Genomic DNA, 144179 nt, shown 5'->3' with positions numbered 1-144179 from the left:
CGAGTTATGGAGTAATCATATAGATAGTACCTCACGATGTAGCCCGTTAGAGGTATAGTCTAGGGTGAATTTGAACACCTATGTAATAGTTTCAAGAAATAATATAAAAACTTTGTTTTGTTATCTGATGTGTTAAGTTGTTGTATGGTTTTCTTGTATGGTGACTTGGAAAAACTGCGGGACAATACTTGGGACGAGTATGAGTAGGTGTGAATGGTAGTAGAGGCCTATACTACCGGAAGCACAGGACTCACACTTGGATCAGAGAAAGTCACAAGGTTACCAAGAAGCCAGTAATTGATTTCGTTTTATTCAAGTATGTCGTTACCATTGTTTCGGTAAAGACTAAGAAGATTGTTGTTATCCTGACCCTAATGGTCGTATCACATTGAGTCCGACTACGATGAGTAGGTTACGTGGTTCAGAGAACCATGTTTGATATAGCGTCCGACTTAAACCAAACGATTAAAATCAAAGCGATCAATAGAAGTATCGCGCTTGTTGGTAGCTAGAAATGCTACATGTTAAAGTATGATTATATCACATTAGAACATGAAGGAAGGCTTAGTCTGTTTTAGAATTTAAGAGACCTGAGTCTAAACGTGCATCACATGATGATAGGTCATAATTTGGAGTCTAATCTGAGGTAGAGAGCAGGTGCACGATCAAGTACTGCTTACAGTCAATAAGTCTAAGAGATAGACTTGAAGGAATAAAGAAGTTATAATTATTACCTAGGATGAAGAGATGACGTATGGAGTCATTATATGATCCTTGTTTCGTTGATGATTCCGGGACGTAATCATCTTAAGGGGGAGATAATTGTAACGCCCGTAGATCCGGCCTAGTCAATTTAGAGGCAATAGGGGTCGAAAATGACTTTTCGACAAAAGGTTATTTAGAATAAATAATCTTAACCAAGTTGTAGAATATTTCACAAGGTTTCCTTACATATAAAGAACGCCGAAATCCGAGTTATAACGAAGAAGTTATGGTCCGCCGAAGTTTTACGGCAAAACCGGCACGGCACCGGAAGACGTAAATAGTGAATTTACGATATAAGACTTTTTAGCCTTATCAATCTAAACAAAAGTCGTAGAATATGTTAAACTAAGAACATAGATAAAAAGAACGCCCAAATCTGACTTCGTATGAGGAAGTTATGATTTTTCTAAGATTCGGCTTAGCAGTGCACGACCCGAAACTCGAATTTTAGTTCGAGCAGTTTTTGGCTTACGCAACCTAAATGAAAGTTGAAGATCTCATTAATAGGAACTCAACGGTAAAAATACAGATGAAAACGGAGTCCGTATGAAGGAGTTATGAATTCTTCGCGGTCATTTAACAGTCTAAATGCCTCCTACTGTTAAATTTGAGATCGGTCAAGAATTAGCCAACGAAGTCTAAATGAAAGTTGTAGATCTTGATTTTACCTACGCGTGGATATAAAGAATGTCGAAAACGGAGCTCGTATGCGAAAGTTATGATTTTTCTAAGTTAGAAGGCTGATACGCGATACGGGGGTGACGTGGCACCACCAGAATTGGACACGTGGCACCACCAGAAGGCCACCACATGCACCAACTCGATGATTCATGACTCAGACTCGGTGATTCCATCAGGTTTTTCCACTATAAATAGAGGTGCCGAGTTCCATTCAGTCTCACACCTTCCAAACCTTCTTTCTCTCTCTAAATTCTCTCTCTAAGCCTCCCTAACCCCCCAAAGCCTAGGGTAACTCCCTAGCACGAGGTGGAAGCCCCAGAGCGCCTGAGGGCTCTGAGAAAAGAGCCTTTCGGCTCGGGAATGTTGTTCCAGCGAAGCCCAATTTTCGAGAAAAAACCCGCTGTAAGTGAGCTGTACCTATCCTATCTTTAGTTTAGCTTATGTTTTAATATAGGAATGTTATTAGGTCCTTAAAATAATTATTTGGGCTATTATTATGAGTTATATTGAGTGTTATTAACGCTTATATAATAATAATAATAGTCAGATAATTAATTTGTCATAGTTATCATTAGACTAAACCCTAGTGGTATCGATACTAGGTTTTATCGAAGGAATATCATTTTGAGGGTATCGAAGCGCTGTCTGAGTGCTGAGTTACCACCTAATCAGGTGAGTGCATAGTCCCTTTCATCTTACACATAGATATGAAGTATTTTAATATAAATTACGTGCTACGTGTGCGTATTGTTTGAATATTTGCTGTCTATGCTGAGTGAATCATTTTATACATGTTTTAAATGATTTAAATTATATATGTATTTTATATCTACGAAAATGTTGGGGTCAAACATGGGTAGATATAATAGATGAAATATGAGTTGGATGATGAGTTGAGAGGTGATATAGACTATAAGGTGTGGGTGAGAGGTGTACGATGTGAGAAGCCTTTTTCCCAAACGATGTCCCCGTCATTCAGCAGAGTAGGGATGACAACCACGGACTATCCTAGATAGTCCAGTGGAACACTAGCAGGCTCGCAACCTGTAGGTGTTGTGAACGATCTGTTCACCCGGTGTACTCTAAACCTTGGTGATCATCCAGACTTGATACCTAGACCCTGGCGATCATGCAGACTTGGTGCCATAACCTTGGCGACTATGCGAACATAGTGCCTATTGCATAAATTCTGGCGACTATGCAGACTTAGTGCCTAAACCCCGGTGACGATGGACTTCGTGTCGATTCCTTAGGATGATCCTTAGGAATGTATGAACGAGGAATAGGGGAGTCTTAGGGTAGATCCTTAAGAATAAATCAGATAATGGGGATGGGTAATTGGGTTGATTGTTTGATTGTTTGAAAATAATAATTATATTATTGTGGGTTGAAAACCCTATGTACTCACCAGGTTTCCCAACCTGACCCGCTCAGTTTATTTATATCACAGGTGTTGATACGAAGTCACTTTACACTGAGAGTTTTAAAGAGATGTAGATCACTAGTGTAAATAAATGTAAGTTCTGTTTATGCTTATGTTTCTGTATTAACGATGACATCCCAAACATTTTGAAATGAATAAAATACGTTTCTCCGAAAATGTTTTAATAACGTATTTATCATGTTTTTCTGGGAACAAATTCTGCAACATTTTTATTTAAAGAACTCTGATTTTTAAAAAGCATAAACAAATTCGGTCTTTTCTGGCTGTGAAAATGGGGATGTCACAATTTATCAGACCGAGTAGCTCGCCACGGGGAGTATCGATCCTTTTTGTCAAGAAAAAGGATGGTTGACACCGGATGTGCATCGACTATCGAGAATTAAACAAGCTGACGGTCAAGAACCGATATCCACTACCGAGGATCGACGATTTATTCAATCAGTTGTAGGGGGAGTCTTGGTTTTCCAAGTTTGATTTGAGATCTGGGTATCATAAGATGAGAGTTTGCGAGGAGGATATCCAGAAGACGGCCTTTAGGACTCGTTATGGGCATTACGAGTTTGTGGTGATGCCTTTCGGGCTCACCAATGCACCGAAAACGTTCATGAATGTCAAAAACCAGGTGTGCTGGCCCATGTTGGACAGGTCGGTGATCGTGTTCATCGATGACATTTTGGTGTACTCGTGGTCCATGGAGCAACATGAGGAGCATCTTCGGGAGATTATAAGGGTATTGAACACGGAGAGGCTTTATGCCAAATTTTCTAAGTGCGATTTTTGGTTGCAAGAGGTCCAGTTCTTATGACACCTCATTAACCAAAATGGGATTTTGGTCGACTCGGCCAAGATTGAGGTAGTTATGCGATGGGAGGTGTCGAGGTCCCCATCCGAGATCAGGAGTTTGCTTGGCCTGGCAGGCTACTACTAGAGATTTATCAGGGATTTCTCCAAGATTTCCCTTCCTCTTACCAGACTGACCAGTAAGGGTGTTACTTTTGCTTGGGGGCCTGAGCACGAGGCATCATTTGAGACTCTTCGCCAGAGACTGTGCGAAGCTCTAATGTTAGCCCTTCCTGAGAGAATGGAAGACTTTGTAGTTTTTGTGATGCATCGATATCAGGAATGGGTGTCGTGTTGATGCAGAGGGGGCACGTGATAGCATATGCATTGAGGCAGTTGAAGCCTCACGAGAGGAGGTATCCCTCCCATAATTTGGAGTTGGGTCGGTGGTGTTCTCCCTCAAGATTTGGCGCCACTATCTTTATGGTGTCCAGTGTACCATATATATGGACCATAAGATCTTAAAGTACCTTATGGATCAGCCCAATCTGAATATGAGACAGAGGAGGAGGTTAGATGTGGTGAAAGACTACGACTGTGAGATCTTGTATCACCCTGGCAAGGCTAATATAGTAGTCAATGCCCTGAGTCGTAGAGCAGTTAGTGCTCTGATCCGAGATGTACGCATGAGGATGAAGGTGGTGACTCCAGTCTTAGATTGTGACAACCCGAAGTTCATACCATCGCTGAAACCCGTTTCCGTTTATAAATTCGTCTTTTTTTCAAATCATTTTCGTTTACATTTTTTAAAAAACATTAAGTCATTTATTCTGAGACTTCTATTATGACTTAATTAGTATCCAAAACCATTAGAAACTCAAGAAAACATCCCAATATGATAATTTGATAAATTTTAGAATTTGTCCCGCCGAGTTACGACAACTTAATCGGGTGCGACCAAAAGCCCCGTTTAATGTCAGTATCGGGTAGAATTCCACCGTGTCCCAAACCCACACCATATATAAAGTGGTTTAAGCTTCATTTGAAGCCTTTTCACACTCTCTCTAACCTCTCTCCTCAACCTCAAGATTTAGGTCCAAAATCATCAAATTTAAGCTCCAAATCACTAAGGTAACTACCCTAACTCCTAGTATAGCATCTTAGACCTTCAAATTCGTGGTCAAACTATGGAATAGGACCATATTCATGAGTTTACGACCCTAGAATAGTCCTAGGCCGTGAACTCACATAAAATGGGTTTTGGAGCCCAAAAACCCTTCCAAGCCATATTAGGAGCTTAGATATGACTTAGGGGCTTTCCAAAATGGACTCAAAACACCTTGAACTTAACTTTTGGAGAGTAAACATGAGTTTACTGCCCAAGAACATGCTTGGTCTGTAAACTTCAAATATCATGAGGAGTAAACTCATGTTTAAGTGGTAAATTGCCATTTAAGCACACCAATAGCCTTGGAATAAAGTCTAGAAGCAACCACAAACGAGCTAGAGGCCTTAAACTTAATGAAAACCCCTCCCTTAGGAGTTGACAGCCATAAACTCCCCAAGGATGGGTTCCTGGGCCGTAAACTCCTATAACATAGTCAAATGATGGCTAAAATTCAATCCAAGGCTTGTAAAATGAGTTTAAATCACATGTGATTGTCCTAACACCACCAAAACACATAAGGAATGGGTATGGGGGAGTTTATGGCCATAAACACGTAGTTTACTGTCGTGAAATCCATTAAATGGTTCACAAGTGAGTTAAACCCATTCCTATGCCCTAGATTTGATCCTAGCTAATTTTCCCATGTCATATAAGGCCATTTAGCACCATAAATCCCTTATCTATGAGTTCACGGCCGTGAACTCATGTGGAGTTGGTGTTAGGTTTGAAAAATCCATAAGGAGTTTACTCTCGAAGAGTAAACACATTATCCAATCCATATACACCCGTAGATGTCACCCGGGTCACTCCAAACACTTGATTTGAAGTGTTTCCGCATCTTGGAGTGTATAATCATATCTAATTAGTGATATCAAGTCTAATTAGGTACATTTGTATATCATTTCACATTAAATAGGAACCTCACGTGTTATCAAGCCCATAATCGGCACTTAGCATCCAATCCGACACGCTTCTCGACCGGTGAGTTCATACCCCTACCCTTTTTCAAATGTTTTTCAAATGTTTTCAGGGGGGGAATACACGCAAAAGTACAAGGGAATCTTGTACTCAAACTTATTATTTTCAAGTCAAATGTTTATATTTTGTATGTTTTTGATATCGAAAACTGTGTTAACCAAATAGTTCGAATTACAGAGTTAGGTGTTAAACTAATCGTAGATTTCTCGATAAAGTGTTACAAACTATATTATAATTCATAATCTATGAATAATTCATACTAATCATCAAATAGAACTAATACAAATATGAATACGAATGCGAATACGAAAGCGAATACGAATATGAATACGAATAGGATTAGGAATAAGACTAGGAATACGAATACGAATGCGAATACGAATACGAATACGAATACGAATAGGATTAGGAATAGGAATAGGACTAGGAATACAAATACGAATGCGAATATGAATACGAATATGAATGTGAATACGAATACGAATACGAATACGAATACAAATAGGATTAGGAATAAGACTAGGAATACGAATACGAATGCGAATACGAATGCGAATACGAATACGAATGTAAATACGAATACGAATATGAATAGGATTAGGAATACGAATACGAATGCGAATACGAATATGAATACAAATAGGATTAGGAATAGGACTAGGAATATGAATACGAATACGAATGCGAATACAAATGCGAATACCAATACGGATACAAATAGGATTATGAATAGGACTAGGAATACGAATACGAATGCGAATATGAATGCGAATACGAATACAAATATGAAAAGGATTAGGAATAGGACTAGGAATACGAATACGAATGCGAATACGAATATGAATACGAATATGATTAGGAATAGGACTAGGAATACAAATATGAATGCGAATACGAAGACGAATAATAATATAAATATGAATACGAATAAAATACGAATATGAATATGATTAAGAATAGGAATACGAATACGAAGGCACGCATCTAGGTACATTCAAGTGTAACACAATTAGGATATCATAATACCTTGCCAATATGCCAAGTATGATAGATATTCAAACATTACATTGGGATTCAATAACTAAACTTACTTTTAAGAAAGTATAGGATTTTCCTTTGATAACAATTGTACATAAACAGAGTCATGTAATAAAACAGTTAATCAGACTTTACATATAAGAAAATATGGGATTTTGTTGCATAACAAAGGTTTCGAAAAAACCAAAGGGAACTTGTACCTTTAAAAAAAAACATCTTATGAACTCACCAGCTTTATGCTGATTTTCAAACTGCTTGTATTCTCATGTCCATATTAGAGAGGTACTCGCGAATCTTTTGGAGAAGATAGAGCGTACAGAAGACTCGTCTCCACTTTTATTCATATATACATATGTATAACACTTGTAACACGTTACTTTTGAACATATGTAAATTCTAATATGTAATGTAATGGTTGTTTACTTTACTTACTATGTGCATTGGATTTGATACTCAACATGGAGTCCACTCCGGAACGTTTCTGCCTTCGGTTTCGGGGTGTGACAAATTGGTATCAAAGCCTGGTTTATAGTGAACTAAGTATACCAGACCTTACATGGTATAAGACTATAAACACTAAGGGGACTAAGTGCTCTGAACTAAAAGTATACCTCAAAATATAAGTATTTTCAAAAGTATACAAGTATATCTAACCGTTGAAATCCATAACTACAAGTAGAACAAAACATAAGTAAATGGGTGTTGTACGCTGCGGTTAAACATGGGCAGTTATGTAGTCGTGTCTAGGATCAATATAGTCTGGCCAACTATATTCATTTAAGACACGACCAACATGTGCTTGGGAGTGACTGTGGTGTGCGGCATGCCTAAAACTTACCCAATACCCAAACAATGAGCCGTCGTTGCAGCGAGACAAGAAATACTATGGGAGTATTTCTCGAGCCAAATCCGTTATAAAAATCCTCAGCCCAGTGTTGCTCCTCAATCATTCCTTTAGCGATAATTTATCTGTTTTGATAACTCTTTCCTGCTTTATTGCTTAATAGAATTCTATAGATGTCATAATGAGATATCCCTTGCATCATATCTCTTGATTCAATTCGGAGGACTTATCACCCTCTCTTTCCTGATCTTAATAGATCAAGATGCATCCAAGAAAGAGACCCAACTCAAAGACCAACAACCCTCCACCAACACCTTCTCCTCAAATCGATCTGGTAACACTTTAGGCAGCCATTACTGCCGCAGTGACAGCTGCCATGTCACAAATGAACCCTGGTAGTTCAGGAGGTGGTCCCCAGCCCCAAAACCTAGAGGATAGCCAGAGACAATGAAAAGAGGGTTCTTATAAATATTTCATGAGTGCGAAACCTACGTTCTTCGATGGTACAGGAGGTTTCATTGCTCTAACTAGGTGGTTTGAGAAAATCGAATCTATCTTCGAGATCTGTGCTTGTTCAGAATCCGACAAGGTGAAATTCGCCGCGTGCACTCTCACCGATAAAGCTCTGACTTGGTGGAACAGCCGAGTTAAATCCCTAACTCTACTTTTAGCCAATGCTATGGGTTGGGAAGTTATGAAGGAACTTCTGCGCGCGGAGTATTGCCCTCGAGGTGAAATTCAGAAGCTGGAGCATGAACTCTGGAACCTGAAGATGAATGATTTTGATATCGCCACTTACACTTCAAGGTTTGACGACTTGGCGCTTCTTTGTCCAGGGATGGTTACCTCGGAAAGTAAGAAGATTGAGAGGTTTATCTGGGGGTTGACCCAGCCAACCAAAGGGATCGTTTTGGCTGCGAAGCTGGATACATACGACAGTGCCAAATGCCTAACACAAATCCTGATCAACCATAGTGAGAACTTAGAGGGAGCAGCCACCACTTCTGAGTCGACAGAGAGAAGTGGTGAGAAGAGAAAATTTTGGGAGCCAGGGGATAAGAGTCAACCTTCACAGGAGTTCTCAAAGAAACAACAGATGGTGGTAGTCCACGCTGCCACTACATCTGCTGTTGTATCTGTCATCGGTTCCTCAGCCCAAGCACGTATCACTGGATATGCCGGTATTTGTTGGATTAATGTCTAAGTCCATAACTATAATTGGTAAGACTTGACCCGACCCGGCATGGTCCATTTGGGTTGCATGGCATCATGCACTTGGATAGACTATAATGAGAGAAATAAAGACACTTATGGTTATTAATATATTATAAGTTCTAGTATATTAATAATAAAAATAATAAGATTATTTAATTAGTATTGATCAAGAATTAATCTAGGATTAATTAAGTGATCAAAAGAAGACTAACTAAATATATGGGTTGATTGTACAAATCATCCATACTTATATAGTGGGCTAATGCTCAATGGATTATCTAGTTGGGCCAAAACCCATATGATGCTCCATGGATGCTCCATGGTGTATTTGAACCCATGGATCCAAGGAAATGGAAAGTCATGACAATTAGGGTTTGCCCTAATTGTAACACTATATAAAGATATTATTCTTGACAAAATCGGCCACTAGTGAGAGTAAGAAAGGGCTAGCCGATTTTTCTTGAAGTGTAGAATTCTCTCAAGTTATTCCAAGTGTATTTGGTGTTGTGTGAACCATTTTAGGTGTCACACTTGGGGCACTAGGCACTCAAGCTTCATGAAGACAAGCAGTAACAAAAGGTATGTTATTCTAACTTGTGTTATTCAAAGTTTAGTATGCTAGAATAGAACAATACCTTGGAATGTTGATATTTGCATGTATAATAGAGAAAACATAGATCCAAGGTATTTAGGGTTGCATGTACACTTAGGAGTGTTAGAATGCTCATAACCCAACAGTGGTATCAGAGCCTAGGCTTGTTTTCTTGTTATACTTGCAATAGAAGCTGAAAAATCGAGTTTTGTTGCTGTCTTCCCAGCAGACTCGCCGAGTCCATGAAGGGACTCGACGAGTCCAAGGCAAAAAGCATCCAACTCGCCGAGTTGGTTAGTGCACTCGACGAGTTGGACCCCCAGACAACATAAATTCGATTCTTTTGGCTGGAATTGAACTAGGAACATTACCCTAAGTTGTTTTTGAACTTATAAACTTGTTTTTGATGTGGTAATGTTCATGCTAATCCAATTTCAAAGATAATTGTCAATAGATTCATGTTTTGTATTAGTTTAAAGGTTAGACTAATTACATGTAAAAGTTTGATTTGAATTATCTTGTTCTTATGAGTTGCTTAAATTAATAGAAAAGTTGAATGAAATAGTTGTTTTCAATCCAAATTAATCTAAGAGTTGATTCTAAAATGTGTTTTTGTAACTTGTCGTCAAGTTATATGAAAAGTCACATTTAAGTTTCATAAAACTCATAAAAGTTGGCAAAGGTTACAAAAATGAAGAGTCTAGTTCTAATTAATTGGAGTTATGACTCCATAATTTGTCTTCAAGTTATGGAGGACCAAGAGTCTCTTCATTAAATAAATAAAAAATAATGTAACCTTAATTAATTCCATAAGTTATAAAATAAAGAAAAGTTAATTCTTTTATTAGTTTAAAGTCTTCCATAACTTGTCCTCAAGTTATGGAACTTAAAGAGTTTTTGGATTAAAACTACTTTAAACACATAAGTTATGGAATTAATTAGTTTTGAATAGTTTCAAAACTTGCCCTCAAGTTTTGGAATTTGTAAAGTTTTGTCTTATGAATACTTTAATTCCAAGTTAGCCCTTAGAATTTTAAAAAAAGTTAAAATTCAACTCTTATACTTTATAGTATTATAAGATAATAATATATATATATATATATATATATATATATATATATATATATATATATATGTATAAGAGTAAAGTCGGTCTTACCGCTAGTACGCCTCATTCACGAAGCCGGTCTATATGGTGGGTATAAGGTTGTTGCCTATAAAATGGAAACTTAATGGGTGTCCACTCTCACCCACCGGTTGCTTGACTGGTGGAGGGTCGTTAGCCGAACGGGTTTGACAGGACTATAATTCTCCATTCATTAAAAGTATTAATGATAAATACTAAGTAACTAAACTCTTAATAATTCCCAATCTTAGTTACTTAGGAAAATTTGAATAAGGTGCTAATCCATGAAATTACACTTTACACTTTGTCTAAGTCGTTAGTGGAGCGTGTGTGGTTAACCGGCACACTAACTTGGACTTAACAAGGTAGGTAAAGGGTGACTTAATATTTACCATAGTATCGATGGAGCGTGTGTGGTTAACCGGTACATCGATTCAGGGGTAATTTATTAAGGGTACCAAGTAATTTGCATGGTTACTTCACACCTTGTTTTTTGATCCTCGGCATCCCAGTCACAAAACCTGAAGGGAACACTCGAGATTGAAACATGCCATTGAACAGTTCAATGAATCTCAAAAGATCTAGGAGTTTCAAAACCAATTAAAACATAATAATACATTTCGTTTATCTTGGTGGAAATTGGTGAATCGTCATTCACCTACCTTCAAATATTTTATAGATTGGATTACGGCATACCTCTTCTAAGTTATAAAATAGTTTGTTGGGTCCTAGCCTTAATATTTCATATTGGTTGTCATATTAAGGACTTAAGATCAACTATCTTGAATATCTCCCAAAAGATGTCTGGTTTAGACATTTATGATCTTCCCAAATCTCTTGAAACAAGCTTTCCTAATGAAGATGATGTCCCATGGATATCATACTTCTTTCTCCTCCTCTAATTATTCTCCCTAACCCACAAGTTCTTGAAAAGTTTAAGGTCACTCAAGCCCTATTGGCAAGGCAAAGTCTAGGTGTGATCACATCTTGGAGATGTAGTCACATATTGACAAGCCGGGAGAGTTGGGTGTCAAAGTCTTGAGAAAGTTAGTGGTTCAACTACTTTCTAAGTCATATAGTGAGTTCTTTTGGAACACCTATGAAACAGACTATGACAAGACCCTTAATGATCTTATCTATTTGTTAAGATCAACTTCCTTAAAACTTAATGGACATTGACAATGATGACATTGGATATCTAGTAAAGCATTCTCTTCCCAATGGAAAGGTATCGGCCATAGTCTACTCGGTTGAACAAATGGTAAAGAGAAAAGCTAAGTCTGTGATAGTCCAGTGTACCATTATCAAAGGGTCCATATGTTTATATTGCCAAAGAAAGGGTCATTAGTTGCGAAGCTACCAAACTTACCTAAGGATGTTAAAGTCAATAAGTTTGACTCTACTTCAGGTAAAGTCCACTATCTAACTCTGTTAAGTTTCTATTCTTAGATTCTTGATACATGATGTGACTGGGTCACATAGTGATGTTTTAAGAATAAAAGAAAAGTGAAGAAACTTAAAGAAAGAATATGCTGAATCTAATCGCATAGATGGATTTCTATCGCGTAGTTTGAAAATCGGATTCTTGAGCTACTTCTTAGGAGTTATGAGATGTTGCTTAGGAATAGATAACAACAAGGTTTTCATATGGATTGTAAGGATAAGTTTTTCCGCATAGTTTTAAAATAAAAGGAAATTTTTGATTTTATTTATTTTAAAATATCCTTACAATGGCATTTCAGGAAAAATTGTTGCTTATATGATTCCATTAATAGCAAGAGTGGAAGTATGAAATTGATTCTTTCATTTGTGGTAATGTTTAAATTTACCAAATAAGGAAAGGTTCTCATCACCCAAGTTTCAGTTGGATCGGAACTTGGAATCATGCATGTTGTATAGCATGATGAATGAGAACTTTCAAGTATTGGAAAAATTAAGACTAATTACTTATTCAGATGGATGTGTGAGTAAAGTAAAGGAGTAAGGGATCTAGTACACATTCTTGTACACTAATTAAGTCCACCACAAAAGTTTGATAAGACTATTCATCATATTTTACTAAAGCTCAGTAAATATGATTATACTTACATGCTTAAGTGTAACTCTGAGACATTGGAAAAAGGTTCCAATGTATGACAGAGCGAATAAGAAGAATCAAATTAGGCAGAAGGATAAAAGTTTCTCAAATCTGAAATGATGGGAGAGTACTTTAGTATCAGTTTTGTGATCATCTTAATGATTAAGAAACCATTTCAAAATTAGTTCTCTAAGGAAGTCTTAGTGCATTCTTATGACTAAGAAGAAGGGATCTTGAATTGTTGAAATGGTTAAATCAAGAAGATGAGTCATACTTCGTTCCAATACAAGTCTTAGAGTCATACTCCAAGATTGTAATTTGAGTGACATGTCTTTAAGAAGGTTTAAAACACGTGTCAAATGTAAGAGTAAAAGTTTTCTACTCTTGTACATTTGAAATTGGTAAGATGTGATGTTTTGGATAAAACAAAGACCAACTTAGGCCAATTGTGTGAAGTGTTTGTCTTGGTTAAAATCCATACTATCTCTTGGATGTTTGACAAGGGAGTCTTATAGGTCAAGAGGAAAGTGGGAGTCTTAAAGGTCTTGAATGTCTCAAGAACTAATCAAGAAGAAAACCTGAAGTTCTTCACTAGCACATGAATTAAGGTTTATAGCCTATCGTGTTAACATATGATGTTCCCATTCCAGTTAAAGTTGGCTTTGCATATGTGTTCTTAGAGTTCTCAATTGGTTGTACAACAACTTGGAAGCAATGGCAGGCCCTTGAGATGCCAGGTGGCAAGAAATTAAGATTGAGTTCAGTCCATATGAGTTTGGATTTGTCATTATCCATGTGTTGTGACTATGGTTTTGAGAATTCGCATGGATACGAACACATACACCACTAAATCTAAGTGTCATAAGGTTTCTCTCCAATTCATGAAAATGATGGTGAGGAAACACTTTCACTAAGTAGATTTTAGTTAGCTAGCAATTGTGATATTTTCATTCTCAAAGTCGTTAGTGGAGCATGTGTGGTTTACCGGCACACTAACCTGGACTTGTGAGAAGTGGCAAAAAGGTCTAACCATTATGATTACAGCATCCCTCTTCATAATTGTTTAGACACACAAGTGTGCTATCCAAGGGAAGGTGTATGTTTTTGATAATGTTTTATCAAAACAATCTAGTAATAGAAATCTGAACATTGGTAAGAAAGTCAGCTGATTTCTGAGTACATATCAAAGCCAGTGGGAGCATAAGTGTTATGCTAATAATCATCATGTTAGTGGGAGCATGATAATTATGATAAGTATTGCAAGCTAGCAATGTTAATTATAGAAAACAAAATGTTTCAATTAGGAAAAGTTGTTTTGCTATAATTAAGGGAGAGGAATTATACTTCATCTCAAATCTATAAGCTTAGATCGTGAGGTTTTAATCATTTAGTCAAGGAAATATATATGAATTTCATGTTGGAATGGCTCAACATAAGGAAATTCTGTATATGGGTCCATCATTTGCGTTCTTAAATTCGATTATGATTACGGCATCCCTTTTCATAATCTGAATTATGAGAACTTGGCAAATAGAAATGGAAATGTTATAGCAAAAGACTGGGCTAGTCTTTATGCGAGACATCATGAATCGTGTCCCATATGCTTCAGATATAGGATCGATTACATGTGCTATAGTTATCCGTTCTAAAAGTTTCCAAATGCCTGGGGCATTAAGAAGGGAAAAGGTTTAGAAGTGGATATGACTAAAAGGATTAAACAATTGTCAAGGACAATCTAAGGTTTACCAAAAATTGGTTGCTCAAGGACAATTGGAAGTATAGTGATAATTCTGGAAGGACCATATTGACATAATCTGTAAGGAGGCAACTCTTGTTCAGAAGTGATAATCAAAATGAATCTGGAAATGTTTCAATGTCAGAAATTTTAATCTGTGTAAGATTAAGGAAACTTAATGCAAGAAGGATGTTTCTAAAGAGCTGATCTCCTTTGGAATACTCTGTAATGATTGTTGCCAAGTCTTTGTGAATTTGTGCATAATCTTTAAAAGAGGATCAATGCATATAAGTTCAGAATCTAACAAATTTCAGTAAATGAGATGAATTTGGAATTCTTGCATTTGCAGTAAGGATTTGGGAGTGTGAAAAGAGAATCATTGAAGTTATGTTCAATGGATCTAGTTCACAAAGTAAAGATCATAGACAAACATAGTATGCATACTTGGTGTATGGCATGACTAGTGTTTAGAAAACATAGTATACATGCTTGGAGCATGGGACAACTATTGTTTTAAATTCAAGAATAAAGTTGATAGCTGAAACAGTATACAATGAATAATGTGTAATCATATGGTGATAAATAAAAGGTGATTTATTTATGTTCATAGGTTTTGATACCATATTAGATTCAATTGTTATTGTGTTTCACTTTGCATGTTTTGACTTCCCGAATAAACTAGGTTATTCTTCCGGAATGACAAAGTTATTGAAACCATCCACAGTCTGTCATATGTTGGAAGTAGATATGAATTAAGACTGTCATGGGTTGGCTTGTAGAGGTCTAAGGTGTTGGACAAAGGGCTACAACACTCATGAGTGCTCATAAGTTTTGAGTATTGGATTCAACCCGCGCTCATTGGAATCACTTCATGGATTTTATCACGACTGATCATGAGACGATAATATCTTATATTCTTCAAACCTAGAGATATGAGTTGTTACTATGAGTTGGTTGTACATTGATTGCACGAAACCGCATTTGGTAACTCGGTCCTATAAAACATGCCTTTGTGTATGATTCAACAAGTAGTAGAACAAGCCATATGAGTCGAAGTTTATCCATTCCTTTTACCTTCGGGATAAAAGCGATATCTGTGGGCCCCTCGATGATTTGATGACGACAAAGGGAAGTGCTCGGCCGGGCCAGGACTGATTTGATTTGTTCAATTAGTCAGTCGTCAAAATCAGAAATCGGGAAACAACAAATGGACAGAGAGAATGATTATAATCCATGTCTCAGTCCATATGATATCTAGAATGGAGGAATATATGATCCCTTATCTAATGGACAAGTCATTGACAAAGGTCAGCGTTTATCGACAAGGTCAGAGTTTGACAGAAGCTTTTCAGAGCTACGATTGCCAGTTGGTTCCTAAAGTCATACGCAATAATAGTTTTAGACTTATCCAAGTGGGAGACTGTTGGATTAATGTCTAAGTCCATAACTATAATTGGTAAGACTTGACCCGACCCGGCATGGTCCATTTGGGTTGCATGGCATCATGCACTTGGATAGACTATAATGAGAGAAATAAGACACTTATGGTTATTAATATATTATAAGTTCTAGTATATTAATAATAAAAATAATAAGATTACTTAATTAGTATTGATCAAGAATTAATCTAGGATTAATTAAGTGATCAAAAGAAGACTAATTAAATATATGGGTTGATTGTACAAATCATCCATACTTATATAGTGGGCTAATGCTCCATGGATTATCTAGTTGGGCCAAAACCCATATGATGCTCCATGGATGCTCCATGGTGTATTTGAACCCATGGATCCAAGGAAATGGAAAGTCATGACAATTAGGGTTTGCCCTAATTGTAACACTATATAAAGATATTATTCTTGACAAAATCGGCCACTAGTGAGAGTAAGAAAGGGCTAGCCGATTTTTCATGAAGTGTAGAATTCTCACAAGTTATTCCAAGTGTATTTGGTGTTGTGTGAACCATTTGAGGTGTCACACTTGGGGCACTAGGCACTCATGCTTCATGAAGACAAGCACTAACAAAAGGTATGTTATTCTAACTTGTGTTATTCAAAGTTTAGTATGCTAGAATAGAACAATACATTGGAAAGTTGATATTTTCATGTATAATAGAGAAAACATAGATCCAAGGTATTTAGGGTTGCATGTACACTTAGGAGTGTTAGAATGCTCATAACCCAACAGTATTCTCCCGTGGTGTAACTAGTGCAGTTACCACCACCACATCCCCAGTCCCTGTCGTATGAAATTTTGCAAAACTTGTGGCCAAGAGGGTCACCTTGCGCGAAGTTGCAGAACACTAACAAATCAAGCTTCCGGAGCGGGCATTAGTCAGGCTTGTTATGGTTGTGGTAAAGTCGGGCATTTTAAGGGAAACTACCCCAATGCAGCAACAACTGACAACACTGGAAGAGCCCTAGCTATAGGAAAAGGTGAGGCAACTGCCGATCCCACCGTTTCCACAGGTATAATCCTCTTCGACAACCCTTCTGCTTGCAATCCTTTTCAAATCTAGTCCTGAAAGATAAACTGTTAGCTATTCATTCGAACCTCTTCATAAACATAGTCCTCAATTAGTAACCAAAATGCCCACCATCAAGGTACCCAACAATGAGAAAGAAGGCGTTTACATTATGAAACGCGTATCCCAAGGTACATAGAATTTTTCGAAAATCCTCATTAGGATTGATTCCGTAGCCTACAAACTCCAACTACTCTCAGGACTTAGCAGCATCCATCCGGTATTCCACGTCTCTGTCCTTAACGAGTGTCTACCCGATGAAACCCTAGAAATTCCTTCGATAAGACCGAAATCAACGAAAGTCTATACCCCATGGTAGAACCAATCGAAACCATAGATCGAAAGACCAAACGTACGAAACAAAGTCATATCCCAACAGTGAAGATTCACCGGAAAGCCACACTAGAACTCGAATTTACTTGAGAGCACAAAAATCCAACAAAGTAGAAGTATCCGTATTTCTTTTCGAATCCATACATTGTATCTAGATTTTGAATTTCGGGACGAAATCCCCTTTAATGGTGGGATAATGTTACAGCCTGAAGTTCGTACCATCGCTGAAACCCGTTTCCGACTATAAATTCGTCTTTTTTCAAAGCATTTCCGTTTACATTTTTAAAAAAAAAACATAATTCATTTATTCCGAGACTGCTATTATGACTTAATTAGTATCCAAACCCATTAGAAACTCAAGAAAACATCCCAATATGATAATTTGATAAATTTTAGAATTTGTCCCGCCGGGTTACGACAACTTAATCGGGTGCGACCAAAAGCCCCGTTTAATGTCAGTATCGGGTATAATTCCACCGTGTCCCAAAGCCGAGTCATATATAAAGTGGTTTAAGCTTCATTTGAAGCCTTTTCACTCTCTCTCTAACCTCTCTCCTCAAACTCAAGATTTAGGTCCAAAATCATCAAATTTAAGCTCCAAATCACTAAGGTAACTACCCTAACTCCTAGTATAGCATCTTAGACCTTCAAATTCGTAGTGAAACTATGGAATAGGACCATATTCATGAGTTTACGGTCCTAGAACAGTTCTAGGCTATGAACTCACATAAATGGGTTTTGGAGCCCAAAAACCCTTCCAAACTATATTAGGAGCTTAGATATGACTTAGGGGCTTACCAAAATCGGCTTAGAACACCTTGAACTTAAATTTTGGAGAGTAAACATGAGTTTACTACCCAAGAATATGCTTGGGCTATAAACTCCATATCACGGGGAGTAAACTCATGTTTAAGTATTAAATTGCCATTTAAACACACCAATAGCCTTGCAATAAAGTCTAGAAGCAACCACAAACGAGCTAGAGGCCTTAAACTTAATGAAAACCCCTCCTTTAGGATTTCACGGCCGTAAACCCCCTAAGGATGGGTTCCTGGGCCATAAACTCCTATAACATAGTCAAATGATGCCCAAAATTCCATCCAAGGCTTGTAAAATGAGTTTAAATCACATGTGATTGTCCTAACACCACCAAAACACATAAGGAATGGGTATGGGGGATTTTACGGTCGTAAACACCTAGTTTACTACCATAAACTCCATAAAATGGTTCACAAGTGAGTTAAATCCATTCCTATGCCGTAGATTTGATCCTAGCTAATTTTCCCATGTCATATAAGGCCATTTAGCACCATAAATCCCTCACCCATGAGTTCAAGGCCATGAACTCATGTGGAGTTGGTCTTAAGGCCGAAAACTCCATACAAAGTTTACTCTCGAAGAGTAAACACATTATCCAAGCCATATGCACCCGTAGATGTCACCCGGGTCACTCCAAACACTTGATTTGAAGTGTTTTCGCGTCTTGGAGTGTATAATCATATCTAATTATTGATCTAAAGTCTAATTAGGTACATTTGTATATCATGTCACATTACATAGGAACCTCATGTGTTATCAAACCCAGAACCAACACTTAGCATCCAATCTGACAGCTTCTCGACCGGTGAGTTCATACCCATACCCTTTTTCAAATGTTTTTCAAATGTTTTCAGGGGGGGGGGGGGGGGGGGGAATACAAGCAAAATGTTTATATTCTATATGTTTTTAATATCGAAAACTGTGTTAACCAAATAGTTCGAATTACAGAGTTAGCTTTTAAACTAATCATAGATTTCTCGATAAATTGTTACAAACTATATTATAATTCATAATTTGTGAATAATTCATACTAATCATCAAATAGCACTAATACGAATACGAATACGAATGCAAATACGAATGCGAATACGAATACGAATAGGATTAGGAATAGGACTAGGAATACGAATATGAATGTGAATACGAATACGAATACGAATAGGATTAGGAATAGGACTAGGAATTCAAATACGAATGCGAACATGAATACCAATATGAATGTGAATACGAATACGAATACGAATAGGATTAGGAATAGGACTAGGAATATGAATATGAATGCGAATACGAATGCTAATACGAATGCGAATACGAATAGGATTAGGAATACAAATACGAATGCGAATACGAATACGAATACAAATAGGATTAGGAATAGGACTAGGAATACGAATACGAATGCGAATAAGAATACAAATACAAATAGGATTAGGAATACGAATACGAATACGAATACGAATGCAAATATGAATGCGAATACGAATACGAATACGAATAGGATTAGGAATAGGACTAGGAATACGAATACGAATGCGAATACGGATGCAAATACGAATACGAATACGAATAGGCTTAGGAATAGGACTAGGAATACGAATATGAATGCGAATACGAATGCGAATAGGAATATAAATATGAATACGAGTAAAATACGAATATTAATATGATTAAGAATAGGAATACGAATACGAAGGCACGCATCTGGGTACATTCAAGTGTAACACAATTAGGATATCAGAATACCTAGCCAATATGACAAGTATGATAGATATTCATGTTGGATAAGGTGTCTAAGTACATAACTATTTCTGGTATGTACTTGACCCGACCCAGCATGGTCCATTTGGGTTGCATGGCACCATGCAATTGGATAGACTAAATGAGAGAAATAACACTTGGAGATTATTAATATATTATAATTTCTAATATATTAATAATATTATTTGATTAGTTTGATCAAGAATTAATTTAGAATTAATTAAGTGATCAAAAGATAACTAATTAAATATATGGGTTGATTATGTAAATCATCCATATCTTGTATAGTGGGCTAAGAGGCTCCATGGATTATCAAGTTGGGTTCCACCCATAGGATGCTCCATGGATGCTCCATGGGAGTTACAAACCCATGGGTCATGGAAATGAAGAGTCGTGACACATTAGGGTTTACATGGTGTAACCCTAGATGTGTCAACACTATATAAGGATCTCATTCTCCACCAAAATTGGTAACACTAAGGAAACAAGAGGGCTTGGACGATTTCAAGAAGTGTGTGTTCTCTCATAAGTTTTTCCAAGAGCATTTGGTGTTGTGTGAAGCATTTGAGGCATCACACTTGGGGTGCTAGGCTCATAATGTTTCAAGGAACACAAGCAACAACAAGGTAAGTTATTCTATCTATCATTCAAGTTAAAATTGTTCCCCATGTATGCTAGATAGGAATATAGCCTTGGAATTCAACTTTGCATGATAATTAGACAAACATAGATCCAAGGTTATTAGGGTTGCATGTACACTTAGGAAGTGTTAGAATGCTCAAAACCCATCAGTGGTATCAGAGCCTAGGCTTGTTTGCTTTTTATTTGTGCTTAAAGGTTGAAAAAATTCGAAAATCTTGCTGTCTACGAATGGACTCATCGAGTCTATAGGGGGACTCGTCGAGTTCACGTGTATCTTCAACCAACTCGGCGAGTAAGTTCATGCACTCGGTGAGTAGGGTCGACAGGTTGCAGAATTTTGACTTTAGTTGCTGGAAATGAATTAGAAACATTACCCTAAACTGTTTTGGTATTTGAAAACTTGTTTTAGATGGTGTAATGTCTTTGCTAATTCATTTACAACAACTAGTTATCAAAATTACAAAGTTTTAAGTGTAATTTTGATTTATGAATGTGTTTATATTCATGTTCTTGTTCTTATGATGTTTTAGATGATCATAGGAATTATTTGTAACCTATGTGGTAGATTAATTCTTTATCATAATGTGTTTTAATGGAGTCCATAACTTGTCCTCAAGTTATGGAAAACCAAGCGTCACACTTGAATTAAAACCATTAAAAGAACACAAGAGTTAGAAAATGATGAGTCTTCATTTTATTACTCTATTAAACTCATAAGTTACAACAATTGAAAAGTTTTGAAAGTTACAAAACTTGCCCTCAAGTTTTGGAACAAGTAAAGTTAAGTTAAAACTTTAGTTCCAACCCCTATAATTTTAAAAGTTAAAATTCAACCCTTATACTTATATTATGATGATTTAATAATTATATATATATATATATATATATATATATATATATATATATATATATATATATATATATGTATAAGAACAAAGTCGTCTTACCGCCAGTACGCCTCATTCACGAAGCCGGTCTATAAGGTGGGTATAAGGTTGTTGCCTATAAAATGATGACTTAATGGGTGTCTACTCTCACCCACCGCTTGCTTGACTGGTGGAGGGTCGTTAGCCGAACGGGTAAGACAAGGACTTATAAATTCTCATTCAAAGTATGATGAATATTATAAAGTAACTAAATGTTTTATTAAATTCCCAATCTTAGTTACTTTAGGAAAAATGTGAATAAGGTGCTAACCAATGAAATTACACTTTACACTTTGTCTAAGTTGTTGGTGGAGCGTGTGTGGTTAACCGGCACACTAACTTGGACTTAACAAGGTAGGTAAAGGGTGACTTAAGGTTTATTATAGTATCGGTGGAGCGTGTGTGGTTTACCCGCACATCGATTGAGTGATAAACTTTAAGGGTACCAAGTGATTTGCATGGTTACTTCGCACCTCGTTTTGTGATCCTCGGTATCCCAGTCACAAAACTTGGAGGGCACACTCGAAATTGAAACATGCCTTTGATTACGGCATACCTCTTCTAAGTTATAATATATTGTGATTGGATCCTAGCCTTAATATTACATTTGGGTGTTTTATTAAGGACTCTCCTAATATCTAAACTAATCTTGTCCTCTTCCTTCAGATGTCTTCAAACAATGCTGCTTCTGGCTCGAATCCTAATGGCTCCTTTACTCTTATGAGCTTGTGTGGGAATATCACTTTTGATGGATCCAACTTCAATGAGTGGATCAGAAACATCAGGATGATTACCCGCTACGAGGACAAAGAATATGTCCTCGACAAGGAGCTTAAGGAGATTGATGAGACCACTACAACTCCTCAGGAGATTGCTGACTTTCAGGCACATGAAAGGGATGCTACGAAAGTAGCATGCATCATGATGGCCACAATGACAGCAGAACTCCAAAAGTCCTATGAGGATTTCTACCCTTATGAAATGCACCAAGATTTGATGGAAAGATACCATCAAAGTGCACGACAAGAGAGGTACGAAATCATCTGCTCCATGATAACAACCATGATGAAGGATGGGGATTTCTTCACGAGCCACATGCAGAAAATGCAAAGGTATATGGATCGATTGCTGAAGCATAATGTGAACTTCCCTGAGGAGCTTGCAATAGATATAATTTTACGCTCCTTACCATCGTGCTATGATCAATTCCGCATGACATATCACATGAATAAGGAAGAGGTCACACCCAGCAAACTTCAGGGACTTCTCAAGACCGCAGAATCAGCTCTTAAGGGGAAGTCGGTTGTTAACACTCGTACTCCAAACTCAACTCCGGTTTTGGCAATCGGGAAAAGTCGAGGGAAGAAGAGAAAGAGTTCTTCGAAGGGTACCAAGGTTAGGACCCTTGATGGCTCTTCTTCAAGTGGAACCAAGAAAGGTTTTGTCACTCCTTCTTCTGACCCAAAAGAGGCTGAATGCTTCTATTGCCATGAAAAATCACATTGGAAGCGGAACTACCTAAAATACCAGCAAGATGTGATGGATGGGAAAGTTAAACCCAACCTTGCAGGTATTTACACTATCATTTCTAATAACTCACCCCATTCGAAATCTTGGGTCCTTGATACCGGTTGTGGTATTCACATTTGCTGTGACTTGCAGGGACTAGGAAGAAGTGAGAATGTGGAGCAAGGAAGAATAAACTTAATCATGGGGAATAGGAAAGTTACACCTGTCACCAAGATTGGAGTTTATACTTTATCGCTAAGTAGTGGGTTAAATTTAGATTTGAATAAGTGTTGTTATTCGCCAGAAATGGCAAGAAATATTATTTCCTTTCATGCATTGTACAAACAAGGTTTCACCTTCTCATTTGATAATGAAGTTGGTTCGATTAATGCTTTCTTTAATAATGTTCTTTATTTTAAAGCATTACCTTGTGATGGTGTGTATGAAGCTGTATCTGTTGTAGATAACTCAGGAAATAATGTTTTTTGTATTGATGCTCCTAATAATAATAACTTGGATAAAGAATCATTATGGCATTGTCGTCTTGGACATATAAGCAAGAAACGCATAGGCCAACTCCAAAAGGTGGAGTCTTGGAGTCGTTTGACCTAAAGTCAGGTGATAGTTGCGAATCATGCTTACATGGAAAAAAGACAAAGTCACCCTTCACAGGCTTGTTTGAAAGAGGTGAAGGTTTGTTGGACCTTATACAGACGGATGTGTGTGGACCATTTAAACATGACACAAGGGAGGCTAATCGTTATTATTTGATATTTACTGATGATTACAGTAGATATGGATATGTCTACTTAATCAAGCATAAGTCAGAGACTTTTGAGAAGTTTAAGGAATTTAAACAGGAAGTCGAGAATCAATTGGGCAGGAACATTAAGATGCTTCGATCCGATCGAGGTGGTGAGTATCTTAGTTCAGTGTTCCTCGACTATCTAATGGAATGTGGGATTGTCTCACAATTGACACCTCCCAGGACACCGCAGTTGAATGGTGTGGCTGAGAGGCGTAATCGAACCTTGTTGGACATGACTCGTTCCATGATGAGTCGAGCTTCGCTACCAATCTCATTCTGGGGGTATGCCTTAGAGACTGCCGCCCATATCCTTAACCTAGTCCCTACAAAGAAAGTTGCCAAAACTCCTCACGAGATGTGGACTGGTAAAGTACCTAAACTAGACCACATCAAGGTTTGGAGTTGCAAGGCTTTCGTGAGACGCGAGACTCATGATAAGCTTGAACCTCGAAGCGAGAGGTGTATTTTCATCGGCTACCCACAACAATCCTTTGGTTACCTCTTCTACAAACCTAGTGACAATGTGGTCTTTGTAGCAAGAAGAGGAGTCTTTCGAGAAAGAGAGTTTATAAGCCAAGGAGACAGTGGGAGGCAAATTGATCTTGAAGAAACTCAAGAGTTAAGTGATGAAGGAACTTCAAACTCTAGCCCTCAACTTGAGGAGGAAACTCCTGTTTAGCCAATTGACGGATTTGTACCTCTGAGGCGTTCCACAAGAGTTAGGAGTGCAACTGAGCATTACTATGGATTACATATTACTGTAGAAGGTGAGACACTTATTAGTGATGGGACACTAGTAAGTCAAGATGACCCTAACAGCTACGAGGAAGCCATGGTAGGCCCCGAGTCTGCTAAATGGAAAGAGGCTATGGATAGCGAGATACAATCCATGTATGACAATCAAGTTTGGAACTTGGTTGAGAATGTACTAGGTCGTAAAACTGTAGGGTGCAAATGGGCATTCAAGAAGAAGACCAACATGGATGGTAAAGTACACACTTATAAGGCTAGACTGGTTGCAAAGGGCTTCTCTCAAATTCCTGGAGTGGATTATGATGAGACCTTTTCTCCGGTAGCCAAGATTAAGTCTATTCGGGTTCTGTTAGCTGTAGCCGCATTTCATGACTATGAAATTTGGCAAATGGATGTCAAAACCGCTTTCCTTAATGGAAAGTTGGCTGAAGATGTTTACATGAGTCAGCCAGAGGGTTTTTTCAGCAACGAGTACCCTAATAGAGTGTGTAAGCTTGAGAAATCCATCTATGGATTAAAGCAAGCACCTCGCAGATGGAATCTTTGCTTTGATGAAAAGGTCAAGGAATTTGGCTTTTCTAGGAGTGAAGATGAATCTTGTTTGTATGTCAAGGCTAGTGGGAGTATAGTTAGCTTTTTGGTATTGTATGTGGATGACATACTACTCATAGGAAACGACATTCCAACCCTGCAGGAAGTAAAGTCCTGGCTTGGGAAGTGTTTCGCTATGAAGGACCTTGGTGAAGCTGCCTATATTTTAGGGATAAGGATCTTGAGAGATCGGAGTAAAAGACTAACTAGACTTAGTCAGAGTACCTACTTGGATAAGGTGCTGAAGAGATTCAGCATGCAGGACTCCAAGAAAGGAGAGTTACCCATCCAGAGTAACGCCAAGTTGAGTAAGACACAAAGCCCTAGCACTGAGGTTGAGATAGCAGAAATGAGTCGAGTACCTTATGCTTCGACTGTAGGTTCGATCATGTATGCTATGACGTGTACTCGACCTGATGTAGCCTTTGCCTTGAGTATGGTTAGCAGGTTTCAGGGGAACCCTGGCAAGGCACACTGGACTGCGGTAAAGAATATCTCAAGTACCTACGAAGGACTAAGGACTGGGTGCTTACCCTCGGTGGGAGTGATGACTTGAGAGTTGTAGGGTATAGTGATGCTAGCTTCCAGACTGATAGGGATAATTTCCGCTCTCAGTCAGGCTGGGTCTTTACCCTAAATGGAGGACCAATTTCTTGGAAGAGTTCCAAGAAAGAGACAGTGGCAGATTCCACTTGTGAATCAGAGTATATTGCAGAGAGCGAGGCGGCAAAGGAGGCTATATGGCTAAAGAACTTCATCGGAGACCTTGGAGTTGTACCAGCTATTAAAGAGCCAATGGAAATTTTCTATGATAGTGAAAGCACTATTGCCTTAGCTAAGGAACCAAGGGATCACGGGAGATCCAGACACATCGACTGTAAATACCATTTCATTAGACATCGAATAGAAGAAGGACTCCTCGTGGCAAAGAAGGTATCATCGGACGAGAACCCAGTAGATCCCCTCACGAAGGGACTGACTCGAGTTAAGCATCTCCAACATGCTCGGAGCATAGGGCTGAAGTATGATATTAGATTTAGTAGTTAGATGACCTAGAAATTTGTAAAGTGTAATTGACATTAGATGATAAATAAAACGTGTTTTATTTATGAGTAAAGTGTTGCTATCTCTTGTCAATCGTTTACTATATTTCTTTTGCATGTTTTGACTTCCAGAATAATTTTGTTTGGTATAACATATTATTCAAACCTTCACAGTCGGTCATATGTCGAAAGTAGGTATGAATCAAGACTGTCATGATTGGTTGCAGAGCTCTATGGTGTTAGACAAGGCTACAACAATCATGAGTGCTTATAAATTCTAAGCATTGGACTCAACCCACACTCACTGGAATCACTTAATGGAATTCTATCTCGAGTGATCGTGAGATGGTAATATCATATAAGTCTTCAAACCTAGAGATATGATTTGTTACTTACAAGTTGGTTATGCATTGATTGTACGAAAACACATTGGTAACTCGATGTTATAAATCGTGCTCTTGTGTGTAATTCAATGAGTGGTACAACAAACATATGAGTCGAAGTTTATTTGTTCCTTCTTGGATTAGAAGCTGATATCTAGGCCCCTCGATGATTTTGTTTTGACCCATGTACCGGGCCCGGTCAGAACTAAGTTGATGTGTTCAATTAAGTTCTTTGTCAAACAAATTGGAAATCGGGAAACAAACTGTTGGACAATAAGTAAGACATTGTTCCATGTATTTGTCCGACTGATATCTAGAACAGAGGATTATATGATCACTTATCTTAAATGGCGTACCATCATCTTCTCAGTTCCAAGAAACCTTGAAAAGAGCTACGATTGCCGATCGGTTCCTGAAGTCATACATGCCGTAACAGTTATTAGACTTATCCAAGTGGGAGACTGTTGGATAAGGTGTCTAAGTCCATAACTATTTCTGGTATGTACTTGACCCGACCCGGCATGGTCCATTTGGGTTGCATGGCACCATGCAATTGGATAGACTAAATGAGAGAAATAACACTTAGAGATTATTAATATATTATAAGTTCTAATATATTAATAATATTATTTGATTAGTTTGATCAAAAATTAATTTAGAATTAATTAAGTTATCAAAAGATAACTAATTAAATATATGGGTTGATTATGTAAATCATCCATATCTTGAATAGTGGGCTAAGAGGCTCCATGGATTATCAAGTTGGGTTCCACCCATAGGATGCTCCATGGGAGTTACAAACCCATGGGTCATGGAAATGAAGAGTCATGACACATTATGGTTTACATGGTGTAACCCTAGATGTGTCAACACTATATAAGGATCTCATTCTCCACCAAAATCGGTAACACTAAGGAAACAAGAGGGCTTGGCCGATTTCAAGAAGTGCGTGTTCTCTCATAAGTTTTTCCAAGAGCATTTGGTGTTGTGTGAAGCATTTGAGGCATCACACTTGGGGTGCTAGGCTCATAAGGTTTCAAGGAACACAAGCAAAAACAAGCTAAGTTATTCTATCTATCATTCAAGTTAAAATTGTTCCCCATGTATGCTAGATAGGAATATAGCCTTGGAATTCAACTTTGCATGATAATTAGACAAACATAGATCCAAGGTTATTAGGGTTGCATGTACACTTAGGAAGTGTTAGAATGCTCAAAACCCATCAATTCAAACATTACATTAGGATTCAATAACTAAACTTACATTTAGGAAAATATAGGATTCTCCTGGGATAACAATTGTACATAAAATGATTCGTGTAATAAAACAGTTAATCAAACTTTACATATAGGAAAATATGGGATTTTCTTGGATAAAATTTTTTTCGGAAAAACCAAAGGGAACTTGTACATTTTCAAAAAAAAAGAAAAAAAAAATAAACATCTTATGAACTCACCAGATTTATGAAGATTTTCAAACTGCTTGTATTCTCAGGTCCATATTAGACAGGTACCCGCGAATCTTTTGGAGAAGACGGAGCGTACAGAAGACTCATGTCTACTTTTGTTCATATATACATATGTATAACACTTGTAACACGTTACTTTTGAACATATGTAAATTCTAATATGTAATGTAATGGTTGTTTACTTTGCTTACTATGTGCATTGGATTTGATACTCAACGTGGAGTCCACTATGGAATCTTTCCGCCTACGGTTTTGGGGTGCAACATAGATACCATTCGAGAGGCCCAGGTGGAGGCCATGATAACAGAGAACCGTAAGAGAGAGTGGCTGATTGGACAGGTTTCTATGTTTGAGACTGATGGTCGAGGGCTTATGACTTTCTGTGGGCGGATATCCATGCCATATACAGGTGGAGCTCGATGTACTTTGATGAAGGAGGCCCATCGCTCGAGATTCTAAATCCATCTGCGGGCCACCAAGATGTATTTGGACTTGAAAATGGATTATTGATGGCCATGTACTAAGAGAGATGTGGCTTGGGTAGTCGAGAGGTGCTTGACCTGTCGTTAGGTCAAAGCGGAGCGTTAGCATACTCATGGCAAGTTACAGCCCTTAGAGGTTCCCTAGTGGATGTGGGAGCAGATTTCTATGGATTTTATCACCAAATTACCAAGCATCGTGCGAGGCATTGATGCGATATGGATGATTGTAGACCGGTTGATGAAGAGTGCTCACTTTCTGGCGATTAGTGAGAGCTCTTCTGCTAAGAAATTGGTCCATATCTATGTTCGAGAGGTGGTGGTGTGACACGGGGTGCTAATATCGATTGTGTCAGATCGGGATGTGCGATTTACTTCCAAGTTTTGGAAGAAATTTCATGAGGATTTTGGTACCCGACTGCACTTCAGGATAGCCTATCACCCACAGACAGACGGGCAGAGTGAGCAGACGATTCAGACGCTCGAGGACAAGCTGCGTGCATGTGTTACGGACTTCGGTGGAAGTTGGGACACATATTTTCCCTTGGCTAAGATTTCATAAAACAACAGCCGTCACTCCGGTATTAGTATGCCTCCCTTCGAGCTTTTGTACAGGAAGAGATTCTAAACTCCCATTTGTTGGGGAGAGGTGGGGAAGAGGGTGATGGGGAACACTGAGATAGTGCTCAAGACGACTGAGCAGTTTCAGTAGGTCAGACAGAGGTTAGTGACAACCCAGAGTTGTCAGAAGAGTTATGCAAACCGATGACGATTCGAACTAGAGTTCCAGGTCGGAGATTTTCCCCTCCTGAAGGTATCCCCATCGAAAGGGGTAAACCGATTCTGGAAGCGAGGAAAGTTGGGTCCTAGATATATCGGTCCTTTCAGAGTGATCGCTTGAGTTAGGAAGGTAACTTATCGGTTAGAGTTTCCTGCAGAGTTGAGTTAGATTCATAACACTTTCCACGTATCCCAGTTGAGGAAGTGTGTAGCCGATGAGATGACAATGGTTCCTTTAGAGGGCATTCACATTGATGAGAACCTGTACTACATTAAAAGACTGATAGCGATCCTGGATAGGACAGTGAAGGTTTTGAGGAATAACGAAGTGCCATTGGTTTAGGTTCAGTGGCAGCATCGGAAGGGAACCGAGTGGACTTGGGAGCTGGAGTCCAAGATGCGAGAGTAGTACCCCGATTTGTTTCTGGAGGATGACTTCGAGGGCGATGTATGATTCTAATGGGGGAAAATTATAACATCCCGAGTCCCAGGTATATTATTTAATTAATTTCACTCATTTTGGCAAGGAAACTCGATGAGTTGTGAGCTTCAACTCGCCGAGTAGAGAGTGTAATGGTCGTGGGATTTTAGAGTCTACTCGACGAGTAGGAATTGGGTGAGAAAGCCCCAATTTTCAGGGTTTGTGTCCTATTTAAAGGACCTTAAGCCCTCCTTTTCGCCTCCCTTATCATCCTAACCCTCTGTGAGGAACCCTAATCATGTGTATCCATTTGTGTGCGTGAGAGAGAGAGAAGCTAACTTTGGGTGTTTTAGTGCACATTTGGAAGAAGAGTGAAGAGCATCAAGCCTTGGAACGAGAAGAGGCTTGTGGATCAAGAGTTTCTCTGTGCTAGCTTCAGTTTGGAGGTAAAAATCTACCACCTTGAGAATTTTTTTGAAAGATCTCTTTCTAGGGAGTTTTAGGGATTTTCCTCCTTATCTTGTGGTTCTTGAGTTGTTGGAGCTTGCCATGGAGTTGAGACTCCAGATCTGGACTTTGAGGTCCCATGAGCCCAAAGATCCAAGCTTTATCAAAGTTTTGGGCAAGTTTCTGTTAGAATGTTGTTCTTTCAGGATCGATTGATTCTAAGAAGGAAAACAAATAAGTATGTAAATATAAACACAAATATGGATTGAATATGTTGAATGATTAATGATTCAACACCTCAGAAGAGCTAGATTAAGAACATCGACTACAGAGGTATTTTAGGGTTACAAAACTCAACCGTAATTAAAAAGATGTCTAACAATAATGCATACATGCATGCATATATATAGTCTAACCCTACGAGAGAATCACGGATGGAGAAGCCCAATCTGGATATAATACAAAAATCCCTAAGACACAACACAATAAGCCCCAACAATCTCCCCCTTTGCATCTTTGGGACCGAGACTTCAACTTTGTTAAACAACAAAAGGCTTCTTCACCGTCTTGAATACTCTCGGGATGATAGCTAACAGATTGTACCGAAAGGTAATATACCACCGAAGCATATTAGTAAAATTTTTATTGCCAACCTCCGAGTTCTACTTGCACCGATGTATCAAGTTGATAATGTGCTCCAAGCAGTTAGTAGAAAACAAATGTTTATCTACTAGAGCAAACAAAAACCTGTGAGCTTCACCTTTCGTAAACATCACAGTCAGATGTGTTGAATCAATTTTCCCTATCTTCATTTTGTTCACATCTCCTGGCTTTTCAGTAGTCTTGACAGTCGGCTTGTTGTTCATCACTTTTGCTATCTCCTGATCCATTGTTGCGACTTCATAGATGTAGGAGGCCAACATTCTCTTTAAGTGCTCCAGAATCGACTCATACTCCTTCGAATTAGTGAGCAGAATGTTGTATAGCAATATCCAATCATGAGGAATGAGACTGGGAAGATATGCTAAATATATCATCGAAATAGAATTTGCAGACCCTCATGTAATCTTGAAATGCACGTTCACAAACTTACTAGTGGGAGTCGGTTTCAATACCTTGACCATTGTAATTTTCTGCGCACTCCATGTCAGGTATTGAGGTTGGCCATACTTTAGATAAAAGTCGATAAGCTCTCGGTCAACCTTTGGATTTGGAAAAGGAACCTCAATAGTTGAATCGAAACAATGAAATGTAAATTCTTTACTTGTATTGGCATATCAAACTGTGAGTCCTTTGAAGTATCGCAGTCAAAAGAAGCAATCGATTCTAACAAATAAACACTCGGTGATTCTATTTCTTGACTGATCAGCACCTCTCTAGTCCAGTCAGGAAACAAAGCCTTCTTACACTTCAAGATATCTTCTTCTTATTTGTTACGCCTCTCTATTTCCTCTACCTCCTTTGTTATTTTTAGATTGTCATCTAATTCTTTATCTCTCTTCTTTCGTTTAAGGGCTTCAACAATAGTTTCTTGGACATCACCCTCACTGTCATTGACAATCTGTTTCAGCTTATCTGTTGGACCAGAACCTGAAGCTACATTATCCAGTTCTTTTGTTACAATCACTTTCTGTGGTCCCTCTCCCCCTTGTTTTGGAGTAACGAAAGGCTCTGAAACACCTTTCATTTCATGAAGCATTGCAAGGACAAGTAGCAGTTTGCTAGTAAGATGATTGCGGATGGTGAGAGTTAGAATCGTGTCATGAGCACCAAGGAGATTGGTCAACATGTCCTTGACATCGTTTGCACAGCTTCGGAAGACAGCTCTCTCGATTTTTAATAAGGAAATCTCCTTCTCTACTTGAGCAAGTTGAACTTGTTGAACTGCAATGGTAGAGGCTTGACGAGCTATCTCTTCTTTCAAAGTACTCTCTTTGGCAAATCTACATGCAGTGAGTCCAGCCGAGAGGATACTGAACTTATCAGAGAAGTGTTGTCAGCTTTTGATGGAGGAATGAACATCATCACACTTCGTTTGTTCTTCCTTTAGAGACTGTGAAAGAGATTCAACTGATTCACGAACTTTGGCAGCATTCTTATCAGCATGCCCTTTTAAAGAATCTAAAAATATCTACGTGGTTTGAGGAACGTCAGCAACATCGGCAGAAGCTTTTCGATAAGTAGAAGTTTATTCTTTGATTGCATCAGTTGATTTATCCATAGCCTTTGTATATTGCTCGATGGAAGTCTCCATAAAAGCTTTATGAACCACCCCACCATAAGCATTGTTATCTGCAAGCAACTTATCCAGCTTTTCATGAATGCTCTGTAAATGTTGGCGGTTGACAGGAGCATCATTGTCTTCATCAAATTGAACCCAATATGGACTAAAGTATGTAGATTCATACTTATCATTGTCTCCTCTGAGAGTAGCTCCTGACGCGGTTGAGTGGGTTGGAGAGATAGGTTTAGAGATGATGGGGGGTTCGGTTTCAGTAGGTGCCCCCGTATCAGATACGTTGACCCTTGTTGTTGGTTCAGGAAGTGTAGTGGTGGTGGTTTGAGTAATGATAAGAGATGGTAAGATGGTTGTAGGAATGGAAACAGAAGAAACTGGTGGTGGTAAAGAGGTTTCTTTTTAGGAAGTGGTAACAACCGAAACTGCGACTTTCGGTGTCGGAGATGGAGGTTTCGGTTTCGGTGATGTAGGTGGGGTTGGCTTTGAGGAGGACTTCTTTTCTGGAGGAACTTCATCTTCTTCATCATCTTCAGGATGAGCAGGACTTGAAGGAGTTTGATGTCTTGATCTCTTCGCCATTTTCTTTATTTTCTTTGGCTTTGAGGAGGACTTCTTTTCTGACTTTCGCTTTGTGGATTTAGAGGGCTTAGGTTGTTCCTCCTTAGTTGTCTCCTTCTTTGCTGTCACCCATTTTACTTTGTTGCTTGGCTTTTCAATAGCATCCAAGGCAGCCTTTTGCTCAGGAGAGAGAACTCTCGGCTCCTTGGGTGGAAGTTGTCTATAGTCGGCCATCACCCTCGGCCGTAACATTCCTATACATGGTCTCCAGAATGGAACCATAATGAAGAAACCTTTTTTTGGGTACGAGATGATGATCTTCTTTGTATGAAAAGTTGCAATGGATGCGATGAGAGCATCCTTCATCACCGGATCTTCAAGAGTGTCTATTGCCCGCCTTGTAATGAGAGTCCAAAACCTTCCACAAGAAGTTTCAGACTGACGAGTGGAAGTATTTAGGCTCTGCACAACCCGAGACCATATGATAGACCCATAGTCCAGGTTTATTCCATTATACAGACCATAGAGAATGGTCAGAAATCCTTTACTAGTGCCATCTGATCTAACACTTCGTTCCGACAAGCCTTTGATAAGAAGAGTTAGAAGACCGTTCCACTGAGATGGTAGACATGACTTCTTGACTTTGGCAATGGTGTTCAGCACATCCATGTATCCCATTTCATACAACATACAGAAGATTTGTGTTGTTGTAAGAAAGTCGGGTAAAATAACAGAGGAATCCATAACGAGATGTAGTAGCGAGCAAAACCTCCCTTTTAAAATAGAGCCCTTCTTGGAGTGGATTTGAAAGTATATTCGTTTCATGTTCTTGTCATATGATGAAGAAGAATAGAGTTGAGACAAAAAAGACATCGGAACAACCTCGAATTGGGTTAGGGCAATAACCAGTGGTGAGTACTTCAAGCATTCGACAACTTGGAACATGTAAGAATCATATAGAAACGCATTCAGTTCTATAATCATGTTCTGATTTTGCTTGATGGTAAGAAAGGCTGGTGAAGTAATCTGATCTTGTGCAGAAGAAGAGGTCGCCATTGTTGAACAAGGGAAGAAGATGAACAGTTGAAAGCGCCTTTACAGTGTAGAAATCTTGATGCTGGTAGAAGACAAGTAATCGTGGAAACCCTTTATATACGGTTGCTAGGAGAGAGAAAAATCGTGATGATTGTGACACGATCTCTAAAATGTTGCCTGAAAAAGCGCGATTTGACAGGTTGGGTGTTCCTAGGTATGCGGCAACACGCGTGCATATAGGGACCGTTCAAATTCACGCGCCCAAAAAGATTTCATCAATCAGCATTTGAAATAGAACTCACCATCTGAACCTGATTTGCGCTTGATTTACTAGAAGACAAATAAACTCAAATATACCATTATCAAATTGTGGGAAAATTAAAAATTTTCATGCATTATAGTGACAAAAGATAAAGTAATAAAGCAAATGTGTATGTGATGTGAGTGATGTCTGATTATCCGACAAAAAACAGGGGATTCCGGGTAAGAATCGCTTCCTTCAAAGTCAAGAATGACTTGAAGTGCTTGTGTGGTTTCCCAAGAATACGATCAAGTGTTTGTAAATAAACATTAAAAGGCTTCTTTTCATGACATAGGCTCAAGGTAGCTGATCTTCAACCGAAGATCGACTCTTAAAATAAGACCGAGTGTTGGAAGAAGTACTTGTGAGACCGATGTGGTCTGTTGAACAAGTAGGCAGGTTATATTTTGTGATGACAAAAGAGTGTATAGGAAGAATAGTATTGGTTTTAGATGAATTCATAAAAGACCTCGCAAAGAAAAGAGATTTCAGTAGGTAACAAGTAAGATCTTGAATGTAAAAATTCACCGTCAATTCATTAAGGGTGTTGTATTTTGGGTTTCACTTAACATGTGGTATTCGCATCTAAGATCATAAACACAGATTTTGTGCAACCATAAACCTCAGTGGTAAGAACCGAGAGTCTCAAGGGTTACAATTGTGAACCGAGAATAGATGGAGAATGATTTGAGGATGGTGAAAGAACCGAAAGTACCTTCTGCTATAAAACAGGACAAAGTAGAGAAACTCTTAACTCATGTGAGAAGAGTAAGGTAGCTCTAGACCGAGTAAATAAGAATAGCCTGATTGGGAAGAAACGATATGTATTGATCGAATCATTAAGGCCTTGCTCTAGATCATAGAGGCTTGGGTCAACATCCAACATCATGTTTCTAGGGACCCTTAACTAGTTCATGAAATAAGCATCATACATGTCCCAGCACCAACTTCTGTTATACTTGTACCCTTGTGACTGAATAGAGGCAAGAACAAACAAATATACCACACAAACAAAAACGAAAAATATTTTCGAGAGATTGAATATTCTGAAAAAATAATAAAAACAGAAAAAGAAAATGTTTTTGGATTTTTGAAGTTTTCTAAAAAATAATAAAAACATAAAAAGAAAATATTTTTGGATTTTTTAAAATTTCTGAAAAAGACTAAAAACAGAAAAAGAAAAATATTAATAAGCATAAACCATATTAAAGATGAGAAAAGAAACATACACAGCTTACAACAGAAACCTTATCTCAGTAGAGTGAAGCAAAATAGACCGAGTGGTCGGTTCATTTCGGTTCCCAAAATTTAAGGAGCCGAAATAGACCGAGCGTTCACTCCATTTCGCTTGTCTAATTTTTAGTGGGAGAATTGAGGATTCGTACCGACTCTGCTTCCATCATACCCAAGCCTTGTAAGATTTTGTTAAAGAGTGCTTCAGGTAATGCCTTAGTGAATATGTCGGCCAGTTGATCACTAGATCGAACAAAATGTACTTCTACGTTCTCATCTTCTACATGATCCTTAATGAAGTGATATTTAAGTGCAATATGCTTAGTTTTTGAATGTTGCACTGGATTGTGACAAATCCTTATTGCACTTTCTGAGTCACGATAGAGAGGTATCTTCTTCATACTTAGCCCGTAATCTCTCAGTTAACTTTGAATGTAGATAACTTGAGAAGTGCAAGAGGTTGCAGCAATATACTCAGCTTTGGCTGTGGACAATGACACGCAGGTTTGCTTCTTGGACTGTCCAGTCCACATCCTCCTAGATCAGCATCAGAATAAGATTGAATGAAGAATCCAGTTCTTGCCGGATACCAGAGACCGGGAGATGAGGTTCGCTTTAGGTAACGGAATATGTTCTTCTCAGCTATCATGTGAGGTTCTCTTGGATTAACTTGAAACCTAGCACAATAACACACAGAAAACATAATGTCCGGTCTACTAGCTGTTAAATACATAAGAGACCCAATCATTTGGCGATATTGTGTTATGTCAACAACAGGTTTTTCCAGAGATGGTGTTAATTTAGTGCCAAATGCCATTGGAACCTTCACTTTTAAATCGCCTGTCATACTGAATTTTGTCAGTAAGGTCTTTGTATAAGCCTTCTGGTTGATGAATATACGCTCTGTTCCCTGTCTAATGTGTAAACCAAGAAAAAAATTAATTGGACCCATTGTGCTCATTTCAAATTTACTCTCCATCAACTTTCTGAATTCAGCTGTTAAGCTAGGATTCGTAGAGCCAAAGATGATATCATCAACATAAATTTGAACGATCATTAGATGTTCTCCTTTTTTGTTTCGGAAAAAGGTAGGGTCAATCGAACCTTGCTTAAATTTTGATATTTTTAGAAAACGAGTTAAGGTTTCATACCAGGCTCTTGGTGCTTGCTTTAATCCATAGACTGCTTTATCCAGCACATAGCAATGATTAGGGAATTTCTCGTTCACAAACCCAGGCGGTTGCTCAACATAAATTGTTTCTTCTAATTCTCCATTCAAGAAGGCACATTTGACATCCATTTGGAAGAGTTCGAAGTTTTTATGAGAAACATATGCCAAGAACATTCTTACTAATTCCAAACTAGCTACCGGAGCGAAGGTTTCCTCATAATCTATCCCTTCTTCTTGAAAATATCCTTTCACCACCAATCGAGCTTTGTTGCGAATGATATTCCCCTCTTTATCCAACTTATTTCTGAAGACCTACTTCAAATCGAACCTTGTTGCGTCCTTTGGTGTAGGTATCAACCTCCAAACTCGGTTACGTTCAAACTCATGGAGCTCATCTTGCATTGCTTAGACCCAATCTGAATGATCAAGTGCAACATTTACAGTTTTCGGTTCAATCCTGGAAAAAAACTAATTAAACATACAAAATTCAACTTTAGAGAATACTGCAATTTGTTTTGCTTTCAATTCAGAACAAGTAAGTGTTGGGTTATGAGCATTCTAACACTACTAAGTGTACATGCAACGCTAAATACCTTGGATCTATGTTTTCTCTATTATACATACAAATATGAACATCCAAGGTATTATCCTAATCTAGCATACAAAACTATCAATATAACAAGATAGAATACATACCTCTTTGATGTAGAATGTCTTCATGAAGCTTGAGTGCCTAGTGCCCCAAGCTAGCCCTCTCTAGAATAATACTAGTGCCGATTTTGTCAAGAATAAGATCTTTATATAGTGTTACAATTAGGGTAAACCCTAATTGTCATGACTTTCCATTTCCTTGGATCCATGGGTTCAAATACACCATGGAGCATCCATGGACCATCCTATGGGTTTTAGCCCAACTTGATTATCCATGGAGCATTAGCCCACTATACAAGTATGGATGATTTACACAATCAACCCATATATTTAATTAGTCTTCTTTTGATCACTTAATTAATCCTAGATTAATTCTTGATCAATACTAATTAAATAATCTTATTATTCTTATTATTAATATACTAGAACTTATAATATATTAATAACCATAAGTGTCTTTATTTCTCTATTTATAGTCTATCCAAGTGCATGATGCCATGCAACCTAAATGGACCATGTCGGGTCGGGTCAAGTCTTACCAATTATAGTTATGGACTTAGATATTAATCCAACAGTCTCCCACTTGGATAAGTCTAAAAGTATTATTGTGTATGACTTCAGGAACCAAGTGGCAATCGTAGCTCTCAAAAGCTTCTCTCGAAGTCTGACCTTGTCGATAAACGCTGACCTTTGTCAATGACTTGTCCATTAGATAAGGGATCATATATTCCTCCATTCTAGATATCATATGGACTGAGACATGGATTATAATCATTCTGTCTGTCCATTTGTTGTTTCTCGATTTCCGATTTATGACGACTGACTAATTGAACAAATCAAATTAGTCCTGGCTCGGCCGAGCACTTCCATTTGTCATCATCAAATCATCGAGGGGCCCACAGATATTACTTTTAGCCCGAAGGTAAAAGGAATGGATAAACTTCGACTCATATGGCTTGTTCTACTACTTGTTGAATCATACACAAAGGCACGTTTTATAGCACCGAGTTACCAAATGCGGTTTCGTGCAATCAATGTACAACCAACTCATAGTAACAACTCATATCTCTAGGTTTGAAGATTATAAGATATTATCGTCTCATGATCACTCGTGATAAAATCCATGAAGTGATTCCAATGAGCGTAGGTTGAATCCAATACTCAGAACTTATGAGCACTCATGAGTGTTGTAGCCCTTTGTCCAACACCTTAGACCTCTACAAGCCAACCCATGACAGTCTTAATTCATATCTACTTCCAACATATGACCGACTGTGGATGGTTTGAATAACTTAGTCATTCCAAAAGAATAACCTAGTTTATTCGGGAAGTCAAAACATGCAAAGTGAAACACAAGAATAATTGAATCCAATATGGTATCAAAACCTATGAACATAATAAAACACCTTTTATTTATCACCATATGATTACACATTACTCATTGTATACTGTTCCAGCTATCAATTTTATTCTTGAATTTAAAACAATAGTTGTCCCATGCTCCAAGCATGTACACTATGTTTTTCTAAACACTAGTCATGCCACACACCAAGTATGCATACTATGTTTGTCTATGATCTTTACTTTGTGAACTAGATCAATTGAACATAACTTCAATGATTCTCTTTTCACACTCCCAAATCCTTCTTGCACTAAGTTTCCTTAATCTTACACAGATTGAAAATTTCTAACTTTGAAACCTTTCCAGATTCCATTTTGACTTATCACTTCTGAATAAGAGTTGCCTCCTTACAAATTATGTCAATATGGTCCTTCCAGAATTATCACTATACTTCCAACTGTCCTTGAGCAACCAATCTTTGGTAAACCTTAGATTGTCCTCGACAATTGTTTAATCCTTTTAGTCATATCCAGTTCTAAACCTTTTCCCTTCATAATGCCCCATGCATTTGGAAACTTTTAGAAAGGATGAATATAGCACATGTAATCGATCCTATATCCGAAGCATATGGGACACGATTCATGATGTCTCACATAAAGACTAAACCAGTCTTTTGCTATAACATTTCCATTTCTATTTGCCAAGTTCTTATAATTCAGATTATGAAAAGGGATGCCGTAATCATAATCGAATTTTAGAACGCAAATAATGGACCCATATACAGAATTTCCTTATGTTGAGCCATTCCAACATGAAATTCATATATATCCTTGACTAACTAATTAAAACCTCACGATCTAAGCTTATAGATTTGAGATGAAGTATAATTTCCTCTCCCTTAATTATAGCAAAATAACTTTTTCCCAATTGAAACCTTTTGTTTTCTATAATTAACATTGCTAACTTGCAATACTTATCATAATTATCATGCTCCCACTAACATGATGATTATTAGCATAACACTTATGCTCCCACTAGCTTTGACATATACTCAGAAAGCTCGACTTCTAGAAACCAATACTTTATTGACTTTCTTACCAAAGTTCAGATTTCTGATACTAGATTGTTTTGATAACACTTTATCAAAATCATACACCTTCCCTTAGATAGCACACTTATGTGTCTAAACAATTATGAAGAGGGATGCCGTAATCACAATGGTTAGACCTTTTTTTGCCACTTCTCACAAGTCCAGGTTAGTGTGCTGGTAAACCACACACGCTCCACTAACGACTTTGAGAATGCAAATATCACAATTGCTATCTAGCTAAAATCTACTTAGTGAAAGTGTTTCCTCACCATCATTTTCATGAATCGGAGAGAAACCTTATGACACTTAGATTTGCTGGTGTATGTGTTCTTATCCATGTGAATTGTCAAAACCATAGTCACAAGACAAGGATAATGACAAATCCGAAACCATATGGATTGAACTCAACCTTAATTTCTTGCCACCTAGCAGCTCAAGGGCCTGCCATTGCTTCCAAGTTGTTGTGCAACCACTTGAGAACTCTAAGAACTCATATGCAAAGCCAACTTTAATTGGAATGGGCACAGAATATGTCAACACGAAAGGTTATAAACCTCAAGTCGTGTGCTAGAGAAGAACTTCAGGTTTTATTCTTGATTAGTTCTTGAGACTTTCAAGACCTTTAAGACTCCCACTGTCCTCTTGACCTATAAGACTCCCTTGTCAAACATCCAAGAGACAGTGTGGGTTCTAATCAAGACAAACACTTCACACATTTGGCCTAAGTTGGTCTTTGTTTTATCCAAAACATCACAACTTACCAATTTCAAATGTACAAGAGTAGGAAACTTTTACTCTTCCATTTGACAAGTGTTTTAAACCTTCATTAAGACATGTCACTCAAATAACAATCTTGGAGTATGACTCTAAGACTTGTATTAGAATGAAGTATGACTCATCTTCTTGATTTAACCATTTCAACAATTCAAGATCCCTCTTCTTAGTCATAAGAATGCACTAAGACTTCCTAAGAGAACTAATTTTGATATGGTTTCTTAATCATTGAGATGATCACAAAGCTGATACTAAAGTACTCTCCCATCTTTTCATATTTGAGAAACTTTTATCCTTCTGCCTAATTTGATTCTTCTTATCCGCTCTGCCATGCATTGGAACCTTTTCCAATGTCTCAGAGTTATACTTAAGCTTGTAAGTATAATCATATTTACTGAGCTTCAGTAAACTATGACGAATAGCCTTATATCTTTTGTGGTGGACTTAATCAATGCACATGACTATGTACTGGATCCCTTAGTCCATTACTTGACTCACACATCCATGTGAACAAGTAATTAGTCTTAATTTTTCCAATACCTGAAAGTTCTCATTCATCATGCTATACAACTTGCATGATTCCAAGTCTCGATCCAACTGAGACTTTGAATGATGAGAATCTTTCCTTATTTGATAAATTTAGACATAACCACAAATGAAGGAATCAATTTCATATTTCCACTCTTGCTGTTAATGGAATCATATAAGCAACAATTTTTCCTCAAATGCCATTGAAAGGATATTGTAAAATAAATAAAATCAAAAATTTTCTTTTATTTTAAAAGTATGCGGAAAAACTTATCCTTACAATCCATATGAAAACTTGTTGTTATCTATTCCTAAGCAATACCTCATAACTCCTAAGAAGTAGCTCAAGAATCCGATTTTCAAACTACGCGATAGAAATCCATCTATGTTATCAGATTCAACATATTCTTTCTTTATGTTTCTTCACTTTTCTTTGATTCTGAAACTTCACCATGTGACCCAGTCTCATCATGTATCAAGAATCTCATAATAGAAACTTAACAGAGTTAGATAGTGGACTTTACCTGAAGTACAGTCAAACTTATTGACTTTAACATCCTTAGGTAAACTTGGCAGCTTCGCAACCAATGCCCCTTCCTTTGGCAATATAAACATATGGACCCTTTGATAATGATACACGGGTCTATTACAGACTTAGCATTTTCTCTTTACCATTTGTTCAACCTACTTGACTATGGTCAATCCCTTTTCTTGGGAAGAGAATGTCTTTTCTGTATTTCCAGTGTCACCATTGTCAATGTCCATAAAGTTTCAGGAAATTGATCTTAGCAAATAGATAAGATCATTAAGGGTCTTTTCATAGTCTGTTTCATAGGTGTCCCAAAGGAACTCACTATGTGACTTATTAAGTAGTTGAACCACCAACTTTGTCAAGACTTTGACACCCAACTCTCCCGGCTTGTCAATATGTGACAACATCTCCAAGATGTGACCACACCTAGACCTTCACTTGCCAATGGGGTTCGAGTGACCTTAAATTTTTTTAAGAACTTATGGGTTAGGGAGAATAATTGGAGGAGGTGAATGAAGTATGATTTCCAAGGGACATCATCTTCATTTAGGAAAGCTTGTTTCAAGAGATTTGGGAAGATCATAAATGTCTAAACCAGACATGTTATGGGAGATATTCAAGATAGTTGATTTATAGTCCTTAATATGACACCCAATATGAAATATTAAGGCTAGGACCAAAAAAACTATTTTATAACTTAGAAGAGGTATGCCGTAATCCAAGCTATAAAATATTTGAAGGTAGGTGAATGACGATTCACCAATTTCCACCAAGATAAACGAAATGTATTATTAGGTTTTTAATTGGATTTGAAACTCCTAGATCTTTTGAGATTCATTGAACTGTTCAATGGCGTGTTTCAATCTCGAGTGTGCCCTTCAGGTTTTGTGACTGGGATGCTGAGGGTCACAAAACAAGGTGTGAAGTAACCATGCAAATTACTTGGTACCCTTAGGTGTTTACCCCTTAATCGATGTGCCGGTTAACCACACACGCTCCATCGATACTATGATAAATATTAAGTCACCCTTTACCTACCTTGTTAAGTCCAAGTTAGTGTGCCGGTTAACCACACATGCTCCACTAACAACTTAGACAAAGTGTAAAGTGTAATTTCATGGATTAGCACCTTATTCACATTTTTCATAAGTAACTAAGATTGGGAATTATTAAGAGTTTAGTTACTTAGTATTTATCATTAATACTTTTAATGAAGGGAGAATTATAGTCCTGTCAAACCCGTTCGGCTAACGACCCTCCACCAGTCAAGCAAGTGGTGGGTGAGAGTGGACACCCATTAAGTTGCCATTTTATAGGCAACAACCTTATACCCACCTTATAGACCGGCTTCGTGAATGAGGCGTACTAGCGGTAAGACCGACTTTACTCTTATACATATATATATATATATATATATATATATATATATATATATATATATATATATATATATATATATATATATATATATATATATATATATATATATATATATATATATATAACGGTTTAATTTTAACTCTTAAAATTCTAAGGGCTAACTTGGAATTAAAGTATTCATAAGTGAACACTTTACAAATTCCAAAACTTGAGGACAAGTCTTTTGAAACTATTCAAAGCTAATTAATTCCATAACTTATGTGTTTAAAGTAGTTTTAATACAAAAACTCTTCAAGTTCCATAACTTATGGAAGACTTTAAACTAATAAAAGAATTAACTTTTCTTTATTTTTATAACTTATGGAATTAATTAAGGTTACACTTTTACTCTTTAATGAAGTGACTCTTGAACTTCCATAACTTGAGGACAAGTTATGGAGTAAAAAAAAAATATTCAATGACACAAGACTCTTCATTTTGTAACCATTAGCAACTTTTATGAGTTTTATGAGTCTTTAATGTGACTCTTCATGTAACTTGAGGACAAGTTACACAAACACATTTTATACTCAAATCTTAAATTAAAATGGATTGAAAACAACTATTTCAATGGACTTTTCTATTAATCTAAGCAACTCATAAGAACAAGATAATTCAAATCAAACTTTTTCATGTAATTAGTCTACACCTTAAACTAATACAAAACATGAATCTATTGACAATTATCTTTGAAAATGGATTATCATGAACATTACCACATTAAAAACAAGTTTATAAGTTCAAAAACAACTTAGGGTAATGTTCCTAGTCCATTTCTATCCAAAAACCTCGAAAATATGCTATCTAGGGTCCAACTCATCGAGTGCATGAACCAACTCGGCGAGTTGGATCGAATTGATCACATTTTAGGCATGGACTTGCCGAGTCTCCTGATGGACTCGCCGAGTCTGATGATCAGACAACAACAAATTCGTTTTTTCAGATTCTATTGCAGGTATAACAAGAAAACAAACCTGGCTTTGATACCACTGTTGGGTTATGAGCATTTTAACACTCCTAAGTGTACATGCAACCCTAAATACCTTGGATCTATGTTTTCTCTATTATACATACAAATATGAACATCCAAGTTATTATCCTAATCTAGCATACAAAACTATCAATATAACAAGATAGAATACATACCTCTTTGATGTAGAATGTCTTCATGAAGTTTTAGTGCCTAGTGCCCCAAGTGTGACACCTCAAATGGTTCACACAACACCAAATACACTTGGAATAACTTGAGAGAATTCTACACTTCATGAAATCGGCTAGCCCTCTGTAGAATAATACTAGTGCCGATTTTGTCAAGAATAAGATCTTTATATAGTGTTACAATTAGGGTAAACCCTAATTGTCATGACTTTCCATTTCCTTGGATCCATGGGTTCAAATACACCATGGAGCATCCCTGGACCATCCTATGGGTTTTAGCCCAACTTGATTATCCATGGAGCATTAGCCCACTATACAAGTATGGATGATTTACACAATCAACCCATATATTTAATTAGTCTTCTTTTGATCACTTAATTAATCCTAGATTAATTCTTGATCAATACTAATTAAATAATCTTATTATTCTTATTATTAATATACTAGAACTTATAATATATTAATCACCATAAGTGTCTTTATTTCTCTCATTATAGTCTATCCAAGTGCATGATGCCATGCAACCCAAGTGGACCATGCCGGGTCGGGTCAAGTCTTACCAATTATAGTTATGGACTTAGACATTAATCCAACAGTAAGAACTTTTTCTGAAGTGTCACCAATAATCTGTGCTTTGGGATGGTCTTTGGTCCATTTCACTAATGGAGGATAATTTGGGTCATATGTTGGATCTAATTCAGCATTCACTTCGACTTCAACTTCGGATAGATCACCCTCGCCTTCGTCAGTTGTACTTTCAGTCTCTTTCTCCCCCTCAACTGGCGAAGTGTAGTCTGTGTCTTCACTAAAGGTTGCATTCCTTGTGGGAGTTGGATTTTCCCCCTCGATTGTACTACCGATAGGCGAATTTGGAGCAGAACAATCCTTTTTGTCTGAGCCTTTATAAGATGGAGATGAAATTGAATCCTCCCCCTCGAAAGATGTTTTTGAACTTTCCCCTTGAAATGATGGATTGCTCTTAGTAGTTGGAGGTTCATTTTCCATCTCTTTGGCAACTTCATCGATAATTTTTCTTGAGACTTTCAATTATGTTATCTGAGGCTTTCGCTTCTGAGTTTGCTGCTTTCTCCGGTTCATCAAACAGGCGCATATATTCTTCAAATAAGTTGGCTATTGGAACCGAGACTTGTCCTGATTCTGCAAAAATATCTCCTAAGTCACTTTCACTTCTTTGAACTTTCTTCATGTAACTATCATCGAAGGTGACATAATATGTTTCTTCAATTCATTTTAAGAGTTTATTCAACACTCTGTATGCTTTCGACGTTAGTGAGTAACCCAGAAAAATTCCTTCATTGGCTTTGACATCAAACTTATTTCGGTTCTCTTTGGAATTGAAAATAAAACACCTTGAACCAAATATGTAGAAAAACTTGACATTTGGCTTTCGGTTGTTTAAGATCTCATATGGAGTAATTGAGAATCTCTTGTTTAGCAAAGACCGATTTTGAGTATAGCATGCAGTTGCAACAGCATCAGCCCAAAAATATAATGGAAGTGAAGCAAAACTGAGCATGGTTCTGGCTGCTTCACACAAAGAATGGTTTCGTCTTTTAACAATCCCATTCTATTGTGGTGTATAAGGGGCCGAAAAATTATGAGTTATCCCCTTGTCAACCAGAAAGCTCTCAAAATCATTATTCTTGAATTCTAGACTATTGTCACTTCTGATATTCCTTACCATTTTCCTCAGCTGTACTTCCATTTGCTTGATGAATGTTTTCAGCTTGGGAGTCGTATCTGATTTCTGTTTAAGACAGAAAACCCAGGTGAAGCATGAAAAGTCATCTACAAGTAAAAGAATATACTTACATCCACCAAAGCTTTCAATAGCCTAAGGTCCACATAAATCGATGTGCATGAGTTCAAGAGCTTCAATTATCTTTGTATTGATTCTTGTAGGGTGGCTCTTTCTGCTTTGTTTTCCCATTTCACATGCTGCACATAGATGGTCCTTGTCTAGCTTGAGAAGAGGAAGTCCTCGAACATAATCACTAAGCACCAACTTATTAATGTCTTTGAAGTTCAGGTGCTATAGTCGTCGATGCCACAACCAGCTATCATATGTATTTGCCTTTGATAGCAAACATATTGCTGGTTTTCCTCGTATAGAATTAAGATTTAAAGGGTACATCTCTCCCTTACGTTCATATTTCAACAAAACCTTCTTGGATTATTTCTCAATTATCTCAGAGCCCTCATCGTCAAATGATACTTTTAGAATTGTGCCCACAACTAATGGTGACACACTAATTAGGTTGTGCTGCAAACCTTCTACATAAGCCACTTTTTGTATCGTGAAGTCTCCATTTGTTATCATACCATATCCCTTGATTGTGCCATAGGAGTTATTTCCATATTTCACACTCCCGCCATCTTTAAGGGATCGAAACTCCCTCATCTCTTCCATCCTTTCCGTCATGTGACGCGAGCAACCACTGTCTATATACCATTCTTCATCGAACTACTCGTCACTGATTACCTGCAAATTCAAGCAGATTTAGGAACCCAAAGTCGCTTGGGTCCTTGTGAGTTTTTCACAGAAAAAGGAATTGCAGTAGAAATATCAACCAAGTATGTTCTTTTTACTAAAGTGGTTTGATCTTTTCTTTTAATTGTATATACTTTGATTTTGGTTTTATCTTGTTTAAATTTGAATTTGTTGGTTAGTTTGTTTGATGGAATTTGACACCTAGGATTAGCTGATGATTTCTTATTATGGATCTTAGAATCAAATGTTAGCTTTCCTTTTCCTTTGATGTCTTCCCTAGAATTTGTTTTGCTCTGGGGCTTGGTGCTAGCGAAACTTGACTGAGGACCGAAACTGGGTTTAGAACTAGTCAGGAGACCGAAAGTGGACTTAGGACCAAAACTGGTCTGCGGATTGAAAGTGTACTTTCGGTTTTGAGTGACGTTCAGTCCGAAACATGACTTTCGGTTCTTAGACTTGGAATAGTAAGAACTTGGGTTGAAATTTTCCTTTACATTTTCCTTTCCCTTGTCCGTTGAGATCTTCTTAGGAGGAACATAGTTGGGATTTTGGGAATTCAAGTAACTCTTTCGCTCATTCAGATTCTTTGCATCTCATTGATTTCTTAAGCGTTTCAGTTCAGCTGGTTCCTTATGTGATTGGTGTATTTTGGAGTCGGCCTTTGGCTTCTTTCTTTGAGTTTCAGTTGTTTTGACTCGAACTTTCGGTTCTTCTTTTACTTCCACAGGGATTTCTTTGGTTCCACTTGTGCTTGGTTTGTCAAAACTTGAAGGTTTGTTTATCGGTTCATGCCACGTATCATCCTTCAACTCTCCAAGAAGTCTGCTCAGATAAGCCTACAGTTTCGTCTGCATTATCAATATGAGTAGACCAGAAGAAATCTTCGCACCCTTCTGCATTGTCTTTTTCCACCAAGACTCTTAGTTTTGCTGTTTGTCTAGAAGTGACTCCTTTAGCTGCATATACCTGATTCGACATAGTTTGAACCTTTTGATAAACCATAGCCTTTTCCTTGAGCTTCTTTTCTTTATCCTTTGCTAGATGAGCAAATTCCACTGAATTTTCTGAGATTAGTGGGTTGTCATTCTCAGTTTCGCTCTTCATAAACTCGGAGCAATCAACTACGTCTTCTATAGATATCTCACTCATCTCACTTTCTTCATCAAATTCAGACGTATGTTCTAAGTCTATTTAATTTTCAGAAGCTAGTTTGGCATTGGATTGGTCAAATGAGTGAATAGTGTCCGACTTAAATTTCAACTTATCATTTTCATCTAAAATGTATTTTAACATACATTTGTGTTCCTTTGAATCAATGAAGGTTTCTATTTTATCCAGTTCAATTTTGTATGACATGGATGTCCCTTCTGATGATACTTCTGATTCAAATTCTGCTATGACCTCGTCTTCCTTAAATTCTAGGAATGGCAAAATCATCTTATGAATTTTCTTTCCTATCTCCCAACTTAAATGCAATTGAGCTATATTAGTATATAAACGCTTAGCAATTAAACAAAAAACATTTCTCTATTTTAAAAACTTCAAATTGTCTTTTTGCAAATAAAAACTTTCATCCCTAGCTCTAATTAACTCCGCATCCTTCAGCTCAATCCACATCCTTCTCTCCTCACTCTTTGAAGACACCCTGCTGAGTTGGTCAGTTAGGTTAGAATTATCTAAGTGAGTTTGCATGAGACTAGTGAATTTAAATTTCAATTCACTTAATTATTCTTCATAATTGGTTAATGTAACTTTAAGTGATTCAAGGATGGATTGTACCTTTTTGATCAAACGATCGCTGTCGTTGATTTGCTCACTGACTGGCTTTGCTGCAAAACATTTGTTTTCAGTCAGTTCTAGTTCCTCATCTGCACTTTCGTTTGATGATCCAGTGGTGACCATTAAACACTTCCCAGCCAAACCTACTTCCTTTGCTACATAAGCCTTTCCATGAGTGGGCTTTCTCACCTCTTCATCTTCAGATTCGGTTGACCAAACTTCCACGCCACCGAACTCATCTTCATCGGCATTTTCCTGCACAATTAAAGCATTCATTGTACCTTTTGCACTGTTAGTTGTCTTCTTGTTCTTGATTTCTTCCAGCTTGCGCATGTAGTACGCCTCATCATCTTCACCATCTCTTTTCGTACCCATTTTTCTCAGCATGCAATCCTTGGCAAAGTGGTTCTTGCCATGACAGTAATTTCAGTCGTATCCAGAGTCTCCTGCATGTTTGCTCTCCCTCTTGTCTTCATCCTTTTGAGAAGAGATCTTCACTTCATCCTTCATTTATTCAGAGCTGTAACTTCCCTGCCAGTTTCGGTTCTTGCTGACCGGAAATTTTCTTCTTGCAAACTTCTTTGGACTGGTGACCATCATAACATACTCCTCACTTGTAAGGTCACACTCAGACAAATCCGACTCTTCTTCTTCTTGTACAATACCTTTTGCTTTTGAGACAAGAGCCAACGATCCTACACCAGAATCCACTTTTGCTTCTTTGGTTACAACACTTTCATGGGACTTAAGTATTCCCACAAGTTTCGCTAGCGAGTAAGACTTAAACTGTTCATGCGCTTTTACAGTAGAAACCACAACCATCCATTCTGGTCTGAGTCTGTTCATGAACGTTACTTTCTACTCAATCAACTTCCTCTGTATTCCATGCTTTATCATTTTACATAGGTGATGATTGAACCGATCGAAAGTTTGTATGAGCTTTTCGTCAGGTTTCTGTTCAAACACTCCAAATTCCGAAAGTAGAAAGGTTTGAATGGAGTGTTCTAGATCTTCATCAGTCGAATAAAGCTCCTTCAACCTATCCCATATTTCTTTAGTGATCGTGCATGAACCGACTAACCGAAAAGCTGTCAGATTGCAAGGTGAATCTTATCATTCTCATGGCCTTTACATTACACAACAACTTGTCTTTTTCATCTTGTGGCATCCTCTATTCATTAGCAACCAACTTCTTATATTCCTTTTGTGTCTTGATGGTTGTGTTTGTTCCTGAATGAACAAACGGCCCAAGTGTGATAGCTTCCCAGATGAGATAGTCGTTTTCTTCAGATCCGACCACGTAGTCTTCAAAGTGATGTGCCCATACTTCCTAGTATTGAGTGTAGAGAATGGGTAACCTGGTTTTAGATCCAATGTTGTTTGAGATGTTGATGGGATTTGTTTGCGAATCTTCGTGAGACATGGTGAGCTTTTAGAATCAAAACTATAAACTTGAGATTAGGGTTTTATGTAAAACAAAGTTGCCATCGAAACAAAGAAGACAACTTCTTATTTATACGATAAAAGCGGAAACCCTAAGGAAATTTGAATACAGAAGGAATGTGTATTGATCACACAGTCTCCTGCTCTGATAACAATTGTTAGAACGTAGTTCTTTCAAGATCGATTGATTCTAAGCATGCAAACAAATAAGTACATAAATATAAACATGGATATGGCTTGAATATGTTGAATGGTTAATGCTTCAACACCTCAGAAGAGCTCGATTAAGAACTTTGACTGTCGAGGTGTTTTAGGGTTAAAAAACTCAAGCGTAATTAAAAAGACATCTAAAAATAATGCATACATGCATGCATATATATAGTCTAACCCTACGAGAGAATCACGGATGGACAGTCCCAATCCGGATATATTACAAAAAGCCCTAAGACGCAACATAATAAGCCCCAACAGTTTCCATACATCAAACATTTATGGAGCTTGTTTTGGCATTTTGAGCCCTAGATGCCATGCATGAACGTAAAGCTTGCAGCTTTACGTAATGATTCAACCTTAGAAGGCTAGATCCAGAGTATAAGATCTTATTACTACCTGAAATTGTCTAAATGAGAAAATGGATTAAAGGGACTCGACGAGTTGGTGAGTCGACTCAACGAGTTGGTTAGGGTTTTTCCCGAAGAGTCTGGACACGTTTCTAACTCGGCGAGTTGACGAGGTAACTCGACGAGTTAAGTTGGATTTTCGAAACATTTATGAGGAAACGAGGGAACTCGACAAGTCACATGGATGCACTGGACGATTGGGGTCAACATGGACTGTTGACTCGAGTGTTGACTTCTGTTGACTTTAGGGTTGGTCAAGCTATAGATTATGGAGACTATGGAAGGGTAGAATGGTCTTTTACGCATTCCAAGAGTAAGAGTGAGGGGTTAGCTTAATTTATTTAATGTTGTGGTTATAAGTGTTAATTAGAGATAATTATGGTATGTAGGCGGAGATTAGAATCTTCCAAGGGTAAGAGGCTTACTTACTTACTTACAAGGTGAGTCTTCTCACTATACTAACCTGAATGGAAACATTGTGTGACTGAAGGGTATTGTATGCTTATCTTGAGTTATGTGATATCATGCATTATGTCTTTGTGATTTATGTTGTGTATTATCCCGAGCTTTATTGAGTTAGGACCGGAGGGTCTAACCAAGTTGTGGGACTGGAGGGTCTCCACTGAGACACATTGACCGGAGGGTCATTATCGAGATATAGCTATGAGAGGCTAATCAGATGTGTGTGGTATTTTGGGGAACTCACTAAGCTTTGTGCTTACCGTGTTTTGTGATATGTGTTTCAGGTACTTCTCAAGATCGCGGGAACGTGCCGACTTGATTGTACACACGAGATGGAGTTTATGTTCTAAGGATCCTGGATTTTAGCAAACAATTAATGAATTTTTTTTTTGACAATTGGGGTTTTTGGAATGTGATACTGAATATTATGTGATTTTGAAAATGAAAATTTTGTTTGAAAATTTACGGTGTTACAAGTTGGTATCGGAGCCTTGGTTTAAGGGATCCGGACATACCCTCGGGTATGTCTGGACTTAAACTGAGGGTTTGAGATGATTTTTTTTAAAAAGAAATGATTTTTCTAAAAATGAGTAAGAGTGTTATAGAGAAAACGAGATAGAGTAGTGTGTACAATCAACCAGAGCCCAAACGGTGATTTCCCAAAATACCATCACTTGTTATATTATGAGATACTTATAATATTTTAAAGTTGCATGCTAGGGGATAGGCTAGGTATTTCTGAAATTAGGACTAGAATTTCGTGATTCATGATGCATTAGCCTAGGGTATGCTATTGATTGATCTAATCTGCTAATTACTCTATGTGTGTACTGAGTAGGGAGAAACATAACAATAATATTTAGGGAGAGCTTTGACTAATCTAGGAGAGATACATAGAAGAGCATTGAGGAATATACCGACAGAGTAGTCTGAGATCAGTGAGGGATAGAGTACTGTGAATTAGGATCCTAGGAAGAGGATTTGGGATGACTACGGGTTGGTGCGGAAGGTAGTATTGGGCCCATACTACTGAAGGCACCGGATCCGTGTGTGACCCAAGTAAGAATCCTTAGGATGCTAAAGAGCATGTAGGGTTGGGTAATCGAGTGTGTGTGGTTGAGCTAGTCTTTGATGATTTTCGTGTTATGTTTTAGAGACATTATGTTACTTCTTGCACCAAAAACTGATTTCTCAAAAGTTGAGTCTCATCTAGCTTGGTTTCATGTAAGATCAAATGGTTACAAATAAGTATTTCTATAGAATATCTTTAATATAATGTTTTTCTATCTCAATCTAAGCAAAAGAAAAGGATATCATTAGGTAAAATAGAAGTTTGAACTATGTTTTCATGAGTTTTACTCATCAACATTCTCTCATATTTATTTACTCAATTTTAAAAGGGCATAACGCATTCATTTTTTAATCAGATGCACGATATTCTTTTTCTGAGAACTAGTTCCTTAAGTTAAGTTTCAAACCTAGTTTGTCTTATTGTAAAACATTAAAAGTATGATTTTTAACGATTTTGATAAAACAGTTGCGCAAACAACAGTTTTTCTGTGATCACTAGTTTTGCATTACATGATCAAGGCCCTTAAACCCCACAATAAATCTGGAGAAAATTATTTCAGGAACGTAACACATTTTTCTCAGAAGATCTAAAGCTTCATGAAAAAAAACGTTATAGAAGTTTCTACAAAATTTGTTGAACTTCCAGCTAAATTTGGAACTCATGAATTAGTTAGTGCTACATTTCTAAAATTGTTGGGGTTGAATAACCCCATTTAGCTCTAATGAGATATAAAAACTCTTTGATCGATTAGATCTTTTCAACAGGTAGATAATGAAAGTAAAAAAAATGAAACAATACTCAAGAATGGATTTGAATGAGTCGAATGATTAGAACGTTCAATCCTCAGCAGAGCTCGATAAAGAACTTCCGCTATAGAGGATTCTAGGGTTGCAAAAGAGATCTTCTAAATTACACGTAAAAACCAACGTTCTATCAGTTACCAAAAAGATGCATGCAAGCATCTATTAATACAAAAACCCTAGTAAAACAAGATACGGATGGACAGGCCCATGCCGTATACAAGATGGGCTAGGAAGCGAGCCCAAGACGCAACATCAAGTACCCAAAAATCTCCCCCTTTGTGTCAATTGGGGCGAGACCTCACTCCAGCTTGCTTACCCCTGCGATACTGGCTTTCTTTACAGTCTTGAACAGGCAAGGAATGATAGCAAGAAGTGTTTGTCGGAAGTGAATGTACCGATTGATCATATCGTTGAAGTACTTTTTATCACTTTCCGAGTTCTGTTTGCACCGATTGATGATACCCAGAACATGCTCCAAGCAGGTAGTAGTGTAAAGATGTTTGTCAGCCAAAGAAAATAAGCATTTCTGACCTTCTGCCCTGGTGAACATGACTGAGTTCTGTTTCGGATCAATCTTTCCCATCTTCATTCGGTTTATATCGCTTGCAGAACCGACTGGAGTGATGATGGGCTTCTTCCTGAGAACATTAGCAACCTCTTGATCTAGCTTAGCCACCTCCAAAATATAGCAAACTAACATTCTCTTGAAATGGTCTATGATCGGAGCATATTCTGCTTCATTGACAAGAAGAATGTTGTGCAAGACAATCCAATCATGAGGGTTTAAGTTGGGAAGATCAGCCAGAGAGATGGAATCCTCGGATTTGTCAGATCCCCTCAAGACCTTGAATCGAACATTGACGAAGTTGCCTTCACGAACAGGTTTGAGAACCCGAACGTTGGTTATCTTCTGTGCCCTCCATGTTTGGTACTGAGGTTGAGCGGTCCTCAGATAATAGTCTACAAGTTCCCTATCAACCTTCGGGTGAGGATGGGGAACTTCAGCTATATAAGCGAATGCATGGAAGATAAAGGCTTTTCGGGTCAGGGGCATGTCAAACTGGGAATCGACCGAATTGACACGGTCTAAGGAGATGACCGGTTCTAACCAAAGAGTGCAGGGGGACTCAATGGATTCTTTGATAAGGACTTCGAGAGTCCAAGGAGGAAATAAAGTTTTTCTGCTTTCAAGGAGATCATGAGTCTCCTTTATCTTCCTCTCCTTGGCCTCGGCTTCCCTGACGATGTGAGCGTTTTCATCCAGCTCCTTCTCTCTGGTCTGTTTCCTGACTAAGCTGACAATCGGTTCTTGATCATCACTTTCATCACTGTCGTCAACAATTTGTTTGGCTTTGCTTTGAGCACTCAAACCTGGTACGGGAACAGTTGTTGGTTTGGGTCTTTCGGAGGGACAAGTGATGAAAATAGGAGTGATTGAGCTTTGGAACTTGGAGGGGGTTTCGATTGAGCTGTGTGCTTCATTTCTCCCCCTTGTTTCGGATGGTCCTCCTGCTCAGGAATGCCTTCAATGCGGCTAAGCAGGGCAAGAGCAGGAGCGAGCTTCTCTGCAAGAGTACGCCTTACCGAATAGTTAAGAATCGAATCATGGGCTTCGATAATGTTAGACAAAGCTCCGTAGACATTTGAAACACAACTCCTGACCACAACTTTCTCAGACCGAAGAGAATCGATCTCCTTCTCGGCTTGGGAGAGCTGATGAGTTTCCAGAGTAAGCTCGGAAGATTTTCGAGCAAGCTCGTCCATTGTGGTGGATTCAGCGGCAAGAGTGGCTGGAAAGGAAAGAAGATGATCCACAACCGAAGACTGAAAAGATTGATTGTCTTCTTTGAGTTTCTGGCAAAAGCTAGCAAATTGGTCTTTTTCGGTTTCGAAAGAATGAACCAGCTTCTCCACAACGATGCGAATCTTCTTAGTGTTTGTTTCTGATGCCGCCTGCAAAGACTCCAGCCAGATCTGGGCGTCTTGAAATAGTTTTTCGACTTTTTCGGTTGCAACAGCACTAGCCTTTGTCAATTTATCAAGAGCAGCAGCAACTGAGCTGATGGAGGCTTTGTGTGCTTTGGAGAGAGATTCCACCATTCCTTGAATGGCAGCCTCCGAAAAATGAGATGCTGAGGAAGAGTAAGAAGCCACAAGATTATCAATCTTCTCGTGGAGTTCCATGATGTGCTTTTTAGTAACTGGAGCATCATCATCATCATCACTTTGAAGTTGGTAGGGACTGTAGTAGATGGAATCCAAAATCGTATCCTCCCCTCCCAAAAAGGTTCGGTTTCAGCAGATGGAGTAGAAGATAAGGGTGCGGTGGGTGGTTCGGTAATGGTAGTGGGTTCGGGAACGGAAGTGGGTTCAGGTTGTGAAGTTTGAACCCCCGTATCAGATACGTTGGTTGGAACCTCACTGGTGGTAGTTTTGGTTGCTTTTGTGAAGAGTGGTGGGGGAATGGAAGTTGTTGTGGTTGAAAGAGTAGTAGAGGTAGTTATGGGGGGAATAGAAATAGGGTTAGATATGGAGGGAATGGAAATGGAGGAGGTTATCATGGGAATGGAAGAGGTTATGGTGGGAATGGAAGAGGTGGTTATAGGAGAAGGGGAAGGAAGTTTTGATGAAACAGGTACCTCATGAGCAGCCGAGTGAGGAGGAGTTTCACCTCTAGCCGACTCATCTGAGTCAGAATGGTTATCTTCTGAATCGCTGGATGAAGAAGAGAGAATAAGTTTCCTCTTCGACTGTACTTTCTTCTTCTTCGCTGGGGGGGGGGGGGGAGATCTGTCTTCGAGGATTTTCGCTTCTTAGGAGAAGGACCCTTTGCCCCCTTTGCTGCTTTCTTGATCTTCCCTTTCTCGGGTTTCTTCCCTCTAGCAGCTGGTTTATCTGCATCATTGATGGACTGAACCATTTCCGCAGAAAGTTCCCGTGGACCCGAAGGATGAAAGTCCTTATAGGCCTTCATTATAACGCTCTGCTTTGACACCCCAGCGGACATAGAATCTGGAATGGATCCGATGAAGGAAAACTTGGTCGAATCGGTAACAATGATCTTGGTGGTGTGGAAGAAACTGATGGAGGAGAGAAGGGAACATGCAACTGTTGGAACATGAAGTTTATGCATGGCCCACTTGGTGATTAGCGTCCAAAATCTAGCGTAGGACACCTCAGTGTGGCGAGAGGAGGAGGCTAGGCTCTGAATGAGTTGTTGCTAGAGAACCGAGCCGTAGTCGAGATTGATGCCATGATATAGACCGTAGAGAATGGTCATGAACAACTTGCTAGCCCCATCAGAACCAGAACTGCGCTTAGAGAGCCCTTTAAACAGAATGGTGAAGAAACCATTCCATGGAGGAGGAAGACACGACTTCTTGAACTTAGTGACCGTCGTGAGAATCTCCGTGTAGCCCATGTTGTAGAACATCGAAAATAATTGTCCTACTGTGATGGAATCGGGATTAACCCTATATTCATGGGCTTCAAAACCTAGGATCCAACAGAATCGTTGCTTGGAGATAGAGGTCTTGTGATAAAGAAGGTCAAAGTAGATTTGATCCACTGATCTATCATAATGGGCAGTGGAGAAGGCCTGGGAAAGGCATTCCATGTGCACAATCTCGACCTTGGAAAGGGCGAGCGCCAATGGAGAGTATTTGAGACACTCCACCATGGGATACATATAATTTTCGTAAGCTTTAGGGTTTAAATAGATCACCATACTTTGTTGAGCGCGGATGGGAAGAATGTTAGTGCGGGAAGAGGTTTCCTGAACAGAGGAAGAGTCCGCCATTGTTGAATGTGGAAGATGATGAACAGTAGATTATAAATCGCCTTATATTGCTCGATTGATTTTTGAATCCTGTAAGTATGGAATGAAGCAGATGTGTTCCTTTTATACTGTGGGTAGAGGAAAGAGAAAAGTCATCCCATAAATCTTCTTGATACACGAAACAGTTTCGGATGTGACAGAAACGCGACTGTTGGCACCCCCGATGATTACGCATGAGAGAGAAAAATTGTTCCATTTTGCACGCATGCCCGTCACCTCACTATTGAAGCCGTTACTCTGTCGGCTGAGTCAACATCTTATCTGGTCAATAGCTGTCATCCAAACATAAGATTATAATGGAACCGAAAGAGATTTTTGGAAAATCAAAGATTTTCGTGCATAGAGTGTGGAAGATAAGGAAATAAAGCGAGATATATGTGGGAATTTGTGATGTCAATATAGACACAAAACAGTTGATCCCGGGCACGAATCACTTTCTTCAAGGTCAAGAGAGACCTTAAAGTGTCTGTATGGATTCCCGTTGAATTACGATCAATCACTTTCTAAGAAGTGTTGAAAGGAATCTTTTTATAAGGCTTAAAAGGGTGGCTTTCGCTTCAGTTTAGAATCTCGGACCTTGACATAAGACCGAGACTAAATGAAGTACCTGTGAAACCGATGTGGTATGTTGAACAAGTAGGCTGGATAATGTATATAGTGACTTATTGAAGATGTGTGATGGTGAAATCTCAAAAATAAAAATTAAACTGGATTCTAAGGGAAGAAATGCTGTGGTAAATAACAATTTCATAAGAATCTCACAACAAAAAAAGAGATTTCATGTTTACCGTCAATTCATGTTAGGTATTGAATTTTGGGTTTCACTAAGCACGTAGTGACACGAGGCTTAGATCATAAACACAGAGATTGTGTAACCATAAACCTCAGTGGTTAATTTTGAGAGTCTCAAGGGTTACGATATAAGACCGAAATATGATGGAGAAAAATATTGAGGTGGTGAAGAGAAACTATAGTACCTCTGCTGAAAATAGTGACTAAGCAGTAAACTCTTAACCCATATGAGAAAAGAGTAAGGTAGCTCAGGATTAGAATAAATGGAGCAGCCTTATTGGGAAGACAAGGTTTGTATATACCTAGTCATTAAGGCTTTTATTCAAAATCAGTTGAGGCTTTGGACAACATGCAGCAACATGCTTCTAGGGACGCTTAACTATTAAAAAAAATTTGAGAATGAAACCTGGCCCATCGATATTTAAACAAGAATGAAAGAAGAAAAAAAAATATTTTTGGAGATTTTAAGTTTTTGAAAAGAGAAAAACCAAACAGAATAAAAATTAAAAAAAATGAACCGAACCCGAAATGGACCGAATGCTCGGTTCATTTCGGTTCCTAAAAAAATATTTTTGGATTTTTGGAAAACATCTTTACAAAAGTTTACAACCATAGACAACACCTTTTTGATATTGAGCGAAAATATGTGCAATGGGACCGAACCCAAAATAGACCGAGCGTTCGGTTCATTTCAGTTCCCATGTGAACCGAACCCGAAATAGACCGAGCGTTCAGTTCATTTCGCTTCTAACTTTTAACTTTGAGATGGTGTTTTTGGTACCGATTCTGATTCCATCATTCCTAGACCTTGAAGGATTTTATTGAAACTTGCTTCAGGTAGGGCTTTGGTGAAGATATCGGCCAGTTGATCAGTGGTTCGAACAAAGTGAATTTCGACATTTCCATCCTCCACATGATCCTTAATGAAGTGATACCTCAGTGCTATATGCTTGGTCTTAGAGTGTTGCATTGGGTTATGACAGATCCTAATTGCACTTTCTGAATCGCAATATAGTGAGATCTTTTTCATGTTCAGTCCATAATCTCTGAGCTGGCTTTGGATCCATATGACTTGAGATGTGCAAGAGGCGGCTGCGATGTACTCTGCTTCGGCTGTAGAAAGGGAAACGCAGGTTTGCTTCTTTGACTGCCAGCTGACCAACTTCCCATCAAGGAATTGGCAACCCCCTGTGGTGCTTTTCCTGTTTAAACCACATCCTCCAAGGTCTGCATCAGAGAAGGCTTGAACGAAGAAGCCTGAGTTAGATGGATACCATAGACCGAGAGAGGTAGTTCGCTTCAGATACCTGAGTATATTTTTCACTGCAAGCATATGTGGTTATCGTGGGTTCGCCTAAAACCTAGCACAATAACATACGGAAAACATGATATCAGGTCTGCTAGTAGTAAGATACATTAAGGACCCAATCATCTGGCGGTATAACGTAATGTCAACTGCTGCTTTCTCCTGCGAAGGTGTGAGTTTGGTGCCGAATGCCATTGGAACTTTGACCTTTGAGTCTCCCATCATACCAAATTTGGCAAGAAGAGTTTTGGTGTATGCTTCCTGGTTGATAAAGATGCCTTCGAGTCCCTGTCTAATATTTAAACCAAGGAAAAAATTAATCGGACCCATGGAGCTCATTTCAAATTTAGTCTCCATCAGCTTTCTGAATTCAGCTGTTAAGCTAGGATTCGTTGAGCCAAAGATGATATCATCGACATAAATTTGTACAATCATAAGGTGGTTACCTTCCTTCTTACGAAAGAAGGTTGGGTCAACCGAACCTTGTTTGAATTTGGACATCTTTAAAAACTTAGTTAGCGTTTCATACCAGGCCCTAGGTGCTTGTTTCAGACCGTAAACCGCCTTGTCCAGAATATAGCAGTGATTTGGGAACTTCTCATTGAAAAAACCAGGAGGTTGCTCCACGTAGACTGTTTCTTCGAGTTCTCCATTTAGAAAAGAGCATTTGACGTCCATTTGGTAGACCTCGAAGTTTTTGTGCGTTGCATAGGCAAGAAATATTTGAACAGATTCCAGCCTTGCAACTGGAGCAAAAGTCTCTTCATAATCAATTCCTTCTTCCTGGCAATATCCTTTCACCACTAAACGAGCTTTGTTCCTTATGACGTTACCTTCCTTGTCCATTTTATTCCTAAAGACCCATTTGAGACCAACAACGGAGGCATCTTGAGGAGTTGGAATGAGACGCCAAACTTTATTTCTTTCGAACTCATTAAGTTCGTCTTGCATAGCTTGAACCCAATCAGAGTGATCAAGAGTAGTGTTTACCGTCTTTGGTTCAACCTTTGAGACGAAAGAATTAAACATGCATAACTCAACTTTGGAAAATAAAGAAGTTTGTTTTGCCTTCAGTTGAGATCTGGTCAACACCTTTTCAGAGACATCACCCACAACCTATGAAACAGGATGATCTATAGTCCATTTGACAAGTGGAGGGTAATTTGGATGATAGGAAGGATCCAATTCAGCGTTCACTAATTCATCCAATTCTGATTGACTATCTTCGTCATAAAACGTATTGGCATTCTCCCCCTTGAATGATGAGCTTTCTGGTGCAGTGGGACTTTCGGGTGTAGTGAAGTGTTCGGGTGCTACTGTGCCTTCAGATGTTGTGGAGTGTTCATGAGCTACTGTACCTTCAGGTGTTGTGGAGCGTTCGGGTGCTATAGTACGTTCGGGTGCTACAATACCTTTGGGTGCTGTGGAGCGTTCGGGTGCTACCAGATCAGAGTGCTCCCCCTCAACTGGTGCATTATGCTGAGAAGTTTTATTTGGAACTGATTCTCCGTCACCCAGTCGTTTGGCAGCTTCATCGACGATTTGCTTCAGATGATTGATTTTGTTGTCCACTGCCTTAGCTTAAGAGAGAGTAGCTTTCTCAGGTTCATCGAATAACTCCACAAACTACTCAAACAAATTAGCAATCGAGGCCGTAACATGACTTATCTGAGTGAAAATTTCTCCAATTGCTTTTTCAGTAGCGTTTATCCTTTTGACGAAGCTGTCATCGAAAGTCACATAATATGTCTCTTCAATCTTCCTTGAACGCTTGATTAAGACCCTATATGCTTTTGAAGTCATAGAATATCCCAGAAAAATTCCTTCATCGGCTTTTACATCAAACTTGTTACGATGTTCTTTAGAATTGAAGATAAAGCATCGTGAGCCGAACACGTGAAAGAATTTGACATTTGGTTTTCTGTTGTTGATGATCTCATAAAGGGTGAGAGTGAAACGCTTATTGAGATAGGACTTGTTTTGTGTAAAACAAGCTGCAGAAATAGCATCAGCCCAGAAATATAATGGTAAGGAAGCGAAACTTAACATGGTTCTAGCCGCCTCACACAAAGATCAGTTTCGTCTTTCGACAATTCCATTTTGTTGAGGGGTGTAGGGATCTGAGAAGTTGCGACTGATTCCTTTATCTGCTAGAAATTCTTCAAATTCATTATTTTTGAACTCCAGCCCATTGTCGCTTCTGATGTTCCGTACAACTTTCTTCAGCTGCACTTTAGCTTGCTTGATAAATAGCTTCAGCTTGTGAGTTGACTCAGATTTGTGCTTCAGAAAGAACACCCATGTAAAACGTGAAAAGTCATCGACAATAACAAGAATATACTTGTTGCCGCCTATGCTTTCAATAGAAGATGGACCACACAAGTCAATGTGAATTAACTCAAGTGGTTCAACGACCTTTGTGTTTATGATGGATGGGTGACTTTGACGACTTTGCTTCCCCATTTCACATGCAGCACACAAATGTTCTCGATCAAACTTAAGCAATGGAAGACCCCTAACATGACCTCCTGTGATGAGTTTATTAATATCCTTGAAATTGAGATGAGAGAGCCTTCGGTGCCACAGCCAGCTTTCATCAGAATGTGCTTTGGATAATAGACAAATAGTTGGGTTTCCTTTAATAGGTTTGAGATTGAGAGGAAACATTTCGCCTTTGCGCTCCGATTTGAGAATTACCCTTTTTGTCTTCTTCTCTATGATTTCCGAACCCTCATCATCAAACGAAACTTTAAGACCCGTACCTCCAACAAGCTGAGACACACTGACGACATTATGCTGCAGTCCTTCAACATATGCAACCTTTCTTGTTGTGAAGTGTCCATTTGTTATCATACCATAACCTTTAATCGTGCCAAACGAGTTGTTCCCAAACTTGACATTGCCACCATTTGTGACAACCCGATATTTCGAGACAATGTAATGTAAAACCAATCAAATTTAGGTCAAAATATAACTTTCCTAAAATCTTATTTGGGTTAAATAAAGTAGTAGGAATCGTATCAAGGTTTTCGTACATATAAAGAACCCTAAAATCCGAGTTATAACGAAGAAGTTATGACCAACCGAAGATTCTCGGCAAAACCAGCAACACCGATTAAACGAAAAACGCAAAGTTTCAATACAATAGTTTTTAGCCATAAGTATCTAAATGAAAGTTATAGATAACCTCAAACCGTGAGCATACATAAAAAGAACGTCCAAATCTGACTTCGTATGAGGAAGTTATGATTTTTCCACGATTCGGGTATAACAGTAGACAGCTAAAAACTCGAAATAGAGCTCAAGATACTTTTGACCAGAACAAACTAAATGAGAATCTAAGGTCTCAACATTAGTAGCGCAACGATGAAAAGTCTGACGAAAACGGACATCGGATGAAGAAGTTACGGATTTTTAACGGAATTATCGCGTCCCGGCCCGTTAAAAATAAATAATTAAAAATAAAAATCAGAATTTTCCGATGAAGTCTAAATGATAGTTGTAGATCATGTTTTTAGCTACGCGTCCATATAAAGAACGTCGAAAACGGAGCTCGTACGCGAAAGTTATGGATTTTACAAGTTCGAGGTCCGAAATCCGAGGATGTCAGGCTTGCCACGACGTGGCACAAGCTTGCCGCGACCCGGCAAGTGACTGAGGGCATCCAATCAATGGAAGAGGATAATTTTGACTCCCCACAACGTGGACATCACTTGCCACGACGTGGCACACCCCAAAAACGCGCCTATAACTAGATTTCAAGGGTTCCGTGCTCCATTGCTCAGTTCCTTTCTTTCTCGCGCCGAAACTCTGCGTTTAAGCCCCCGAGACCCTCCCAAAGCCCCGGTTTTTCACCTTCAAGTCCCGAAGGAAGGTTTTGTGTTCCCGAGATTCCCGAGAATCCCGAGAATCCCGAGATTTCCCCGCGTTTTCAACTCTTCCTGTCGAAGTTCTGCTCGATTCTTCTCTCGACTACTTCAAATCGACCACTTCAATCAAGTGAGTTCATACCCCTTAATTAATGTTTTAAACTACTTTTAAATGCTTAATGGGGGGAATACAAGTAGAATCATGCTAGTATTATATCAATCACATGCGATTAATAAGTAGAATTACGCTAGTTATTACATCAATCACATGTGATTAATATACAGGATTCAAAAGATTTGGCTACTCATTAGCCGTTTTACCAAATAGTTTCCTTCAAATGACTTTTTATAAACATTTTATATGTTTTAAACTCCTTTTTTACACTGTACAGCTTACTCCGTACATTACCTATCAAACTTATTTACAACTATGTTTCAATCAAATGTTTCCTTATACTCAAAACAGTTTTTTATCATACTTATGCCTTCAAATTGTTTTATAAATCAACATCAAGTCGATCTTTTCTTAAAATAATATTATTGTTTCAAATGTCTTACAAAATTTATTTATGCTTTTATATTATAAATTGCATGCCTCTATATGTATAGTTATATAAGAAATGTTTAAAAGACTTAGGAAGGCTATCCACCCTATTTCCTTTTCGCGCCTTGAGATGTGGTCTGGTGGGATATTGGGTATTCGTCCGAAAGTCATTTAAATATTAGTTATATATCATGTGTACATATATAGTCATAAAAGGTCTTTCCAGTTCATCCCATGCCCTTAGTTAGTAAGGGTATACATCCATGACCATACGTACCAGTTAGACTGCTAGTAAACTACCATATGTGTAGTTTAGGAAGATACTAGAAACGTTACTAGAACGGGATATCATACAATGAGTCAGTTCATTCATGAGTCAATACTTTCTAGAACATTACATATACAACTATATTAGGACGAGAAAATATACAACTATACTAGGACGAGAACATATACAACTATACTAGGACTAGAAGATATACAACTATACTAGGAAGAGAACATATACAACTATACTAGAACGAGAAACACTACTCTTAAATTAATACATTAATAATTGTGATCCACTATATTGGAGCATTCCTTAAATGTCATGACCCGAGTTGTAGCTAGAATTCTCTTGGAGGGAGAGCGTTGAGTTTGCGTGTAGATCTATACTGGATTGACAATCCTACACCTTGTTGCTAGCTACAGCCGGACCTGCAGGTCTGCGGGTGCCAAACATCATTCCGTTATTACGACATTTCTTTATGTCGTTGTTATTAGTCGATAGTATGGTGCAATTATCACATTATACCTTAATATAAATCCGGTTTAAGATGTTAGTACAGCAGTAGTTCCTATAATACAAAACTACAGTACTACAATGATTTACCCATTACATTTTTAGCGATAACCTCACTTCAACTTTAAATGTACAAACTATGTTTTTGGATGATGATAGTTACACTTGGGAAATTACACACTTTTACATCAAAGGAGCATACAAAACCGTTAAGCCTTGGTAAAAGGCTACTTTAATAGAAAATATAGGTTTTTTCTGAGACATTCAAACTTTTTCAAATTCTTACAATACGTAGACTTACGAATTCTTACATACAAATTAAGACACTAAGTACTTATAATCTCACCAGCTTCATAGCTGATACTCGCTTTCAAAATTACTTGTATCCTCAGGTCATCATAGACAGGTACCGATGCAAAGAGAAAGGAAGATGGAGCTTGTTCAAGACTTATCATTCATTTTGATATAGGCTTTAGTGTTTATCAAAATTTGACAGAATACAATTGTATACTAATTATTTTATTAATGCAATTGATGATGTTGTTGCTTGTTTACTACTTTACATTGTTGTTGATATTGTACATGATGTCCTCCGCCTCAGAACTTTTCCACCGTTATCGGTTTTGGGGTGTGACAGATTGGTATCAGAGCATTGTTTACAGTGAATTAAGTATATCAACCCATAAAAGATATACTAACTATAAATACATAAGGGATTAAAAATACTATGACCAAGAGTTTATACTTTAAATAGTAAAATATTTAAGTAAGTATACGTGCTGCATTCGTACTAAAATCAGTGTCACTAGGTCAGTACAAAAGAATTACGATTGTTGGACAACACAAGTGGCCTTAGAGACATATGGTCAAAACTGGGAAGATATAGCCTGATCACCTATATTATCCGAGGGTTGACTAGCATGTGCCTAAGCTTAAGTGTGTGGTTGCAACAATGCTAAAATCTTACCAACCCTACAACAATGAGAACAATAGAACATTACATTAAATTTTAAATACTATAGGAGTATTTGGTGTTACTATAAGTACTTTATACTTGAGAATTAAAACGGGATCTTCATTTCTAAGTTGATAGTTGCTAAGTGGATACACTAAGGCTATATGTAATTAGGATGTTACAGACTTAGAATCTCTGATAAGTTTGCGTTACCCTTATTCTGTGTGAATTTGGAATTAAGGTCACTTATTCGAAGGTCTATCCTGTTTAGATTACACATAGCTGGTATGCACTTCAGAAATAGCGATGTAACCAATGAAGGTTTTCCAAATAATTATCTAGATAGTTCGTCAAATAATTATCCTCTTACCCTAAATTCTCGCTTAGAAATCATAGCTGGACTCCATCCCCTCAGCAACCAGTATCTTCCGAACGAAGTCATAGCTAGTTGGTTTGAAGAAGAACCAGTGAATGATCATCCTATCCCCCTGGATGATCACCATGATGAAGACTTTTCGTATGATGCTAACTCATAACCAGAAGTTGAGAACCTACCCCGAGCAACTCCCGTTCCAACTCTTAACCCTCGTCCGGCTTTTCATGGCCCGACCCCGAGTGAGTGGAATGCTTGGAAACAGGGAGCCAAGGACAAGATCAGTCTATGCCATTTGATGGCGACCGAAGCTTTTGCAACTTGAATAATGGGGCCTCAGCAGATAGAGTCTTGCCAATCTTGGTCCGCAGACTGTCCTGAAATGAGATTCAAGGCAGGACAACCCTACATCAGATTGCAGAAGTAGTCGCCTATGCTAGAATGCATACCCTCCACACCATTCATCTAGAAGATGCTCACGAGAGATCAGAGAGAAACCATGAAACCCTGCTGCAACCACTGGCTGAATCACGAGCTGAAGTCATAGGGCTCTGAGTACGCCAGATGGTGTACGAAAGACACCTACTTGACATGGAACGTCAATTGGCTGAACTAAGAGTTCACCAGAGTGATGACTGTCGCCAGTAGTAGATGCTTTACTTTATTTCCTTATAAAGAAGAATCGTAATTTTCTGTCTATACATGTTGTGGAATTTTGTAGGAAATTTTCTTGTTCCGTAAGTACTTTAGCTAGGTCTTTAGGCTGTCAGGAACTATCTTCTGCGGATATGATGTAAGACCTTTACAAGGTCATTTTCCAGAATCCTTATATCGTGAATATCAAAGATATTGACAGCCGGCTAACTTCTGTGTCATTCTTCATTCAAGTACTCTTATCATACTTTCATTGGAGTCTATATGAAACGTGCTTTAGTCAAGTCATTGGACTATAGCGATTTATCTCCGGAGTCACTTCCAAGCCTCTTTCCGTGGTTGGATCTTGTTATTCACCAACCCATGATACCTCAGCTCGAACGGCAAACGTCTTACGACCATTCTACGAACATACTCCCATTCCGTACTAGGACTGCATCATAGGGATGTAGGTCAAACGTTCGCGAACATATTTTCATTCTTTACTAAGGACTGCATCATAGGGATGTAGGTCAAACTTTCGAGATCATACTCTTACTCTTTTCAAGAACAATCTAATTACATCAAGGGTCAACCAGAATCGCTCACAAAACCTTTATTCTTTTGTATTAACAAAATCATGTCGTCATCCGGAAACAACCAGCCAAGCAACGAGACCTCTACTTTTCCTGTGGACACCGCTACCTTTCAAATGGCAGTTACAGCTGCCGCAGTGGCTGCCGTAACCGCGGTTCTTGCGCACCGTAGCGCTAACAGCACAGTCAATGCTACTGATAGGAATGAAGTTTCCAATCGTGGTATCCATCCAGGAAGTCACCAAACGGTAACGGCCTCAGGCCCGCAAAGCCAAAAACCAAAGAACAAGAAACGGAAGCGTCAAACTCAGAAAGAACGCGATAAACCCCGAAAACTTTCCATGCAACAACAGCAAGCGGAAACCTCTGCCATCCCAGTACCGAGCAGACCATACAAAGGAACACTCCCGAAGTGCGACCGGTGCAATTACCACCACGAGGGAATCTGCCGAACCTTGCAATGCAAAAATTGCATCAAAAAGGGGCACACCAAACGTTACTGCAAGAGCCTATCAAAACCGATCAACAATTCGCCCAACGCCGATGGGAACCAGACTTGCTATAAATTTGGAGAGTTTGGGCATTATAAGAGAGATTGCCCGAAAAAGGAAAGAACCCGCGTCCCCATAACTCCTACTCGACGTTTCACTTCCACCACCAATGTGGGTGCTGTCCATATATGTTACCAATGCGGTGAAATTGGACACCTCCAGATGGATTGCCCGATAACACAAAACTCTGACGCAGACGGGAAGATTCTCAGGATCACAGCCGCAGGAGAGCCTGCTCCGGAACCACGTTAAATGTAATTTAGGCGTTTCGTTGTAACAGACTTATAAACTATCTAAAACTAGTGCAACTAGAGTCTTACCTTTTGCGAGATCCTGTCTGTATAAGAATTCTCATGCTGCGTATACTTGTCTTTTGTAGTATATCTTATTCGCAGCAATAGTCTTATGGTAAATCTAAAGTGCTGTAACTCTATTCATGGTTGCACGGTTGTGCCTTGTTTGTAAACGTCTTACATTCAAATCCAATGTCTTTAAGTTTCAGTATGATTTTGACATTATCATACGAATTGATTCAGTTTGATCCGCACGAAAACAACTTCATACGTACATCTCTTTCTTCTAGATCACTTTTCCAGCGAAACCGTCACATCAGAACGCCGAATTACTCATTCCAAGAGTACCTATTAGTTATTTTCTTTCCGAAGAAATCCCCGAAGTACCACTCGTGTAGTACGTCAAGTTTAATCCAGGGATTCATGCGGTTGATCTATCACTAAAGAATGTATGTATAAGAGTGATATATAATCAAGGTTCTACAGGTTTAGAATTGCTGATTCCACTTTAAATTCTTTTTCCCCGATGGGATGTGAACTTAAAGAAGAACCAGTTATTCGACTACCTTTTCAACCTTAATTACATATGACTCGTATACACGAAAGGGTGATTGTGAAACTAGGTATGAATTCTAATATGAATTTCAGGACGGAGAACTGCCTAAGTACGAGTAATCACATCGTCATGAGAACAAGCATAGAACCCAGTACGACTCCCATAAAGAGATCACCTTATAGTTTAAACACCCACGAAGATACAAGAACAATTTGGACAACTTAGCGAACTACACATAAATAGATTTAGAAGACTAGGTTTCTCAACCTAGAGAACCTCGGTCATATTCTTCCAGAGATCGACGGATCGCATTGCATGTACCTCGGTTATCGAAGACTCCGTTGAGATTTTTCATTAGAAATCGTTATCTCTGCCGCGCGTAGAAAAAATGGTTGAGCAAACGCAAAGAAAGAAACTACTTCCAGGAATGGATCCGGGATCCGAATATCACCAGTTCGAGTGTTAGGGAAAGATGTCCGGAAGACTATCTCCTGAACTCGATGCGGACACTTCGAGTCCGTAGTGATACCTTTCGGATAGGACCAATACGCCCATAGCTTTTATGAGCTAAACGTGTAGGGTACGTCTTTCTTACCTGGATCAGTTCGTCATTTCTCCATGTAATGACTTACTTATCTACCCTTGTAGTAAGAAGGAGCCCATGGGAAAACATTTCCTTCAGAGGAACTTTTAGCGATGTTCTCAAAGCACGAGTTTTGAAATTGAAGAGTCAAATTTCCAAAGACACACTGTTAGTAATGTGAGAGATTATGAGCACTCTTGCAATTTGTCAAAACCGTTGAGCATTTATCGACACCAGAGACGCCGACAGTTTTTTTTTTTTCGCCAAATTCTAGGTCTTACCGACCTACCGCCTTAGTTCATTCAGAACTCCTCGCAAGCTACAGAAACTCATACGAATTTGACCCAACAAGGGATGGCCTTTGACTGGGAGGTTACGCAAGAAAAGGAACCTTTGAGATTCCAAGTGAGTGACCAAGTTCATTAGGATAACTCACTCTGGGAATGGCTTAATACGCTTCGTAAAGCGTGGAAAGCTAAATCCAAGGTAGACAGGACCTCCGAGATTCTTATCAGAATCGGTCCTGTGCCTCACACAAACTAGACCTACTCCGCGAACTCAGTAACGTACTTTCCACTCTTCGCATCTCGATCATGAAACCATACCTTTCCGTTAGGACTCTTGCAAGTCCACTCGTCGAGATCCTCCCCTTCGTATTAGAACCATAGTGACCCTCGACCGAGAGGTCAAGCAAACGAAGAAACGCCATCGCCAGTTAGTGAAGGTTCGTTGGAATGCCAACCGAGAACCCGTTATCACTTAGGTGCACTAGAACCAATCTATTAGGAAGTTTCCTCCTCACGACTCGATCATTCGTGCATACTTCCTTGCTTAAATTCTAATTTCGGGACGAAATTCCTTTTAACGGGGGGATAATGTGACAACCCGATATTTCGAGACAATGTAATGTAAAACCAATCAAATTTAGGTCAAAATATAACTTTCCTAAAATCTTATTTGGGTTAAATAAAGTAGTAGGAATCGTATCAAGGTTTTCGTACATATAAAGAACCCTAAAATCCGAGTTATAACGAAGAAGTTATGACCAACCGAAGATTCTCGGCAAAACTGGCAACACCGATTAAACGAAAAACGCGAAGTTTCAATACAATAGTTTTTAGCCTTAAGTATCTAAATGAAAGTTATAAATAACCTCAAACCGTGAGCATACATAAAAAGAACGTCCAAATCTGACTTCGTATGAGGAAGTTATGATTTTTCCAAGATTCGGGTATAGCAGTAGACAACTAAAAACTCGAAATAGAGCTCAAGATACTTTTGACCAAAACAAACTAAATGAGAATCTAAGTTCTCAACATTAGTAGCGCAACGATGAAAATTCTGACAAAAACAGACATCGGATGAAGAAGTTATGGATTTTTAACGGAATTATCGCGTCCCGGCCCGTTAATAATAAAAAATTTTAAATAAATTCAGAATTTGCCAATGAAGTCTAAATGAGAGTTGTAGACCATGTTTTTCGCTACGTGTGCATATAAAGAACGTCGAAAACGGAGCTCGTACGTGAAAGTTATGGATTTTACAAGTTCGAGGTCCGAAATCCGAGGCTGTCAGGCTTGCCCCGATGTGGCACAAGCTTGCCGCGACCCGGCAAGTGACTGAGGGCGTCCAATCAGTGGAAGAGGATAAGTTTGACTCCCCATGAGATGTCCATCACTTTCCATGACGTGGCACACCCCAAAAACGCCCCTATAACTAGATTTCAAGGGTTCCGAGCTCCATTGCTCAGTTCCTTTCTTTCTCGCGCCGAAACTCTGCGTTTAAGCCCCCGAGACCCTCCCAAAGCCCCGGTTTTCACCTTCAAGTCCCGAAGGAAGGTTTTGTGTTCCCGAGATTCCCGAGAATCCCGAGATTTTCCCGCGTTTTCAACTCTTCCTGTCGAAGTTCTACTCGATTCTTCTCTCGACTACTTCAAATCGACCACTTCAATCAAGTGAGTTCATACCCCTTAATTAATGTTTTAAACTACTTTTAAATGTTTAATGGGGGGAATACAAGTAGAATCATGCTAGTTTATATCAATCACATGCGATTAATAAGTAGAATTACGCTAGTTATTACATCAATCACATGTGATTAATATACAACATTCAAAAGATTTGGCTACTCATTAGTTGTTTTACCAAACAGTTTCCTTCAAATGACTTTTTATAAACCTTTTATATGTTTTAAACTCCTTTTTTAGATTGTACAGCTTATTCCATACATTACCTTTCAAACTTATTTACAACTGTGTTTCAATCAAATGTTTCCTTATACTCAAAACTGTTTTATCATACTTATGCCTTCAAATTGTTTTATAAATCGACATCAAGTCGATCTTTTCTTAAAATAATATGATTGTTTCAAATGTCTTACAAAATTTATTTATGCTTTTATATTATAAATTGCATGCCTCTATATGTATAGTTATATAAGAAATGTTTAAAAGACTTAGGAAGGCTATCCACCCTATTTCCTTTTCGCGCCTTGAGATGTGGTCTGGTGGGATATTGGGTATTCGTCCGAAAGTCGTTTAAATATTAGTTATATATCATGTGTACATATATAGTCATAAAAGGTCTTTCCAGTTCATCCCATGCCCTTAGTTAGTAAGGGTATACATCCATGACCATACGTACCAGTTAGACTGCTAGTAAACTACCATATGTGTAGTTTAGGAAGATACTAGAAACGTTACTAGAACGCGATATCATACAATGATTCAGTTCATTCATGAGTCAATACTTTCTAGAACATTACATATACAACTATACTAGGACGAGAACATATACAACTATACTAGGACGAGAACATATACAACTATACTAGGACAAGAACATATACAACTATACTAGGAAGAGAACATATACAACTATACTAGAACGAGAAACATTACCCTTACATTAATACGTTATCAATTGTGATCCACTGTATCGGAGCATTCCTTCAATGTCATGACCTGAGTTGTAGCCAGAATTCTCTTGGAGGGAGAGCGTTGAGTGTGCGTATAGATCTATATTGGATTGACAATCCTACACCTTGCTGCTAGCTACAGCCGGACCTGCAGGTCTGCGGGTGCCAAACGTCATTCCGTTATTACGACCGTTCTTTATGTCGTTGTTATCAGTCGATAGTATGGTGCAATTATCACATTATACCTTAATATAAATCCGGTTTAAGGTAGTTAGTACAGCAGTAGTTCCTATAATACAAAACTACAGTACTACAATGATTTACCCATTACATTTTTAGCGATAACCTCACTTAAACTTTAAATGTACAAACTATATTTTTGGATGATGATAGTTACACTTGCGAAATTACACACTTTTACATCAAACGAGCATACAAAACAGTTAAGCCTTGGTAGAAGGCTACTTTAATAGAAAATATAGGTTTTTCTGAGAGATTAAAACTTTTTCAAATTCTTACAATACATAGACTTACAAATTCTTACATACAAATTAAGACACTAAATACTTATGATCTCACCAGCTTCAAAGCTGATACTCGCTTTCAAAATTACTTGTATCCTCAGGTCATCATAGACAGGTACCGATGCAAGGAGAAAGAAAGATGGAGCTTGTTCAAGACATATCTTTCATTTTGATTTAGGCTTTAGTGTTTATTAAAATTTGACAGAATACAATTGTATAATAATTATTTTATTAATGCAATGGATGATGTTGTTGCTTGTTTACTACTTTACATTGTCGTTGATATTATACATGACGTCCTCCGCCCCAGAACGTTTCCGCCGTTCTCGGTTTTGGGGTGTGACAGATTGGTATCAGAGCATTGTTTACAGTGAATTAAGTATATCAACCCACAAAAGATATACTAACTATAAATACATAAGGGATTAAAAATACTATGACCAAGAGTTTATACTTTAAATAGTAAAATATTTAAGTAAGTATACGTGTTGCATTCATACTAAAATCAGTGTCACTAGGACAGTACAAAAGAATTACGATTGTTGGACAACACAAGTGGCCATAGAGACATATGGTCAAAAATGGGAAGATATAGCCTGATCACCTATATTATCCGAGGGTTGACTAGCATGTGCCTAAGCTTAAGTGTGTGGTTGCAACAATGAAAAAATCTTACCAACCCTACCACAATGAGAACAATAGAACATAACATTAAATTTTAAAATACTATAGGAGTATTTGGTGTTACTCTAAGTACTTTATACTTGAGAATTAAAACGGGATCTTCATTTCTAAGTTGATAGTTGCTAAGTGGATACACTAAGGCTATATGTAATTAGGATGTTACAGACTTAGAATCTCTGATAAGTTTGCGTTACCCCTATTCTGTGTGAATTTGGAATTAAGGTCACTTATTCGAAGGTCTATCCTGTTTAGATTACACATAGCTAGTATGCACTTCAGAAATAGCGATGTAACCAATGAAGGTTTTCCAAATAATTATCTAGATAGTTCGTCAAATAATTATCCTCTTACCCTAAATTCTCGCTTAGAAATCATAGCTGGACTCCATCCCCTCAGCAACCAGTATCTTCCGAACGAAGTCATAGCTAGTTGGTTTGAAGAAGAACCAGTGAATGATCATCCTATCCCCCTGGATGATCACCATGATGAAGACTTTTCGTATGATGCTAACTCATAACTAGAAGTTTAGAACCTACCCCGAGCAACTCCCGTTCCAACTCTTAACCCTCGTCCGGCTTTTCATGGCCCGACCCTGAGTGAGTGGAATGCTTGGAAACAGGGAGCCAAGGACAAGATCAGTCTATGCCATTTGATGGCGACCGAAGCTTTTGCAACTTGAACAATGGGGGCTCAGCAGATAGAGTCTTGCCAATCTTGGTCCGCAGACTGTCCTGAAATGAGATTCAAGGCAGGACTGACCTACATCATATTGCTAAAGTAGTCGCCTATGCTAGAATGCATACCCTCCACGCCATTCATCTAGAAGATGCTCACGAGAGATTAGAGAGAAACCATGAAACCCTGCTCAAAGCACTGGCTGAATCACGAGCTGAAGTCATAGGGCTCCGAGTACGCCAGATGGTGTACGAAAGACACCTACTTGACATGGAACGTCAATTGGCTGAACTAAGAGTTCACCAGAGTGATGACCGTCGCCAGTAGTAGACACTTTACTTTATTTCCTTATAAAGAAGAATCGTAATTTTCTGTCTATACCTGATGTAGACTTTTCTAGGAAATTTTCTTGTTCGGTAAGTACTTTAGCTAGGTCTTTAGGCTGTCAGGAACTATCTTCTGCGGATATGATGTAAGACCTTTACAAGGTTATTTTCCAGAATCCTTAAATCGTGAATATCAAAGATATTGACAGCCGGCTAACTTCTGTGTCATTCTTCTTTCAAGTACTCTTATCATACTTTCATTGGATTCTATATGAAACATGCTTTAGTCAAGTCATTGGACTATAGCAATTTATCTCCGGAGACACTTCCAAGCCTCTTTCCGTGGTTGGATCTTGTTATTAACCAACCCATGATACCTCAGCTCGAACGACAAACGTCTTACGACCATTCTACGAACATACTCCCATTTCGTACTAGGAATCCATCATAGGGATGTAGGTCAAACCTTCGCGAACATATTTTCATTCTTTACTAAGGACTGCATCATAGGGATGTAGGTCAAACTTTCGAGATCATACTCTTACTCTTTTCAAGAACAATCTAATTACATCAAGGGTCAACCAGAATCGCTCACAAAACCTTTATTATTTCGTATTAACAAAATCATGTCGTCATCCGGAAACAACCAGCCAAGCAACGAGACCTCTACTTTTCCTATGGACGCTGCTACCTTTCAAATGGCCGTTACAGCTGCCGCAGTGGCTGCCATAACCATGGTTCTTGCGCACCGAAGCGCTAACAACACAGTGAATGCTACTGATAGGAATGAAGTTTCACCTGTTTGGGTTGCCTGTGAATATTTTCCTTTTGTTTTGGCTTTTGAACAATAGGTTCGTTGGTTGTAGATGGCTTTTCGGCAGAAGCGGTGACTTCATCTGATTGGATTTCTTTAGTGCCACTAGTGCTTGGCACGTCAAAGTTATCAGGCTTGTTCAGTGGCTCCGGAATATATCTTCCTTTTGTTTACTAGGATGTTCGCTCTGATAGACCAACTGTTTCATCAGCATTGTCGATAAGGGTGGACCAGAAGAACTCATCACAACCATCAGCATTATCTTCGTTTACAATGGCTGTGAGTTCGGCTGTCTGATGTTCGGTTACACCTGTGACCTTATACACCTGATTTGGAGTTGTCCTTACCTTTTGGTATACAACAACATTTTCTTCATGAATCGGGGACTTTTTTTGGGACAACCAAGCAAACTCCACAGAATTTTCTGAGATAAGATTTTTGTGGTTTTCGGGTTCGCTCTTTATAAACTCAGAACAGTCAACTTCATCCTCTATAGAAATTTCACTCATATCATCATCCTCATTAAGCTCAGATGCATTTTCAACATTAATTTTATTTTCTGAGCTCAAATCGGAATTCAATGAGTTAACTTTTGTATGGTTTCGGTCCTTAGATTTAGTTTATCATTTTCATCCAAAAGGTTTTTCAGCATGTCCTTATGGTCCTTGGACTTTATGAAAGATTCGATTTTGTCTAGGCCATACATATAAGTCGGATTTACATCCTAAGATGAAACTACACTTTCGCAATTGTATACTTCAGCGTCGATTTCATCTTCCTGAAACTCAAGGAAGGGTAAAATCATGCGATGAATTTTCTGTCCTATTTCGCAGTTAAGATGAAGTTGAGTAATGTTAGAATAAAGACGCTTAGCAATCAAACAAAACACATTTCTTTGTTTCAAAAGTTTCAAATTATCTATTTGCAAATAAATGTTTTCGTCTTTAGATTTGATCAGCTTCGCCTCCTTCAGCTCTATCCACATCCTCCGTTCTTCACTCTTTGAAGAGACCCTGCTTATTTGGTCAGTTAGGTTAGAATTGGTGACCCGTGTTTGAGTTAAACTGCTATCTAGATGAGAGATTCTTGAATTTATATTTTTTAATTCCTTTTCATATGTGTTTTGTGGGACTTTGAATAAAACAAAAATAGATTGTACCTTCTTGATTAATTCATCAAGCTCATTGAATTGCACGCTGAGAGGTTTTGCTGTGAAACACAAGTCCTCTCGCTCCTTCGTGTCTCTATTCCCACTGTCTGTGTTGTATCCCCTCATTTGGGATACATCCGACACCATCAAGCATTTTCCACCGCTATCCTCATCTTTCGCCACATAAGCCTTTCCATGAGAAGGCTTCCTTACTTCATCATCTTCGGAGTCGAATGACCAGACCTCCACTCCTCCGAACTCATCATTCGCTACCGAACCCTGCACAATTAAAGCATTCATAGAAGGGTTAGCAGTAGATTTCTTCTTTCTGATCTCATCCAGCTTTTTCAGCAACAAAGCTTCTTCATCTTTCTCCTCATCCTTTTCTGCCATTTTCTTGAGGACACAATCTTTTGCATATTGGTTCTTTCCTCCACAGTAATAGCAGCTCACTCCCGAATCTCCTTCAGGTTTCGGTTCCTTCTTTGATTCTTCTGCCTTCGGTTCGTCTTTGACCTTTTCATAACTATAACTTCCCTGCCAATTTTGGTTCTTATTGGTGGGAAATCTTTTCTTGATGAACCACTTGGGGAATTGATACCATCATAGCATAGTCTTCAGAAGTAAGGTCATAATCCTCCAAGTTGAGGTCTTCATCTTCCATAACCGCTTTGCTTTTGGATAGGAGGGCCAATGAACCCAGGCTTGAAACTACATTTTTCTCCTATAGTACGATCTTTTCTTGAGATTTCAGAATGCCTACCAGTTTCGCCAGAGAATAAGATTTGAATTGCTCATGCGTTTTAACTGTGGACACTGAAGCTCTCCACTCAGATCTGAGGCCGTTCAAAAACGTAACCTTCTGCTCAATTAGCTTCCTTTCAATGTCATGTTTAATCATCTTGCTAAGAAGATGATTGAAGCGATCGAACGTTTGAGTCACGGTTTCTTTGGCTCCCTGCTTGAATTCACCAAACTCGGACAAGAGTAAGGTTTGAATGGAGTGTTCAAGATCTTCGTCTGTAGAATACGATTCTCGTAGCATGTCCCATACTTCTTTGGCTGTTGTACATGAACTCACCAGCCTGAAAGTGTCAGATTGAAGAGCGAATCTGATTAATCTCAATGCTTTAATATTGCACTAAAATTTATCTTTTTCGTCTTGGGCAATATCTTTAACATCTTTCAAAAGATCATTATACTCCTTTTGAGTTTTAATAATCCTTGAAGTTGCAGAATGAGCGAAGGGTCCAGATACGACTGCTTTCCAGATGAGGTATCCATTGTCCTCAGATCCTATAACATAATCTTCAAACTGATGTGCCCAGACTTCATAATCCTGGGTGTAAAGGATGGGAATCTTCGTTGTTGATCCAGTGTTGTTCGAAATATTAATGGGATTGGATTGCGACTTGTACATGCTTGATCGAATAACCTGTTTGAAAGATCAGACTTGTAATATATAATATTAGGGCAAAACGAATAAGTAATCAGATACGTGAATTATGGAGTGACGGCTCAATAAATATTAGTTAATGCGGAATAAACCCTAATAGCTTCTTTCACAGAAGAGATATGTATGAATTACACAGCCTCCTGCTCCGATACCAATTGATGAGATATAAAAACTCTTTGATCGATTAGATCTTTGAAACAGGTAGATAATGAAAGTAAAATAATGAAACAATACTCAAGAATGGATTTGAATGAGTCGAATGATTAGAACGTTCAATCCTCAGCAGAGCTCGATAAAGAACTTCCGCTGTAGAGGATTCTAGGGTTACAAAAGAGATCTTCTAAATTACACGTAAAAACCAACGATCTATCAGTTACCAAAAAGATGCATGCAAGCATCTATTAATACACTAACCCTAGTAAAACAAGATACGGATGGACAGGCCCATGCCGTATACAAGATGGGCTAGGAAGCGAGCCCAAGACGTAACATCAAGTACCCAACAAGCTCCAAATTAATTCTAAAAAAATTTTGTTTATGAAACCTCATCTTATTACTAGATGTTCTGTGAAACCCAAAGTGTTAAAACCAATCCGTTATTTTATAACAAAAATGAAGATTTAATAGCCAAAAATTCAAAATAAATACTTATAGATGAATTAAAAACCTAAAAACTTATGGAACTGGTTTATGTATATAATAAGGATGCCCCCTAAATTTTCAAACAATTTCGGCATAGTTTGGTATTTTATTCGGAATTTTCATTTAATTAGGGCATGAATTTACAAAATGGGGTCATAAGACTCAAAAGCACAAACCAATATTTTTCCCTGCTTAGGGAACATTATAAGAACTTGTGGAAATTGAATTGGGAATTTTTGCAACTTTTTTCTATTTATTTATAATTTTCGTATTATTTAAACTTAAATTGGAAATACATAACAAATGAGCTTCAAAAATTCCAATAAAATTTCAAGATACTCATAACCCCTGTTTAAACTAGAATATAATTTGTTACGATTTTTGGAGTTCATTTTCATGATTTTATGGATTTTTGAACACAGTGCACCGTGAATTCGATCATACCAATAATGAACCAAACAAACTTTAGGCATTTTGCAACACTACTAGTTGGATAGGTAGATATTAGATAACGTTTTAGTGAATTGTATCTCACTAGAAACTATTTGTTCCATATGGCACTAGAAGTAATTGATCCCTACAACACCGAACCGCGAAGATCGAAGCTCGAACCGCAAACTCTCCATAGTGAGTATTCACGACTCCCTTTTTACTATTTTCATGTTTTGGGTTGGAAAGCATGCTACTGTTTTTATGAGATATATGTACTGTTTTATGAACTTGTGGAACTTTGCTTTATGAACTTGTTGAAGTTTATTTTGTGAACATGCTTGAGCCTTGTTTTATGAAGTTAATGAACTTGGAACGATATTGTTTTATGAACTTAATGAACTTGGAACGATATTGTTTTATGAACTTGGAACAATACTATTCCATGAACATTCTCTTATGAACTTGTGCTATGAACTTTATGTTATGAACTCTTGATATGAACTTTGTGATATGAACTTTGTATGTTAAGTCCCCGAGAACCGAACTACAACCTATTAACTCATATTTTGAGCTGACGGTCTTATGGATAGTGCTATTTGGAGTAGACATCCCCCAATCACCCAGAACCGTGAGTGCATATTTCCGTGAACTGACATCATGGGAACCATGGACATGATGAGATGGGGCAAGAATAGTCGTTAGGCTTGGTTGTGAACGGAGTGCCTTGGCATTCAACACTCATTTTGAGTTGGAACTTTTGTTGAACAAATCTATATTTTCTTACTGAAATGATGTACCTTTACAAGCTTGTGAACTCACTAACTATTTCATAGTTGACCCTCATTTTTGCATGCTTTTTAGGAAACAGTCAGTGAGCCAGTTTAAGACGCCAGGATGATTTATGTTTATTGCTCTTGTTATGTACTAGACTATGTATTATGGAACTAAGATGTAATATTGTTTAGAATATGATGTAAACAAAAAAAATGCTCAATGATTATGGTTGGTAATCTTATTTACCTTGTGTTATGAGACGTTAGCCTGTCACCCTTCGTGTTTCCGCTTTAACGGGGCGTGACAGATTTGGTATGAGAGCCGAAGGGTATAGAGAATAACAGTTTTCCCTTTCTCTTGGGAAAGCCTAAACTATAACCAACGAGTTAATAATCATACCATCTAGTATAACTAAATTCGGTAGTGCACTACTAGACCCTAATCATACATAGCTTGATCACCTATGTATAATGAGTGGTATCAATTCCGTAGGATCTTATTAGACACTAAATAAAAATAAGAATCCCTTAGGTGCACATAGCTACCAAGTTACATTAGGTTGCTGAATTTCTTCTAAACGCTAGGATTCCTTATGTACAGTTTAGTTAGGTTGGACTCTATGTCTTGCGTTCCCGGATCGGGCGACGAGTGAGGATACATTACAGAATGTGAATTAGTTAACTAATCTACTAATGAGATAAAAAGGACCCCTCTATGGGATCAGAGTCCGGAGAGGAGGTTAGTAGTCAGTAACCTACCCACGAGGCCTACGCACCATTCAACTATGTCATCGACTCCTTAGGTCAACATCTTCATCGTCTTACACCGCATACCTTACCGAGAAGCCAAGTTATATCACTAGTATCCCAAGGATGCTATAAGGATGAAACTCTAGTTGTATTGTAGTGTTCTGCTAGCATCACAATAAGTATCTCCTAAATTTAGAGACCCTTGAGATACGTGGAATATAACGTAATGCATAAGATTAAAATGCCTTGTGCGCTTTGGGAGCTAAATACAAAATCTTTTTAAAAAACATACAAGAACATCTCTTATTTCAACGAGCTTTTACCTCAACCACTAAGGTCGGATCCCTTCCAACATTGTTCCAAATCAAAGGGTATAATGTGGAGGGAAATCGATCCATTACGACATAATTCAAGATCCGGAGGAGATATTATCTCTCGGGCATCGTTATAGAGAACTACTTCACAATGGACGGTACAACCATGGCATAGTCTTCTTTGTGACATCCCCATTTTCACGGCCAGAAAAGACCGATTTTGTTTATGCTTTATAAAAATCAGAGTTCTTCTTTTAATAAAAATGTTGCGGAATTTGTTCCCAGAAAAACACGATAAATACGTTATTAAAACATTTTCGAAGAAACATATTTTATTCATTTCAAAATGTTTGGGATGTCATCGTTAATACATAAACATCAGCATAAACATAACTTACATTTATTTACACTAGTGATCTACAATTCTTTAAATCTCTCAGTGTAATCTGACTTCATATCAACCCCTGTGATGTAAATAAACTGAGTGGGTCAGGTTGGGAAACCTGGTGAGTACATAGGGATTTCAATCCCACAATGTTATACCATATATATAGTTTAAAACTCACAAAATATACAAATTCACCATATATATAAACAACTCTTATCCCACCCCGTCGATCCTCACAACGAGGCTATCCATAATCTCGGACCTAAGATTAGTCGTTTTACCTACTCCATACTCCCGGATCAAAAATGAACGATTTTACCAAATCCATACTATCGGACTAGGGACGAATGACTAATCCATACTCTCGGATTAATGATGAATGATTATTCCTAATCCATACTCTCGGACTAGGGATAATGACTAATCCATACTCTCGGATTAATGATGAATGATTATTCCTAATCCATACTCTTGGACTAGGGATAATGAATATGTCTAATCCATACTCCCGGATAAATGACATATACTAAATTCTATTCTCTGAGTATAACTCACTTGTACTCGTAAGAATATACTACCTAATATTCCTCATATTTAATTTAGGTCTACTCTTTATCCTAAGTTATCAAATATAATCAGGTATGTTCTTTGACACGTATTTCAGGCAACATGAATTAACTCGCACATAAACATATAATTAATACTTCAATCAATACTTGTATTAAAATCATGTTCATGAAAGGGACTATGCACTCACTTGATAGGTGGTGACTCAGCACTCGGACAGCGCTTCGATACTCTCAAAACAACTTTCCTTCGATAAAACCAAGTACCAATACCACTAGGGTTTAGTCTAACGATAACCGCGACAAATTAATAGTCTGACTATTATTATTATTATTATTATATAAGCATTAAATAACACTCAATATAACTCATAATAATAACCCAAATAATTATTTTAAGGACCTAATAACATTCCTATAATTATTTGAAAGCTATATTAAAAACTGCGTAAGCGTAGCACACTTACAGTGAATTTTATCGAAAACCGGAACTTAATTGGAGTAGCGTTTCGAAACCGAAAGGCTCGTTTTCTCGGGACTCCGGGAGCCTCGGGGCTTCCCTAGGGTGCTAGGGGATCACCTAGGCTTAGGGGAGGGTTAAAACCATTAGAGAAAGAAAGAAATATAGAGAGAGAAGGAGAATGGTGTGGAAAATGAAGGATGCCTGGCCCCCTTTTATATCCTGTGAGGCCTCGGATTACGCTGGGCGTAATCCTAGGCTACGCGGGGTGTAATTCCGGATGAGGCTGCCAGCGAGCCTCCAGCTGTCTTGCACTCGGAGGATATTAGAGCGAGGGTACGCGGGGCGTACCGAACTCGGACGCGGGGCGTAGGCGAGGAGATGTGTCCTCATCGGATGCGAGACCGTGGGGGGCAAGGGAAGGTCAGGATTGTGCCACGTCATCGCAGTTTCGCAAATTGCACACTTAACTTCCAAAAATCATAAATTTCGCATACGAGCTCCATTTTTGATGTTCTTTATATCCGCACGAATGTGGGAACGTACTCTACAACTTTCGTTTAGCTTTCGTCAGCCAATTTTGATTCGATTTTAAATTTTATATTATTAACAGACCGGGACATGATTGGTCCGTTAAATCCTCATAACTTCTTCATCCAACATCCGTTTTCGCCCATATTTTTCTTGTTACGCTACTCTTATCGAGATCTTCGATTCTCGTTTAGGTCGTGTCGGCTAAAAATCACTCGATCTAATATTCGAATTTCGGGCTGTACACAGCTAATCCGAAACTTCGAAAAATCATAACTTCTTCATACGAAGTCAGATTTGGGCGTTCTTTTTATAGGTATTCTTAGTTTAACATATTCTACCACTTTTGTTTGGATCTCTAAGGCTAAATCTTTATCTATCATAAATTCACTATTTACGCTTCCCGGTATCATGCCGGTTCTGTCGCGAAACTTCAACGGGTCATAACTTCTTCGTTATAAATCGGATTTCGGCGTTCTTTATATGTACGAAAACCTTGTAACATATTCTACAACTTGGTTAAGATTATTTATTCTATATAATCTTTTGTTGAAAAGTCGTTTTCGACCCCTATTACCTCTAAATTGACTAGCCCGGATCTACGACTGTTACATTCTTATCCCAATTTGGGGATGTACTTGAACATCACTTGACACATATACGATTACATTTGGAGCATGTGTGGTCACTATGATCTATTATTATAAGAAACCTTAGAAATACCCTTTATGTACCATGGCAGCTAATCGACACCATCCTAACATTGTCTCCATGGATTATACATAAAGTGACTCGCTACTCCCAATGTACGGGGAATGCTTGGTCTAGTGCATAATGTCGTATACATTATGCTGCCAACTAATAATTTGAAAAAGGCCTTGGCCACTCCTTCTAGGTCGTTCTCTCTCTCTAGAGGTTGATTCTTTAAAATTCATAAGTGACTTCTCAAACGCATATGTATGGGCTTGCTTCTATCCATAAAAACTTCTTAGGAATTTTTGGACATACTTCTTTCGAGCGAGTTTTAGAATACCATCAAGTATATTTCTCTCTATGCCCATTACTAATATTTGCATAGCCATCCTTATGTCCTTCTTCTCAACCAATCTAGAGAACTATTTTTTTTCCAAGCTTTTGATATCCAATATGTAGACTGAAAAACCAACATGTCAGATGTCTCACCTTTGACTTAAAAATAATTCTAGAGGAATTGCCTAAACCTTCCGTGCCTAGGCAGTTTGTGTTTAAAATTGACATAATTTGTAGGGTAACACCTATAATTAAAGTGTCGTATCGCTTAGCACCCTTCTGATATACAAGAGTTATATATTCAACCCTAGAAACCCCCCAAAAAAGGGTTCTTTCGTCCAAATTCTTCATGATGGGGTGCACTGGCGGTATCCATTAAAGAGAAAGATGGATCGATCAATGATTACAAAGAACTGAATAAGAATAAGTTGATGATCAAACACGGATACTCTCTTCCCTGAATCAACGATATGTTCGACCAACTATAAAATGCCTCGTACTTCTCTAAGATTGCCCAACCACTAAATGTAGTGATCCAAAAGTTAGGAAGTTCTTTTGGTAAAAACAATAAGAAGATGTATTGAAATTGGTAGAACACAGATTATGCAACATATCGGCCTTGATTGTACCAAAGAGCGTGGAAAATGCCACAAAATATAGTGGCACATCACACGAATCTTAGGATTACACATTGATGCAATAGGGTGAGATTATTGCGTACACTTCGAGGCAATCGATGGTGCATGAGTAGAACTATACCGCACACGACCTAGAGTTAGGAACGTTAGTATTCGCCCTTAACATCTAGAGAAAATATTTATATGAACCCAAATGCACTATCTATATTGACCACAAAGGCCTTCAACATATCCCAGAGCGAGGATGCTAAAAAATGAGGCAAAGGCAATGAGTAGCTTGCAAAGGCAGTATAGCTCATTGGAAGATTGCCAACTCGAGTGAATCACTTAACTCCTCCTATATTGCTAGTGCGTAGTCACTATTCGAAATTGTATCTTTGGCTTCATTCCTGCTCATTCCATTAGCATTGGATTTCCATTTCAGTATTCATATATGCTCAATATGGGCATAATAATCATCTTTTCTATTTTTGGCAATTTTCTCATTTAGTTATTCCATTTTGCATAAATATGATTTCTCGAGTCTGAGCATGTCATTTCAGAACCTTTCAGTCCTAATATGTTTATATTACATTACCATGACATCAATTTCAAAATATCTCTTATTTCAGTCATTTATTCCACTTTTTTGTATTATAAATCTTCAAAATTTCCAAAACTAGAAAAGTTTTAAAACTTTGATATTTTTTCATAGAATTACTACCATTATGCTCTTACCTATTTTTAATTGACATGTAAAGTGTATATTGTCTCTTTTTCTTAGTATCTTTATAAGTCACGCTTAAATTTTGAACGATTAATACAAATTTTTGGACATTATACATTTAACTTCTTGACACAGGCTTGTTATTTCTTTCCCTAGATGCAATTTTCTCTGTGACAAGCAAAACATAATATCAAACCTTGGGTCATTTTCAAGATACTCACTTTCCAATTTTAAGAAGAACTTAATTAGTTTCCTTATGAAATTTATGGCATCGTTCTTGTCAAACTATAAGTGTTTACTTCCATTGATGTTCTTGCATCCTTATCAACCCTTTATTACTCATTCTCTCTATGTAGTAAAGTATCATTACTCTGTCCATTATGATCAACTTCATCATTAACATGTACTTCAGATCTACAAGCTTCCTCCATACAGAACATACCTTGTTTATGATCTCCAGAAAACACTAATTTTCTTTATGTTGCTTTATATGGCTAACCACGATAAATAACTTGGTGACCCTCACCGTCGAGTTCATATACCTTTATCGACATTTTATTAAGGACTAGAAAGAACTTGACTTCCCGCAAGTTCTAAATTTGTACCAAAGGTTGATTTGGGGACCACATCCCGAATGAGAATGATACATTAGGTTATATTGTGTGCTACTCAAACTATCCCATTTTAGTTCTTTGGATTCTTTATGAAACTAACAGAATGACTAGAAGGAAGCGACACCCGTGTCCTATTAATTGGAACTTTATTCAGGCATTACTACAGTAAATAATAGCATCATCATGACAATTGTTTGCAACATTCACCACTTTCATACTCTTACATCAAAAGCTCTGGTCATCGTTAGAGTTCCATCATGAGATTCCTTTCCCATTGTTTAGTTAACATCTCCTCCCGACTTGGATGTTTCCATTGGAACTCTATCTATACATGTCCTTATCAAGGATCCAATCATGAATGCTGTAAATATTTAGTTATCCAACCCTAATGGAGCTGCTAACTATTGCCCTGGTACTGGACAAACTATCAAGTAAATGATAATAGTGTCAATAACAAGACTACGTCTTTTAACCTAATGGTAACAGAGGCCAATCTTGAGGTAACTGAGTTGTGTTTATTCTCACGAATCGTCACAGAGCTACCCTTTCACATTCATGTTCCATAGCCAACGAATCAAGTGCACCATCTTTGCAGTAGAAGATGTTTCATGTATTTTGGACAATACTCGTATAAAATTGCGTGTTTTCTCCATACTAGCAAGGAAGTATTCACATCCTTCACCATTCATTATTTTAGGACTCCAAGTGCTTGTTGGTCCAGATGGTGTCAATCCTTATGCGATTCATATGAGGTATTCAAACCACCAGGATGGTAGATATAATTATTTTAATGGAGTTTAACAAGGACTGCTAAAGGAAACGATCCGATTTGGATAGAGGTGGATCTATTGGCATAATCTGCACACTTCCTTGCCATTCAAGAAGATTATCGAATGCAAAATCTTGTCTGGATTTACATAGAAAAGATCATAGTATGTCATGGAGTACCTATTTCCATTATTTTGGATAAGAAGTCTCCTTGTGTCATAAATATGGTAGTCACTTTAGAAAGCCTTTGTACACGATTAAACATAAGTACTACCTACCATCCTCAGATGTATGGAACAACGAATGAACTATCCACACTTTGAAAGACATAGCTTATACTAAGTAGTCATTTTGATATGTGAATACTCCAACTAGGTTGTAACGTGCCGAAGTTCAATCTCAAAGCTAAACATGAAACCATGTTCAATAGATCACAACTCAAGGATAAGTTAAATACCCTAATTTATTAATCACCACATATGACGTGCTTAACTAGATTAAGTGCTTATCAACCTCAATTTAATTAAATCATGATTTGATTTAATTACAAGTTGGAAATAATATCCACATATCATAATTTGAATTATCATCCAATAATATAATCCAAGGATTGTCTAATCCTACATTCATATTTTATGAACCTTTATTTCATTTATATGAAATATAAAAATTTGATTTTATTAAAATCAAATCATAATTTATCATTTTTATAACTTAATTCAAGATTATTCAAATTGATGAATTTATTTATAAAAACAAATAGTTCAATAAAAACCAAGAAATAAACTCTTGGAAGTTCATGAAAATACTTACATTTTTTTGTAAAAGTTAAAGCAAAATTTTTATAAAACTTAAGGGAAGGCTTTAAGAGGGTAACCTTACCAAGAAAAGCCTCATAATAACCCTCTCCCCTCCCCAAAAATTCAGCCATACACAATCTCTACACTCCTCCTCTCTCTCTCTCTCACTCATTATTGCTCCTTTATAAAAAAAATCATGAGGTCAGATTTTGAATGTCAATGTGATAGAGAAAAACCGATCATAAAAACATTTTTTGTGGGAAAGATTTTTCTAGTTCATTTTTCATATGTTAGCCAACATTTAGAAAGTTTTGTGGATGATTTTGGTGTATTATAGACCTAAAGAGACGACGAGAGGATGGTCTATCCAGAGAGACAAAATCTCACTTTCTATGTTCCTTCTTTCTGGAAACCTCACTTTCTCTCTCTGAAAATCAGGCTCTCAACCAAGAATTTCCAGCCTTATTTTGGGTATTATTTAAGCTTCATATCAAAGGGTAAGTTCTCATCATACACCTCTTGAAGATCCATAACAAATTTTACACGTTCTACTCACTTTTTCCTTCATATTTTCGATTTCTAAGGCATGTTCTTGCAAAGAACCTTTGTTTGATCTTGATGTTTGTAGATCACCACCAAAAACATGTTGCATGTTCTGTAAATGGTGTTGATCCATGTTCAAATCAAAGTGAAGAGCAAAGGTGAGCACATGCAAGCCTTATCTAGCACCAAAAATTGATTTTTAAAAAGTTTAGTCTCATCTAGCATGGTTGCATGTAAGATCAAATGGTTAGAAACAAGTATTTATACAGAATATATTTAGTATAGTGTTTTTATATCTCAATATAAGCAAAAGAAAATGAAATCATTAGGTAAAATAGAAGTTTGAACTATGTTTTCATGAGTTTAACTCTTCAACATTCTCTTAGATTTGTTTACTCAACTTTAAAAGGGCATAACACAGTTGGCCTTAATGTAAAACATTAAAAATATGATTTTTGATGATTTTCTGATTTACGACGACCGACTAATTGAACAAATCAAATTAATCCAGGCTTGGCCAAGCGCTTAAGGTTGTCATCACTAAATCATCGAGAGGCCCAAATATATCGCTTTTATCCCTCTTAGGGTAAAAGGAACAGATAAACTTCGAATCATATGCTTGCTATATTTACTCATCAAATCACACACAACAATACATTTTATAACACCGAGTTACTGGTGCATTTTCATATCATCAATGTGCAACCGACTGGTAAAATGCAACTCATATCTCTCTGTTTCAAGAATATAAGATATTATCGTCTCACAATCACTCGTGAAAAAATCCATGAAGTGATTCAGATTAGCGTGGGTTTAATCCAATACTCAAATGTTATTACAAGATTACTTATGAATATTGCAACAAACTTGTGCCATGTCTAACACTTTAGACAATCTACAGACAGATTCATGACATTCTTACCTCAATACCTAATTCCAAAGTATGATTGACTGTGGATGTTTGAATAACCTAGTTATTTAGGAAGTAAAACATGCGAAGTGAAACACAAGAATAATCGAATCCAATATGGTCTCAAAACTTTGAATATAAATAAAACACCTTTTATTTAATCACCATATCGATTACACATTATTCATTGTATAATGTTTCGACTGAGCAACTTAATACTTGAAATAAAGCAATAGTCATCTCATGCTCCAACCATGCACACTATGTTTGCCTGTGGTCCTTACTTTGTGAAATAGATCAATTATAAACATTTCCAATGACACTCATTTCATAATTCCAAATCTTTATCGTAAGTGTGAGAATACCAAGTCCTTGCCACTTACTATAATCTATTAGACTCTAAGCTTATATGCAGCTTATATGCAGTGAACTTTCCATTGGAGATGGTTGTAAGAAAATTCCAAAGATACGAAGTCTCATATTCAAAGCACATTCCTTTGAACGTCCTTCTTGCATAAAAGTTTCGAACTTATTCATAGATTCTTGATATCCAACTCCCATTATGGAAACTTTTCCATAACTGCCATATGAATATACATTCTTAATAGACTCCTATCTATTCGGAATTATATCAATATGGTTCATTCAATACTATACTTCCAACTATCCATAAGCAACCAATCCTTAGTAAACCTCAGATTGTCCTTGACAGTTGTTTAATGACTCGCAGTCATAACCAGTTCTAGTCCCTTTTTGCTCTCCATGCCCTAGGCATTTGGAAAATTAGAACATGTGAATATTATAGCATATGCAATCGATCCTATAACCAAAGCATATGGAATACAATTCATAACGCCTCACATAAAGACATGATACCAGACCAGTATCTTGCTATAATATTTCCATATATTTTATTTCAAATGTTGAAATATTTCAACATGGTATTCATATATCAATGACTAAGTTTGATTAATACTTCAATCTAAACTTTTAGATTCGAAATAAAGCATAAGTATCCTCTCCCTTATCATAGCAAAACAACTTTTCAAACTTTGCAACTTTGCAAATTTGTAATCTTTGTTTCCTATAACTAGTATTGCTAACTTGCAACACTTCACATAATAATCATGCTCCCATTATCATGATAATAATTATATTCTTACTAGCATAACACTTATGCTCCCACTAGGTTTGACATGCACTCAAAAATCAGTTGGACTTCTATAAATCAATACTTGTTGACTTTCTTTCTGTTACGAGATGATTCGATAGGCCTTTATCTAAGCTCATACACCTTTTATTAGAAAGCTAATATGCGTGTCTAAACTATTCAGAACTTAAAACAATAAGTTCTGAATGTTCAACTGTTTTCCATTTCTCACAATTCGAACTATAAAGAGGGATGCCGTAATCATAATCGAATTTGAGAACGCAATTAACACAACTGCTATCTCCTAAAAATCTTCTTAGTGAAATCATTTCCTCACAATAACTTTCATGAATTGGAGAGAAACCTTATGACACTTAAGTTTTATGGTGTATGTGTTCCTATCCATGTGAAAACTGTCCTTTCCATCCATTATCATTACACAAGGTCTATGAAAAAATTAAATGCATATGGACTGTACTTACTCAATCTTAATTACTTGCCACTTAGCAGCATAAGGGCCTACCATGTCTTCTAGGTTGTTGAGATTACCCTTACTGATCAATGAACTTTCACTGATCAAGATGCTTTACCTTGTGTAAACAATTGAGCACTCATAGAACTCACATGCATAGTCAACTTTAACTGGAATGGCATAGAAATAACAATATGTCAACACGATAGGGTACAAACCTCAAGTCGTGTGCTAGTGATAAACGTATGTTTATTCTTGATTAGCTCTTTTAAGCTTTTCAAGGTCTTTAAGACTCCCATTGACCTCTTAACATATAAGATTCTCTTGTCAAGAACCATTCCTTGACAAACAAATATCCAAGAGTTAGTGCGGATTCTTATCAAGAATGACACTTCATATAATTGGTCTCAGTTGGTCTTTGTCTTATCCAAGAAATCACAACTATCAAGTACGAATGTGCATGAGTAAGAAAACTTTTCTACTCCACATCTCATGATGTGTTATACACTGACTTAGGATATGTCACTCAATGTACAATCTTGGAGTATGAGTATAAGACTTGATTTTGGAATGAAGTATGATTCACCTTCTTGATTTAACCATTTCAATAATTCCCGATTCCTCTTCTTAGATATATAAATGTACTAAGGTATCCTTAGAGGATCAATTGTGATATGGTTCCATAATCAATAGGATGATCATAAAACATGATACTAAAGTACTCTCATCCTTAAAGATTGGAGAAACTTTTATCTTTCTACCTAATTGATTCTTCTTATTCATTCAGCTATACATTGAAACTTTTTCAATGATTCAGAATTACACTTAATCTTGTTAGCATACCCATATTTACTAAACTTTTAGTAAATCATGAAGAATAGTCTTATTGTTCTTTGTGGTGGACCTGATCAGTGCACAACAATGTGTACTAGATCCCATAGTCCTTCACTTGACTCACATCTATATAGGAGCAAGGAATTAGTCTTAATTTCCCAAAGATGAATGTTCTCATTCATCATACAATACAAGTGGCATGATTCCAAGTTTCTGTCTAATTGAAACTTGGTGATGAGAATCTTTCCTTATTTGGTAAATTTAGACACTACCACAAACGAAAGAATCAAATTCATATTGCTAAAAATAAAATCATACGAACATCAATTTTTCACAAATGCCATTGCAAGGAAATATAAAATAAGATAAAATAAAAATTCTACTTTTATTTATAAAATGCGGAAAAGTTTTCCTTACAATGAAAATACATATGAAACCGTGTTTCTAAATATTCCTAAGAAATCTATCATAACTCCTAAGCAGCATCTCAAAATCTGATCATCGAACCATGCGATCGGAATCCACTTCTTCATGATCAGACACAACATGTTATTTTCTTTAATCTTCCTTCTTTCTCTTTGATTTTGCAAAACATCAGAATGTAATCTTATCACATCATGTTATTAAGAATCTGTAAGTAAGAGCTTAATAGAGTTAAATAGTGGACTTACCTGAAGCAGAGTCATACATTTTGACTTTACAATCCTTATGGTCCTTCAAGTAAATACGACAACTTTGCATCTGATGCCCCTTCTCTTGGCAATAGAAGCAAACATACTCTTTTAGAATGGCACACGAGACAATCTTGGACATAGCCTTTCTCTTTACCTTTTGGTCAAATGGCTTGACCATGGCCAATCCCTTTTCATTGGGAAGAGAAGACTTTTCTGGACTTCCAATGTTTCCATTGTCAATGTCCATGGAAGTTTGGGAAGCAGATCTTCCAATCACATTTTCTTTACCAGTGTGCTAAATCATTGCCGAATTAGCAAATATGTAAGATCAATATGGGTCATATCGTGATCTGTCACCTAGTAGTCCTTAACAAACTCACTATATAACTTAGGAAATGATTGAAGAACCAAGTCAACAGCCAACTACCTCGAGATAATGACTCCTAACATTTCCAGCCTGTCAATGTGCGACTTCATCACCAAGACATGTTTTCACAATCCGAAAACTTTCCATCTTTGTAACCCATTTTTTGTTTGTTAAGCCATTGCGTTCTAGTTTTTCCGTTAGCTTTGTTTAAATTAATAAAATTGGGGCTTCTCAATTTGACATCATAAGTGTCGGACCACATTAGAATTGCATGAAAACATTCCAAACATTTATTTGGAAAAATTATAAGTTTCGACCACGTTGGGTTAAGGTAACCTAATCGGGTACGACCAAAAGCCCTGTTTAACGTCAGTATCAGGTAGAATTCCACCGTGTCTCAAACTTAAACCATATTTAAAGTTGAAATAACTTCATTTGAAGCTTTTTCAACCTCACTCTACTCTCTCTCTACATATCTAAGCTTTTGATCCAAAAATCACCCCCTTTCAAGCTCCAAATCGGTAAGATAACTATCCTAGCTCATAGATTAACATCTTTAGCCTTCAAATTCATATTTAAATTATGAAATAGGACCATAAACATGTGTTTACGGCCCTGGAACACCTTTGGGCCACAAACTCACATTGTTGGGGTTTTTGAGCCTTAAAACCCTTCCAAACCACCTTCAAAGCTTAGATGTGACTTAGGGGCTTTCAAGACCGGACTTGGAATACCAAAAACTCATCATTTAAGGGGTAAGCATGTGTTTATGGGACAAGATCATTCTTGGACCGTAAACCCCTTTTCATAGGCTGTAAACACCTTTCAAGGTGTTAAGATGCCCCTTAAACATCTCCTAAGCCTTAGAATAATGTCTAGAAGCAACCACAAATGTGTTAGGGACCTTAAACTTGAAGAAAAGTATCCCCCTTAGGAGTTCACGACCGTACAACCCCCAAGGATGGGTTCCTGGGCTGTAAACTCCTATAAATGGGTCAAATGGTGCCTTAACTTCATCCTATGACTTGTAAAATGACTTAAAATCACATGTGATTAACCTAGAACCACCAAAACATAAAAGGAATGGGTATATGGGAGCTTATAGCCATAAAATCCTAGTTTGCAGCCGTAAACTCCATTGAATGGTTCCTTTGGTGGTTTAATTCCTTCCAATGCCTTAAAACCAAGCCTAACATTAACCCACAAGAGTTGTTAGACCATTAGGCACCCAAGAACACCCCCACCATGAGTTTATGGCCATAAACTCATGGGGAGTTGGTCATTTGGGCCGAAAACTCCATTAGGAGTTTACTCTTGAGGAGAAAACTCCATATCCAAGCCATACACACCCTTAGATGTTACCCGGGTCACTCCTAACACTAGAAATGAAGTGTTTTCACGTCTCGGAGTGTAATGTCTTATCTAATTAGTGGTTCAAAGTCTAATTAGATAGAATTATGTATCTCTTCATATTACATAGGAACCTCACGCGTTCTCAACCCCCAAACTGACAATTAGCATCCAACCGGCACATTTCTCGTCTGGTGAGTTCATACTCCTACACCTTTTTCAGTATTTTTCAATGTTTTCACGGGGGAATACAAGAAAAATATAAATGTTTTCGAAACTTAAAACTGATGTAATTCTATAAATATCTAGCAAACATTTAGATATCTTTACCCCTTTTTGTATCATGCGGAGCATAAGGGATGCTTTTCTGAATATAACTAAGTAGATATCAATTACAGTGTGAGAAACAATCAAAACAATCAAATTATTATGGGAATAATTTGTGATCTTCAGTTTTTATTTTATGAGTGTAAATTTCATGCAAAGTTAATAGATAAACTATGTCTGATTCTGTTTATCTCTGTTTAATTTAGAGTACCATGCCAGATAATTTCTTTGTATTCAATTGTTTTTACTGTATTATGCTTCAAAACGACTATGATGTTTGATAACGACCGAGTACACCGTGAATAATTTAATACTAGCTTGTGAGATTTGTCTTCATTAAACCCTTCGGGTTATCAGTAAATCCTTCGCCCCGGAACGTTTCCGCAATCGGTTTCAGGGTGTGACAAATTGGTATCAAAGCCCTTGTTTATAGTAAAATGGTATACCAAACCTTACATTGTATAAGACTATAAACACTAAGGGGCTGAAGTGCTCTTAACTAAAAGTATACTTTAAAATATAAGTATTTTCAAAGGTATACAAGTATACCTAGCCGTCGGAAACCGTAATCTCGAGTAGAACAGAACATAAGTGATTGGATGTTGTATGTTGCGGTTAAACCTTGGTAGTTATGTAGTCGTGTCTAGGGTCAATATAGCCCGATCAACTATATTCATTCGAGACATGGCCAACATGTGCTTGGGAGTGACTGAGGTGTGCAGCATGCCTAAAACTTACCTGATATCCAAACAATGAATCATCGTTGCAGCGAAACGTAAAATACTATGGGAGTATTTTAGCCTGAGCCGAGTACATTATAGAAATTCATTCTGAGTGTTGCTACTCCTTCCTTCTTTAGCGATAAATTATCTGCTTTGATAACTCTTTCATGTTGTATCGCTTACTAGAACTTTATATCTGTTTTAAAGAGATATTTCTTGTTCCATGTCTTTGGATTCGATTCAGAGGACTTACCATCCTCTTTTTCCTAATCATTTTAGATCAAAATGCCTCCAAGAAAGAGACCCAGTTCAAAGAACAAAAACCCTCCACCACCACACCTCCTCCTCAATTTGATCCCGTGATGTTCCAGGCAACTGTTACTGTTGCAGTGGCAGCCGCCATGTCTCAAATGAACTCCGGTGGCTCTGGTGGTTCAGGAGGTGGTACCCAATCTCAAAACCAGGACAGTAACCAGGGACACCGGAAGGAGTGTTCCTACAAGGGTTTTATGAACACGTAACCCACATCTTTTGATGGCACTGGAGGTGTCATTGCCCTAACCCGATGGTTCGAGAAAATCAAATCTATTTTCGAAATCTGTGCCTGCTCTGAATCGGATAAGGTGAAATTTGCCACCTATACCTTCACCGATAAAGCCCTGACTTGGTGGAACGGCCGAGTCAAATCCTTAACCCTACCTGTAGCCAATGCTATGGGCTGGGAAGCCACAAAGGAGCTTCTACTTGCTGAGCACTGCCCGCGAGGCGAGATGTAGAAATTGGAACATGAACTTTGGAATCTAAAGCCGAAGTGTTCTGACATCGCCGCTTACACCTCCAGATTCGAAGACCTAGCGCTTCTCTGTCCGGGAATGGTTACCCCGGAAAGTAAAAAGATTGAAAGATTTATCTAGGGGCTGACCCAGCCAACCAAAGGGAATGTTTTGGCTACAAAGCCAGACACTTTCAACAGCGCTAAATGTCTGGCGCAAACCCTGATTGATCACGAAGGCAATTCTGATGAGGAGGTCACCACACCTGAACCGGTTAAAGGTAGTGGTGGTAGTAAAAAGAAATTTTGGAACAAACGGAAGGCCCAAGGTTCACAAGGATCCTTTAAGAAACAACAAACTGTGGTAGTCCACGCTACTACTACCCCTGCTACTGTTTCTACCATTGGATCCACTGCTCAGACTCCTACCAGCGGATACACTAGTACCCTTCCATGGTGCAACAAGTACAACTATATTCATCGTACTCCCGGGCCCTGTCGTGAAAGACTTTGCAACAACTGTGGCAAGAAGGGCCACCTTGCTCGAAACTGCAGAAAACCAGTCCAGTCAACAAATCAAACTTCCGGAGCGGGTGTCGGTCAGGCCTGCTACGGATGTGGGGAAGTAAGGAATCTCAAGAGAAACTGCCCCAAGGAAGCTATAGCGGGTAACACTAGGAGAGTCCTAGTTATGGGACGAGAAGAGGCAGTCGCCGATCCCACCGTTGTCTCGGGTACGTTCCTCCTCGCCAACTCTTATGCTAGTATCCTTTTCGATTATGGTGCTGAACGTAGGTTTGTTAGCCATTCATTCAAACAACTTCTTAAACATAATCCCCAACCATTAACCGAAACATTTACCATCAAGATGGCTAACGGTGAGAAAGAAAGCACTAGCGACATATTCATAGGCTTTACCCTTACCCTGAACGATCATTCCTTCCCTATCGACCTAATGCCAGTTTCCATTAAGAGATTTGATGTTATTATTGGCATAGAGTGGTTGAGTCCCAATCATGCTGATTTTCTTTGTTATGAAAAAGCCATCCGTCTCAATCTCCCCTCTGGCCAGACTCTCATGATCTACGACGATAAAATCAGTTCCAATCTTCGCATCATATCTTGCATCAAAGCTCAAAAGCTTCTACGAAAGGAGTGTCAAGCATTCATAGCCCATGTAATCAACGAGAAGCAGGAAACCGCATTCCAAACATTGAAACGAGCCTTGTGCAGCGCGCCTATTCTGTCCCTGCCCGAAGGGACATAGGACTTTGTTGTCTATTGTGATGCATCCAATCAGGGATTAGGCTGCGTGCTTATGCAGAGAGGAAAACTTATTGCTTATGCCTTGAGACAGTTAAAAGCACACGAAGCTAACTACATGACTCATGACCTGGAGCTAGGAGCAGTGGTCTTCGCACTGAAGATTTGGAGGCATTATCTCTATGGAAGTAGGTGCACAATCTTCACACACCATAAAAGCCTACAACACATCTTCAATTAGAAAGACTTAAACATGAGGCAACACCGATGGGTAGAACTACCTAGTGATTATGAGTGCAAAATCTGCTACCATCCCGGTAAGGCCAATGTGGTAGCAGATGGCCTTAGCCGAAAGGAGCGTTCAAGACGCAAAACGAAGAGAGTAATGATGACCATCCATTCTCACTTATCCGAACAGATCCGAGAAGCTCAGTTGGAACCCCTGAAGCTAGAAAACGTGTCGAACGAAGCCTTGAGGGGAATGGATAAGAAACTTGAGATAAGAGGTGACGGAGTCAACTATTTCATGGATAGAATCTGGACCCCAAAGTTCGGAGGTTTCAGAGATGTTGTTATGACCGAAGCTCACAAGACAAAATACTCTCTTCACCCAGGTTCAAACAAGATGTACCTAGATCTCAAGAAACAATACTGGTGGCCGAACATGAAATCCGAAATCGCAACCTTCGTGGGCAAGTGTCTGACTTGCGCCAAGGTAAAAGTCGAGTATCAGAAGCCCTCGGGTCTGCTCCAGCAGCCCGAGATACCTGAGTGGAAATGGGAGATGATTACCATGGATTTCATCACTAAGTTACCCAGCTCTCTGAGTGGGTACGATACCATTTGGGTAATTGTCGATCGTTTGACCAAATCCACTCACTTCATTCCGATTAAAGAATCATTCAAGATGGAAAGACTCACGCGTATCTACATCCAAGAGATAGTCCGACTGCATGGTGTACCTGTGTCCATTATCTCCGATAGAGATAGCAGGTTTACCTCCAGATTTTGGCAGTCTCTCCAGAAGACTCTTGGAATTAAACTAGACATGAGCATGACTTATCATCCTAACACAGACGAACAGAGTGAGAGAACTATCCAAACCCTGGAAGACATGCTTAGAGCATGTGTCATCGATTTCGGAAAGTTGTGGGACACACATTTGCCTTTGATCGAGTTCTCGTATAACAACAACTACACACCCGTATCAAGGCTACCCCATTCAAAGCCCTCTACGGTCGCAAGTGCAGATCCCCTATGTGCTGGGCCGAGGTAGGGGACATGCAGCTAGCTAAGAGTCGATTCCCCGACAGTGCTCTCACTGGTCCTGAAATTATCCGCGAAACCACCGAGAAGATCATCCAGATTCGAGAACGACTGAAAGCTTCATGAGACCGACAGAAGAGTTACGTTGGCAAATGACGAAAACCATTAAGAATTCCAGGTTCGAGATCGTGTCCTGTTGAAGGTCTCGCCCTGGAAAGGCATGATACGTTTTCGAAAGCGTGGATGACTTAACCCGAGATACATCAGAGCCTTTGAGATCCTCGCTAGGATCGGTCTTGTAGCCTATAAACTTCGATTACCCCAAGAACTTAGTAACATCCATCCAGTCTTCCACGTCTCATATCTTAAGAAGTGCCTATCCGATGAAACCCTCGTGACCCCCCTTGAAGCGATCAAGATCAACGAGAACTTGAACTTTGTGGAAGAACCCATCGAAATCATGGATCGAGAGATCAAACGTACGAAACAAAGTCGCATCCCGATATTGACGGTTCGCTGGAATGCCAAGCGGGGACCCGAGTTCACTTAGGAGCGTGAACACTCGATGAAACATAAGTATCCGCATCTCTTTTAAATTCCATGATTTGTATCTTAACTCTAAATTTTGGGGCAAAATTCCCTCTAATGGGGGGATAATGTCCCAATCCGAAAACTTTCCATCTTTGTAACTCGTTTTCTGTCTGTTAAGCCATTACGTTCCAAATTTTCCGTTAACTTTGTTTAAATTAATTAAATTGGTACTTCTCAGTTTTACATCATAAGTGTCGGAACACATTAGAATTGCGTGAAAACATTCCAAATATTTATTTGGAAAAATTATAAGTTTCGACAATGTCGGGTTACGGTAACCCAATCGTGTACGACCAAAAGCCCCGTTTAACGTCAGTATCGGGTAGAATTCCACTGTGTCTCAAACTTAAACCATATTTATAGTTGAAATAACTTCATTTGAAGCTTTTTCAACCTCTCTCTACTCTCTCTCTCTACATATCTAAGCTTTTGATCCAAAAATGACCCCCTTTCAAGCTCCAAATCGGTAAGATAACTATCCTAGCTCATAGATTAACATCTTTAGCCTTCAAATTCGTGTTTAAATTATGCAATAGGACCATAAACATGCGTTTATGGCCCTGGAACACCCTTGAGCCACAAAATCACATTGATGGGGTTTTTGTGCCTTAAAACCCATCCAAACCACCTTTAGAGTTTAGATATGACTTAGGGGCTTTCAAGACTGGACTTCGAACACCAAAAACTCATCATTTAAGGGGTAAACATGTGTTTATGGCCCATGATCATGCTGATGGGTTTTGAGCATTCTAACACTTCCTACGTGTACATACAACCCTAATAAACCTTGGATCTATGTTTGTCTAAGATACATGAAAATAATTATTTTTCCAAAGTTCATATCCTAACTAGCATGGTATGTGGAACATGAATCAAATAAAGCTAGAAGAAATACTTACCTTGTAGTAGTGGTAGTTGATTGCTTGGAGTTTTAGAGCCTAGCACCAATAGTGTGAATGCCTCAAATGGAAATCGCAAATCACCACAAACTTGGAACTTTGAGAGAATAGTCACTACTATCTTGAAATCGGCCCTCACCTCAACAAGTGTCAACTAGTGTGATTTCAAGAACCAAAGCCTCCTTTATATAGTGTGGTGGATTAGGGTTACATCCATGTAAACCCTAATACCCATGTCTCTTCATTTCCATGAGATCCACGGGTTAAAGCTCCATGGAGTATCCATGGACTTTTCCATGCAAGCCTAGCCCATTCCAAATAAGCATTAGCCCACACTATATAAATATAGAAGCCCATATTTAATTAGTAACATCTTTGATCTCTAAATTAATCCTAGATTAATTATAGATCAATACTAATTAAATAATATGATCTTATATTAATATATTAGAACTTATAATATATTAATAAATCATAACTTGTACTATTCTCAAAATATCATAACTCGTCATTCACCTACCTTTCAAATATGACTTTCAGGCACACGAAATCCCCGTCCTTCATCATGGTTGTGATCATGGAGCAGATGATTTCGTACCTCTCTTGTCGTGCACCTTGATGGTATCTTTCCATCAAATCTTGGTGCATTTCATAAGGGTAGAAATCCTCATAGGACTTTTGGAGTTCTACTGTCATTGTGGCCATCATGATGCATGCTACTTTCGTAGCATCCCTTTCATGTGCCTAAAAGTCAGCGATCTCCTGAGGAGTTGCAGTGGTCTCATCAATCTCCTTAAGCTCCTTGTCGAGGACATATTCTTTGTCCTCGTAGCGGGTAATCATCCTGATGTTTCTGATCCACTCATTGAAGTTGGATCCAACAAAAGTGACTTTCCCACACAAGTTCATAAGAGAAAAGGAGCCATTAGGATTAGAGCCAGAAGCAGCAGTGTTTACAGACATTTGAGAAGAAGAAATGTTTAGTTTAGAAATAGGAATAATCCTTAATAAATTACCCAAATGTAGTATTAAGGGTAGGACCTAATCACAATATATTATACTTAGAAGAGGTATGTTGTAATCTAAGTAATATCATATTTGAAAGGTAGGTGAATGACGATTCACAAATTTCCACCAAAGTCAAAATATTAAAATATTTAATTTGGTTCTTAGAAACTCCTAGATTCTTTTGAGATTCAATGAACTTTTCAAAGGCATGTTTCAATCTCGAGTGTGCCCTCCAAGTTTTGTGACTGGGATGCCGAGGATCACAAAAGGAGGTGTGAAGTAACCATGCAAATTACTTGGTACCCTTAATAAATTACCCCTCAATCGATGTGCCGGTTAACCACACATGCTCCATCGATACAATGATAAATATTAAGTCACCCTTTACCTACCTTGTTAAGTCCATGTTAGTGTGCCAGTTAACCACACACGCTCCACTAATGACTTAGACAAAGTGTAAAATGTAATTTCATGGATTAGCACCTTATTCACATTTTTCCTAAAGTAACTAAGATTGGGAATTTAATAAAACATTTAGTTACTTTATAATATTCATCATACTTTTAATGAGAATTTAATAAGTCCTTGTCTTACCCATTCGGTTAACGACCCTCCACTAGTCAAGCATGCGGTAGGTGAGAGTGGACGCCCATTAAGTTGCCATTTTATAGGGAACAACCTTATACCCACCTAATAGACTAGCTTCGTGAATGAGGCGTACTAGCGGTAAGACGACTTTGATCATATACATATATATATATATATATATATATATATATATATATATATATATATATATATATATATTATTAACTTATAATATTATAAGTATAAGGTTTGAATTTTAACTTTTTAAAATTCTAAGGGTTGGACTGAAAGTCTTAATATGCCTTTACTTGTTCCAAAACTTGAGAGAAAGTTTTGTAAACTTTCAAAACTTTTCATTTCTTGTAACTTATGAGTTAAATAGAGTAATAAAATGAAGAGTCTTCATTTTTCTAACTCTTGTGTTCTTTTAATGGTTTTTTTTTTTTAATTCAAGTGTGACTCTTGGTTTTCCATAACTTGAGGACAAGTTATGGACTCCATTAAAACACATTATGATCAAGAATTAAACTACCACATAGGTTACAAATAATTCCTATAATCATCTAAACATCATAAGATCAAGAACATGAATATGAACACTTTTATGAATAAAAAATTACACATAAAACTGTGTAATTTTGATAACAAGTTGTTGTAAATGGATTAGCAAAGATATTACACCTAAAACAAGTTTTCAAGTACCAAAAGAGTTTAGGGTAATGTTTCTAGTCCATTTCCAGTAACTAAAGTCGAAAATCTGCAACCTGTCGCTCCTACTCGCCGAGTGCATAAACCTACTCGTCGAGTAGGTTGAAGATACACATGAACTTGACGAGTCCCCCCATGGACTCGGCGAGTGCATCTGGCAGACAGCAAGTTTTTCGACTTTTTTAACTATATTGCATCAAGTATCAAGCAAGCAAGCCTAGGCTCTGATACCACTGATAGGTTTTGAGCATTCTAACACTTCCTAAGTGTAGATGCAACCCTAATAAACCTTGGATCTATGTTTGTCTAAGATACATGCAAATAATTATTTTTCCAAGGTTCATATCCTAACTAGCATGGCATGGGGAACATGAATCAAATAAAGCTAGTAGAAATACTTACCTTGTAGTAGTAGTTGATTGCTTGGAGTTTTAGAGCCTAGCACCAATAGTGTGAATGCCTCAAATGGAAATCACAAATCACCACAAACTTGGAAGTTTCAGAGAATAGTCACTACTATCTTGAAATCGGCCCTCACCTCAACAAGTGTCAACTAGTGTGATTTCAATAACCAAAACCTCCTTTATATAGTGTGGTGGATTAGGGTTACATCCATGTAAACCCTAATACCCATGTCTCTTCATTTCCATGAGATCCACGGGTTAAAGCTCCAAGGAGTATCCATGGACTTTTCCATGCAAACCTAGCCCATTCCAAATAAGCGTTAGCCCACACTATATAAATATAGAGGCCCATATTTAATTAATAATATCTTTGATCTCTAAATTAATCCTAGATTAATTATAGGTCAGTACTAATTAAATAATATGATCTTATATTAATATATTAGAACTTATAATATATTAATAAATCATAACTTGTACTATTCTCAAAATATTATCCATAAATTGTTCGGGTGAAGTGCAACCCAAATGGACCATGCCGGGTTGGGTCAAGTACATACCAAATATAGTTATGGACTTAGACACTATATCCAACACATGCTTGTACCGTAAACCCTTTTCATAGGCCGTAAACACCTTTTCAAGGTGTTAAGATGCCCCTTAAACACCTCCTAAGCCTTGAAATAATGTCTAGAAGCAACCAAAAATGTGTTAGTGACCTTAAACTTGATAAAAACTACCCCCTTAGGAGTTCACGACTGTAAACCCCCCAAGGATGGGTTCCTGGGCCGTAAACTCCTATAAATGGGTCAAATGGTGCCTTAACTTCATCCTATGACTTGTAAAATGAGTTAGAATCACATGTGATTAACCTAGAACCACCAAAACATAAAAGGAATGGGTATATGGGAGCTTATGGCCGTAAAATCCTAGTTTTCAGCCGTAAACTCCATTGAATGGTTCGTTTGGTGGTTTAATCCCTTCCAATGCCTTAAACCAAGCCTATCATTAACCCACAAGAGTTGTTAGACCATTAGGCACCCAAGAATACCCCCACCATGACTTTACGGCTGTAAACTCATGGGGAGTTGGTCATTTGGGGCCGAAAACTCCATTAGGAGTTTACTCTTGAGGAGCAAACTCCATATCCAAGCAATACATACCCTTAGATGTTACCCGGGTCGCTCCTAACACTTGGAATGAAGTGTTTTCGCGTCTCGGAGTGTAATGTTTTATCTAATTAGTGGTTCAAAGTATAATTAGATACAATTATGTATGTCTTCATATTACATAGGAAAATCGCATGTTCTCAAGCCCCAAACTGACAATTAGCATCCAACCAACACATTTCTCGTCTTGTGAGTTCATACCCCTACACCCTTTTCAGTATTTTTCAATGTTTTCAGGGGGGGGATACAAGCAAAATATAAATGTTTTCGAAACTTAAGACTGATGTGATTCTACAAATATCTGGCAAACTTTTAGATATCTTTACCCCTTTTTGTATCATGCAGAGCATAAGGGATGTTTTTCTGAATATAACTAAGTAGATTTCAATTACAGTGTGAGAAACAATCAAAACAATCAAATTATTATGGGAATAATTTGGGATCTTCAGTTCTTATTTTACGAGTGCAGATTTCATGCAAAGTTAATAGATAAACTATGCGTGATTCAGTTTATCTGTGTTTAATTTAGAGTACCATGCCAGATAATTTCTTTGTATTCAATTGTTTTTACTGTATTATGTTTCAAAACGACTACGATGTTTGATAACGATCGAGTACACCGTCAATAATTTAATACAACCTTATGAGATTTGTCTTCATTAAACCCTGCGGGTTATCAGTAAATCGTCCGCCCCGGAACATTTCCGCCATCGGTTTCGGGGTGTGACACATGTACACACACAAACCTTCCATCTTAGTGTTTTCTAGCCAATAGGGTCTCAGGACTTCATTGGTGGAACTTCTCATCCGTACGCGCATAACCATTTGAATCACCCATATCAGGTAAGTTCATACCCCATAATGAATCTTTATCTATTTTAACTGTTTTAAGCGTGGGGGGGGGGGGGAATACAGGTTGAACACAATGAAATAAAAGCATCTTGCAAAATGCTACTTATATTATTTTTAAGTTGCCAAAACGTTTCAAAACTTTTTTAAAGTTAGGTTACTTTATAGTTATACAAAACTCCTTTAATAAAATAAAAGCATATCTTGGTAGAGAAATGAATCATTTCAGTAACAGTACAAGTAAAGCATTAGTAAAATATTATAGGTATAGTTTAGAAGAATGCTATTCATTATTTCTAGTACAATGAAGGACACAAGGAATTAATACCAAAACAGAACAAACAGTGTAGAGAATCAAACAATACTAGAACAGAACAAATAGTGAAGAGAATCAAACAATATCAGAACAGAACAAATAGTGAAGAGAATCAAACAATACCAAAACAGAACATAACAAACAAGTTAGGTTGCTATAGCATGAGAACACCCATACAGGATCTAATTATACCAATGAATCACTAACGCATTAGTGATAGTTATATTGGGTATACATGATCATATAATGTCACACCCCCAAACCTGTACGGCGGAAATGTTCGGGGGCGGATGACTTCATGTGGTAACGTAACAATTGAATACATAGTAAAGAAAGCAATACAACCATCATATATATATAATTGAAAGTTTACATTTGTCAAAATTTACATATTCAAAACTCAATTACAATATGATGTCAAAATACGAGATTAAACTGGCGTCGCAGCATCCCTTCATCAAAAGCGAAATGCATACCTGAAATTACTGATTTCCTGGGACATACAAATAATTTTGAAAGAGTAGATCAGCATTTAAGCTGGTGAATTTCATAAGTATTTAAGTGACAATGTTTGAATGAAATGAAATGTTTTATCTTTGTTTGTTTGTGTTTAGAAAATCCTATATTTTCTACTAGTATAAAAGTAGCCTTCACTCAAGACCAATGTTTGTTTCCAAAATGTACGTAAATGTAAAATAATAAATGAGTTTGAAAACCTTGTAAATCAATGCATTTTTAATACCCCTTGTGAGTATTATAACCATACTATTGACTCGAAATGCCTATACACAACGTTCTTCAGGCGTTGGAATGTTATGACATTTGTCACCCCAAACGGTGGACTGCAGCTAACAGTCAGGGCGCGGGTTGTCAAGCCCGTATAGATCTATACACAAACACCATGCTCCCCCTCCAAGGGATTATGGTATATAATACAGGACTTGAAATTTGTACTCGAACGTACATGAAGTTAGTGTCTCACAAACCCGTGGTATAAAAACAGATCTACTTGTTAAAATGTTACGTTTGTTCTTGTATACGAAAGTAAACTTCTTGAAATATATGTTTCTAGTACATAAGAGTTAGAAATCTGTTCGTAAAACTATACCTATTATAGTTTTACAAAAAGTGTGCCTTGTTTGTTTTAGAAATACTTAGGAAAAGAATCATTTGTTTATGAAAGCATAGATTTTTGGTGTAGAGTCTACGATAGAAAAGAATAATTTAAGAACAGTTTAGTTTTATACATGCATTACAACAACTTTATATTTTAAAAGATCGAATGCTATTGTAACATATGATATATATTTATATATAAAAGTTCCTTTAAAGGTTTATAAATCGCATGTGATTTGAATATTTAACAGTATATAAAAGAGTTTCTTTATGTAACACACGATAATACTCGTGTGTTTTACTTGTAATCCCCCCCTTTGAAAGCATATAAAAGTATTTAGAATAATTAAAACGGTTGATTAAGGGGTATGAAACTCACTTGAAAGTTTTGGAGATAGCGAGATGGAAAACTGGGCAGAGTTTCGTCTCGGGAAACGGATTCTCCTTGGGATTCTCGGGAATCTCGGGAGTAAAATCGACCTTCGGGACTTGAGCCAAAAAGACCAGAGCTTCGGGTTTGAACGGACACGGAAAACGAGGCAAAGTTGAGAGAGAGAGAAGAGAAATGAGCCCTTTCTTTGGAAACCCTCGTAGCCTATTTATAGTGAGGCTGGTCTGCCTCGGTACGCGGGGCGTACGCTCGTACGCAGCGCGTACGCGTACGTCATGCATGACCGAGGCCTCGACTGCCTCGGTTTCGGATGGGACAGGTTGCTGGGTACGCGGGTCGGATGGGACGGCGGGTCGGACGGGTCGGGGCTTCGGACGGGTCGGACGGGTCGGTTCCTTCGGATAGCGCGATGTGGACGATCAGAGGCCAATCCTCTCGGTTACGCGGGGCGTACAGGAGTACGCAGCGCGTACCTCGGATGAGGGCGCTGACTCCCCTTCGGATAATATCCGAATTTTGATTAAAATAAATAATTAATTTATTTAATAAACTTCAAAAATTCATATCTTCTTTATACGAACTCCGTTTTCGATGGTCTTTATATCCTCGCGTAGGTGAGACTACGCTCTACAACTTTCGTTTAGACTCCGTCGGCAGATTCCAAAAGTATTTTTTTATTATTTAATAAAAACCCATCGTGTTTAAGGAATTTCTTTGAAAATTCATAACTTCGCTATATGAAGTCGGATTTGGGCGATCTTTTTACGTACGATCAAGGTTCAAAGACCTTTAATCATAGAAAGAAATTAAGTAGAACTTATTTATACATTTTATTACTCGTAAGTGGTTACAATACTTGACCCATTTTGGTCGTTACAAAGAGTTGAAGTATCGGGTTGTCACATATAACTTTAATGTGAATTACACGGCTTGCAAGGAATTGTTGGGGTCGCGTTTGGTTCCCTAAATCTCTTTACATTGAGGGCATTTAGTAGGGGTTCTAGCTTTCACGTTATGACTGTAATAAAAAAATATGTTTTTGGGTTATTAGTACATCCGCATGTCATTATAAGCGACATTTGTGTACTTACTTCTCCCATTACTTTCATCAAGTGTCGGTACCACTTGAAATTTGATCTATTTTCTAGTCAAGATAGTTATAAACTAGGGAGAATATACTTCTACATTTGACAAAGGAACGGTAGGGTTTAACTCAGGACAAAAGATGCCTTGGTAGGAGGCTACGATTAAAGGTTAGGATCATGATGCTAACTTTATGATTCCTTAATGTATACGTTAGAGGATACATATATGCTAGTAGATTTCGACAACTAATAGGATGTGTGCTCTTTGCTGTAATTCCTGTTCCCGTTGGATGTGTGCTCTTTGCTGTATTCTAGTACAAAACTTACTTATCAAAGTTGGCATTTTTGGTATATAAAACTAGAGATTTCCCAGAAAAGGGCTTAATCCATTTTATTAAGCCAGTACAGTTTTAGAGACTTTAGGTGAGTTAACTCTATAACACCTTAGTTTATACACCATGTTTATATATTAAACTAATATCCAATAGATAGCTAAATGTGTGTTTTCCCCCGACGTCTTGTTCCTGTTGAATTGTGGGCTTAGGGCAGATTCCCCCAATTAACTATCTACCCGATATCAGATTATATATAGCAGTATAAAGAAAGCTATTATAAAAGTAATCACCGTAGTCATTATTTTACAATAAGAAATATAGGTTTTCTTAAAAGAACTCTCCATTAGATATAAAGGAATCATTACAAATAATTCTATGAGTAACAAGTGAATACACCAAAGTTATATGTGACAACAATCTAACAACCAATCGAATGTATGCTATGTGCCTTACTTGCTGTTCGCCGTTGGGTTGTAAGTTTAGGGCAGATGCACACAATCGATTGTTTATTTACTCTAAATATATATAACTTGTACCCACTTAGTACGCATATAAAGGCTTGTAATGTCATTTTACTTAACTTCCATTAAAGTAGGAAATATAGGATTTTCTAGAGGAATATGCAAACTTTTCAAAACAGAACTTACAGCTTACATCACTTATGCATATACATTTTCAACCACATTTTACAGCTCATTCACATCACTAAAATCTTATGAACTCACCAAATTAATTGTTGATCAACTCTTCTAAATAACTTGTATTCTTAGCAGACTATTAGACAGGTGCTCGTGCTGGGGATTCAGAAAATGGAGCATTACAGCTTCAAGTCTTGTTTTGTTATTTGTTTATGACTTCTATGTTTTGTGAACACACATATTGTAAACACTTTCTTTCTAAATGAAATGGTTGTTCATTACTTGCTTACCGTATACATATCTCGTGATACTTGACATGACGTCCTCCACCCTCAAACGTTTCCGCCATTCCGGTTTTGGGGTGTGACAGATTGGTATCAGAGCATTGTTTATAGTCAACTAAGTATATCAACCGATAAAAGATATACATCTATAAATACAATGGGGCTTAAGTGATCTGGATAATGTTATATTTTAGAGTATAACTATAAGTTATAAAAATATACCTACTTGCTCTTACATGTACGTAATAGAACTAGGGTCACAAGGAGAATAGAACTAAAAGTATTTAAAGGTTGGACACTGTCGTCAACCTGATCAGTTATGTAATCATAGCTAGGATCAATATAGCCTGATCAACTATATTCATTTGAGATGTGACTGACATGTGTTTGGGAATGATGTGGTGTTGCAACAGAGTTAAGACTTACCGAAACACCAGGCAAGAGAACGCCAGAAACAAGTACAATTAGAGTTAGAGTACTATGGGAGTATTCTATGATACGATAGCGCGATAACAAGTTTAGAACATACCAAGTACGTTACGTTAGAATACTATAGGAGTATTTTAGTCAAGATAAATAACTTATGTGATCACTTAAAAGAGCCTTGCGGATAGGTCTATAATCTTACAGGGTATATTCATAAAGTTTTATATATAATCAATATTTTATAGACATATAATCTGTGACCGACGCTTCGTTACCCATTCCTCTTAAGGAAGTAGTGTTAAGGTGGGAACAATTATTCGAAGGTCTATTTGATCTTCAATTATATACAATACAAATTGGCATACCTTGTACAATTATAGGAGGATTCCTTAGGGATCACCCCATAAAGTTACCTTAAAGCTCATAGGTTCTTTAGTCACTTTTATTGTCGCACGATGTAACAACGTAAATTTAAAAAAAAAAATCATTTTTGCAAACATCAAAAACCATCGTTTAATATTCCCAATTCAACGTGAACAATGTTATCATAACAAAATACATCCCATGATCATAAAAACAGTTTCTATGACAGTGTGTACAATCACGTCGGTGCCTTCCCACGGTTCTCGCTAGTACCTGAAACACATAAGACAACAACTGTAAGCATAAATGCTTAGTGAGTTCCCCAAAATACTACTTACACACACATATCCATTCCAGACCATGACCTTCTAGTCCATGTGTCTCAGGGGACTTCCGTCCCAACCCGGTAAACCTTCCAGTCCTACCAGCGTCGACCTTCCGGTCCAGATCACAATGCCTTCCGACCCATAACATAACGCCTTCCGGCCCACATCACAATGCCTTCTTAACATTATTCTATTCCAACTCAAGGACCTAGATCTCATGCATGGTGCAACATTCACATCCAAAATATCATTTTTATGAGTCTACAACTCCAATAGACCAGAAATATGATGGATCTAAGCTTATGGAGACCATTTGCACAAAAAGTCTCCACCTTTGGGAATAAAACCCTAGAAAATGGTACCTGAAGCATATAACATGAAACATATGTCAAGATCCAAACTTTTTACCTGATAATGAAGCTTCAACCTTTGCAAAGCTCAGATCCACACTTGAACACCACTTCTAGCCTTCCCAATGAACTCTTCTTCTCCTTTGCTACCTTGGAATGGCACCACCAAGCTTAGAATACTCACAAAATGGCCTAAGAATGAATGCACACTCTCTTTAGGGTTTCTCTCTGAGTTATGGTGGCTGAGAAGTTCAGCCACACATTCCTTTTATAGGCCTCCAAAAGAATTAGGGTTTTTAGGTCTGGACCGGTTACGCCCAGCGTACCCTAGGGTAAACGCGTCCAAATGAAGCGCATGAGTACGGGCAACGTACTCCTGGTACGCCCAGCGTACTCACCTAACATGCAAACTCTAAATGGCAATATATCAAAGATGCAGGGCTAAATAGAAGGATACCTGGATTTCGGGTTGTTACACACGACAAGCCTAGATAAACGTAACCAATCCCTCATAGTAGACAACTGAAGAGTTCAGGAGGTACAAGGACAAATTCATGAGAAGATTTCAAGGAAAGATCAGCCGAAGTAACCAAAACTTCTTACACGTCACACTAATAAATATAAGTTAGGCTAATTTATCGAGCAAGTGGAAACACTGCTCACATTACATGTGTTAGAATTATTTTCTTACATGCAACTCGTAACAGTTATTCAGGATATAGATAATCATTCCAGGATAGTTATTTCAAATTCATAGAGTTTATTTGTTATAGAATCATTTATGAATTGTTCCTAGAACCCTGTGGAAGTCAGGACCCGATACATCCAGAACTAGGATAACCTTGTCCTTTCAGCTTTTGGCTTGTGTCCGTTGTTATAGACTTGTTCAGTCTCATATTTGGTTTCTTTTAGCAAAGATGCATCCTCATAGATCACCCATACACACTACTCCGATAACTCCAATACCTTCTCCACAAATGGATGCGGCAACTCTGAACGCTGCAGTGGCCGCGGCTGTGGCAACAGCCATGGCACAATATCACCCCATCAGTACAAGTAGGGGTGAAACGCCTACTGATTCTACTCAAGGTGAGGTCCATGTGCACCAGGGAGAGTTCTCCTCCAAGGAATTCACCAGATGCCAACCATTGTCCTTTAAAGGGACTGAAGGAGGCATTACCCTCATGCAATGGTTCGAGAAAACAGAGTCGGTTTTTGAAATCTATTTATGCCCAGAAGGAAGCAAAGTGAAGTTTGCTGCCTACACCTTCGATGGAAAGGACCTAACATGGTGGAACAGCCATGTTAAGTCACTGACCCTATCAATGGCAAACTCAATAGGTTGGAAAAACCTAAAAGAGTTAATGCGGGAAGAATATTGCCCGTTAGGCGAGATTCAAAAGCTGGAACAAGAGTTGTGGAATCTCATTATGGTCGGCTAAGACATAGTGACCTACACCAACCGGTTCAGCGAACAAGCAACTCTATGCCCTGAGATGATTACCTCGGAGAGCAAAAAGATAGAAAGATACATTTGGGGTCTGACTGCTCCGACTAAGGAAATGTGTTGTCTTCTAACCCATCCACGTTCGATAGTGCTAAACGCTTGGCTCAACGACTCATCGATCATAGAGTCTGCCACAGCGTAAAAGTCCCTATTCCCGAGTCATCAAGGGAAGAGGACTGTCATCAAGAGTCGGAGAACAAGAGAAAGAAGAAGCGAACAACACAAGACACCCCGCAGGAGCAATTAGCGAGTACTATGTACGCCGCTATGACACCTACTGTTTCAGCACATGCTAGTCGTTATGGTGGAAACCTTCCGAAGTGTGGAAAGTGCAACTTTCACCACACCGGAGTATGCCGAGAAATGCAGTGTTAGAACTGCCATATAAAGGGACACATAGTCCGTGATTGCAGGGCACTAGCTCAACAGATCTCCTAAGTCCTCGGAGTTGAAGAAAACCAAGCCTGCTATGGCTGTGGTGAGACTGGACACAATCAGAGGAACTGCCCGGTAATCAAGAACTCAGGCGCGGATGGACGTATTCTGATGATCACAGCAGGAGAATCTACCCTAGAGTCATCGACGAGTAGTGGTACGTTTTGAAAATAGTATTTACTTTTAAAATTAATTTATATTCATATAAGATTAAAATTTGGGGATGAAACTTAAAAGTAACTATAACAACTCATATGTTGAAATAGGTCGTAATATTCAAGAGAACTAAAAGCTCCCTTAGAGAACCTATTATGACTCACCATATACATCAGGGTTGTGCGCAACTAAGATGTTGCAGACATAGAGTGAGTGACTCCGATTAGGTCCCATTTCCTTAATTGGTTGAGGATTTGAGGCAGAGATGCCCAGTCGACTACCTGGCTCATCTTAAGTATTCACAACCTGTATATGACGGGCGATGGTAGTGGTACCATAGGGGATCATGGTATAAAAGTATCCCTTCAGTAAGTACAACACTTTTATTTGTATATATGCGCACATAGCGGTACGATGCATAGGAGTGTTTATTTTAAAATAGAAAACAGGAAACTCGAGAACAGTTACAAGGAGTACATTGTTGAACATACTAGGAATACAATATCGAGCATACCAGGGATACATTGTCATTTATCAGACCTTTCTTTCATTTGACCAAAACTTTGTTCGGTGTAGAGTCCGTTGTTTTCTTTCGTCATGAGTTGGCGTGGTCCTCACCATACTGAGTTCATATGTTTCTATCGCCTTGATCGGCAAGTTCTCGAAACTTCCATCATTCGTGTCGAAAGTCCAACCTGAATCGGAAATTTTATCTTTCGCATTATAAACCCCCAAAGTACTCGTGTGTCGAGTACTTTGTCCTCCGAAGCGTTATCATCAGATGTCCGCAGACCGGCACGAAATACCACTCGTCCAGCAGACAAAGTTCGAGCATAGAGGCTATGGATGAATACAACCCACCTATTATTTTTGAATGTATACGCAAGGTTAGTATATGAGTGTGATTACACAGATCTAGTATGTGTGTTTCTGCCCTATATCCTGTTCCCCGTAGGTTGTGGACCTGGGGCAGAGTTGCACATCCGACAGTCCTACTAATCTTAATCATATGCGGCTTGTATACACGAGTTAATGATAGATGGACCAAGTATGAATCCTATCAAGAACATCAAGGCAAAGTTGCCAGGTCTACGAGTGAGTATTCTACAAATCAGAAGAGCTCAACCCCAGTAGTAGTGTTAAGAGAGCTAATTTCGGGATGAAATTCATTCTAACGGGGGGATGATGTGACAACCCAAAAGTTTCCATTCTGTAAAACTATCCACAACAATCCAAGGCAAATCCGTTCTGCTAACTTTCAAACATTTGGGATAAGTTTGAGTATTTCAGGATTTACACTTAAAGAGATATCAGGAGAAAGGATGCACTAGGGTATTGTGCAACTCTGTTTTTCCAAAACTCGTTGGTATTAGAGTTCAATGCCTGAATAAAATATTTTCTGCCAAAAACCCTAGGGGTATATATATGGTTGTTAGCCATATTTATTCATTTGTTACATTTCCAACTAGAGAAAAGCCGATTTCTCTCTCAAGGATCTTCATCCGTTCACCACCAATTGTAGGTACATTCACACTAGAGTGTATTAAAGGGTACTACATGACTAGATAACATGGAAATCATCCATAAAACCCAAGGAAAGGGTGTTCACGGCCCAAGATCCTCTTGGAACGTGAGCACTAAATTTGAGGCCAAAAGTGTGCCTTATGCCCCTATAGACCTTGGAACCGAACATGGAACTACCCTTGACATGTCTACACCTAAAAATCATTAAGAAACAAGGTCTAGAAGTGAGTTCACAGCCAAGGATGTTCTTGGGTCGTGAACTCCATTTTATGGTGCCAAAATGCCCTAAACACCATCCTTAAGCCAAAAGACTAGCCTAGCACTTTACCTTGATGTGTTTAGGACACAAAGCAATCAAAATACCATCACCCATAGGTGATTACGGTTGCAAACTCAATCCAAAATGGTCCAAGGGCCGAAACCTCAAGTTAGGGGTATTTTGATGCCACAAACACTTCCTAAGGCTTAGACTTGAATTTTGGATGATTCTTTATGACCTTTAGGACCCTAAACAACCCTCATAAATATAAATGACCATGTATTTACGGTTGTAAACTCATTAGGTCCTTAAACACCTCAAAAACTCCAAAGAATGTGGTTTTCCTCATCCTAGAGTAGAGCTAAGGTCCCTAAATCATCCCCTAGCCTTCAAACTTGCACCTACACATGAGTAACCATGAGTTTACGACCGTAAACTCCCTGTGGCCATAAACTCCCTTGGGCCATAAACCCATGGTAGTAAACTCATGTGAGTGCCATTTTACCTTCCTTTGTTGAATCACATGTGATTCTAACACTTGGTCAAGGTCTTTCCTAGTCCTGGAAGGTGTTTCCTTTCATGTAATTGTTTATAAAACACTATATTCATGTCAATATGTGTCCTTATATATATATATATATATATATATATATATATATATATATATATATATATATATATATCTTTTAGGACTTATTGTGTCTCGGGACTTCATTCGTGGAACTTCTCATCCGTACGTGCATACCCGTTTGAATCACCCACAACAGGTGAGTTCATACCCCGTAATGAATCTTTAACTATTTTAACTATTTTAAGGGGGTAATACAGGTTGAACACAATGATAATTGTGTAAATGTTTGTTGTTAAACATCTTGCAAAATCTTACTTATGTTATTTATCAGTTGCCAAAACGTTTCAAAACTCGTTTAAAGTTAGGTTACCTTATAGTTATACAAAACTCCGTTAATAAAGTAAAAGCATAACTTAGTAGAGAAATGAGTCATTTCAGTAACAGTCGAAGTAGAGCATTATTAAACTATTATAGGTATAGTTTAGAAGAATGTTATTCATTACTTCTAGTACAATGAAGTAGACAAGGAATCAATACCAGAACAAAACAAACAGTGAAGAGAATCAAACAATACCAGAACAGAACAAACAGTGAAGAGAATCAAACCTTACCATAACAAAACAAATAGTGAAGAGAATCAAACAATACCAAAACAGAACATAACAAACAAGTTAGGTTGCTATAGCATGAGAACATCCAGACAGGATCTAATTATACCAATGAATCACTAACACATTAGTGATAGTTATATTGGGTATACATGATCATATAACTTTAATGTGAATTACACGGCTTGCAAGGAATTGTTGGGGTCCTGTTTGGTTCCCTTAATCTCTTTACATTGAGAGCGTTTAGTAGGGGTTCTCGCTTTCACGTTATGAGCGTAATAAAACAAATATGTTTTTAGGTTATTAGTGCATCCGCATGTCATCATAAACGACATTTGTGTACTTACTTCTCCCATTACTTTCATAAAGTGTCGATACCACTTGAAAGTTGATCTATTTTCTAGTCAAGATAGTTATAAACTAGGGAGAATATACTTCTACATTGGACAAAGGAGCGGTACGGTTTAACTCAGGACAGAAGATGCCTTGGTAGGAGGCTACGATTAAAGGTTAGGATCATGATGCTAAGTTTAAGATTCCTTAATGTATACATTAGAGGATACATATATGCTAGTAGATTTTGAGAGCTAATAGGATGTGTGCTCTTTGCTGTAATTCCTGTTCCCGTTGGATGTGGGCTTGCACCGAGGTCACCCAATCTATTATCTACCCGAATCTATATATATCTATGCTTAGTATACATTAAGTCATCATAAGGGTACGAGGTATGGATCAGGTCATAAGACACAGAGTCAACGCACAGTTATTCTAGTACAAAACTTACTTATCAAAGTCTACATTTTTGGTATATAAAACTAGAGATTTCCCATAAAAGGGCTTAATCCATTTTATTAAGCCAGTACAATTTTAGAGACTTTAGGTGAGTTAACTCTATAACACCATAGTTTATACACCATGTTTATATATAAAACTAATATCCACTAGATAGCTAAATGTGTGTTTTCCCACGACGTCTTGTTCCTGTTGGATTGTGGGCTTAGGGCAGATTCCCCCAATTAACTATCTACCCGATATCAGATTATATATAGCAGTATAAACAAAGGTATTATAAAAGTAATCACTGCAGTCATTATTTTACTATAAGAAATATAGGTTTTCTTAAAAGAACTCTCCATTAGATATAAAGGAATCATTACAAATAACTCCATGAGTAAAAAGTGAATACACCAAGGTTATATATGACAACGATCTAACAACCAATCGAATGTGTGCTATCCGCCTAACTTCTTGTTCCCTGTTGGGTTGTAAGTTTAGGGAAGATGCGCACAATCGATTGTTTATTTACTCTAAGTATATATAACTTGTACCCACTTAGTACCCATAGAAAGACTTGTAGTGTCATTTTACTTAACTTTCATTAAAGTAGGAAATATAGGATTTTCTAGAGGAACATGCGAACTTTTCAAAACATAACTTACAGCTTACATCACTTGTGCATATACATATTCAACCACATTTTACAGCTTACTCACATCACTAAAATCTTATGAACTCACCAGCTTAATTTCTGATCAACTCTTTCAAATAACTTGTATTCTCAGGAGAATACTAGACAGGTGCTCGTGTTGGGGATTTAGAAGATGGAGCATTACAACTTCAAGTCTTGTTTTGTTATTTGTTTATGACTTATATGTTTTGTGAACAGTAAACACTTTCTTTATAAATGAAATGTTTTTTCATTACTTGCTTACCATATACATATCTCGTGATACTTGGCATGACGTCCTCCACCCCCGAACGTTTCCGCCGTTCCAGTTTTGGGGTGTGACATACATAAATGAGATTTACCAATTTCCACCATGAAAAACAAAAAAGAAAATTACTTTTTAAATGAATTGAAATTCCTAGATTCTTTGAGATTCATTGAACTTTTCAATGGCATGTTTAATCTCGATTATGCCCTTCAAGTTTGTGACTGGGATTTCGAGAATCACAAACAAGGTGTGAATAACGATGCAAATTAGCTTGGTACTCTTGAAGTCATTTATCACCTAATCAATGTGCCAGTTAACCATATGCGCTCTATTGATCTATGAAAAACTACGAGCTACCTATTTCCATCCTTTATTAGTCCCATATTGGTGTAGCGGTTAACCACACACGCTCCACTAACGACTAATAAGGTGCAATGTGCAATTTCATGGGTTAGCATCAAATTCACATTTTTCCTAAGTAACTTGGATTGGGAATTTATAAAAGGTTTAGTTACTTTATATTTTATTATACTTTTAATGAAGATTTAAATGTCCTATGAAACCTGTTCGACTAACGATCCTCCACTAGTGAAGAATGTGGTGGGTAAGAGTGGATACCCATTCAATCGTCATTTTATAGGCAATTTTCTTAAACAGCCTTATAGACTAGCTTCGTGAATGATGCCTACTAATGGTAAGACTGACCTTTTACTTATACATATATAATGTATTAAAATTTTAATGTTATATAGTATAAGGGTGTATTTTACACATTTAAAATACTTTGTGGTTTAATCTCTTAATAAATTATACTCTTAATTTTAATTAACTTTAAACAATATGATTATGGATTTATTAATTCTCTTTTAATTAAACACTTTAAATAATTTAATAAAGTGCATAAGGTGTAATTGAACTATTGAAAGCATCAAGGTTATAAAAATTCAAAATTAAAAACTATTTAATTAAGTTTTTAAGTTATGAACCCAAGAGTTGCACCTTTTTGAAACCTTTTAACTACTAGATGTTTTAGAATTCAATATTTCAAATTAAAACCTTTTAACTAAACTTTTGAAATTCAAAAACTATTGAATTCCAAAGTTGATGGCAAGTTTTGTAACTCCTTAAAAAAACTTGAGTTCCAAAACTTGATGGCAAGTTTTATAACTCTCTTTAGTCATAAAAAGAGATTTTCCAAGTTCCATAACTTGAGGACAAGTTATGAATCTCTTCAAATCCATTTAGTTCAAATTATAAATTAATAAAATAAATAATAAGTTTTTCACAAAATCAAGTAATTCTCTTAGAATTTGACAATCATCATGTTATTGGATGGGGATAATCACTATCATATCAGTAAAATCGAATTTTATGAGCAAAAAGATTTTGTGGTAAGGATCCTAATCCAAAACAGGCAAAAAACTCAAACAATCTGCCATATGATGCATCGATATAACAGAAAACTATCATAGGCTCTGATACCACTATTGGGTTTTAAGTACTATAACACTCCTATGGTCAACATATGTAACAACCTGAAGTTGTTCATCACCAAAACCCGTTCTACCGAAAAATTCGCCGTTATCAAATTCGTTCCGTTTTCACTTTGGGTTAATTATTTTTTTAAACTTATATGTTTATTATAATTTAATGAGTGTCTAAATCACTCAGGAACTCATGTAATTAGCCCAAAATATTTATTTCATAAGTTTTATAAATGTTCCCGCCGGGTGAAGGTAACTTAATCGGGTGCGACCAAAAGCCGCGTTTAATTCCGGTATCGGGTAGAATTCCACCGTGTCCAAGTTTTGGGAACTATATAAACGTGTTAAACCTTTCATTTGAAGCTTTTTCTTCCTCTCTCTACTCTCTCTCTCTAACCTCTCTCCTAAATCCAAGTTTAAGGGTCCAAAACTCAAATTTAAGGCCTCAAATCTCTAAGGTACTTTCCCTAGCTTGTATTGTAACATTCTTAGCCTTCAAATTCGACTTCAAAGCTTGGATTAAGACATCATTCATGAGTTTACGGCCATGGAACCCTCTTATGCCGTAAACTCATATATAATGGGTTTTGGAGCACAAAAACCCTTCCTAAAAACAATTGGACCTTGGATATGGCTAGATGGTTTTATGGAATGGACATATAACATTTAAATCATTGATTTTGAGTCATTTATAGGATTTTACGGCCAAGGCATAAGCTTGGGCCGTAAAGTCATGTAAATGGGGTTTTCATGCCCTTAAACCCTCCCAAATCACAAACAAAGCATAGATATGACTTGTAGAATATTGGTATTATCATTTAGACACTTGAAACATAATTTTTGAGGGATTATTGTGAGTTTACGGCCAACACTTGTGCTTGGGCCGTAAACTCCAAAAAACATTGTACAAATCCATTTCTAAGGTGTTAGAAAGCCATCCAACACCACCAAAAGCCTTGGAATAAATCAAAGGACCAACCAAAAATAGTTTAAAGGCCTTAAATATATCAAAACCCTTTCATTTAAGAGTTTACGGCCATAGCATGTGTTCCATGGCCGTAAACTCCAAAAAGTGTGTCATAATGTGTCCCAAATTCATTTTAAGGCTTTAAGGGAATTTTAGAAGTCCTTTTAAAAAAGTTTTTGGCTTAAAAACACATGGAATCACTCTCTAAGAGAGTTTACGGCCATGAGAGGGGTCTCATTGGCCGTAAACTCCAAAAACCCTTTCAAAACTTCAAAAAAATGCATATAAGGCCTTGGGACAATTTTAGCAATCACATGTGATTAGTTTGGAATCCAAAAACACAACTTTTCATGGGTTTATAGGAGTTTACGACCATGAGACCATGCTAGGCTGTAAACTCCCTAAAATGTTTTATTTTGGTGATTAAAACTTATTCCAAACCCTTAAACCAACTCTAGAAATTGTCCCCTAAGTATTTGAAGTCCAAATTGCACCATAAACCACCCATCATGAGTTTACGGCCGTAAACTCATGGGGAATGGGTGTTTTGGCCATAAACACCATTTAGAAGTGTACTCTTGGGGAGTAAACTCATTTCCTAAGTCCCTCGCATCATTACATGTCCTTAAACGCCACCCGGGTCCCTCCAAACACTTGTATCGGAGTGTTTTCGCGACTTAAAGCAATTGTCCCTATCCAATAATCAATCTAAGTCCTAATTAGATACAAATGTGTATCTTTCCATTATACTTAGGAACCTCATGTGTTTGCAAGCCCCAGATCAACTCTTAGCATCCAAATCGTCGCATTTCTTGTCCGGTGAGTTCATACCCCTACGCCCTTTTCACTGTTTTCAATGTTTTCAAGGGGGGGGGGGGGGAATACAAGCAAACTATAATTGTTTTCAAATCATAACATTGATATGTTTCAAATATATCTGACAAACTTATAAACTCATTTACTCCTTATGTATTATGTTGAGCATAAGGAATGATTTATCAATTACAACTAATTGTATTTTAGTTAAGGAAATAACTAAACTAATCAAATTATTATGGGAATAATTTGGGGTGCCTTACTATTCGTTCTATCATGTACTGATATCTATATAAAGTTATTAGATAAACTATGTCTGATTCAGTTTATCTCCGTATCATTTGAATGTATTGTCAGATAATTTCATTGTATGTATCTATATTCGCTGTATTACATTTCACAATCTTCTGTATGTCGATATCGTATGAGAATGCTATGGATACTTTAGTACTAGTTTGTGAGATAGTCACTACCCTTTATGGATGATCAGTGAATCCTCCCCGGAAGTGTAACCAGAGTCTCCTGGAGGGAGAGCGCGGAATTTGTGAATAGATCTATTCGGGACTGACAATCCCACACCTTATCTGCTAGCGACAGTTAGGCGGGCACGCCTGGGGTGACAAATTTCTGGATATCGTTTCGATGTCTGACAAACGTCAAGGAGGTCTCGTTGTCGTATTAGCATGGTAACCTGACTCACAACGTGTATTAATATTAGTTTATTCACAGCTTGGGTTTTAAAATCTTATATCTGCTTCGGGATAGTGATCCCATGGTTTTATCAAACTATTTTGTACCTAGTCCGGGATAGTGATCCCATGGTTTCCAACTATATTTCCTGGTATATCAAACTATCTTGTATTTAGTACGGGATGTTAGACCCAAGGTTATCAAACTACTTTCTATCTACAATTCGTACATATTACGATATTTCATATCTAATTCGGGATGTTTTCCCCATGGTTTTTAACTATATCTTATACGGGATAGTAATCGCATGGTTTTGAATCTATAACTATTACGGGATACTAATCCCATGGTCTAAACCTATATCTTGTCCGGTATAGTGATCCCATGGTTTTTAATCTATATCTATTGCGGGATAGTAATCCCATGAATTCAATCTATATCAAGTACGGGATGATAATCCCGAGGTCTAAATCTATATCTTGTCCGGAATAGTAATCCCATGGTTTTCAATCTATATTTCCATATATATCAAATTATCTCGTGTCTAGTCCGGGATGGTAGTCCCATGATCCTAAATCTGTATTTTCACATGTGTCAAACTATCTTATATCTCTTTCGGGATAGTGATCCCAAGATTTTCAACATATAGTTTTGTGTACTAAACTATACTTTGTGATATACAACTGGTCTTACAATTAGGAAAATATGGGATTTTCCTGGGGTAAAATACAACACGTAATCGAATTGGTAACAAATGATAACTAAACTAACTTCACATAAGAAAATATGGGATTTTCTTGGATAACAAACCTTTTTGGAAACTAAAGGAAACCGATACATTTTCATAAAACAATACCGCTTATGAACTCACCAGCTTTATGCTGATTTTCAAACCGCTTGTATTCTCAGGTCCAAGTTAGACAGGTACCCGGTGATCTCTTTTGATGAAGACGGAGTGCGTGGAAGACTCGCCTCAACTTTTGTTAATATGATGCATATGTATATCTTGTATAACTTTACTTTTGAAACAAATGTAAACTTTCATATATATGTAATGTAATGGTTGTTTACTGTGATTACTATGTACATTGGATTTGATACACAACGTGGAGTCCACCCGGAAATGTTTCCGCCTTTGATTTTCGGGGTGTGACAGATTGGTATCAGAGCCGTTGTTTATAGTGAACAGAGTATACCAAACCTTACATGGTATAAAACTATGAACACTAAAGGGCCTCAGTGCTCTGAATTAAAAGTATCTTCAAAACTGTAAGTATTTTCAAAAGTATACAAGTATACCGAACCGTCAAAATCTGTAACTACAACTAGAACAAAACATAAGTAAATGGGTGTTGTACACTACGGTTAAACCTAGGCAGTTATGTAGTTGTGTCTAGGATCAACATAGCCTGGCCAACTATATTCAGTCGAGACACGGCCAACATCTCGTTGGGAGTGACTGTGGTACGCAGCATGCCTAAAACTTACCTAATATCCCAAACAACGAATCGTCGCTGCAGCGAACCATGAAATACTATGGGAGTATTTCTCGAGCCAATCCTTCGTAGAAAATCCTTGTATACGAGATGTTACTTGACAATTCCACTAGCGATAAAATGTTCTATCTTGATAACTCTTTCCTGCTTTATCGCTTAGTATGATGCTATATCTGTCTTGATGAGATATCCCCTGTTCCATATCTCTTGATTCAAATCAGAGGACTTATAATCCTCTCTTTCCTGATCTTTTTAGATCAAGATGCCTCCAAGAAAGAGACCCAGCTCGAAGAACAACGACAATCCTCCTCCACCACCACCTTCTCCTCAATTTGATCTTGCATCACATCAAACAGTTCTGACTGCTGCAATGGTGAAAGCCATGTCATAAACTAATCCCGGTGGCTCCGGAGGTGGTCCCCAGCCTGAAAACCCAGAAGACAACCAGGAACACTGAAGAGGGGGTTCCTATAAAGACTTCATGAACGCGAAACCCACAACCTTTGATGGCACTGGAGGTGTCATTTCCCTAACTCGATGGTTCGAGAAAATCGAATCAATCTTCGAAATATGTGCTTGTTCGGAGTCTGATAAAGTAAAGTTCACCGCCTGCACCTTCCTTGATAAAGCCCTGACTTGGTGGAACGGCCGAGTCAAATCTTTAACTTTACCCGTAGCAAATGCCATGGGTTGGGAAGCTATGAAGGAGCTTTTGCTTGCAGAGTATTGCCCTCGGGGCGAAATCCAGAAGCTAGAACACGAACTCTGGAACCTTAAGATGAAAGGCTCCAACATAGCTACTTATACCTCAAGATTCGATGATCTGGCATTACTCTGTCCGGGAATGGTTACCCCGGAGAGTAAAAAGATCGAGAGATTCATTTGGGGATTGACCCAGCCAACCAAAGGGAATGTCTTGGCTGCAAAGCTAGACACCTACGACAGCGCTAAATTTCTTGCGAAAATCTTGATCGATCACAAAGACAACTCTGATGAGGAAGCTACCACTCCTGAGCCAGACACAAGTGGAGGTGAACGTAAAAAGAAATTTCGGAACAAGCGGAAGGCCCCGAGTACAAAAGGGTCTTCTAAGAAACAGCAAACGGTACCAGTCCATGCTGCTACTGCCCCTGTTGCTGTCTCAGCTGTTGGATCGACAGCCTAAACTCCTACCAGTGGATACACCGGTACCCTTCCTTGGTGTGGTAAGTGCAACTACCATCACCGCATTCCCGGTCCATGTCGCAAATGGATCTGTGATAACTGTGGCAAGAGGGGCCACCTTGCTCGAACCTGCAGAAAACCAGCCAAATCAACGAACCAATCATCCGGAGCGGGAATCAGTCCGGCCAGCTACAATTGTGGTGAAGCGGGGCACTTCAAGAGGAATTACCCTAAAGCAGCTACCACCACTGATCACTCTATTGTCGCAGGTATACTTCTCTTCGATAATTCTTATACCTGAAACTCTTTTCGATTCCAGTACGAAGAAGGAAACCTGTGATCTATCTATTCGAACATTTTCTAAGCTCAATCCTTCGTATATAATCGAAATGTGTATCATCGAGACGACTAACCAATGAGATAGAGAACACTAACTTCGTACCTATAGATCATATTCTCAGTTTGGAGAAATATCCTGTTCCATTCGATTAAATGGGAAACTTTTCACGAAAATGCTTTGATGCTACGTTTTACATGGAATGACTGAGCCTTATTCATGTTTTTATCTTGGTTTCGAGAGGGTCGCCTGTCTATATCTTTTCCTCGACCTGGCTCTCATGATCTTTGGCATCAAACCTTCGTATCAATTCCATGTATTAGAACTCAAAAGTTTTCCCCATGTGAATTACCACACATCCCTCGTTTCTGTGATCATTGAGAAACGCGAAGTTAGTAGCTCCTTTTACTAATTGTCTATCCTGAAGAGTTTCCGGGAATTTCATTCGAACGTCTAAAGTTTAGTCCCACCTCAGACTTTTCAAGGTCTTCGTAGAGATTGATTCTGCAATCTTCAGGGTTCGGATACTCTTAGAGCTTGTTAACATCTATCCAGTACATCATGTCTCGAATCCTTAGAAGCTTCTACCCAACGAAACCCTAGTGATTCCTTGAGGAAACCGAAGTCGTCCAGGGTTGGAACTTCCATGAGAAAACCGATTGATATCACAGATTAAGAGAGAGTCAAGGTACGAAACAAGGACACGTCCCGATAGTGAGAATTCACTAGAACGCCCAGTAGAGACTCGATTGCACTTGAGAAAGTGAAGACCCGAGGCAACAAATCCATTCGTGTCTCACTCCAAATTCATGATCTATATCTTATTCTTTGAATTTCGGGATGAAATTCCCTCTAACGGGGGGATAATGTAACAACCCGAAATTGTTCATCACCAAAACCCGTTCTACCGGAAGAATTCGCCGTTATCAAATTTGTTACGTTTTCACTTTGGGTTAATTATTTTTTTAAACTTATATGTTTATTATAATTTAATGAGTGTATAAATCACTCAGGAACTCATGTAATTAGCCCAAAATATTTATTTCATATGTTTTATAAATGTTCGCGCCGGGTGACGGTAACTTAATCGGGTGCGACCAAAAGCCGTGTTTAATACCGGTATCGGGTAGAATTCCACCGTGTCCAAGTTTTGGGAACTATATAAACGTGTTAAACCTTTCATTTGAAGCTTTTTCTTCCTCTCTCTACTCTATCTCTCTAACCTCTCTCCTAAATCCAAGTTTAAGGGTCCAAAACTCAAATTTAAGGCCTCAAATCTCTAAGGTACTTTCCCTAGCTTGTATTGTAACCTTCTTAGCCTTCAAATTCGACTTCAAAGCTTGGATTAAGACATCATTCATGAGTTTACGTCCATGGAACCCTCTTAGGCCGTAAACTCATATATAATGGGTTTTGGAGCACAAAAACCCTTCCTAAACACAATTGGACCTTGGATATGGCTAGATGGCTTTATGGAATGGACATATAACATTTAAATCATTGATTTTGAGTCATTTAAAGGATTTTACGGCCAAGGCATAAGCTTGGGTTGTAAACTCATGTAAATGGGGTTTTCATGCCCTTAAACCCTCCCAAATCACAAACAAGGCTTAGATATGACTTAAAGGATTTTACGGCCAAGGCATAAGCTTGGGTCGTAAACTCATGTAGAATATTGGTATTATCATTTGGACACTTGAAACATAATTTTTGAGGGATTATTGTGAGTTTACGGCCAACACTTGTGCTTGGGTCGTAAAGTCCATAAAACATTGTACAAATCCATTTCTATGGTGTTAGAAAGCCAATCACCACCACCAAAAGCCTTGGAATAAATCAAAGGACCAACCAAAAATAGTTTAAAGGCCTTAAATACATCCAAAAATAGTTTGATTCCATGTGTTCTATGGCCGTAAACTCCAAAAAGTGTGTCATAATGTGTCCCAAATTCATTTTAAGGCTTTAAGGGAATTTTAGAAGTCCTTTCAAACAAGTTTTTGGCTTAAAAACACATGGAATCAAACTCTAAGAGAGTTTACGGCCATGAGAGGGGTCTCATTGGCCGTAAACTCCAAAAACCCTTTCAAAACTTCAAACAAATGCATATAAGGCCTTAGGACAATTTTAGCAATCACATGTGATTAGTTTGGAATCCAAAAACACAACTTTTCATGGGTTTATAGGAGTTTACGGCCATGAGACCATGCTAGGCCGTAAACTCCCTAAAATGTGTCATTTTGGTGATTAAAACTTATTCCAAACCCTTAAACCAAATCTAGAAATTGTCCCCTAAGTATTTGATGTCCAAATTGCACCATAAACCACCCATCATGAGTTTACGACTGTAAACTCATGGGGAATGGGTTTTTTGGCCGTAAACACCATTTAGAAGTGTACTCTTGGGGAGTAAACTCATTTCCTAAGTCCCTCACATCATTACATGTCCTTAAACGCCACCCGGGTCCCTGCAAACACTTGTATCGGAGTGTTTTCGCGACTTAAAGCAATTGTCCCTATCCAATAATCAATCTAAGTCCTAATTAGATACAAATGTGTATCTTTACATTATACTTAGGAACCTCGTGTGTTTACAAGCCCCGGATCAACTCTTAGCATCAAAATCGTCACATTTCTCGTCCGGTGAGTTCATACCCCTACGCCCTTTTCACTGTTTTCAATGTTTTCAAGGGGGGGGGGGGGTGGGGAATACAAGCAAACTATAACTGTTTTCAAATCATAACATTGATATGTTTCAAATATATCTGACAAACTTATAAACTCATTTACTCCTTATGTATTATGCTGAGCATAAGGAATGATTTATCAATTACAACTAATTGTATTTTAGTTAAGGAAATAACTAAACTAATCAAATTATTATGGGAATAATTTGGGGTGCCTTACTATTCGTTCTATCATGTACTGATATCTATATAAAGTTATTAGATAAACTATGTCTGATTCAGTTTATCTCCGTATCATTTGAATGTATTGTCAGATAATTTCATTGTATGTATCTATATTCGCTGTATTACATTTCACAATCTTCTGTATGTCGATATCGTATGAGAACGCTATGGATACTTTAGTACTAGTTTGTGAGATAGTCACTACCCTTTATGGATGATCAGTGAATCCTCCCCGGAAGTGTAACCAGAGTCTCCTGGAGGGAGAGCGCGGAATTTGTGAATAGATCTATTCGGGACTGACAATCCCACACCTTATCTGCTAGCGACAGTTAGGCGGGCACGCCTGGGGTGACAAATTTCTGGATATTGTTTCGATGTCTGTCAAACGTCAAGGAGGTCTCGTTGTCGTATTAGCATGGTAACCTGACTCACAACGTGTATTAATATTAGTTTATTCACAGCTTGGGTTTTAAAATCTTATATCTGCTTCGGGATAGTGATCGCATGGTTTTATCAAACTATTTTGTACCTAGTCCGGGATAGTGATCCCATGGTTTCCAACTATATTTCCTGGTATATAAAACTATCTTGTATTTAGTACGGGATGTTAGACCCAAGGTTATCAAACTACTTTCTATCTACAATTCGTACATATTACGATATTTCATATCTAATTCGGGATGTTTTCCCCATGGTTTTTAACTATATCTTATACGGGATAGTAATCGCATGGTTTTGAATCTATAACTATTACGGGATACTAATCCCATGGTCTAAACCTATATCTTGTCCGGTATAGTGATCCCATGGTTTTTAATCTATATCTATTACGGGATAGTAATCCCATGAATTCAATCTATATCAAGTACGGGATGATAATCCCGAGGTCTAAATCTATATCTTGTTCGGAATAGTAATCCCATGGTTTTCAATCTATATTTCCATATATATCAAATTATCTCGTGTCTAGTCCGGGATGGTAGTCCCATGATCCTAAATCTGTATTTTCACGTGTCAAACTATCTTATATCTCTTTCGGGATAGTGATCCCAAGATTTTCAACATATAGTTTTGTGTAGTAAACTATACATTGTGATATACAACTGGTCTTACAATTAGGAAAATATGGGATTTTCCTGGGGTAAAATAGAACACGTAATCGAATTGGTAACAAATGATAACTAAACTAACTTCACATAAGAAAATATGGGATTTTCTTGGATAACAAACCTTTTTGGAAACTAAACGAAACCGATACATTTTCATAAAACAAAACCGCTTATGAACTCACCAGCTTTATGCTGATTTTCGAACCGCTTGTATTCTCAGGTCCAAGTTAGACAGGTACCCGGTGATCTCTTTTGATGAAGACGGAGTGCGTGGAAGACTCGCCTCAACTTTTGTTAATATGATGCATATGTATATCTTCTATAACTTTACTTTTGAAACAAATGTAAACTTTCATATATATGTAATGTAATGGTTGTTTACTGTGATTACTATGTACATTAGATTTGATACACAACGTGGAGTCCACCCGGAAATGTTTCCGCCTTTGATTTTTGGGGTGTGAAAACATACAACCCTAATGCTTTGGATCTAAGTTTTCTCTAGTTATACATGCAACAAAAAATTATCCAAAGCATGAAGCCTATCTAGCATACAAATTTGGTACATGAATCATAAAAACTAGTTAGAAGAATAACTCTTATTTATAGCTTGTAATTGTTGGCCTTTCAAGATCTTAGCACCTCAAGTGTGATGCCTCAAACAAATTATAAACACCATGAACAAATGGAGCACTTTAAGAGAGGCTAGAACCACCAAAATCGGCTAGGGTTCTCTTAGAACCCTTGGGGTGGTGAATTTGGAGCTATGGGCTTACTTTTATAGTGTGGAATTCCTAGGGTTTCAACTTGTAAACCCTAATCCATTCCTTGGCACTTTAATCCAATAATCTATATGATAAGCCTTATGGACTAACACTTCATGGAATCTCACATAAATTTAGTCCATCACTAATCAATCATGGATTATTGTCCCAAATTATATGTATTACTGATTTACTAAATTAGTCTCCTTAATTTAATTAATCTCTTTTGATCAGTGAATTATTTCCAAATTAATTCTTGACCAATATTAATTAAATAATATGATTTCTTAATTAATATATTATACTTATAATATATTATTAAATCACAAATAACCTCGTTCTCAAATATCCATCCTGTTAAATTTTTCTAGTGAAGGCAATCGAAAATAGACCATGCTACTCTCGGGTCAAGTACATACCAATTATAGTTATGGACTTAGACACCTAATGCAACAAATTGGGCCTTGGTTGATTATTTGGCTTTTGGGCCTTTAGAGTGTGAGTTTGGGCTTGGGTCTTGGACCAAGCTAGGTTAGGGGTAAAATGGGCCTTTTACCCCAAGTATGGATTTATGGTTGTGCATTGAAACCCGAATGTTAATTGGGTTTTTTTTAACGATTAACAATTCGGGGATTTGTCAGTCAGCAGCCAGAGAATTATTTGGGGGGCTTTAGCAGTGCGAGGCGAGTTTCCTCTTGTATGAACGGGTTGAAGGCACCAATGTCATCACGTATATATGTTTTTATGTTTTAGACTAAGGCCCGATGTCGGGCATTGCCTGATGAATGTTTATATGCTTTCTGGACTATGGTTCGATGTCGGGCGATGGCCGAGGAATGTTTGTATGCTTGACATCTTTGTGATTCTTGCATGTTTCTATATTTGTATGTCTTCCGGACTACGGTCCGATGTCAGGCGGTTCCCGATGTAGGTTTATATGTTATCTGGATTACGATCCGATGTCGGGTGGTGCCCGCGGAATGTTAGTATGCTTGATGTCTTCATGATACTTGATGTTTCTATATTTTTATGCTTCCGGATTACAGTTCGATGTCGGGCGATGCCCGAGGAATGTTTGTATGCTTTTTGGATTACGATTCGATGTCGGGTGGGGCCCGAGGAATGTTTATATTCTTATGTTATGTGATTATTCTATGTGTATTTGTTGATATGTTTATATGTATACCGAGATTTGCTCGATGCCGGGTGAGGCCCATGATATGTTATTATGTGATTATGTGTATGGTCTGTGGTAGTTTGTGGAAACTCACCATGCTTCGTGCTTATGGTTTTTAATTTTGGTTCCAGGTAATTCTAGTAGCAAAGGGAAGAGCTCGCAATGACTGTGTAACAGCCGGAATCTCAGGTATTGTTTAAATTGTGTTTTGGGGTGTTTTAAGAGGGGACTCGGCGAGTTGGAGTCAGACTCGCCGAGTAGGACCGCAGACCTAGTCGCGGGTTCGCGACTGGACTCGACGAGTCCAGATATGGACTCGGCGAGTCTACGCTGTTCAGCGGAAACCCTAGCCGTTCAGTTTTGGGACGTATAAAAAGGACTTATAGGCCGTCATTGTTCGTTTTAGCCTTCTGAGAAGAACCCTAATTCGATCGTGTGCATCTGGAGCAAGGTTGAAGACCACTGTTGAGTTTGGAAGAGTTGTTGTGCAAGGAAGAGAAGGCTTGGTGAAGGGAACAACAAGAGAAGTCACATTCTGAGGATTGGGACACCGAGAGAACACATTATTCAGGTAATAATTCGAATTACATTCTTCCATGTTGATGTGTATATGGATTTAGGGTTTATGGAACCCTTTTTGTGGCTAGATTGAATGTTACCTTAGTCCCCAAACGATTGGAACCCCGTATTGGGACCTTTAGAGGTCCAAAATGTCCCATGCCTGTGCATTTCGGGAATCAATAGAGGTTTTGGATTGAAATCCTTATGCCTTAGGTCAAAATGTAAATTATAAGTCTTGGGGTGTAGCATGAGCACCTAAATGAAGACCTTACATGATGGACCAGTCTAGAAGGACCAGACCTATGAATGGTCGGAACAATTCTGACCTTAGGAAGCAGTTTGATCGACTGCATGGCATGGACTCGCCGAGTCCGATGAACAGACTCGGCGAGTAGCTTGCAGAATAACTGGGACTCATCGATCTGTTCTTCAGACTCGGCGAGTGGAGTCGGGGTGGCCCCGCAATTCTGCCAGGAGTAACTCGTCGGGTCAAGGAGGATACTCGATGAGTAGAAGGGGAATCTTAGAAGATTGGAGGACGTCTAGACTCGCCGAGTCGCCATGGCACTCGCCGAGTCCGGTCGAGTTGACCGTGGACCATTGACCAGAGTTGACCTATGTGTGATTTCTTAGGGTTAGTTAACTTGAGAGATAAAAGTATTAATAAGGGATATATGATATTATAGGGAGTTTGTAGCTCGGCGGATCGGGTACGAGTGATTTCAGGAGTTGCTAGCTTACAGTATCCACGAGGTGAGTCTTCTCACTATACTGTACCCAGAAGGGTTTGACTGTGTAACCGGAAGGTCGAATATGATATGTGATATATGTGATAAATGTGTTATATGTGGTAAGTTAATTGCTATGCGTTCTGTGTATGTTTATATGGGCCGGAAGGCACTGTGTTACGGGCCGGAAGGCAATATGTTATGGGCTGGAAGGCAATATGCTATCGGCCGGAAGGCGATTATGTTATGGGCCGGAAGGCGTTGTATTGTGGACCGGAAGGTCAGGGCCTGGAAAGGCGTATATGTGTAAGTTGTATATTGGGGAACTCACTAAGCATTTATGCTTACAGTTGTTATGTATGTGTTTCAGGTACTAGCGAGGACCGTGGGAAGGCGCCGGCATGATGCGTACACACTGATTGATGTTTTGAGATCTTGGGAATTTTATGAATTGTATTTCGACTTAACACTTGAAATAATTATATTGGGTTTGAATAAAAATAATCTATTTGTTTGAAATGAAAAATTCGTTTGAAAAATTTGCGTTGTTACAATTGGTATCAGAGCCTTGGTTTGTGGGATTCGGGTGTACCTTCGGGTGTAACCGAACACAAACCGAGGATTTGAGGAAAACTTTTTAAAAAAAAAATAAAGGCATAAACTTTTAAAAATGATAGTGTGGTAAACAAGAAAGAAGCAGTGTGTACGATCAGTCAGCGCCCGAACGGTAAAGATCCCCAAAATACCTTACAATGTTATGTTATGAAATGAATTATGAATTGTTATGCATGCTAGAAGACTAGAGTGGCCTGATTTTTGATGCCTTAGTCTAGGGAGTTTGTCGATATGAGACACTTGATAGCGTGCAGGTAGATAGTGCACATCAAAAGTAGAGTACTCACTATTCGGGGTTTGGGGAGGAAGATTTGGGACGAATGCTGATACGGTGTGGTCGGTAGTATTGGGCCCGTACTACCGAAGACACCGGGTCGGTGGGAGACCCAAGTAAGAATCCCTGGATATCGGAGACTGAGTAGGGTTGCGTTATCGAGTACAATTGTACTTGATGGAGTCTTTGAGAATTTTATGTTATATTTCAGAGACATCATGGTTACAACACGCCACGGGACGAGTTCGAGCGGTGTGAGTGACGAGGAGATTTGTCATCTGATTCAGGAGGAGGTAGCTGCAGCGATCCGGGCTGAGATCCCGGAGATGTTTGGGTCTATTAAGACCACCCTGATGGAGACGTTTGAGGAGCGGTACGCCGCACTGACTGAAGCTGCAGCCGCTGCCGCTACCGCAGCTGTGGCCGCTGCCAGGCCACAGGGGGGTGACTCGCTGCTATTTCGGGAATTCAGCAACACGAAACCACCTGAGTTCGATGGGACGCAGGATCCGATTGCTGCGATGAGGTGGATCGTTGATATTGAGGGGTGCTTCTACACTTGTTCATGCCCGGAGCACCTGAGGGTACGGTTCGCTTTGAACCAGCTCCGTCTGGGAGCGAAGGATTGGTGGAAGTTCGTGACGGCGAACTTCACTTTGGTAGAGATTACAGCAGTGACATGGGAGAGGTTTACTGCCATGTTCAGGGACGAGTACATTCCCCCAGTGGAGAGGGAACGATTGGTTCAGGAGTTCTTGACCCTTAAGCAGGGTACTGATTCGGTTGCGGTGGTCACGCGGAAGTTTCATGAGAGGGCGATGTTCTGCCCCGAGCTGGTGTCTACAGAGCAGTCGCGGATGAGCCGGTACTTGGGTGTTTTGAGGAGGGATATCCAGGAGTTTGTGTCGAACTCCACCTATCATACTTTTGCTGAGCTTCAGGCGAATTCCAAGAAGCGCGAGATCGAGTTGGAGACCCAGGCTAGGGAGGAGGCCAAGTCTCAGCAGGTGGACTGGCGGCCGGCTCAGTCTCAGCCGGCAGCCAAGCAGACCAAGTCCGCCGATTCGAGGACGGGAGGTCCGAAGGGCCGCACTTGCGGAAAATGCGGCAAGGGTCATGATGGGGCGTGTCAAGCTGGTGTTTGCTACAAGTGTGGCAAGGAGGGACACATCGCTAGGGATTGCCCTAAGGGGTTTATGGTTTGCTTTCATTGCAACCAGACAGGCCATCGGAAAGCCGAGTGCCCTCAGCTTCGCCAGGGATCTACACCTATTGCCAGGACTACTGAGACTCGACCGGCGAAGGTCGAGGCCCCGAGGGCTCGCGGGAGAGCCTTTCAGCTGACTGCGGAGGAGGTCCGCGCTGCGCCCGATGTTGTGGCAGGTATGCTGTAATTCATGTATTTATTTAAAGTCGAAATGTATGCTTATGTTATTATATGTGTAGGTACTTTTCTTATGAACTCTGTGCCTGCTCTAGTGTTATTTGACTCGGGTGCGAGTAGGTCCTTTGTATCTTTAGCTTTTAGTCAGCATATCAGCATTAGTCGTGAGTCGTTAAGTCGGCCTCTGAGAGTTTCTATAGCGGCCGAGAGAGTGATTTGTGCCACGGAGGTTCTTCGGGGATGCGTGCTAGAGATTTTCGGGGTTGAGTTTCCAATTGACCTGATTCCTATTGCGATGGGTGATGTCTGTGTCATCGTGGGCATGGACTGGTTGAGCCGATTCAGCGTTGTCATCGATTGTGAGCGTCAGCTGGTGACTATACGAGACCCTAGTGGGGGAGTTCTTACAGTGTACGGCGAGGGTACCCGTTCGGGATCAGCTTTTTGTTCGGCCGCTAGGGCGAGGCAATGTCTAAAGCAGGGATGTAAGGGTTTTGTGGCGTATGTGATGGATACGCGGGAGGCTTCTGAGAGACCGAGGTCAGTGGAGGAGGTCCCAGTGGTGCGTGAGTTTCCGGATGTTTTCCCCGAGGAGCTGTCGGGAGTACCTCCTGCGAGGCAAGTAGAGTTTGGTATCGATCTGATTCCGGGGGCCGCGCCTACTGCGAAGGTGCCTTATCGTCTCGCACCTCCAGAGATGCAAGAGTTGTCCTCGCAACTCCAAGAGTTGTTGGGGAAGGGATTCATTCGGCCGAGCAGCTCGCCGTGGGGAGCACCTATTCTGTTCGTCAAGAAGAAGGATGGTTCACACCGGATGTGCATTGATTACCGGGAGTTGAACAAAGTGACGGTCAAGAACCGTTACCCGTTACCGAGGATCGATGATTTATTCGATCAGTTGCAAGGGGCATCTTGGTTTTCTAAGATTGACCTGAGGTCAGGGTACCATCAGGTGAGAGTGCGGGATGAGGACGTCCAGAAGACAGCATTTAGGACGCAATATGGCCATTATGAGTTTGTGGTGATGCCTTTCGGGCTCACCAATGCCCCGACTGTGTTCATAGACCTCATGAACAGGGTATGCAGGCTGATGTTGGATCGGTCAGTGATTGTATTTATCGACGACATCCTAGTGTATTCGCGATCTAGAGAGCAGCATGAGGAACACTTGCGGGAGGTCCTTGAGGTATTGAGGTCGGAGAAGCTATATGCAAAGTTCTCCAAATGTGAATTCTAGTTGCGGGAGGTCCAGTTTCTTGGACATGTTGTTAATCAGGAAGGGATATTGGTCGATCCGGCCAAGGTTGAGGCTGTGATGAGTTGGGAGGTACCGAAGTCACCCTCTGAGATCAGGAGTTTCCTTGGGTTGGCGGGGTACTATCGGAGGTTTATTAAGGACTTCTCCAAGATCGCAGTGCCGCTCACCAGATTGACTCGAAAGGGTGTTGCATTCTCATGGGGACCCGAGCAACAGACTTCCTTTGAGACACTTCGTCAGAGACTGTGCGAAGCCCCGATATTAGCTTTCCCGGAAGGGATGGAAGATTTTGTTGTATATTGCGACGTATCGATTTCGGGACTGGTTGCAGTATTGATGCAGAGAGGTCATGTGATAGCTTATGCATCGAGGCAGCTGAAGCCTCATGAGGCGAGATATCCCACGCATGATTTAGAGTTGGGGGCAGTAGTGTTCGCTCTCAAGATTTGGCGTCACTACCTGTATGGGGTTCGATGTACGATATACACGGACCATAAGAGTTTGAAGTATTTGATGGATCAGCCCAACCTAAATATGCGTCAGAGGAGGTGGTTGGATGTGGTTAAGGATTATGATTGTGAAATCCTATACCACCCGGGCAAGGCTAATGTGGTAGCCGATGCATTGAGCCGCAGGGCGGAGAGCACTCCATTGCGAGATGTATGTCTGAGACTGATTGTGATGACTCCAGTATTGGATGCTATTCGTGCGGCACAGGCCGAGGCTGTGAGATCCGAGATGCAGAAGAAAGAGCGGGTCGTTGGGTTAATTTCAGAGTTCGTTAAGGATGGACGAGGACTTCTGACGTTTCAGGGTCGGATTTGGGTACCATGCGTGGGCGGTACGCATATTACTTTGATGGAAGAGGCTCATAGATCGAAATTCTCGATCCATCCCGGTGCTACGAAGATGTATTTGGATTTGAGGAAGGAATATTGGTGGCCCTGTATGAGGAGAGACGTCGCCTGGTTCGTTGAGAGGTGCTTGACCTGCCGTAGAGTTAAGGCCGAGCACCAGAGACCGCATGGCAAGTTACAGCCATTGGAGATTCCTGAGTGGAAGTGGGAACAGATTACTATGGATTTCATCACCAAATTGCCGAGAACTGCTAGGGGAGTCGATGCAATTTGGGTGATTGTGGATAGGTTGACGAAGAGTGTACACTTCCTTGCCATCAGCGAGAGTTCATCAGCGGAGAAGTTGGCGGAGATATATGTGAGAGAAGTAGTATCTCGGCATGGAGTGCCGATCTCGAATTTTTCGGACCGTGATGTACGTTTCACTTCTAGGTTCTGGAAAAAATTCCATGAGGAGCTGGGTACTAAACTGCATTTTAGTACTGCATACCATCCCCAGACAGACGGTCAGAGCGAGCGGATGATTCAGACACTGGAGGACATGCGTCGAGCGTGTGTGTTAGATTTCGGGGGTAGCTGGGATGCGTATTTACCCTTGGCAGAGTTTTCCTACAACAACAGTCATCATTCGAGCATTGGTATGCCACCTTTTGAGTTGTTGTATGGTAGGAGGTGTCGGACCCCCATTTGCTGGGGAGAGGTGGGACAGAGAGTGATGGGCAGTACAGAGATCATACTTCAGACGACAGAGCAGATTCAGCAGGTTAGGCAAGGATTATTTGCCGCCTAGAGCCAATAGAAGAGTTGTGCGGACAGGCGCCGGTCCGAGCTTGAATTTCAGGTTGGCAACTTCGTTCTCCTGAAGGTTTCTCCTTGGAAAGGAGTGATCCGGTTCAGGAAGAGGGGCAAGTTGGGGCCCCGGTTTATAGGTCCATTTCGTGTGATTGCAAGGGTAGGCTGGGTAGCCTATCGATTGGAGTTGCCAACAGATTTGGGACAGATCCACAATACTTTTCACGTATCGCAATTGAGGAAGTGTATAGCCGATGAATCGGCAGTGGTTCCATTAGAGGATATTCAGGTGGATGCGAGCCTGAATTACGCCGAGAGACCAGTGGCCATCAGGGATCGGAAGATCAAGGTTCTGAGGAACAAGGAGGTACCTCTGGTGTTGGTTCAGTGGCAACACTGGAAGGGATCGGAAATGACTTGGGAGCCGGAGTGTGAGATGCGGGAGCAGCATCCGGAGTTATTTTCAGAGTGAGACTTCAAGGGCGATGTCTAATCCTAGTGGGGGAGAATTGTAACAGCCCGGAATCTCATGTATTGTTTAAATTGTGTTTTGGTGTGTTTTAAGAGGGGACTCGGCGAGTTGGAGTCAGACTTGCCGAGTAGGACCGCAGACCTGGTCGCGGGTTCGCGATTGGACTCGACGAGTCCAGATATGGACTCGGCGAGTCTGCGCTGTTCAGCGGAAACCCTAGCCGTTCAGTTTTGGGACGTATAAAAAGGACTTATAGGCCATCATTGTTCGTTTTAGCCTTCTGAGAAGAACCCTAATTCGATTGTGTGCATCTGGAGCAAGGTTGAAGACCATTGTTGAGTTTGGAAGAGTTTTTGTGCAAGGAAGAGAAGGCTTGGTGAAGGGAACAACAAGAGAAGTCGCGTTCTGAGGATTGGGGACACCGAGAGAACACATTATTCAGGTAATAATTCGAATTACATTCTTCCATGTTGATGTGTATATGGATTTAGGGTTTATGGAACCCTTTTTGTGGCTAGATTGAATGTTACCTTAGTCCCCAAACGATTGGAACCCCGTATTGGGACCTTTAGAGGTCCAGAATGTCCCATGCCTGTGCATTTCGGGAATCAATAGAGGTTTTGGATTGGAATCCTTATGCCTTAGGTCAAAATGTAAATTATAAGTCTTGGGGTGTAGCATGAGCACCTAAATGAAGACCTTACATGATGGACCAGTCTAGAAGGACCAGACCTATGAATGGTCGGAACAATTCTGACCTTAGGAAGCAGTTTGATCGACTGCATGGCATGGACTCGCCGAGTCCGATGAACAGACTCGGCGAGTAGCTTGCAGAATAACTGGGACTCGTCGATCTGTTCTTCAGACTCGGCGAGTGGAGTCGGGGTGGCCCCGCGATTCTACCAGGAGTAACTCGTCGGGTCAAGGAGGATACTCGACGAGTAGAAGGGGAATCTTAGAAGATTGGAGGACGTCTTGACTCGCCGAGTCGCCATGGCACTCGCCGAGTCCGGTCAAGTTGACCGTGGACCATTGACCAGAGTTGACCTATTTGTGATTTCTTAGGGTCAGTTAACTTGAGAGATAAAAGTGTTAATAAGGGATATATGATATTATAGGGAGTTTGTAGCTCGGCGGATCGGGTACGAGTGATTTCAGGAGTTGCTAGCTTACAGTATCCACGAGGTGAGTCTTCTCACTATACTGTACCTGGAAGGGTTTGACTGTGTGACCGGAAGGTCGGATATGATATGTGATATATGTGATAAATGTGTTATATGTGGTAAGTTAATTGCTATGCGTGCTGTGTATGTTTATATGGGCCGGAAGGCACTGTGTTACGGGCCGGAAGGCAATATGTTATGGGCCGGAAGGCAATATGCTATGGGCCGGAAGGCGATTATGTTATGGGCCGGAAGGCGTTTGTATTGTGGACCGGAAGCTCAGGGCCTGGAAAGGCGTATATGTGTAAGTTGTATATTGGGGGACTCACTAAGCATTTATGGTTACAATTGTTATGTATGTGTTTCAGGTACTAGCGAGGACCGTGGGAAGGCGCCGGCATGATGCGTACACACTGATTGATGTTTTGAGATCTTGGGAATTTTATGAATTGTATTTCGACATAACACTTGAAATAATTATATTGGGTTTGAATAAAAATAATCTATTTGTTTGAAATGAAAAATTCGTTTGAAAAATTTGCGTTGTTACAGACTGCATTGTACACACCATGATGTTTAGCCTGGGATGTTTACTTTGATATATTGGCATATGATTTGAAATGATGTTTTGAGATCCTGTGACTTATATTTTTATGAGATTATTTTGATAACTATGGTTTTATTTAATATTGAAAAATAAAAATTTTGGTCTTGAATTTTGGGATGTTACATCTGCATAACTCTTTTGTTGACTCTGAGTTATCTATAATCTCTGTCTGATCTGCTGGATGAGCTCTGTAGTCTGTAGGAGTACCTCAGTCCTTCCCATCACTCTGTGACTAACCTCCCCCTAATAAATTAGGGTATGTCATCTCCGACCATATAGAAGCTCGAAGGACGGTGCACCAATGTTGGAGTGATTACTATTGTTGTATGAAAACTCCGCAAGAGGTAGGTAGGAGTCCCAACTCCAACCAAAATGTATCACATAAGCCCACAACATATGTTCAATTGTTTGGATGGTCCGATCAATCAGACTATCAGTCTGCGAATGATAAGTAGTGCTGAAATGCAGCCTCGTACCTAGTTCCTCGTGGAATTTTTGCCAGAATCGTGAAGTGAAGCGAACATCTCGGTCTGATATAATTGAAACCGAAACCCCATGACAAGCAACAATCTCACAAATTCTCGGCAGAGGATCTCTCCCGGATGTCTAAAAAGTGGGCATTCTTGGTCAATTGATCCATGATGACCTAGATAGAATCAAAACCCTTGGTAGTCCTCGATAGCTTTGGTGATAAAATCCATGGTGATATGTTCTCATTTCCACATGGGAACTTCCAAAGGTTGCTGCTTGTTATGCGATGTCTAGTGCATGGCCTTGACCATCCTATAGGTCAAGCACCTGTCATCATACCAAGCTATCTCCCTCTTCATACATGACTACGAGTAACTTAGTCTCAAATCTCGATACATCTTGGTTTCTCCCTCGAGTATCCAAAAGCCAAACTTATGTGCCTCCGCCAAAAATATATGTCTGACCCCGCCAGAAGCCAAAACCCATACCCGACTACACCGTGTCAACAATCCCCGACTATTGGTGACAAAACTGTGGATCTCGCCCCTGATCCTTTCATGTTTCCAATCTCATTCTTGACTCCCTATTCATGTGCCCCTCTTATCAAATCCAAAAGTTTAGAATCAGTGGATATCCTCATACACATACCCCCAACAGAAGAGCCAGCCGAATTGCGGCTTAAAGCATCCGCAACAACGTTTGTTTTACCCGGATGCTAAAGGATCTTGTAGTCATAATCCTTGACCACGTCAAGCCACCTGTATTGCCTCATGTCCAAGTTTGGCTGGTCCATGAGATACCTCAAACTCTTGTGATTCGTGTAGAACATATATCGGACCCCATATAGATAGTGTCTCTAAATCTTTAGGGAAAACACTACTGCCCCAACTGTAAATCATGAGTAGGATATCGTGCCTCATGCAGCTTCATCTGCCGAGAAGAATACAAAATTACTCGCCCCTTCTACATAAGAATTGCTCCAAAACTATGATGGATGCATCACAAAATACAACAAAATCCTCGACACTCTTTGGAAGGGTCAACACTGGGGTCTACATAACCTTTGACATAGTGTCTCAAATGTCGTCTGCAGCTCAAGGCCCCAATGGAAATGTTCGCCCTTCCTCGTCAGACGGGTGAGGGGTACAACAATCTTGGATAAATCCTGAATAAATCTTCGATAATATCCTGCTAGACCCAAGAAACTCTTAATCTCCAAGGGGGACTTCGGAACCTCCAACTGCATCACAGCCTCAATCTTGGCTGGATCGACCAAAATCCCAATTTGGTTAACGAGATGCCCCAGAAACTGGACCTCTCATAACCAAAACTCATACTTCGAGAACTTGGCCTACAACTGTTCCGACCTCAATACTCCCGAAATCTCTCGAAGGTGATCATCATGATGCCCTCTGTTCTTCGAGTACACCAAGATATCATCAATAAAAACAATAATTGATCGATCGAACATCAACATGCATACCTGATCCATCAAGTCCATAATACAACAAGTGCATTGGTGAGCCGAAATGGCATCACCACGAACTCGTAATGACCATAACAAGTCTGAAATGCGGTCTTCTCTATGTCCTCCTCTCTAACCCTCACTTGATGATACCCCAAACTCATATCAATCTTTGAGAACCAGGATGAACTATGCAACTGATCAAATAGTTCATTAATCCATGAAAGGGGATAACGGTTCCTCACCTTCAACTTGTTTAACTCGTGGTAATCAATGCACATCCGATGTGAACCATCCTTATTCTTGACGAACTATATCAGTGCTCCCCACGACGAATTGCTCGGTCTGATGAAATACTTATCTAACAACTCTTAAAGCTGAGAGGATAACTCTTGTATATTAGGCGGTACCTAATGGTACGATTCCTTGGCAATCAAAGCTGCACCTAGCACTACGTTAATCCTGAACTCAACCTGCCTCTCGGTAGGTACACAACCTTGATACACTCTGGATGCAGAAATCCCATGTTCCTTGGCGATATAAACCCGCAACGGACACTCGAGCTCACCAAGGTTCATATCCAAATCTCTACTAAAAGACTGAGATACAAAGGATTGATTCGCGCCCGAGTCAAATAACACAAGAGCAGGCAAAAACTTCACTAAGAATGTACGTATAAAAACATAAACATAATCATACCATAAAATAATTGACTGGGTGATAAATGGAAACATATCAGTAACTACGTCTGTCGCCACCCTAGCCTCCTCTGTTGTAGGCTGAAAAGCGCGACCTCGAGACCTTAGGGGTTCTGCCCTACCTTGGCGCCCATCGGTGATCCTCAAAGTAGCTAGCACTGGATCCTGTGTTGGACCCGCAATGAGAATAGGATAGTTGGCCTTAATATGGCCAACCTACTCATAGTGATAACATATCCATGGTGGTCAGTGCGGGGACCTACTGGTAACAGTCCTTGGCATAATGCCCATCCTTGCCACATTTGTGTTACCCAAATGTAGATCGACAAGGACCCTCATGAATCTTTCTGCACTTGCCACAAGTTTAGGCCCTCTGACTCCTAGATTTTCCTTCAGCGACCTTGAGCCGCTTCGTCGCAGGCTGCGTCTGCATTGGATCCTGCCTTCGCTCCATCGTTTAGAGCTCTAACTCAATTTCCCGCCTCCTAGTGGATTCCTATAGCTCCATAAGTGTACCATAATGCAGAGTAGACACAAACTGGCGGATGTCTGTCTTGAGCATACTCAAGTTCTGGGCCATCTAAGCTTGCTAAGAAGCAACAAAATCCAGACAAAATAGTGCTCTCTTAATAAACATCTTAGTGATCTCCTGGTCCAATCTCTCCCTCTCAACCAATGGAACATATCTCGTGAGGAACATCTTAGAGAACTGCTCCCATTAAAAAACAACCCTCTTCTCCAGAGTGTAGGAGCTTGTAACCAACCTCCACCAATCCTTCACCCCCAACCGTAAAAGGTTCATGGTGCACTTGACCTTCTATTCAGCTAGATTGAAGCAAGTAAAGAAACATCCCTCAACATTGGACATCCACCTCATAACAATGATCGGTTCCTAAACCCCAACGAACATCGGGACTTCGTATTATCGAAGTCCTAGTACTGGAAGGCTCAATCATGGAAACAACAGCTTGAGAAAGTGCAACATAACGGTGGTCAAAGTAATCAATCATGGCAATATTGATAGACTCGAACAACTTCGGTATCTATCCTTGGATAACAGTTACAACCTCAGAAGAAATCAATACCCTAATCTCATGCTCAGTCAACTACGACATATCCTGGCTACTCGATCTAGATCCTGATCCAGATCCCCTCGTGAACACCATAGTGAAAATAAACCAAAAAATATCTGATAAAACACATTTCATACCATATGAGCTATTCTAAACAATGAACCCTAGGGTTTGTGACTTCCCTACTAGTGTACGGGTTCTGTGCTTCCGGTAGTACAAGCCCATACCACGTTCCACACCTACATTCATTTGTCTTAGAAGATCATCACAAAAAACCTAACAACACACACTAGAATATGTATATATCCTATTCTCACTCCCTAGAGGAATGCTCGACATTCCTCAACTGGCGTGCTGGTTACACATAACCCATCCATGGAACTTCCAACACTTGCTAAAAAGCACATCATGAGTACTACATACTTCCTAGGCTATCCTAGGATCCACACCTCACCATATCATCAACTGCCAAATGAACCCCATTGGTTCCAATTAACTACTGCATGAATACAATCACTTAAAACATAACATGAATAATTTTAGATTAAAAGATTCAACCCTACAACGGTTGGATTTAGACAAGTGCTGCAATAGGACCAAATCCGTCACTGTAAAATTATTTTTCCCATGCCGCATGCCACTTAACGTATTCAATTAGTAGTTAATTCACACCTGAAAGAGTCCTACAACAATAAGAAAGAAAACTCTATAGGAAATAAGGCATCATACAATAGGCAATTCTATCATACTATTCCTAAAAATCCCTACCCTACAACTAGCATGTTATTCTACCAAATCATAACAAATAACATTATGGATAACTTGGGGTATACTTTTTTGCTCTGGTTGATCGTACACATCACATCCTTCCTTGGTTATTTTGAAAATAATTTCGAAAAACATTTAAAAACATTTCCCTAGTTTGTGTCTGGATTTACACGAATGTTCATCCAATTCTCTCAAACCAAGGCTCTGATACCAACTTTTAACACTCCGAAAATCAAAGAAATTTAAAATTTTCAAAATCAACAATTAACCAATCATTTTTTACAAAAAAAAGTCATTGTTTCAAAAACATTATTTCAAAATCAGAGTTTTCCCAAGACCTAGTGACATAAAATAGGAAGATGTGCACGATCATGCCTTTGCTATCCCATGATCCTTAGAAGTACCTGAAATAATAAACTAAAACTGTAAGCCAAAGCTCAACGAGTGCCCCCAAAGTACCAGCACACCACAAAGCAAAACAAGCATACAAATATGAGCAACCATCATGACTAGACTGCCTCGTAGGGCCTACAACCTATCTGGACCGCTCTACGAGCCTTCACCATGATTGGACCACCTCCCAAGGCCTACAACCTATCTAGACCACTCTACGGGCCGCCGACCTGACTGACTACTTGGTAGAGCCTACAACCTATCTGGTCTTCCCCAAGTGTCTTGGCCTATAACACAAAGCAGGACCACCTCAACCCAACACAATATGTCGAAATATGTAACAGATAAAGATAAACACATAACCAGGAAATAAAGATAATCATAAAGATCTACTAATCAGCTACAAGCTAGCATAATACCATCTTAACCAAGATATATAATCCAATGGGCCAGCATTGGTGCCTTCGACCCACAGGTACAGTGAGGAAAACTCACCTCTCAATTTGTATGCAAGCTGAATAAATCTCTGCTCTGAAAAATCAACTCAATGATCACCTAACCAAAACCAAGGACCTAATCTCAATTAATAGTTCAAAATACCCAAAATAACCCTAGGTCAAACTTGTCCAAAACTTTGGTAAAATGTCAAGATCAATGAGTCAAATCAGTTAACTCAGCTGAGTACACCAGGCATACTCAACTTGTATGTTGGGCATATACAACCTTTAACCGGGATTGGGTGGTTGACCCCATACATGTAGTGTATGGTGAGTTACACATGACGTATGCACTGAAGTCCTTTTCCTTAATAAGAGCTTAATGGTTTAAGCTCTTATGTTCTAATTGTATATCCAAGGCCAAAATACCACTAGGAGTCTTAAAGTTTCCAACTTTATGACTTCGCATGCCCATTAATTTCTTAATACCAACAAACTTAACTACTTAACACCTAAAAACCTTCTAGAGCATGCATGTGGAAGAACGAAGCATCAAGATCTCATTTTTATGACTTAAGACCCCCCATTGAGTCTGAAAGGATGACTTATTTGGTTAAGAGCATGCCATGCTCAAGAATCAGAAAGGCTGGGACCAAAATGCCCTAAATGAAGGAATAACTAGATCCACTAGAAAAAATGATCAAGCTAGGAGCTTTTTACCCCCAAAAGGTTGCTAAAAAGAAGAGAATCCCATATCCAAGCTTCTTCCAACCTCCTATGTCCTTCTACCACCTTCTTCTTCTTCAAGATAACCACCAAAACTCATAAATAAGGTAAAGATGCACTCTTCACACTCAGGGTTAGCTAGAAGGATGATTTTTAGGTGGATACTAATGAGGGTGAAGGTCTTAGGACCATAACGGGGATTATATAGGGTGCAAACCCTCAAAACTAGGGTTTTGGGCTGAATAGTGTACGCACTCTGTACCGGATGTGTACGTTGGGTATACGCATGCGAGACCCACTTTTCTCATGCATGAGTACGCCATGTGTACACTCTAAGTATGCACAATGTACAAACCTTCTTGGGACAGGTGTTACATTCATGTTCCTAATATTTGTGCTAAATAAGACGATATAATATGATTTTTAATTAACTTATATATGTAGTTTTTCACATTTATAAAAATATTAGGTAGAAAAGGGTTGAGAAACAGATAATATAATGGTGAGAGAACATGCTAAAGACAATATAATGGTGAGAGACCATGCCAAAGATAGTGATAAGAGACCATGACATAGATAGTGGTGAGAGACCATGCCAAAAATAGTGGTGAGAGACCATGCCAAATATAAAATAATGGTGAGAGGCCATGCCCAAAGTTGTATTATTGTACTAACGAGAACAGTTTTCTTGCAGTGTATTGATGACGACTATAGACTCTTCTAGACAGTCAAGTGGAACACTAGTAGACTCGTAATTTATAGGTGTTAATGAACC

This window comes from Lactuca saligna, chromosome 3 (genome assembly GCF_052625555.1).
Source record: "Lactuca saligna cultivar CGN05327 chromosome 3, ASM5262555v1, whole genome shotgun sequence".
Lineage (NCBI taxonomy): Eukaryota > Viridiplantae > Streptophyta > Magnoliopsida > Asterales > Asteraceae > Lactuca > Lactuca saligna.
The sequence above is the reverse complement of the archived record's forward strand: the minus strand, read 5'-3'. Positions refer to the sequence as shown.